General features: G+C 40.6%; 4 protein-coding genes across 4 annotated transcripts; 1 reads left to right on the top strand and 3 right to left on the bottom strand.

Moving 5' to 3' along the window:
* Positions 1-9,744: 9,744 nt before the first annotated feature.
* On the bottom strand, positions 9,745-21,397 carry LOC309703297 (palmitoyltransferase ZDHHC3; the record flags this gene model as incomplete). The annotated part of the gene is given in 10 exon segments (XM_082528073.1): positions 9,745-15,161; positions 15,245-15,419; positions 15,842-15,914; positions 15,994-16,114; positions 16,359-16,420; positions 16,542-16,654; positions 19,454-19,527; positions 20,023-20,111; positions 21,178-21,325; positions 21,328-21,397. Coding segments are annotated over 10 exon segments (1,017 nt in total). The 3' UTR covers positions 9,745-15,069.
* Positions 21,398-24,463: 3,066 nt separating this feature from the next.
* stk26 (serine/threonine protein kinase 26) lies at positions 24,464-76,508 on the top strand. The gene is made up of 12 exons (XM_082528717.1): positions 24,464-24,785; positions 63,356-63,424; positions 63,598-63,759; positions 63,964-64,020; positions 64,454-64,562; positions 65,495-65,652; positions 70,512-70,697; positions 73,029-73,171; positions 73,274-73,379; positions 73,652-73,708; positions 73,928-74,055; positions 74,292-76,508. The coding sequence occupies exons 1-12, from the start codon at positions 24,765-24,767 to the stop codon at positions 74,305-74,307; spliced, it is 1,212 nt and encodes a 403-aa protein (XP_082384843.1). The 5' UTR covers positions 24,464-24,764; the 3' UTR covers positions 74,308-76,508.
* LOC309704052 (uncharacterized protein) lies at positions 37,533-39,099 on the bottom strand. Its single transcript, XM_082529004.1, has 2 exons — positions 38,895-39,099; positions 37,533-38,703 (listed from the first exon to the last, which is right to left on the bottom strand). The coding sequence occupies exon 2, from the start codon at positions 38,686-38,688 to the stop codon at positions 37,963-37,965; it is 726 nt and encodes a 241-aa protein (XP_082385130.1). The 5' UTR covers positions 38,689-38,703; positions 38,895-39,099; the 3' UTR covers positions 37,533-37,962.
* A 979-nt stretch (positions 76,509-77,487) lies between the features above and the next one.
* LOC309701659 (FERM domain-containing protein 7) lies at positions 77,488-98,238 on the bottom strand. The gene is made up of 12 exons (XM_082525810.1): positions 97,927-98,238; positions 85,408-85,512; positions 85,287-85,329; positions 85,081-85,159; positions 84,908-85,005; positions 83,329-83,443; positions 82,816-82,963; positions 82,336-82,431; positions 81,405-81,568; positions 80,824-80,892; positions 80,521-80,596; positions 77,488-80,214 (listed from the first exon to the last, which is right to left on the bottom strand). Exons 1-12 carry the CDS (start codon positions 98,053-98,055, stop codon positions 78,979-78,981), a joined length of 2,358 nt encoding a protein of 785 aa, XP_082381936.1. The 5' UTR covers positions 98,056-98,238; the 3' UTR covers positions 77,488-78,978.
* Between the last annotated feature and the right edge of the window lie 45,941 nt (positions 98,239-144,179).

A 144,179-nucleotide genomic window follows, 5' to 3' on the forward strand; every position in this document is an offset into this window, starting at 1 on the left:
TCCAGGTATTCATGTGTATCGAAGCAGCTGACCGATACTTAAAGGTTCTGGAAGGGACTAAGGAGAAAGAAGCAGGAGCTTTTAAGTTCGTATTTGGGATTTGTAGGGTTATATTCAATTCAATTCAATTCAATTTTATTTATATAGCGCCAAATCACAACAAAAGTCGCCTCAAGGCGCTTCATAGATACAGAGAAAAACCCAACAATCATATGACCCCCTATGAGCAAGCACTTTGGCGACAGTGGGAAGGAAAAACTCCCTTTTAACAGGAAGAAACCTCCGGCAGAACCAGGCTCAGGGAGGGGCGGCCATCTGCTGCGACCGGTTGGGGTGAGAGAAGGAAGACAGGATAAAGACATGCTGTGGAAGAGAGACAGAGGTTAATAACAGATATGATTCAATGCAGAGAGGTCTATTAATACATAGTGAGTGAGAAAGGTGACTGGAAAGGAAAAACTCAATGCATCATGGGAATCCCCCGGCAGCCTACATCTATTGCAGCATAACTAAGGGAGGATTCAGGGTCACCTGGTCCAGCCCTAACTATATGCTTTAGAAAAAAGGAAAGTTTTAAGCCTAATCTTAAAAGTAGAGATAGTGTCTGTCTCCCGAATCCAAACTGGAAGCTGGTTCCACAGAAGAGGGGCCTGAAAACTGAAGGCTCTCCCTCCCATTCTACTTTTAAATACTCTAGGAACAACAAGTAGGCCTGCAGAGAGAGAGCGGAGCGCTCTAATAGGGTGATATGGTACTACAAGGTCATTAAGATAAGATGGGGCCTGATTATTTAAGACCTTGTATGTGAGGAGCAGGATTTTGAATTCAATTCTGGATTTAACAGGAAGCCAATGAAGGGAAGCCAAAACAGGAGAAATATGCTCTCTCTTTCTAGTCCCTGTCAGGACTCTTGCTGCAGCATTTTGGATTAGCTGAAGGCTTTTCAGTGAGTTTTTTGGACATCCTGATAATAATGAATTACAGTAGTCCAGCCTGGAAGTAATAAATGCATGAACTAGTTTTTCAGCGTCACTCTGAGACAGGATATTTCTAATTTTAGAGATGTTGCGCAAATGGAAGAAAGCAGTCTTACATATTTGTTTAATATGTGCGTTGAAGGACATGTCCTGGTCAAAAATGACTCCAAGGTTCCTCACCGCGTTACTGGAGGCCAAGGTAACGCCATCCAGAGTAAGAATCTGATTAGATACCATATTTCTAAGATTTTCAGGGCCGAGTACAATAACCTCAGTTTTATCTGAATTAAGAAGCAGAAAGTTAGCGGCCATCCAGGTCTTTATGTCTTTAAGACATTCCTGCAGTTTAACTAATTGGTGTGTGTTATCTGGCTTCATGGACAGATAGAGCTGGGTGTCATCTGCATAGCAGTGAAAATGTATGCTATGTCTTCTAATGATACTGCCTAAGGGAAGCATGTATAATGTAAACAGAATTGGTCCTAGCACTGAACCCTGTGGAACTCCATAATTAACCTCAGTGTGTGAAGAGGACTCTCCATTTACATGCACGAATTGGAGTCTATTAGATAGATATGATACAAACCACTGCAGCGCAGTACTTGTAATACCTACAGCATGTTCTAATCGCTCTAATAGGATATTATGATCAACAGTATCGAACGCTGCACTGAGGTCTAGCAGGACAAGCACAGAGATGAGTCCACTGTCAGAGGCCATAAGAAGATCATTTGTAACCTTCACTAAAGCTGTTTCTGTGTTGTGATGAGCTCTGAAACCTGACTGAAACTCTTCAAATAAACCATTCCTCTGCAGATGATCTGTTAGCTGTTTGACAACTACTCTTTCAAGGATTTTTGATATGAAAGGAAGGTTGGAGATTGGCCTATAATTAGCTAAGACTGCTGGGTCTAGAGATGGCTTTTTGAGTAAAGGTTTAACTACAGCCAGCTTGAAGGCCTGTGGTACATAGCCAATTATTAGAGATAGGTTGATCATATTTAAGATCGAAGAATTAATTAATGGCAGGACTTCTTTGAGCAGTTTTGTAGGAATGGGGTCTAAAAGACACGTTGATGGTTTGGAGGAAGTAATTACTGAAGTTAACTCAGAAAGATCAATTGGAGAAAAAGAGTCTAACTTAATATCAATGGTACTAAGAGTAGCTGTAGATAATATTACATCTGTGGGATGATTATTGGTAATTTTTTCTCTAATGATAAAAATTTTATTTGTGAAGAAGTTCATGAAGTCATTACTAGTTAACGTTAAAGGGATTGTTGGCTCAAAAGAGCTCTGACTGTTTGTCAGCCTGGCTACAGTGCTGAAGAGAAACCTGGGGTTGTTCTTATTTTCTTCAATCAGTGATGAATAGTAAGATGTTCTGGCTTTGCGGAGGGCTTTCTTATAAAGCAGCGAACTATTTCTCCAGGCTAAATGATGATCCTCTAGATTTGTGACACGCCATTTCCTCTCCAGATTACGAGTCATCTGCTTTAGGGTACGTGTTTCAGAATTATACCATGGAGTCAGGTACTTCTGATTTGAGGCCTTAGTTTTCACAGGAGCTACAGTATCCAGAGTCGTACGTAGTGAGGAGGTGAAATTATTAACAAGATAATATCATTTTAAATTAGATATAGGGTTTATGTATACTTTGGAAGATAGTTTCAATCATAAAATATGATATAAAATGGTTTTGTGGCTCAATTGCCACTTTAGAAAATGTGGAAACAGCCATGGCAGGTTATGAGCAAAGTGTGGCTCATCAGCAGCAGGATATTAAGGTTTTGGCAATTACCCAATTACTTCTGGTTTTATTTCGCTGCTGTTAGGTCACTAGTGCCCACAGAGCCGCTATATTAAGATTTGTAAATTAACATTTTGACTAATAAAAATAATTATATTTGGCATTTGTTAAATCTTAAATCTGTGAATCTCTTTAAAATAAGCCTTACATGTCATGGCTGTGCAAGGGCAGGCAGAAATGCTGGACCCAAGAGCAGGACACACGGAGGCAACGTGAACTTGTAGATACTCAGCTTTATTACTGGTTGCAGGCAAAACAGAAAACTGGCTAAACTGGACATGAGACTAACAGGCAGATAGAACACACAGTGAAAGACAATGGACGAAGCGACACGGAACTAAGGGAGACTCTGACGTAAATACACAGAAGGCTAACGAAGGACATAACGATTACACATAACAAGACAGGGAGGACATGAAGCTGAAAATACTGACTCAAGACGCGAACCTTAAACGTAACACACAGAGTCAGCCGAGAGGAGCACATGACGGGATGAGGTAAACATGGAACACAAGAAGTCGGAGCAAAGCACAATAACTCACATCACTAAACACACAGCGGGAGACACAAAGGTTCCTAATACTCATTTGTAGACTCTAGCAAGACACCACTACAGCTGGGAAACCACGAACCACAGATTGGTGCAACTGCAACACCCTCTAGTGACACAACATAAACATCAAATCAATGACTCATGTTTGATATCTGCAAGGCTTGATTCTGATGTGATTTCTCAGCAAGAGCAAGCTTTGGATTTGAAAAATAATTTAAGTCAGCTATTTAAAGTTAATTCATCCCATTATTTAGTCAGTGCTGAGCAAATTTGGCAGTGTGTTTTTGAGTGGGTCTGTGAAATGTGATGGATTTTTGGGAGAAAGGATGAGTGACTGGGCTCATAATTTTGAAATCCATGACCTGACTGTTGAACACCACAGCCCTGTGTTTCAGTACCATCTGGGAAGAATGTGATTGCTAACTGCTTCATTTTTCAGCATAGCAATAATCACAAATACACTGTCAATGCAGTAAAATGCAGCAAATGCACTTGGATAGAAAACACACACAATAGAACGCTATCACTCTGGGATTGGCCTCCCTAAATCTTAGACCTCAACATTATTCAAGTAGTGTGAGATCACCTTGATAGAGAGCACAACAAAATGCAGCCAACTTGCAAAGAAGAGCTTTGAATGTCCTCATATTTGGACATACTAAGTACTGACGTTCAAGTTTTTTAGAATTAGATTTGACTATGATTTTACCATCACAAATCCATTGAAAAGCTGTGAAGAAACACAAAAAAATACTATAAACAAACATAAAAAGATTTATTGAAGTTTCAACTGCTTTAACTGAATAAAGGTACTTTTAATCCCATGTAATCTGTGCTATCTCCAGCTACTCATGTGTGCTTGTCCTGCTAGAATTGTTAGAACGTGCAGTGGTCAATATTGTTAATCACACTATTTTCTATCCTATACAGCTAATATACTCAAATTAGTTGATGTAAATGGGAGCCTCCTTCACACAAAAAGGTTAATTATGGTTCCACATGGGATAAAGTGGCAGGAGTGAGCAGCAGTACAACTGAGCAGTAGCAGATTTAAAGTGGCAGTTGGTACAGTATTGCACGGAGTAAGGGTTTTTATTTTTATTTAAATACTAATAAAAATAAAGTGACCAGTGCAGAGTGTAGTATGTACTTGAGAAACTGTAGGACATATTCTGAGTGCATCCTGTGGAGTGTGTGTGTTTAAGTGTTGTCGTTGAGGTGTCGAATGGCTTGATGGTAAAAGCTGTTTTTGAGTCTTGTAGTCCGTATAAGACAGATGTCCTGAGTGGAAGGAAGCCTCATGCCTGCAATGTGCTCTGCTGCCTTCGCCACCCTCTGTAGTGATTTGCGGCTGCTGGCAGAGGAGCTTCCATACCAAACTGTAATGCAGCTCATCAGCAAGCTCTCAACATACAGACCTGGATGACCTCTGATGTCCTACTTTTAAATTCAGATAAAATTGAGGTCATTGTACTTGGGACTAAAAATCTTAGAAATATGGCATCTAACTAGATGCTTACTCTGGATGGCATTAGCTTGGCCTCCAGTAACACTGTGAGCAGGGCTGGACTGGCACAAAAAAATCGGCCCGGGCATTTTGACTAGAGACCGGCCCACCAAAAATGTGACGTCATTCAGGGGTACAACCGCAAAGGATTCTGGGAACTTGTGGCAAGAGGTACTAGCGCATGCAGGCTTTCAATTGAACTCAGTTACACAGCGATAAAAAGAAACACAAAAAATGGCAAGAAGCTGTTGTATTATTAACTGCAATAGCCGGTGTTGTGCCAAAAAGTGATTGTCTGCCAAAAACTGATTTCCGGTATTTGCCAAAAACTGATTGCTCATATTTAAATTGCTATAAGTAACTTGTTGGGCTATAATATGTGAAACATATGTCAAATGCATCCCTTATGGATGACATAAAGTCATCTCTCCATCTCTCTCTGCTGCTCTTCTGTCTCCTCCACTTTTGATGATAAATCAGCCTGGTGCAACATGTAAGGATTGGCACAATTTGTTAAGATTGTGAGGAGTTTGAGAAACTAACCTTTTTTTTTTTGTGTGTGTAACGTTTGGATCTATAGCCATCAGAATTGTTGTCTTGAGGCCAAGAGAGATGCCAAGCGGATTTATTTTACCAAGTGGATCATCATGGCCTTGCCATATTGGTCCATTTGGTTGACCTTTATTATAATTATGAATTTATTTTATTTTCAGTTGCAAACGGGACAGACATAACTGTGGGATAGGACAGGGGGAAAGAATTGAAGAAAGAGGGGGAGAGAAAGAAAGAAAACCAAAGGGGAGAAGAGACGGTGAGAAGGGGGGGAAGAGAGAGAAAAAAACAAACAACAAAAAAAACTCCTGGGTCACCTGTATGGAGAAAAAAAAAAAACAGAGGAGACAGCAAACAACAAAGAGCAACATAATAATAGAAAAAAAAGCACCATCACAATAAACTAGCTAGTCATAGATATTAATAGTTACTAAATAATAGACGATATTGTTCAGCACGCAAGATAGACAGCGCACAGTGTGCTTTGAGGCAGCAGCCAAGAAAGCTGTAGTCCGCGTCTGTGAATACCCGTGTGTACACCTGTGTGCATACCTGTGTGGATCAGCATGCTTGCATTCCAAAGGTTTCTCCATGTAATGATCTGCTAGGGAGTGTGGGGAGCCACAGCCCTGTCCTTTATGGTATCAAGCAGGTATGGAGGAGATCAAAACTCCAGACATCCAGAGGCCCCCAGAACACAAGAGACCAAGGAAGACCCACAGAGGGGAAGCTGCGCCACTGTCCCAGTAAGAGCTAAGGAGAGTCCCAGATGAGGGCTCATTCAGCAGCCGCGGAGCAGAAGCCAGGGGGAGTTGCAGTGATGCGCCCGTGGGCTCCGCCGGCAGCCAGCTGTGCCTGAGTGACCGAGCCCCAGGCCGAGAGGCCGGGGGCACCCCACCTCCGAAATGGCCCGAGCGAGCCCCAATAAGCGGCCGCCAAGGAGTGAGCCGGTGTGTACCCAGACGCCCACCCCCAGATACAAAGAACCACCAACGCACCGACACCTGAGGGAGTCCGCCACCGGCAGGGGAAGTGGTGGTGGGTGGAGATAGGCCTCCAAACCTTGGAAGGCCCGAGATGTCCCCAGAGAGGTGGCGTCTGATACCCAACCTGACATATAGACACAAACATCCATTCCCACCCTCATGCTCTCATGTGCACTTCACACTCAACCGACGTGGAGACAAATATAAAGAGACGCTGTATACGCGATCACACTCCCCAAGCGTACTCTACAAACCGGGTCTAGGTACCCCTGCCCCTGGAGGGGGGAACTGCACCCAGACCCAGGTGGTGTTACCCTTTTCCCTGCGGTGGGGAGAGGCAGACCGCCCCGACTCCGCAGCAGCATGTGTGGGTGGTTGTGGTGGAGCGGGAGGAGGGAGGCAGCTGGAGATGGGGAGGGAAGGAAGGGAGGGGCAGGTGACCCCTCCCTGGGGCCAGCTCCCCCGCTGACCCCAGTAGGCACTCCCACACTCTGCGACCCGCCAGGGAAAAGGGGGCCCAGGCCCATCCAGACCGGGGCCCAGCGCAGCAGCGCCCCCCGGCCCCACAGAGCCCGGGACAGTCCACCCAACCCCACCACAGAGAAAACTGCACCCACCCCACCATCCACTCGTCTTCCAGACTACATGAGACAATAGACGCCCAGGCTGAGATCTTCCTCCACCTCTCCTGTATCTCCCCCTCCTGCAGAGAGTTCCTGAGGGGAGGAAAGCTCCTGCAAGGTGTAACAATCTCCCCCACCGGTTGAAGAGCCCCACAGGCGACTCGACACACCGGCGGCACCCTGCGCCAGGGATGGGCTCCCATGAGAAACTAACCTTAAGCATAAAATAAAATTTACTATCAGTAACTTCATAGCACCCGCCCAGTGTTGGGAAGGTTACTTTTAAAATGTATTCCATTACAGAATACAGAATACATGCCCCAAAATGTATTCTGTAACGTATTCCGTTCCGACTATGATGAGTCGATCATGACCAATTGGCCAATCCAACACCTTTCATTATTTATACCCTTCCAAAAAAAAAAAAAAAAATCAATCGGCCCATAAAAACAAAAAATCGCCAGCGGCCCACCGGGCAAATGGCCGGTATGCCCGATGGCCAGTCCAGCTATGACTGTGAGGAAACTTGGGGGGTCATTTTCGATTAGCACAGGTGTCGGCAACCTGCGGCTCCGGAGCTGCATGCGGCTCTTTAGTCTTTATACTGCGGCTCCGCAGTTATTTACTGGATTGATATCGTTCATTAACAAGCTTTATTTTGACTTTTACTTTGTGTACAGAATTATCAACACCTACACCAGCCAACACACCAGTTTGTGAGTAATTCATGAGACTTAGTCCAGCTTGACAGATTTGGGGCAACATGACTTGTTTGTTTCAGTTAACTCATAGCTGTTAAACAAAGCCTAGAAGTTAATGTAAAGTAAGTTAGGGAGTAACAAATGTTATACAGGGGCGGTGAAATTTTAGGGGCTTTTATGTCATCTAGCTAGGAAGCTAACCTACAGTGTGAATAATGATCAGACAAGTTCCTGGATTAAATCTTTTATGGTGTTAAATTTACCTTGTATATCTACCATTGTGTTTTATCTAAATGTAAGATCCACTGATTTTTGTCAAATGCAGCTGCTTGCAGCAATGTTAGCTGTGTAAAGCAGAGACTCATGGACAGATTACAACACACTGTATGACTGGTTTGCCTGTCACCAAATTATAAATGGATTTAGGCAAATTGTTTTTCATGTTTTGAGTGATTAAACTGATTAAACAGACAGAAGACAATTCTGACCTATAACGTGGAATCTTTGTGTTTCTAGATGTTGCAGGTCTCAGAATGAAGCTTTCCTCTTTAGTGGGCTTGTCTCAGATTGATAAGGACACCCTCCTAAATCAGGTTAGTCTGTTCTTATCTCATCAGAAATCTTAGTACTTGGGGAAAACTGAAAAAATTCGTAATCCCAGACTGATATTTTATAGATTAAAAAATGCAAAATTTGCTTAAAGTCTTGCCTCAATAAATGTTTTTCTTAGATCTATTAAACGTTTCTCTGAGTGTTTTCTTGTGCTCTGCTCTAAACACTAAAGATCCTAGTCTAACTCATTGGCATTCCCAGTGTGCCTGACATTTTCTCCACATAATGAGGCATAAAAGGACCCAGTGGACCTGAGTGTAGCATACACTAAGCAGAGAAAGTAGTGACTCTAACTCGGTCTTCCTTTTTTTAATCCATAGATTAAATCAGCACTGGTGAAAAATGGACTCCCACAGGACGTCATTCTACAGCTGAGAAGCAGTGACCCGCAGATTGGTGCAGCTGCAGCGCCCTCTAGTGGTGCAGCATAAACAGTGACTAGTGTGTGATGTCTGCTGGGGCTTAATAATATACTTCTGATATGATTTCTCAGCATTAGCAAGTTTTGAAAAAAATCATTGATGATGCCAGATGTTGGTTGTTGTACTGACAGAGGTGTTTCATTTAGAGTTAGCATTATTGCATTAGCTAATGGTGTTCTGGGCACATTTCCAATTTAGGTAGGACTTTAGGAAAATATTTCCATATTAAGATAAAGAGACAGTATTGTCCATGAATGTAATTTACTATGATGTGGCTACAAAAAGTGTGAATAATATATTTGTGGAGTAGCAGTCACTCTCCTTTATCTCTCCGGGGTATTCATGTGTATCTAGGAAGTTTAATGCTTCTTAAAGGTTCTGGGAGGGACCAAGGAGAAAGTTTGGTGCTTGGATTTTTTTTTTTTTTTTAGCTGTTATTAACATTAAATGGTTTTAATTCAGATATAGGATTCGTGTATACCTTGGCTGATTGTTTTAATCATGAAATATGATATAAAATGGTTTCATGGCTTAATTGCTGTTTCGGAAAGTGTGAAAACACCCCTGGTAGGTTACGAGCAAAGTGTGGCTCATAAGTTGAAAGTTATCACACACACAAATGGAGACCACGTGTAAAAGCGGTGAACCTACTCAGGAGTGACTGAGTAGGTTCAATTATGGAAGAAATATTCATGTTTCAAAGCTTAGCGTCAGACTTGTTTTCTGTGATCACAGCTCCGAAAAAAAATGCCAATTGCCACAAGATTGTGCTGCCACAAGATGTCACTATGCTGAGCGGCAGCATGTCTCAGACTGGTGCAGCTGCAGCGCCCACTTGTGAGACAGCAAAAACTTAAAAAGACTCGTGTTTCATGTCTGATAATGTTCAGAATATTTAGAAATTCGTGCCTTTGTTGTTGTTACCGCTGTTGGATGTACATGTAATGCTAAAATAAAGTAAAACCCCACAAACCACCGTGAAAAACCAAAAGGAGCCAAAGTAGTTTAAAAGACATCAGTTTAATTCCAGGTGAACGATCCAGAGCAGCATATCAAAAGAAATGATACACAGGTCACGGTTTCAAGGTTGTAACATGACATAAATAAAACATCAGTGAGCTGTAAACTTGTTCATCATGAAGCCGCATGATATTAAACTCTGTTTTTTGGGCTCTGAAACTTTTTTTTTTTAGCCAACCAACAACCCAATCTGAAAACACATCTTCCCAGATCTCAAAATACTGTTTTTCAAAGTTTTTTGGATTTGGTTCAAATAAACAAAAAATTACAAAAAAATATCTTCTGATTTAGCACTTGTGTTTGACTGGCGGCCAGCTATTAATTTCAGGCCCTCTTTGTGTGTGCGCACATTCCTTCTCGCTGTCTAGTAAAACAGCACCGAGATGTGCCTGTTTTGTTTTAGCTAGCAACATCTATGCTGGATTTTAACAGAATCAGTTATGAAGAGGCGACTGCCCCGACATGGATCAACAAAAACAAGCGCTGATGATACAAACACACACCTGGACAAAAACATTTACAGTTTAAAATGTTTTTTTTTTTTTTGTGGGGGGGTTTTAGGTGTTGGACAAATTTGAGGTACAGCTGGTTTTGTTTGTGAGTGATTATATTAGACTCTTTGTTCAGCCCTGAATAAACCCTCAATTAGACCAAAAATAATTTTAAGGAGAGAATAATTAAAACATCAAACCTTGTGTACCTCTGGACTTCTCTGACGTTCACAAGATCAAAAACATTTCAAACCTCGTTTTGCTTCAAACTGATCAAAAACAAAAAAAGACTGCAGGAACTGTCCCTTCATGAGAATTGCACATCATTGATAGAAAATATGAACTTTCCTATTTACAGCTAGCAGAGACCCGACCTGGGCGGACTGAGTGTTTCTGTCTGTCATGAGAGAAGTTACGAGAAACTTTCAGGAAACCTTTCCAACATCCTCTGCAGTCACTATAAAAGTTCAAAATCCCACAGAAATAAGGCAGCGTACAGCTCGAAGAACGTGCTTTCACACTGTGAACAACATGCAGCTAAACTTAAGATCCAATGTGCAACATAATTCTAAATAAATTAGAATGAGACGAACAGTAAAAGCCTCATATACACGTATGATTTTTCTCTTTAAAAGGTCCAAAAGCCTTGGAGAACTGTCCCAAGCATTTGTAGCCTTTACACGGTCCACATGTTGCATTTACCTGGCAGTAAGGCCCGCCTCACAGCTGAGCAACATGAGATTCTACTTTCTTTGACAGTTTGGAGGAAAATGATGAACTTAAAGGCAAAATTTAAACTAACATCTGAAAGTTAGAAAATACTGAATCTTTAATAGTATCAATGTTCCAGAAGCCTTGTATTTTTCCTCGTGTGGGGGGATCTTTGTGAGAATCACCCAACTGTGCAAGTGTTTAAGAATAATTTCCTGGTGTGCACTTAAGCTAGCAGTTTATTAGCTTATCTTTCCGTAAAGCTTTGAAACACCTGACCCCATAAGTCTACGGAGTTCTTAATAAAGCCTATGCTGGTTGTTAAGCCTTAATTATACTTTCTGCAGCCAGTCCGCGGGTATTTAAGTGACATAAATTTTCTTCGTCAGACAGTGAGTGCCAGGGTCTATCCAGACATCTGCCGACCTGCATGTTTCTTCTGACTTAACAGACTCATCTGCTGAGACATTACATTAAAATATAGCAACTCTGCCATCATGTCTCCATCTGTCCATGTCCGAGTATAATCAGGACTTAAACCAGCTAGCCACCCAGTTACACTGAAAGTGGCCAGAGACTGGTTCAGACTGAGCCAGTGCAATGCCACAGTGGCCTCCAGTCTACCTCAAATCAATTCCCATTTAAAGATGAGCTTCTCTCTGGAAATATTGTTATAGCAGACTTAACTTGTAACAAAAATGCTGGTGTTTCTTTTGGAAAATCTTACTATGTTAGTTAGCCCTGGCCCTGAAAGGATGCTTGAATTCAACATTTTGACAAGTTTATTGCAATCAATTTCTGTCATGTTGTTGCAGTGTAGGTACAATTAGCCTAATTTCTCAACTTGCACAGTCAAACAATGTTTTCTTTAGCATAGCCAAGTAATTTTTCTAGCTAAGTCTAAAAAAAAAAAAGAAAAAGAAAAAACCCCTTGTGATCGTCCAATATTGTGTGACTCCAAAGAAGATACCTGCAGGCTAGACAAAAGTGGCAGTAGTAGCACTTGACGTAGAGCTCCACCTTTGGCCTTCAAGCCACTTTCATTGGTTGACACCACACATCACTATGCTGATTTTGGATAAGCTAATTTCTAGGTCCAATGCTAAGCTAAGCTAAGCTAAGCTAAGCGGCCACTAGTCCCAGATCTACATATGTTTTCAGATATGTGGGATGTCCACATTAACAACAACAACAAAAAAACATAGCAGTACATGTGTGCTTCAACATTTTTTTGACTCATTCTTACTGTAAAAATATTTAGTATAATTTCAAGTGTAACGTTTAAAGGTCAAAATAAACTATGCATTTCTGCACCAGCAGCCCCACGTTGTTCACAATGTGAATGCAGAACTAGAAGTCTTTCTACAGCTGTTTCATAACATCTCTCTAATCTTTAATATTTTGCCTTTAAATTGTTAATAAATATCCAAAAGCATGTTAAAATATAAAAAAGGCAGATTAAGTCATGTAACTTCATCTCTCAGCTGGAAAGTTTTGATCGAAACCTCTGAGGGCTGCAGCGAGTACTCTGAGAAAATGGACAATTCGCAGAATATTGTTCAGCCCAGGTTGGACAAGGAAATGAAAAAATATATACAAACATACATAAAACACACAGAGGGTGGAGCTGCCTTCATGTCTGACCTCTGACTCTTTCCAATACAAAGCCACCAGTTTACTTTATAAAATGTATCACATGATCACCATCATCGATTTGAGACTGTTTCCTGTGTTAAAAATACAATGTGCTGATAAATCGCCCGACTCTGGTCATATATACTTTCAAATATATCCAAGTAACAGGTCAGCAGTGAAAGGCAGCCCCACCCCTCACATAAAAACACACACTTGTTAGAGTTAATTCCACAGAATAGTTAGAAACCATAACTAAGTTAAGAGTCGTCCCTTCACTGAGATAACGCAGAATACTCACTGGTGAACTCTGAGTTTGTGTTTCACTGTCAAACAGATTTCAGTGTAGTAAATCCTTCCCCCCCAAAAGCAGCTTCTTTTTTATACCTTCAATTGCACCAAACTATATATGTGTGTGCATGTGTGCGTAATAATAGTGTAAGAAATCTGCAAATGTAACAAAGTTTAGTAGCACGTCAAACAGAAGAATGAGTAAAAAAACAAAAACCCTAAAACAAGAATTCAACATTCCCACACACGCTTGTCATCCTGGTCATGACTGCACAGGAAGCTAATGCATTTATGTTTCAGAATAAAACAAATGAATGTTATAAATATAGAAACCATTTAAGATTGGTTGAGCACGAGAATAAAAATAGATAATTAATTGCCCTCCACGTAAACATGTTAATAAACTATGTGACTAAAAGTATTTGGATGCTTCAGTTAGAGGGCTTATTCATTCCCAATAGAGCCCCACCATCAAAACGTACAAATATCCCTGTGGATAAACTTTCTGGTTGAACACCAGCGTAGATTGAAGAAGCCTAAGTACTTATGGCCACAAAGCATACCATGGTAAACAGTAGTTGCATAAACAAAATTTAAAGCTTGACATGTTTTGCACCACAAGGCTTCACCAGTGTGGACGGAAAACAAACAGAAAACACACAAAACACACAGAACCTAACGAATTCAGTATCAGTGCATCCCGAATAATTAAAGCTCGACTGTACATAAAAACTCAAATAGTCTCTCTATCGTGCTGCAGTGTATGATTAAGAAACACTGAGATGAACCAGGAAGCTGAACTGACCTATTTTAGAAACTTCCTGTGGAGGCTGATGAAAGCTTGAGTGGTAAAACAATCACCAGCATAAATACTGGTTGAATAAAGCAGTAAAGCACTGGGATTTGACCGATATCTGACTGTTAGTGGACATCAGCTGGTCACAGTAGCTGAAACGTCACAGGCATTTTAATTAAAGAGTAACTCAAAGGACGGTTTTCCTCTTCTTACACTCACGGGATTAAAGAACGGCTCCATACCCATATTTGGAGGAAGTTTCGGACAGGTGAGGTTACACGCTCTCTGTACAAATGATACGTTTCGCACATACACAAATGCACAGAGTGACCAGGGGCAGCCAATGAGAAGAAAGCTGTCTTAAAGTGGGAGGAGCTTTATTTAATATAAATAAGGCTTATTTTTAATTTTAAATCATGCAAAGCTGGTCGTGTAGTTTCACCTGCTCACTGGGGTCATGTGATTGTTGGGATTTTGTCTGTATTACTGGAGGGTCTTTACGTTACAAGCCCCTTGAGCTGACTGTTGCTGTGATTTGGCGCTACGCAAATAAAACTGAATTGAACTGAATAGAAAAGTAATTTCCATGAATAAAAATCTGGAGGTTTAACTAAATTTTAAGCATCGTGCCATAAAGAGAGATGTCTCACAAGTATGACGCCAAGCTCAGTTTCATAACTCAGCTATATGAAATCTATTGTTAAAGGCAGAGCTGATGGTGATCAGCGTTTGAACTGAACATGAAAGACAGGCATCGACTCACCCTCACAACACGAGGAATCACAAGGTCAAGTTCTTCGCCTGTCAGGATTTAAACCCTGGTCAGGTGACTTGTACCCGTTTTTGAGTTACTCTTTAAAGAACATTGAAGCGACTGCGCATCTCGTTTTCCCCCCTCCCACAGCTTTGGACGCACTTGATGTGCATGTTGCATTTACGTCTCTTTAGCAGCGCCTGTCGTTGGGTTTAGTGGACATTATATTTAGACCTTTTTAATTCAACCCTGTTTAGTGTGAAACTGTCTAAAAGCCACACCAGTCAAATCCCAGAGTCCACACAGGAGTAGCTCTTTCCTATAACTGCACATCAGGACACATCGGGGGGCGGTCAGTGCTCTTTCCTCGTGCCAGGAAAGATGAGAAATAGGTTTTCATGAACATTGTGTTTAGGTCCTGGAGGAGAGTCATACTTGGTGCATTATTCATTCTTCATTCATTCATTCACACCTCGGCCTTCATCCCTTTTACTCTCACCCCCTCAGTTCCAGAGATAAGACATCATAAATATGCAAAAAATTCATTCACGCGCTCACACAAGCACACAAAAACCTCCCTCGCCTTCCCTTTTTCTTCTCTCTCCTCTCCGTCCCCTCTTGTGCCCACGAGTCAGACGTCGTAGTCAGGCAGGGCGGAGTAGGTGATGCCTCCGACTGACGGAGGGCTGGAGTGGAGCGGGAGAAGCCAGCAAAAGACCGACCCTGCAAAGACGGAAAGAGAGATGAAACAGTGCTTTATGTATTTGGAGCGCCGGCGAGACGTAGGTGTCAAAAGATCAGCGCACCTCTCCCAAAGACCTCCCGCAACAGGGCCAGCTTCGGCTTGCGGGTGTGTGAAGGGTGGTGAGGCAGCTGTGAGGAGGGGGTGGAGGATGAAGAGGACGAAGAAGCCCTGTCTTTAATCATCAGCCTGTTTCTCATCTGCTCGATGGGAGTCTCGTCTGTGATTATGGAGACCAGCTGAGAGAAGACAAACCACAAACGAGGGCACATGATTTTTTTCCTTTTGTTTCTTTAAGGAGCTTCAACGTTACTGGCAGAAAACAGACAGTCGTCTTCTTAATTACACATGTTTGACCTGCGCTACCCACCGGTCAAACATGCGATATAGTAACGTTTCTTTAACACCGTTTAGGGTTTTTAAATGACAGCAGTGTTTTACTCTACTAATCCAAAGATCTACATAATAGGAATGCAATCTGTATGTGTAGGGCTTTTATTGTGAAAGACAAAGACAGGAAGAAGCTGTGTACTGCATGAGGGACGACTTAAAACATGCCTGCATCACCTCTGACTGACGGCATGTTTTCATTAGACTGATCTCTAATACTTAAAAGTGTGTGTGTGTGTGTGTGTGTGTGTGTGTGTGTGTGTGTGTGTACCTGATCGTAGAAGATGACCATGACAAACACACCAAACAGCACCGACTCCACGAGGAGGATGATGTAATGCGCCCTGAGACAAAGAGAAGGAAACTGTCACAAGCCTGACGCTTCACCCTGAAAACCAGCCGTCACAGGTCGCTCTGTCTCACACTATCAGGTGTTTGCTGGGCGTCTCCTCGCTTTCCTTCTCTGCGTCACCGCCTCGCTCGTTCCTTATTCTCCACACCCACGCCGACACCACCAGCACCATGGAGTACAGGCTGGCCATACCTGCGCACAGACATCACGTCACAAATCACAGCCTGAGAATCTCTACCTTCACTTTTCAGACTGAGGTGAAAGCAGCAGCAGCAGCTCACCACATTCCCAGAGCGGACCTTTGTCTGTGTTTTTGTGAACACCTCCAGCGTGTGAAAACTTTACACGCTGGAGGTGTTCACAAACTTTACACAAAACTTTTGTGTGTTTTCTAAAAAGTCATCATTTCGACAGGCAGTGTGAATTGTGTGCTCACCAGTGTAGAAGAGAAACTGGATGAAATACTTCTGGTTTAGCTCCCCGACACAATTATTGATCCTAAAAATGACACACGCACATCAGAAAAGCACAGATGAGAAGATGCTGGAGGTGTAAAAACAGAGGTGGGGGTAAAGGTGGGGGGTGGCAGGCCGATGGACAGACGAGGGCGTGTTCTCACCAGGGACAGTGGTGGTCCATGCGGCGTATGCACCTCTGGCAGACGCGGCAGTGATGCGCTCTGGGGGGTCTGTAGGTTTCGCAGCGACTGCACACCGTCCAGCCCTCGCAGCCCTGAACACAGCAGCGCAGCAGTTCATGTGTTAAAACCTCAAACACTCCCAAGTGCAGGCTGAGGGTGAGGATGAGCAGCTGCACGTGCACCAATCATTTCTGCTTTAAAGTTTAAAAAAATAAAAAATAAAAATCATACAATATGATCCAAACTTATAGGCACGCATTCAGGGTTTCCTTTTTTGGCAGGAACACACTTTACAGACAGCTGTAAGCTCGTAAGCGCATAATAACACGCTGTGAAGCAGACACGAGTGCAGCTGCTGGGACGTGAATGAAGGCGCGCTGAGATAAACACGGTGCAAACCTGGTAAAATTACAGCTCAGAGTACAGCTGCCATCCACCGACACTCCCTCTCTGTCATTAGCGTTCGGCTTGTTTTTGCTTATTTTCAAGCCACAAACATCACTGCTGAGTTCAGGGTGGGAACAAAAGTAGGAATTTGGAGCTCTTCCAGTGTTTGTTCTTTTAGCGTCAGTCTTGCTCTCATACAAGTTTTTATAATCTGTGGGATTAAAAACAACAGCTATCATTCTGGTTCTGCTCTTAGCTGTAAAGAATATATTTTTAAAGCTGCCCAGTCTTACTCCCCACATATAAAAATCAGCACTTTCCCCCCCTCAAACCTGCAGAAATCCATCCACACGTTTCAGTTCTCCCTCCCTCTCTCACCTCCAGGTCATTAAAAATGCAGACGGCGCGGCGTCACATCACCCCGACTCGAAAGGTTTCACTGATACTGAGAGGTGAACTGCTGTCAGCCTGCAGCAAACTACGCTACAGATTAGTGACGGATCTTTTCAGTCAGTTTGGTGTAGGTGAACTCGATGGATGGAAACGCAGTCATTGGTCCAAATAGGCCAGCAGCCGGCCAATTAGGTTACCCAAGACTAGGGCTGTGCGATATGACCAAAATCTCATATCCCGATATAAGAATTCTATCGTCTGATAACGATATAAATCACAAAAATGTAACATTTTCTGTAAATTCTGTGAATCTCGGGCAGCTCGACTTGCAGGAAGTGTTTCCAGCTGCGCGTCATGTAGCTGGAGTCGAGTGTTTTAACCGATGTATGAAACTACACATTTTTAGACATAAGTTGTAACGGCCGCCGTTTTCTTTGTGAGTATTATTACACAGCGTGCTGGGGGGGAAAAGCCTGTTCTAACGTTTGAGTCTAAGGTTTATTTTTTAGCACCTGCCGGCTCTTTTTTGCTTCTCATCCGTAAATAATCTGCTCTTTCACGTGATTCAGTTTATTTTGAAAAGTCTCAACAGGATCTTGAGCTTTATTGTGAAAGGTTTATGTGGTACATAAACAAGCGGATACGCGATGGTTTTACCGTAGTTGTTGCTAAGGACAACGCATAAAAACAGGCGCTTGTCCGTTCGTAGTGTGGTTATATTAAATATAAGAGAAAGAGAGAACTTTAAGAAATGAATATAACCACTACAGTGACCATCAAAACCATGAAACAATATTGCCGTAAACAGTTTATTTTGCGACACCACGAAACAAACGATAGATGTTTTTATATCGTCAGCCGATATATATCGTTATATCGAACAGCCCTACCCAAGACCCTACCGTTTTTACCATCATCCTCAGCTGGCATGAACTGACACTCAGCTGTGCCGCATGTGTCTGAATTTTTATTTGACATCATCACTACAGCGACACCGGCCACACGTTTATGTTTCGTAGCGTGCGCGACGAGACGAGGCCGAGCACGACCGACAGTGAGAGCGGTGTGGGAGCCAGCAATTTAGATTTAGTACCAAAATAAAAGAGCCGCTTCAACCAAACACAAACTGGTGTGGAAAGAATTTAATAAACACCTGTCGAGTACAACCAGGCTACCAAAGAGGTGATGCTAGCAACTGGAGACGTGTGACCTGAAAGACCTGACCATGTGACCTGGAGCGCTTGTTAGCTGTGCTCCATACAACAGGAAGCTCAAGCTGCTGCTTCTTTTAGGAGTGATCACAATGGATCATCTCCATCTCACTATCACACCAACCCCTACATGTCCTCCTGGCTGGCAGCTCCATCCTCACCATCCTTTGTCTAATATATCCACTCTCCCTCCTCTGCACACGTCCGCACCATCTCAGCTCGACCTGAGCCGTCCCTCTGACGGACTCGTTTCTAATCCTGTTCATTCTGCTCACTCCCACTGAAAATCTCAGAATGACAAGAAGAGCTGACGGTGCTTTGAAATGACGGGTGTAGTTACGCAGGGGTAAAGCAGGGCTCTGAGCAGCTGGTTAAGCAAGCCCAAGCCAACAAACTTACCAGGTCGTGCTGTCATCAGTGACAGCAGCTCATCAAAGGAAGGATGAACATGCCTTTTATTTAACTGCACTTAGAAATACTGTTGTCTAGCAGGCTTCAATAAAACACTGTCCGGTATTTCCTCTACATCGTCAGAAATATCAGATTTCCCCGCTTGCAGTATCGTGATATCATTTTCAGGCTGAACTTGTTTTTCAACCTGCCGGCTCTGTGATCTCAGCCTCCGCTCATGTGAGAATCACATTCTTCTCCCGAGCGAGTGGGCGTCATCTGTGCCGCCTCCTTCCTGCTCTGTCCTGGCGGCTTTCTCCCCTAAACCACACGGAGGATTTTTCCAGCAGTCCGAACGCGTCTGATGCTGTCGTTACGCTCTCAGTGCTACCCGTGACCGAGGAAAACTGTGGAAAACGTCCCCAAACCGATTCTCCTGAAACTTAATTTGTGTAAGTGTGCGCGTCTCATCAGGAGGATCACAAAGATTTCTGTGTTCTTGCGACTCACCCGCTCGTTCATCCGAGACGACTGAGAGCGGAGGTCCGAGAAGTCGATGGCCGTGTCAGGAAGAGGCACCATGCCTAAACACACAGACACAAAAGACATTTGTTTGGATGTTTCCACCCAGAACCCACAGCGTGTGCGTTTTCTTTTTCTTTAGAAAGATGGACTAGCAGTGAGAAACTCGTGCTACGTGTTTGTGAGCTGAATAGTGAAAGAAATTATGATGAAGAGCTGAAAAACTTTCAGAGAGGAAAGTTAGCGGTTTATAAAAAGTTATCTGCCTTACCCTGAAACAAAGGGAGACTGCTACCAGCCCTGAATGAACTATCAGTACGTTAAAAAGCAACACAGTTTCAGTTATTGTGCCAATGTACTACTTATAGGGTTGGGGAACCCTGCAGTGAGATGAGACTGAAGAAGTCATTCGGATGAGTGACCAAATGTTTGTCCCACTGAAAACGCTACGTCCAGATGAACAGAATCAACTTTTGGGGGTATAAAAGACAGACTTTAACTTTATGAGAGATAAATATGACACACAGGGCGTGTGTGTGTGTGTGTGTCTTACTGACCAGGATCTGAGAAAACAGCTTTAGAGTGGCAGGCTAGCAGCAGCAGCAGAATCAGGTTGAACACTGACCCGTGGAGAGTACACCACACACTGTCAGAGACAGAAGAGACATGCGATTATTACACTTCATCATTTAATCTTCTTAATAGAATTCAATTTTATTTAGATAACGCCAAATACCAACAGCAGTCACCTCTGGGTGCTTATGTTTAAGGTAAAGACCCTACAGCAGTACAATGACAGAAGTAAAGCAAGTTATTAGAGCTTTAGGGAGTCCACGGTACATTTCAATTCAATTCAATAAAACTTTATTGAATTGAAGGTTGACCCCGAGGAAAATTGGGTAAATATCCTGTAAATGTTCATGATCACAAAAGACAAAGAAAAGCAGATTTATTTATTTATTTTTGCATTAAACTACAACTTAACTGAGCATAAGTTTCTCTGAAGGGGCTGGATGACTGCTCTGTAACTTTGACAACTTTACAATTTTAATAAAATACGTTTTACTCCTTTGCTTTCTAAATAGTCCTGGTTACATCCAATATCATACAAAACTGCACAGAATAAGCAAAAAGCACTACATTTGACTGAAAATAAGAGTACATACAAACATTTTGTGACGCTAACATTTAAAATATTTGGGTGGAAATTGAGGAAGTGCGCGCTTCTCAGCTCAGGAAAGTCTGAATTTGGCATGAAGACTTGGTTAACGCAGTTTTGAATTTAGGACGAATTAAAGAGCAACTCTCGTTGATTTAGATGAAGCTGCGATTCTGGTTTTAAAGAGGATTTTTGTTCTCAGACACGCAGAGCAACTTTAAATCACCCAAAATTTTGAACGACAGCTGGACTCGTCGGCTCCGGAGTAGGCTAATGAAACGCCTCAGCTACGAAAACAAACCGAAAGCCACCTGTGATGGAGCGCGAGCCCGGTTACAAAACCAAAGACGTGAATGGGAACGCGATTAAAGCCACATTACAGTGAGAACAAACGAGATTTGATTCAGTTTCACTGCGCCGAGGGTGAAATCGTGAAGATACCGTTACTGTTGATCTGTTTGCTGTCAAATGAATGAAGGCACAGCAAAGAGGCGGACGACATATTGAGGGATTTTAAGGGGTTTAAAAAGGCGTGGAAATGCAAAACACCCACCTGTCCGAGTACGCGGGGATGAGCACGTACTGTATGACCACATAGTCCGCATAAAACACGCTGAAATAAGTTAAAATCAGGCAGATAACGCCGCAGGGATCTCGCCTACAGCGAAGAACCGCCATCTTCTCCCGGGCTCCACCCCCGTCCCCCGCTTCCGGGTGACGTCAGATGGAAACTTGAAGCTGCCTTCCAGGACCGTCGAGAAAAGGCGATTCATGTTTAAAGGGCCAGTTCATCTTTTTTTTCTTCAAAAGAGATTAAAGAATATTTGACTCAACAAATAAATCTTCACCTCTGATCTGCCGTGTTTCTTTTTTATTGATACCCTTAAGCAGATTTGTTTTTCAGATCACAGAGCTGCCAGTCAATCTAGTAGACGGGGAGTAAGCTGTGGTCACCATGGAATGGACGTGGTGAACAGTAATACTATGGTAGGCTGTGGTACTCAGCTGGTATAGTGGGGTTCAAAGACTGGATACATGTTTTCATCTTGTTTATGTCAAACTGTGACCATACCATTGGAATGTTTCAGCAGACACTGACATGCAAAAACACCAGACAATATTTGTCCAACCTTCTATGGTCCAGTTTTGATGAGCTCATGTAAATTGTAGCCTCAAGTTCCTTTTCTTTGCTGAAAGGAGCAGCATAAAAGACCGGTGAGGTCTTCTGCTACTGCCAGGTTTGAAGTCAGCCAGAGACGCTCTTCTGATTTGACTTGAACTTCAGTGGGTTGTCGCGTTGAGCACAGTTGCCCAATTCTGTCGGGTTGCTCCCATGTGATTGGCTGAATAGATTTTGTCTTTAGCAATCAGTTACAATCTTAGAAACATTGTCTCTAACTAGACACTTAATCTGGATGGCATTACCTTGGCCTCCAGTAACACAGTAAGGAATTTTTAAGCATGCTAAACCAATATATTTCTTCTATTTCAATATAATGCTTTCTTGCATTTGGACAGTTTCTCTAAAATTAGAAACATCCTGTCTTTAGCCGTGTCCAAGTTCATAGGCTGCATCCTCCTGAGGACCTGGCCTTCACAGTCTATGTGGACCAGGTCCTTCGAAGGCTGGAAGTGAGTGGCTGTGAAATTGGACCGTCTAGTCTTCAGATTTGCATCACCGGCTGTTTCAGTGGAGTTTAATAAACTCAGCCGTCTGCTCCTTGCTATCTAAAATATAACAGGATATTGGTGTAACTTCTCAATCATGTCACACTGCTGTTTAATCAGTTTTCCGTTTGACATTTATTTAGCTATAATCTCAGCCAAACCAATTTACTCACAAACAAATAAAACACGTGGCAGCACGGTGGCATGGTGGTTAGCACTGTTGCCGCACAGCAAGAAGGTCCTGAGTTCAATTCCACCATCAGGCCGGGGTCTTTCTGTGTGGAGTTTGCATGTTCTCCCCGTGTCTGCGTGGGTTCCCTCCGGGTACTCCGGCTTCCTCCCACCGTCCAAAGACATGCAGTTTGTGGGGATAGGTTAATTGGATAATCCAAATTGCCACTAGGTGTGAATGTGAGTATGAATGGTTGTCTGTCCTTGTGTGTTAGCCCTGCGACAGACTGGCGATCTGTCCAGGGTGTACCCCGCCTCTCGCCCTATGACAGCTAGCTCCAGCACCGGGGGATCAAGGCTCTAGTGAGCCTTGATCCCCCGGCTAGCTATCAAGCTGGTGGGTAACAGACGTCTCCGAAAAAAGTTAGAGCACTTTTGCAAATATTGATGTCTTAATAAATCGAGCAGATATTTGAAGTTTACACACCTACATTCTCGCCTGAAAATATGTTAAAAGTTTATTTTGTGACCCAGAAAGAGGAATAAGAGTAATATTAAAACTAAGTAGTTTCTGCCATTGTTGGAAAGTGGAATTGGCTGGGCTGCGCTATGAATTCTGGGATATGGTGGGCCATGAAGGATACACCCGACCCATCCTTCAAATCTGGGGAAAAGGAGGATGCGTTTGTCTGCTGCATTTGGAGGAGTCTACGAATTGGGACAGCCGTCGACGCGTTGCTGTGACGTAATCGACCTACAAATGCAGCCTCAGGAGGATGCAGGCTATGAATTTAGACGCCCACTTAGAATGATGCTGAAAATCTAGTTCATGCATTTATCACTTCTAGGCTGTACTACTACAATTCAGTATTATCAGGTTGTCCTAAAAACTAAAATGCTGCAGCAAGAGTACTGACAGGGACTAGAAAAGAGAGAGCATATTTCTCCCATACTGGCTTCCCATTGTTGGCTTCCTGTTAAATCCAGAATTGAATTCAAAATCCTGCTCCTCACATACAAGGTCTGAATAATCAGGCCCCATCTTATCCTAATCCATATCACCCCATTAGAACACTGAACTCTCAGCCTGCAACCTTACTTGTTGTTCCTAGAGTATTTAAAAATAGAATGGAAGAGAGAGCCTTCAGTTTTCAGGCCCCTTTACTGTGGAACCAGCTTCCAGTTTGGATTCAGGAGACAGACACTATCTCTACTTTTAAGATTAGGCTTCAAACTTTCCAAGCCTGGCCAGCTCAGTTGGAAGAGCATGAGCCTCTTAATCTCAGAGTTGTCGATTGGAGCCCCATGTTGGGCACTCCTGTTGCATATTTGTCCTTAGGGATTATTACATTATTTTAATAAATACTACATAGTTTTATATAGTATAAAAGGATTTTAATAACCCATATAGTTAGGGTTGGATCAGGTGATCCTGAATCCTCCCTTAGTTACTCTGCATTAGATCTAGGTTACTGTGAGATTCCCACGATGCACAGTTTCTTCTTCAGTCGCCTTTTTTCACACACTGTGTATTTAAATATTAGTTGTTATTAATCTCTAGCTCTCTTCCACACTATGCCTTTGTCCTGTCTTCCTTCCCTTAACCCTTAACCAGCTGTGTCAGATGGCCACCCCTCCCTGAGTCTGGCTCTGGTGGAGGTTTCTTCCTGTTCAAAGTTTTTCATTCCCACTGTTTCCAAGCATCTGCACATAGTGGGTCATCTGATAGTTGGAACTTCTTCTTAAACCCTTCAGTATAAAGCCCTCGAGGTGCCTCCTGTTATAAATTGGTGCTATATAAATAAAATTGAATTGACCTGAACCGATGTATCTAATGAAGTGGCCGGTAAGTGTAGGCAGCTGTTGATTCGAAGCAGTTTTGGACTTGCACCTGAAGGCAGCATGAACCACAGATAGGAACAGTTATGAACAGCAGGTGGCAGTAGAAGTGTGTGCGAAGCTGACATTCACACACCGTCGCTCCTCCCTTGAAGGAGGCAGAAAGCTGCGCGTCATCCTCTCCGTGCACTTCTTCTTCTGTGCTCACTTTGTCACTGTGTGTTTGTAGTTTGTTCACTTCAGCCGCCTGCAAGTTAAACCGCCGTTCCTCTCGGATACAGTTCCTCCACTTCGAAGTCAAACCTCTTTACTTATTTTTCTTTCGAGAAGTTTATTTCCTTGTGAAGAAGCTCGACGAGGATTAAAAAAATATATATAGTAGAAGGCAGTAGTCAAAGAAGGAGGAGAATAAAAAGTGACAAACCTGGAGGAGGAACAGGGCGTTCATACTTCGAAGTAACCATGGAAGTTCCTGGTATGCAGGTAAGGAGAAAGGTGGACGTGCTGCTGCTGCTCTTCTCTGGGTTTTCAATCGTCCTCATGAGAAAACTGAAGCGGGTCTTTATGAGAAGTGGAGGGGAGATTGTGCAACTGCTGCTGCATGTTTCTTTCTTTTGTAAGAGTGATTACCTGTTGTGTATATGAGCCATAGGAACATACTAACATACAGCGCTGTGTATTCAAATAAACAGACGTAGGTCTCCACATCCAGTTAAACAAACATCAGGGAAAAGTGACTCGTCAGATCTTCTCTAGCTGTGGAAAATGAGTTTATGGTCAAAATCTCACATGGTGTCTAATTGTGTATTTATACCTGTTTATTCGACCTTTGATGTGCATGTGCTGACTCATAAAGTGATGTAGCTTCCCCAGATTGTGGCTCTGCGCTGTGAAATGAAGCTACACTTGTGTAAAATGTAGCTTTGGTTCCTTAAATTGAGCTGGCTTTTATTTTATGGTGTCTAAATCCCTTAAGTTTTGGCATTATATTTACATAGTTGCTCAATACCTTGCTCTATCAACCTTTGTGTGTTTACATCTGTAATAAGTGTAATTCCAATACCTCTATACCAGCTTATATCATAACTTTGGTGCTCAAAGTTTAGTTTACAGGGCCTTTTCTCTTGATGTGACCTATAGTGTGGATTTAATGACCCATAAAGTTATTTAGCTTATTGAAATTGTGAGGTTGTGGTATTTTATATCGTTTAAAGTGTACTCATAATGGAACTCTGGGGCCATAAATTGAGTTTCCTTTTTATTTTGTGCTTTTTAAATCACTTTAAAGTTGGGTGTTTTACTCAAATAATTGCTTAATAATGTGACTTAACTTCTCCAAGTCGACTTGATAATAACCTTGCGTTATTATCATCTATAATAAGTATAACTATAATCTATACTAGCTTATATTGTGACTTTGGTGCTCAAAGTTTAGTCTAAATTTTGAATTGAAGTTTTTGTTGCATCAAGTGCGCCTAGTTCTAATGTTTAAATCTTTTAAATGAAACTGTAATCTTCATAGAAAGGTTTATAAGGTGGCTCGGCTTCTACAAAATAAGCTTACAGTAACTTTTTAGGGTGTTTTTGTGTCTTCAGTGGTAACTGTGATACTTGCATACACATAGTTCACAGTGCCCTTACCTCTTAATGCGACCTATAATGTGTGTATGATGATTTATAAGGTGACTTTTAGCTTTCTGAACTAGTGAATTTGTAGTGTTTATACAATTTAAGGTGTACCCATGATGTCTCTCCGGTTCCCTAAAACGAGTTTTATTTCATGGTGTTCACATTTTTTAAAGTGAACTAATATTTATCGATATTACCTCATTATTGAGTTTACTGTATGTTTAAGGTGGTTACAGCTGTAAAAGTGTGAAAATAGTGTTTCTGTAGTGGCTTATGTGTTGGCTTTGTTGCTTCATATGTACTTTACAGTGTCGTGTAATGTGTCACGATGGCTTGTGTTGTGACTTTGTTTTACCAACCCAAGGTGAAGTGTGACTGTGGTTTACGTACCGTCGGATATATACATGCGATGAATTACAGTGTGACTCTGCTGCTGTATAAACGAGTTTATTTAACTCTCTTGTGTATTTAGGATTTAAGACTTCTAAATAATCCAGATTTACCGTGACTTAATGTGCTGCTTGTAATCCAGGCACACTTTATGATGACACAATGTTTCTGCCTCTTATCACATCCATATATTTAGTTATTATCAGCTGATATCGCAGACTCACATTATATTGACCTTAATTCTCCTGAACCTGATGTATTTTCTGATTGTATCACTTTTGTGTTCATGTAATGTTTCCATAGTGACACATTTTATAGTCCTCTGTCTTTATCTCCTTAATGATGTGAGCTATGCGTAACTCAAAAGGTGTGTCTAGCCTTCATGATTTCCCGTAACACTCCATGTGTTAATGGCCCATTCTGTATCTGTTGCTCAGGAGCATTGATTGATATCTTTTATAGGACATCCACTGCCTTTAGTCTAGTTGATTAAAATCTACTCTGGGATCATCCTTCCCTTGGAAGTCATATTAGAGGAAAATCTTCAGGTATGCCAGACTTGTGCCAGTAAGAAACAAAAGGTGTCTAACGTGCACTAAAAGTGTGTAAACGCCTCCAACCTGTTGCTCAGCCGGCTTTCAGGTGTGTCTACCTGTGGGACTGGCTCGCCGTGTCTGCTCTGTGCGTCCCAAGTGGGCGGGGCCACAAATGGTGTCACAGGCTGCTTACATCAACACACCCAACGCCTGGCACCAGCTGCCACAGCATCGAGACAGACAGCAAGGTTTGCTGCCAGTAAGAGCAATGATGCATAGTGGAAAGTGCTGTGCAAGACTGGAGCTACCTGATCAGTCGATTAGGTGATAGGATATTTATCACTTGTTGGGTAGTTATTCTTTTAAGCATAAATATCAGTTATGGTGGCTTTCAGATCGCTTTAAAAAAAACAAAAAACCCAATATGTATATATTTGCTTATGTGGCTGGGAATTATGTATTGTTGGCCTAAATGTATAAGTAACTTTGCCACTTTGATCTCTGGTAGCTTAAAGGTGATATAAATAATTTTTTATGTTAAGGAAGAATTGAATCGCTAAGTGCGTTAAAAGGGTGCTTATATTATAACCACTTGGAAATAATACCAGAATTTGTAGTGAAGATGAAGGTACCTAGCATCACTATAATGCTAACCAACTGACCATTGGCATCCAGCGTACAACTAGACATGGAGTGCAAGCTGCTGTGGCGAGCCCTTGTGACAAGATTGGTTAGCAAGCTAAATTTATAGTGTATGAAAGTATCAGGTGATAAGCGTTTTTGCTAATTTCATGCTAACTAAAAGAAATGATAAAAACTTTACTAAAAATGATGATAATAACAAAATGAATGGGCTAGTGGTCTAATAAACTGCAAATCCAGTAATTGTATTTAGCAGAAAATGGATTAAAGGTGTTAAAGTGTTAAAGTCATGAATAGAGTCAAAAGGTCCAGTACAGTGACTTGAATTAGCCAAATGGGCAAAGTTACCTAAGCTAAAGGGCTTGATATTTTTTCCCCCGCTAAAGCAAAACAAACTTGGAAGAGGAAACAACATATCTGTTTCGCATAATGTCTAAAACTTGTTTTGACTGCCCCTAGTTAAGTAGCCAAAAATTTCTTTTAAATCAAGTTTAAGACGCATGGTTGCCATTATTGCAACATTTGTTGTTATTAGACAGCTCAAAAAATAACCCAAAATTTGTGCTGGAGTGTCTCATTTTGTAAGAATTATCCTGTAACAGGTGGGGGGGGGTATTTAGCTTAAATGAATGAGTTTACAAAAGCGGTACAGTAGCATAATGGATGATTTGTGGCTCAGGATATCAGTTTCACACATACTTTGAACCTCTAGTTCCTCTAGTCCTTCCTTTCTGCTATCAGTGGAAGCTGCTGAGAGATCCCAGCTCCATGGAAAATGTTGTGTAAAGCCTGAACGATATCACTCGGCTGACTCTTACGTTGGTTTCTGGCTTGTGACCATGATTCAGAGCCTCTTTTGAAAGAAATCTTACATAATCCAGAAAAATAAGCTTGATATCATTTGAAACAGTGCTATCGTTATAATTACACAAGTGCCCCCAGCTGACTCCTTTGTTTATGTCTTTTACAGTCTGTTACGAATAATAAGTTCACTGTCTGACTGTGATATTTGCTGCCTTGGGCATCACATCGTTGTGTCAGCTCTTTCATGGGTTTCCACACTATGTTAAAATGGAAATGACTCTCTTAACAAATGCCCTCAAAAATACATGTTTGTTATATTGAAACGCTTTCTTCTTCTTTTTTAACCGTGCAGACATGGCAAAACGTAAGATTTCCATTTTACCAACATGGGGGGGAAAAAAGGAAAGCACAAGGTATTCACATCTGAGATCACTGAACTTATAAAGTGATCGACAAACTTCTTCTCTAATATCAATAGTCCTACATTACGCAAGGTTAGGCGAGGCCTAATCTTCATTGATCATAAAATCTCATTAGCGGGATTGAACGCTTAATTAGTGGAAAATTTTGCAATGTTGGGATATAAAAATTGTGTTTATTTTTCCACAGAATCCTAACACCGTGGGCGAAATTCCATCTTTGGTGAAATGTACAAATTTCCACTGATGCCTAAAATCAAATCTAGTGGCGCCACAAAACACAGCTACTAATGTATGATGTCACACTTGCAAATCAGAAGCATCTTGACAGTATGGTTTGAGTTGTTGATTGTCACAGAAGAAAAATCCAATGACTCAGCTGGCACTGTGATTGATTGCGTGCTGGCAGGTATGCAGGAACATGTTTTTATGATGTTTGTTCTTTCAGTAATGGGCTTTCAGTTTTAGTGCCCCATGGCGGTTTAAGGAGGTCATTCCCTGTCAAACAGTACAAACTTGAGGCAAATTCCACAACTTAAAGGTATTTCCCCAAGAGTTTGATTCTGGACATTTGCCTACCTTCCTCCTCGGGCTCCTGCCTCATGCTACACTAATAAATTTTGTTGATCTAATATGAATTTATGTTTAATTCGCAGAATATTATTAGAACTGTCACTCTGTTGGGCTTTGAACTAAATATGACAGTTTAGTTGAATCACATATTTTGTCAATCCAGGGAATCACCCTCAAAGTCAAATATACTTAGGATTTCCAGCCAGCCTTCATTTGGCCAAGAAATGGCAACCAGAGATGTACCAGTCCTACTTTCTACAGTTCTGATCTGATAATGATCAATGACTTTGGGTATCAGCTGAAATCCAGTAGTAATCTGATAGCAGTGTCACATTAATGAGCTGTGATTATGTTTTTTTTAAAAAAAGAACTGGGAATCGTTCTTTTGTGTAAGACAATGAATTGAACACTGGTTTCGTAACTTCGTAACTACAAAACAATTATCTCTACAAATATAAACTGTACTGGTAATAGGTTTTTCTTTTGTTTTTTCTAAATTTAAGGTACAGATGAACATAATAAAACAAAATTAATTTATATTATCCCTTTAATTTATTCACTCTAGTTTATTTTCAGCTGTCTGTTAGTCTTTGCTGCTATTAATAACGGCCACGTTAGATTCTCCTTCCCTGGTTCTCCCCTGTAGAGGGGAAGCTGAAAAATATAAAGCCAGGTGACGGCAGAACATTATATTACCATAAGTGTCATAAAGTATTTCAGCAAGTCTTACACCGCTTGTAACGAAAGTTACAATTTTTTTTGGTTGTGTCGGCTAACCTGACAACAGTTGCTGGTTTGAATTAGTGTCATGGCACTAATTTGTGCGACGGGTCAGAGCATTTTTGATGATACCCGATCCAGCTTTTAGATTGGACTGATATCCAATCCAAATATCAGATTAGTGCATCCCTGCAAACGATTAATGGAAACTTTACCCCAATCAAACAATAGCATTTTATCAGCCTCGCTGAGTAACAGTTGTGTAATTTTAGTACCTGAAGTATGGCTGGTGTAGATTTGAAGTTTTATTAGACTGGAAGTGCAGCAACTTAAAAACCAACTTAAAGTTAACTCAGCTGGCAGACTAGCATAAAAAATGGAGCTACGTATGGAGAGAGAGAGGAAAAAACTAAACATGGGTTTTAGGTGTTAAACGTCTGGCATTTTCCTGTTCCTGCCATTTTTTTTTTTTTTTTTTTTTTACTTTGATTCCTGCTCACTGATCCACTACAGGACTTTACTGGCCTTAAAATACAAAAACAAAAAACCCACATATGTGGATGCATCGCTTAATTATTCACAGATACCAACTGTCATAAGGTGAACTACTAAATTAGCAAATAAAACTGTCATTAGAATAAAAACCAATCAGCGATTGACCCAGCTGGTTGCCTGAAGCAGATATATTTCAGTCACACAACCCTAATGCACTGTAATGTAAAAGAGCCTCTTGAGGCCTCTTGAGTGCGTTCTGAAAAAAACAAAACAAAATTTTTTCTTCATTCAAACTTCATTTAGGACATTTAGCAGCAGTGAGAAATCCTAAAGATTTCAGGATGTCAGCGCAGCATCTAGCTCGGCGGTAGCTCGTTAACGGAGATTTGCCGTGTTGTGGCGTTAAGGTCATTTCAACGAGATTAACCTGAAAGCACTAGTGGGAACACAACGAATATGACTGCACATTTACGCCGACATCATCCTAGTGCAAAGACAAAAACAACAAGCATGCTACTAACTTTAGCCGAGTCATTTAGACAGCTGTTAGCACATGATTCTCCTTATGCTGCTAAGAATATAGCCCAGAAGAAGCGGATAGTATAGCTTCTTCAGCCGGCTTTCAGGTGTGTCTGCCGGAGGTTTCTTCCTGTTAAAAGGGAGTTTTTCCTTCCCACTGTCGCCAAAGTGCTTGCTCATAGGGGGTCATATGATTGTTGGGTTTTTCTCTGTATCTATGAAGCGCCTTGAGGCGACTTTTGTTGTGATTTGGCGCTATATAAATAAAATTGAATTGAATTGAATTGAGCTTTTATTTTGGAAAGAGACATTTCTCTGTAATAAACTCTCTTTTCCAAAGATGAGTGATTCCTCAATCAGATACAGGGCTTGCAATATCGCTAGCCCGACGTCCTGGGGCTAGCGATTTTTTTCAGTCGGGCTACCAAAATCTATCTCTTCCCTGCCCGTCGGGCTATTGTAGGAAGGAAAAATATATGTCAATGCTTTTGCATTCTTTCAGAAATGTAGCTGGGTAATTATGTCATTGGCATCGGTGAGCCACTGTCAATATGTGACATATTGAAATCGCGTTTGAATTTGCGCTTGTTTTTTTGCTTTCACTTTGCAATCGTGCGAACTGTGTATAGAGAGCGACAGCACTGATCTGTGAGTGATGATAATTTGCGCACCAATTCCTCTGACATCGTCTTATTAATCGTTAGCTTACTATGCAAACATGACAAGTGAAATCTCCCGCAGCAAGCTTAAACATGTGAGAGGTTGATCGCGCAGAGAATCGCTGAGCTTATGTGAGTGCGTCTGTAAAAGCAGCAGGATATATATTTGACTACGATGACCTGGATGACTGAGAACCTTCACAGACAGATATATATTTTAGTTCTGCTGAGCCAAATAAGACAGGTCAGGGTGAAGAAGTGACAGCCAAAGAAAAGCTTACCACAAAACGGAGAAGTTATGACAAATCAGACTATAAGGCAAAAAGAAAGTGCAGCTTTATGGTTTCATGGACAAAATAATTTCTGTGGCTGCAATATGACGAGCTAAATAACCAGGGCTGCACATAAGTGGTCCGCAGGTGCGCATTCGCTGTCAAAATAAAAAACACGCACAAGGGTTAGGGTTAAATTTAAAAACTGTACTTTTGAGTTAAAATATATATTTATAATTTTAATAAATGACAAATTAAGAAGGCATGAACATTTTTTTTTGTATCGAAAAAATATCGAACCGTGACACCAAAGTATCGAACCGAACCGAACCGTGAATTTTGTGTATCGTTGCACCCCTACTACAAACGTCACTGCTGTTTAGTTTTCTGTCTTCATTTATGCTGGAAGTGATAACAGAGCTGTACGTTTTATTTTGTTTCCAAAACCCCGCAGTCAGGACATGCTATATTGTATTTAGATAGACGCTAGCGAGCTAACTTCCTGCTAACTTCTAACTCCGTTAAATGTCATAAATTCCGTTTTCATGGATGCCTGGATGTTAAACTCAGTTGTTACACCTGGTAGAGCAGAACGCTGATCATTTTATTAAAGATGAAAGACTTTAGACAGTTTTTCAACTCTCAGTAATGCCATAGTGATCGTTTGATATATGGACCTGCAGCGGAGTTTAGACCCAGACACGGCTAGTGACGTCAGACTGAACAATCGGATTGTCAAAGTGGCATACACCTGATCAAACACCTGGGAGTGGCCGCTTCTCCTTCTGCTCTTTGTCATTTTTACGGCTGCACCTTTTCAGCGCTCCAGTTCTCACAGCCTGTACGTATCTGTGGCTATATATAATCACAGGCTCCACCACCCTGAAGGTGGTGTGTTTGTGTTTTCCTGAGTGAGGAATTATCAGCAGCTACCAGCCAGCTGCCTGCAAGTTTTGATTATAGAGCGTGAGTCAGTCTTTCTGCAGCCTGAATCATAGTAGAGCATTCTCACACCCCTCTGTTCATGCGTTTGTCTTGTTTATCTTCACATTTTCCTGGATGAGGACGTATAAACAGAAACCGCCTGACGGCACAAGCGGCTCCTGTGTTGGACGGAGTTTGAGTCATTCAAGTCTTCAGTTTCACTCAGTGCTGGCTTCAACATCATTTTGAGGAAACAAAATGATACAAATTATACAGAAATGACTGGCAAGTTATAAAACTGGCCACTTTGTTGTAATTGAGATGTTTTTTTATTTCTTGTGTGACTGAAATTGGTCATTTTTGTGGTTTGAGTTGTTTTATGTAAACCTACCAAACAATTAGTTGATTCTTTTGAAGAATTGATAGATAAATCAGCCATTAACCCATCAAAACAAAAAGAGTTGGTGGTCTTTCAAAGCCACACAGTAACTCAAACAAGGCAGCGGCAGATCGGTAAGTCCTGTGAGGTAAAATGACAAAATTACTGTTGTTGTCTGAGGAGTCTGGGGGATTTTGAGAGAGCAGTATAATTACTTCAGTTCCTCATCGGAAACGGCTGTCTGATGAAATGGTGAAAATACTCTAAATATAGCTAACACTTATAATTTGTGGTTATCGTTTTTTTTCAGTTGACAGTAAAATATTGTGGTGCTGATTGTTCTCAGCATTGCATTGCTTATCATCTTGTGCAGCTGCCTGCGTTTAGATTAGGGCATAATTTTTAAATGTTGGATTAGTTATAGGCGACACAGTAGTCTGGTGGTTAGCACTGTCTCGTCTTAGCAAGAAGTTTTGTATTCGCCAGCTGAGTGGGACCTTTCTGTGTGGACTTCTGCATGTTGCCTCCAGGTACTCCAGCTCCTTTCCACAGCTCCAATAGCTTATGGGACCAATTATTGATTTTAAATATGTTTTTTTTTTTTGTTTCCTGCTTTAAAATAAAAACAGCCAACCACTAAAGAGGATTTTACCTTCCACCAATGGAAAAGCACCAAATCTGTGATAAAACATTATTTGACCAGTCTTTTTTAGCATAAAATGTTTTTTCAGGTGGCAAAAAATAACTGGACTGCACCGGGCTTCCTTTAGATTCAAAGTTAACCTAAGAACCATAGACTCAACAATTTACAGACCAGTCAACCTTATAAACATAGTTATTCTAAAGCTTCAGTTTGAATGGGTGAACAATATAAAAGCTAGTAAGTTATAAGTTCTCTGACAGCAGGTTATCCAGCAAAACTACTTCCACGCACACGGGTATTTTTTCTAAACAGAGATTTTCTGTTTTCGTTTACAAAAAACAAAATCCCGTTCACACGTGCAGTTATGGAAATAATATCTCTGTCGGCATGTAAATGCAAAAAACGAAGTCAAAGCTCTTAAGAGCACAACAGGTGGCCAATCGGGAGTCTATGTGAGTTCTGTCTAAATCAGTGGTGCACAGTGTGACGTCAAAAAAGGCCGCACTCCTTTTACATTGCTTGACTAAATCTCTGTTTTCCTCATCCACGCGTAAACGGCCAGACAAAGTTTTTGAAAATTTTCACATTGGCAGGACTTCTTAAAACTCTCCATTTACATGTGGATGAAAGGCCCAAACATGTAGAAAAAGATGCGTTTTGAAAGATACCAGTGTACGTGTGGAGGGGTGGGCGGTATAAACGGTATACGGTAGAAACAATATAAATTTGGCCAACGATAGAGATTTTGACTATACCGCTCTACCACGATAGGGCATGTTGATGGAGTCATCGAGCTGCGCCTGTTTTGGTCAAAAGCATTGCAGCGGCTGCAAACAACATCATCTGTAAATTATGCCGGGCGACAGTAATAGCAAAGAGACGAAGCACTTTTGGAATATGGGGAAAGCCAAAAATAGCGCTTCCTCCACTTCCCTACCATTGATTCATTAGTGCTGAATTCTCTCGCAGCTGCTCTATTCCCATGTTGTTGCAGTAACCTGACTAACCTCGTATTGCGGATGGATTATCTCAGTTGTTCTCTTGACTGAAGTTTGGTCCGTTTATAGCATTTTGCCATGCAATTGCATTTGTCCCTAACCACCCGAAACCCTCACATTAACTTTTACTGAGTGGTAAAAAGTTTGCGTTCATCCTTCAGCTTCACTGTGCTAATGTTATGCTAACGTAACTGTTTTGCTAGCGATCACGTAGCACGTCATTATATACCAGCTAGTCCGACTTCAGTAACCTTACAAAAGTCACTGCTGTTTAGTTTTCTGTCTTTATTTATGTTGGAAGTGATAGCAGAGCTATACATTTTAATTTCTTTTAGAAATCTCTCAGTCAGAACATGCTATATCATGTTTAGGTGGAAGCTAGCGAGCTAACTTCCTGCTAACTTCCAACTCTGTTGAATTTAATAAATTCAGTTTTCATGGATGCCTGGATTAATTGTTACACCTGGTAAAGCAGCAACGCCGATCATTTTATTAAAGATGAAAGAATTTAGACAGTTTTTAACTCTGTGATGCTGCAGTGTTCGTTTGACTTTGGGACCAGAAGTTAACGGAGTTTAGGACCCAGATTACTCCGTGAGGCTCCTGACTACGGCAGCCGTAATGCTCCAACAATCCATCAAGCGGTGCGGCTTCATAGCTTACCAAAGTCGTACTAAAATATTTTTGACAGATTTCTGCGCGCTGTGTACCACATAAAATCAGTTCGAGGTCAGTAAGCACAACCAGAATTCCTACATAAGGTACACTGTCGATTTTTGAGAAAATTAAAGGATTTTAAGTGTGCCTTATTGTGTGTAAAATACGTTATACAGAAGAAAAGAATATATCGCGATATATATCGTTACCGCACATGCTTCAAATTATACCGTGATATGGATTTTAGGCCATATCCCCCAGCCAAATGTGGTTCCATTTTTTTATACATTGACAAGATGTTCAGTTAGCTCAAAGTCTTTCAGTGATTTTGGCTTTCAGACTACAAAACATAGTACACTTTTCAGCTTTCAGCTTTCTACTGCTGCCATTGCCCTGTGTGCTTGGTGCTTGTTTTTCTTCATTATATTGCATGAGTGACGTCACATGGTCTTGCAATCTTCTAATCTGAATGTGTTCTCCTTTGGAAATTTGGCACAGGTTGATTTAGTGTGAATCGGTGCTCTGTAGTAACAACGTAGTTTACTGCCCACTTACTGTACGTAATACGCAGCTAGTGCTGGCAGGTGGCAGAAATATGTGCCATTTCCCAGCCTCAAAATTTGGATAAAAATTCATTAAAATACCAGATACTGCCAGACAAAGCTTGCAGGAGCTTGGAGTAAAATCTTTGGATAATGGTCAAATAATTTTATTTGTAGATAATATGTACTTATTTTTGATATATATTTGACTAAATGCAAGCCATTGGTTTACTTATTTACCTAATTTTATCTGGTTCGAGAGCGGGAGGAAACACAAATTCTTTGGAGACCGCGTCATGAAGGGCATCTTGCAAAAACATCTGCCAAATAAAAAGTGCAGGGCCAGCCACAGTGGTGACCCATTGTGAAAAAGAGACCAGCCAGAAGTAGATATTATTTTGGCTGCACATCCCTAGACTTTACTTGTTTTTAACTTGTTTTAATAGTCAACTTGTTGCCAATCACCTATTATTGGCCCTACTTGTCCCTGATTTTTTTTCAGTACTGGCTGTAGGGCAAAAACAAGAATCCTAAATATCGTTCACCTGCTCCCCACATAGTTGCTCATCCTGCAGCTGGACATATGCCAACATATGGAGCTGTAGCTGTCAGCTATAAACGGTCTTCTGCTCGGAGGATCTGCTGTTAGCTGGAGAGCCAGTCAAACCAGAATCTGCAGTATGCTGAGAGCTGTTTACATGCAGCCGCTCACCGACGTTCCTCGAGGACAAAGAACTGCCATCTGCACCTGCAGTCTAAGATGTGGAGTTGTAGTCCCACCATAGGAGAACAGACAGATAAGTGTTGCAGAAGGTATTTGCCACAAAGTAAAGAAAATATTTTCAGAGGAGTAGTTAATCATTGTGTAGGTGGTAGAGGTGGGCAGCTCAATATAAATATTGATAGTATCGATACTTGCACTGGTATCAGTATGTGATTGATACTAGCACAATTGGATCGATATTTTCTTCCTCTCCTCAAAGTCTAGTATGTGGAGAGTGGGCTGGGCCTATCCCTGCTGTCTTAGGCCAAAAGGCTGGTTACACTGTGGACAGCTCGCTAGTCTATCGCAGGGCTACCACAAAGAGATCATTCACACTCACATTCACACCTGTGGGGAATTTAGAATCACCAGTTAAGCTAACACTACTGCATCCCACTGAACTATTTGGCAAATGTACGATGATTCAGCACATGAATCATGACTCACTGCTTTTTTTTTTTTTTTTAATTTTCAAATAAAATATACATACATACATACATTGTATGCAACATACATACATACATACATACATACATACATACATACATACATACATTGTATGCAACATACATACATACATACATTGTATGCAACATACATACATACATACATTGTATGCAACATACATACATACATACATTGTATGCAACATACTGTTACACCCCGGCCTAGGCAACCGGGGTGCAACGTAGAAAAACAAAGATAAGGAAAATAAAACCACGAAGGCTCTCCACCAAATTCCCAAAACGGAAGTGTCTCAAAACGAAAGTATTGACAAAACCCATTTACAACTATTTACAACAGACTATTTATTTACAACAAAACACCAAACTATTTACAACACGGGGGAGATCGCGACCATGACACACTGAAACACAGGGTTTAAATACATAGAGGGAGCAATCAGGAAAATGGACAACAGGAGGGAAACACAGCTGGGGCAAATTAGAACTGACGAGACAGGGAAACGTAAACTGAAAACACTAAGATAACACAGACTTTCAAAGTAAAACAGGAAACACATAACAGTCACGCCAAAAACAACACACCGACAACACCGAAACGTAACAGTTCCCCCCACCCAAAAATCAAACATTTAACACCAAGTGAAAAGTTTGATCCAGACAGACGAAGCCGATGAAGGCTGGAGCGGTCCCACTGACCCTCCAGCAGACGACGAAGGCTGGAGCGGTCCCACGGACCCTCCAGCGAAGGCGGATGAAGGCTGGAGCGGTCCCACGGACCCTCCAGCGACGACAAAGGCTGGGGCGGTCCCACGGACCCTCCCCTCAGCGAAGGCAGACGAAGCTGATGAAGGCTGGAGCGGTCCCACTGACCCTCCAGCAGACGACGAAGGCTGGAGCGGTCCCTCGGACCCTCCAGCGAAGGCGGATGAAGGCTGGAGCGGTCCCACGGACCCTCCAGCAGACGACAAAGGCTGAGGCGGTCCCACGGACCCTCCAGCGACGGCGGATGAAAACAGACAAAGCTGATGGAGGCTGGAGCGGTCCCACGGACCCTCCAGCAGACGACGAAGACTGGTGCGGTCCCCCGGACCCTCCAGCAAAGGCGGATGAAGGCTGGAGCGGTCCCTCGGACCCTCCAGCGAAGGCGGATGGCTGAAGCGAAGGCAGACGAAGCTGATGAAGGCTGGAGCGGCCCCACCGACCCTCCAGCAGACGACGAAGGCTGGAGCGGTCCCACAGACCCTCCAGCGAAGGCGGATGAAGGATGGAGCGGTCCCTCGGACCCTCCAGCAGACGACAAAGGCTAGGGCGGTCCCCGGACCCCCCAGCGAAGGCAATCCCGGACGAGTCCCCATATGTTACACCCCGGCCTAGGCAACCGGGGTGCAACGTAGAAAAACAAAGATAAGGAAAATAAAACCACGAAGGCTCTCCACCAAATTCCCAAAACGGAAGTGTCTCAAAACGAAAGTATTGACAAAACCCATTTACAACTATTTACAACAGACTATTTATTTACAACAAAACACCAAACTATTTACAACACGGGGGAGATCGCGACCATGACACACTGAAACACAGGGTTTAAATACATAGAGGGAGCAATCAGGAAAATGGACAACAGGAGGGAAACACAGCTGGGGCAAATTAGAACTGACGAGACAGGGAAACGTAAACTGAAAACACTAAGATAACACAGACTTTCAAAGTAAAACAGGAAACACATAACAGTCACGCCAAAAACAACACACCGACAACACCGAAACGTAACAATACATACATACATACATTGTATGCAACATACATACATACATACATTGTATGCAACATACATACATACATACATTGTATGCAACATACATACATACATACATACATTGTATGCAACATACATACATACATACATACATACATTGTATGCAACATACATACATACATACATACATACATTGTATGCAACATACATACATACATTGTATGCAACATACATACATACATACATACATACATTGTATGCAACATACATACATACATACATACATACATTGTATGCAACATACATACATACATACATTGTATGCAACATACATACATACATACATTGTATGCAACATACATACATACATACATACATACATTGTATGCAACATACATACATACATACATACATACATTGTATGCAACATACATACATACATACATACATACATTGTATGCAACATACATACATACATACATACATACATTGTATGCAACATACATACATACATACATACATACATTGTATGCAACATACATACATACATACATACATACATTGTATGCAACATACATACATACATACATACATACATTGTATGCAACATACATACATACATACATACATACATTGTATGCAACATACATACATACATACATACATACATTGTATGCAACATACATACATACATACATACATACATTGTATGCAACATACATACATACATACATACATACATACATTGTATGCAACATACATACATACATACATACATACATTGTATGCAACATACATTGTATGCAACATACATACATACATACATTGTATGTATGTATGTACAGTGGGGCAAAAAAGTATTTAGTCAGCCACCGATTGTGCAAGTTCCCCCACCTAAAATGATGACAGAGGTCAGTAATTTGCACCAGAGGTACACTTCAACTGTGAGAGACAGAATGTGAAAAAAAAAAATCCATGAATCCACATGGTAGGATTTGTAAAGAATTTATTCGTAAATCAGGGTGGAAAATAAGTATTTGGTCAATAACAAAAATATAACTCAATACTTTGTAACATAACCTTTGTTGGCAATAACAGAGGTCAAACGTTTACTATAGGTCTTTACCAGGTTTGCACACACAGTAGCTGGTATTTTGGCCCATTCCTCCATGCAGATCTTCTCGAGAGCAGTGATGTTTTGGGGCTGTTGCCGAGCAACACGGACTTTCAACTCCCGCCACAGATTTTCTATGGGGTCGAGGTCTAGAGACTGGCGAGGCCACTCCAGGACTTTCAAATGCTTCTTACGGAGCCACTCCTTTGTTGCCCGGGCGGTGTGTTTTGGATCATTGTCATGTTGGAAGACCCAGCCTCGTTTCATCTTCAAAGTTCTCACTGATGGAAGGAGGTTTTGGCTCAAAATCTCACGATACATGGCCCCATTCATTCTGTCCTTAACACGGATCAGTCGTCCTGTCCCCTTGGCAGAAAAACAGCCCCATAGCATGATGTTTCCACCCCCATGCTTCACAGTAGGTATGGTGTTCTTGGGATGCAACTCAGTATTCTTCTTCCTCCAAACACGACGAGTTGAGTTTATACCAAAAAGTTCTACTTTGGTTTCATCTGACCACATGACATTCTCCCAATCCTCTGCTGTATCATCCATGTGCTCTCTGGCAAACTTCAGACGGGCCTGGACATGCACTGGCTCCAGCAGCGGAACACGTCTGGCACTGCGGGATTTGATTCCCTGCCGTTGTAGTGTGTTACTGATGGTGACCTTTGTTACTTTGGTCCCAGCTCTCTGCAGGTCATTCACCAGGTCCCCCTGTGTGGTTCTGGGATCTTTGCTCACCGTTCTCATGATCATTTTGACCCCACGGGATGAGATCTTGCGTGGAGCCCCAGATCGAGGGAGATTATCAGTGGTCTTGTATGTCTTCCATTTTCTGATGATTGCTCCCACAGTTGATGTTTTCACACCAAGCTGCTTGCCTATTATAGATTCACTCTTCCCTGTCTGGTGCAGGTCTACAATACTTTTCCTGGTGTCCTTCGAAAGCTCTTTGGTCTTGGCCATGGCGGAGTTTGGAGTCTGACTGTTTGAGGCTGTGGACAGGTGTCTTTTATACAGATGATGAGTTCAAACAGGTGCCATTCATACAGGTAACGAGTGGGGGACAGAAAAGCTTCTTACAGAAGACGTTACAGGTCTGTGAGAGCCAGAGATTTTCCTTGTTTGAGGTGACCAAATACTTATTTTCCACCCTAATTTACGAATAAATTCTTTACAAATCCTACCATGTGAATTCATGGATTTTTTTTTTCACATTCTGTCTCTCACAGTTGAAGTGTACCTCTGGTGCAAATTACTGACCTCTGTCATCATTTTAGGTGGGGGAACTTGCACAATCGGTGGCTGACTAAATACTTTTTTGCCCCACTGTATGTATGTTGCATACAATGTATGTACTGCACTGCTGTCATATGACATGAACCACTCTCACCCTCCAGCAGCTACTCTAGAGTTTTGACTTAGAGGAAGCAGTAGTGAAGGGCTTAACTTATTGTATATAATAAAATATGTTGGTATGTAAGGTGAAAGCATGGTGCCATTATCATTTTACAAAAGTTGTTTTGGAAATTTCGCATCTTGGGTGATTCAACGCATCATGTCATGTTTAAGAGGAAAGAGGAAATGTTAAAGAGTGCTGAGAGTTTCACATGATGCTGTCTGCAAAGGTCATTTTGGAGAATGCTGTGTTTGTACTTCCTCCTCTAGCAGCTGTGACCTTTGACCTCCAACAGGGACATACTTGTACACAGACTTCTCTTGTTTTTGGACAGCACTTGTTAGTAAAAACATGGTCCTTTCTTGCTCAGTTGCACAGTTTCCACAGCTTTGTCCAAGTTTTCCAGGGAAGTGTCATGTTTGTGTTAGCAGCTCACTGACCTCTAACTTTAAACTTTAAACGCTTCTCTTTAGTGCTTCTACCTGACCCGACTCCACCTCTTATCACCTGCTCTGAGGTAGGGCTGGGCGATATATCGAGTTTTTTAAAAAATATCGATATATTTTCATACGAGATATAAGATGTGACAATATCGTTTATATCGATATAGTCTATGTTACATTATAATTATACTTGTGGAGCCGCAGGTTTGCCTCTCTTTCGTCCACTTTTGTCTCTATGCAAGGTTACTCGGCCTCGCCTCTCCTTCACTGAACACAACTCCCCCTCCCCCATAGCTTCACCTGCAGGCAATGACAAGATGAAAGCGGAAAATCTCTGTTAGCGAGTTACCGCGGATCGCCCCGTGCGTGGGGCTGGACAGCGTCAACGTGTTAGCGAGCTAACCGCGCTAACCACATGCAGCCCCTCCGGGCTGCATGGCCTAAAATCCTAACCGCGCTAACCACATGCAGCCCCTCCGGGCTGCATGGCCTAAAATCCTTTAATTTTCTCAAAACTCGACAGCGCGCCTTATGTATGAATTCTGGTTGTGCTTCATGACCGCGAACTGATTTTATGTGGTACACAGCGCTCAGCAATCTGTCAAAAAATGTTTTAATATGACTTTGCTAAGCTACGGAGCTGCACCGCTTGATGGATTGTCGGAGGATTACGGCTACCGGGGAGGAGCCTCGCGGAGTGATACGTACTGTGCTTCAACGCAATATTACCGTACTGTGTGTGTATAAGGACCACAAATGGCACCTGTTCAGAGACGTGGTGCAGCTGTGAAATCTGTCTCTTTGTTATTATGCTCAGCGTCTATTAGTTTACATTTTGACTGCACAATTGTGAGCTTTTTGTTATGCACAAAAACAACATTGTTTTCTTTTATTTATGGACCATGATTATTTAATAAATGCTGATAATTTATTTTTAAGTAATTTCTTCATGTACATCTACGCTGTATGTAAATAAAAGTGCCCGTGTGACATCTGGGACACAGTGTGACTAAGAACTCTCTTTTTGTTCTTACTTTATGGCTTTAAAAAAATATCGAGATATATATCTTATATCACCATCCAGCTAAAAAATATCGAGATATGAATTTTGGGTCATATCGCCCAGCCCTACTCTGAGGCATGTGTGTCGTCACTATATATACATCATCAGTCTCTGTGTGAGATCAGTCTAAATATAAAACACGGCGTATCTTATCTCAGAAGCATATAAGAGGCTATAAAAAGAATGGAAAAATAGGCTCTGCTGATTCAACAGGAATTCCTTCAGGAAGTTTGGAAATGTGAACCAGTTCCAACTTATATTAAAGAAACCCATTTTATTATCTATATCTGGAAGTTGTAAATAATTTAATATATATAATTACACTTGCAATTGGGTGTTTCCACTTCATAGAATGAGTGGCGCTACGTTAATTAGCTGAGCGATCGATATACTGATACACAAAGTCGGTGTTTTACCAATGATTCGATCAGAAGAGTCAGTGACTGTTCGCTGTTTGAACAACTGTGAGAAGCAGGTGTGGTTTAGTCGTGTTCAGTCATGCATGACCAGATGAAGTTCCTCTTTTACTACATTTATTCTATTTTAATTTGTAGTTGTGGTGTTATTTTTAGGGCATGCTTCAAGCTCGGTCATTTGCATATAAACTCTTAAATTCACTTCAAAAACCTTTCACATGCCTATTTTCTGTTTGTCACATAGTTTTAAGGAGACACCAGTACATATTTATGGAAGTCTGTAAATTTAAAGTCATTTACAGTAAGCAATGACCCTCAGAGAATATTTACTTTTCAAATTTGTTTTTGCTGTCATGCACCAGATAATGTATTAAACCAGTGATCCTGCTGACTGGTTAGCTTCCCAGCAGTTTCTTGAGGTTAATGGTGCTTGTGACCTAATGGTGCTGGTTATTTAATAGTCTTCCAGTGTACCCACTTGATATCAACAATGTTAAAGCCAGTTAAAATGTTTATCGAAGTGACAAACAGAATGCAAATACACCTGAGCTATTTTGCATTTGCTTAAACGTTAGCATGAAACGCCTTTTTTCTGAGTATGGGAACTTGGTTTGTTTACCTTTTGTCTAATTCCTGAATGCCTCTAACTGATAAGCCAACATTAAAAATTCCCCTGCTGCATGTCTAATCAGACCCAACGTGAAACAATAACTAGAGCCATTTTTCTTTTTTTGAAGTCTTATAAAAATGGATAATTTAACAGTAACTTAACAGCCTGTAAAATGGTCAGTAATGGTTGAGCAGCTGTTGAATCTTTAACTTCCTCCTGTTACCCAACTGTTTTTCTTTGAGCACCCGGGGACAGAAAGGGCAAAGTGTGACCTCTCAGGGTCACGTAATCCTGCTTTTATTATGATCTATTTATATTTTTATAGTGTGAACCCCAAACCAGTTTTTCCCTGTCAGTGTTTTCACATGACAGGTGAATGTTAGCACTGTCATTGTTGGATTTTTTTATTTTTTATTTTGATGCTTCATGATTCAGTTACATCTATGAAACGGCGATTCTACACCTTTTTACTATGTCGATTGTAGTTTATGATCAGCATATGCAATATGTCTGTATTTACCACGTCTCCTCCTTAAGGGATGAACCTTTGTTTATTATAAAAAAACAAAACAAAACAAAAGTAACTCCCCAGTTGTTGGGATTGAAATGTACATGTTCATTTCATCATCCCCATGTCAAAATGAGTTTTCCAACTTCACAGTCACCACAGTTTGGATGCATGATGGAATGTTGAGCATTTTTACTGTTTACGGCAATATTTTTTAATGGTCACCGTAGTGGCTATATTAATTTCTTCAAGTTCTCTCTTACTCTTATATTTAAAATAACCACCCTATGGATGGACAAGCCACTGTTTTTATGCGTACTTATGTTAACAACAACAATAACGACAATAAAACTATTGAGTGGCTCCGCACACAGAATTTACAGAAAATGCACTATTTTGTTATATATATATCGTTATTGGGATAATAAATGTTTATGTCAGGATATGAGATTTTGGTCCTATCGCACAGCCCTATTTCGAATATGAAATAAAGAATTGAAAAAGTGTAAATGTGCAAGGACTTGATGGAAATGTATCAAACTGTATATGAGTTTTATACTCAAAATAATCCTTTCTGTCTACGCTGTTACGTTAAAGGGTAGCAGTTACAGGCCTTTAAGCTACATGAGGGTGTGGTTTGTTTTTTTTTGTTTTTGTTTTTTTACAGCAATCCTAAAAAAAACACATTTCGCAGTGGATTTGCTAAGCAGGGCAAAATAGTGTTTACATGCTCTCAGTAGATAGCTTTACAGGTGAATTACAAATTTTTTAGCACCTGCCGGCTCTTTTTTTGCTTCTCATCCGTAAATAATCTGCTCTTTCACGGGATTCAGTTTATTTTGAAAAGTCTCAACGGGATCTTCAGCTTTATTGTGGAAGGTTTATGTGGAAAATAAACAAGCGGATACGCGATGGTTTTACCGTCGTTGTTGCTAACGAAAACGCATAAAAACAGACGCTTGTCCGTCAGTAGTGTGGTTATATTAAATATAAGAGAAAGAGAGAACTTTAAGCAATTAATATAGCCACTACAGTGACCAACAAAACGATGAAAGAATATTGCCGTCAATAGTTTATTTTGTGACACTGCGAAACAAACGATAGCGTAAAATGAAACGATAGACGTTTTTATATCGTCATCCGATATATATCGTTGTATTGAACAGCCCTAAAGACAAGTTTCTTTCTTGTTTAAAAATAAAATTTATTAAATTTAGACATTTATGAAGGAAAAAAAATTTCCACTGAGCGAACATGTCAGTAAATCTGGGCCTTGAGCTGTGTTTAAAACTGCAGCGTCCACTCAAAGTGTCACTTTGTGAAGAGAAAATCATGTTTTTGTTCAGGTTCAGTGTTTCAGTAGCAAAACTGATCCAGTTTAATGTTTGTGATGTAAAGGAACAATAGTAAAAATTGGTTTGCTGGATGTTTTACACGTTTTCTGATAATTCACATCAAAATTTGAAAGGGTCATATCACCATGTAGCACAGGTCAAAACGGGCTATAATATATGAAAGGACTTTTTTGAATTTATAGGTCATTGGACTTGAAATGAATAACAAAAGCTTTTTTTTTTTTTAAACTTTTACACAAGTTACACACTAAACTTTAGTAGTCTTTTTTTTTTTTTTTTTTAACTTTTTTACTTTGTTCAAATTAAGTTTTAAAATGCTCATTAAGAATAAGATGGTAGTAAAATTCTCAGTTTAGTCATGGCTACTGTACAGGTGTAGATAGGAATGCTTGCAAAACAGACGGTGTCTAAAATATTTAATATTCTCTATTTTCTCCCCTCTGAAGACTAATGTCTTGGTTTTTGCTTTAGCTGTTTCTATTTTAAGCTGTGACTGTTTGCTTTCCAAACCTTTTGATGGAAACACAGAACACCCGACCAGAACAGAGCCGTCTCTGTGCCGGTGGAAACGCCCCCAACTGACGTGCTTCCTCCCTGAAGGCAGACGTGAGCGTGCTGCTGCTGCTGAGAGGTTCAGGAGCTCCAGCTTTCATACACTCTCTCAAAACCACCCATAGAGACCACCAGGGGCCTGTGGGTGCTATTCTTGGTTTTACCGCCCATTAGTGTTTTTGCATGTTATTTACTTGCAGTTAAAATTACATTTATGCTCCGGTGATGACAAAAATGCACAGTTTGAAAGACGGTGGATTTTAGCGTATTTCCTGCGACTATACTAAATGTGAAGCCTCTGCGCTTTTACTGCACAGAAAGAAAAGTTAAAACATCTGCAATTTAATGTTTAAAGACCTCTATTGTTTAGTTTCACATATAAGAGTCTCCTAAACTCTGTGGCCTGAGGAGGAGAACACCCAACACTGAAAGTATTTGAAATATGAACATTTAAAGGGCCAAAGAGGAATAACAGCACTTAAAAATCCCCAGTCTGCTCATACTTCTAGATTCGTGGGGTTAAACATAACATCTGATTCAAATATTTTTGTGCTAAAGTTTTGTTAAAGTCATTTGGGTGAAGCCATGAGGGCCAAGAACTCTATTTTTCTTTGTTGTCATCAGCAGGTTTATGATGGCTCGGGGGTAAAAACAACGCTGAGCTCATGCTGCTAAAATAATGTGACTGAAAATGATAAATAATGCTGATTGGATAATAGACGAGGGAAGGGAGAGACACTTTCTCTCCGTCTGTCTCTGTTTGTCTTTGAGGAAGCCACGTGGCTCTTTTATCATATTCTTAGATCATAATTGATAAATAAACAGTCACTTTCAGGACTTCCTTATTGGCTTGAAGTGAATTATGAGGCAGGCGATTATGGATTTCCCAGATGGCAAACAAGATTGTACCAAAGGCTTTAATTGCTTTTGGTAACTTTTGCCTTACTGTAATGTAGATGTAGATGTTAATGTAGATTTTTATAGAATTCATTTTATTTAGATGCTTTTACAATTTAGGTTTTACCCCTTTTTGTGCTACATGAATGATTCTTTCTGTTCTCTTTTTTTTTTGTTTTTTTTTTTGTTTATTTCCTTGATTTAAGTTTTGGTCCATAAAGTGTCAGAAAAAAAAAAATATATATATATCAGATACCCTAAACCTGGGTATATTACATTTGTTTAATATGTAAAAAATATTAAATGCTGGAACCTGAAAATATTGATCCTTTAAAGAGAAGGAGTGGCTAATTTACAACCACAAACAGCTATGTAAACCGAAAATATGTCAAAGGGCTGTCACACTCACACAGGTATTTTAATTGGCTGTGACAGGTGGGTGTAGCTGGGCTGGGAATTACAGGAAACGCATTTAAGGGAATGATAAAGACATCACTCAGATCACTCAGATCCAAGAGTAGAAATAACTATTTCAGCCTGAGTTGGAAAAGAGTAATCTTTTATTTTTTCTTTAGCCTCTTCTTGTTTTTGTTCAGTCTTTTTAAAGTTGTTCATTCACGGTTCAGTTCATATCTCAGTTTTTGGCCTGCAGTCTGGAGCTCTTTCTGTAAAGACGTCAACTACATCAAAATTAGAGCAAAAATATTTTGTGATGTTCTTAATTACAGCTGCATAAACAACATGATCATGTGACTAGTATACAGATACATGTTTATAATACTAAAGCATTTTCAGTGTTGGGAAGGTTACTTTTAAATGTAATTCACTACAGATTGTAGAATACAGGGCCCAAAATGTAATTACTCAATGTGAGTAACGTATTCTGAATACTTTGGGTTACTTAGCATATTATGACATCCTGCAAATTCTTGTTTGTTTTTCTCTACCAATTGGCTTGTAAGCCCAAATCTCACTGAGTAGACAATTTATTTACTTTAGGGGAGAAAAGACGTATGTCAAGATAAGATGCTAGCTTGGTGGCGAGTAGCCTTCAGTAATAGTAATAAATCGCACAGCAATAGAACATTGAAAATACTGAAGTGCCATATAACTCAGGTAGCTACCACAACTAAAGCAAGGTAGTTGCAGCAGGCTAACTTTAGTTTTTAAAAATAACTTCTTCCAGATGTTTCTTTAGGTTGGAGTCTTTTGACGCTGAGAGCAGCTTGTTTGTTGGCAGAGTTTGCATTGCACGGTCAGATTTCGCTCATCCCTTTCTTCTTTAAATATGAAGTGGTGGAATTTCCAAATAAGAAATGCATTCCTGCCCGTGCACTGCTGGCGCTGTTGTGCTGGCTCCAGGTCCATTGTGTAACTGACGCCATCAACATACACAGAATGCTTACATTAGTCTCTTATTGCGTGTTTTGTTTGGGTTTCCGGCAATGCATTTAATTACCAAAATTAGAAACGGAAATGACCCCCATGAAATCCATTTATTCCAACAAAGTAACTGCATTGTAATTATCACCTATTTAAACCGTATCTGTAACAAAATACATTCATATTTTGTATTTTAAATACATAATGCCGGTACATGTATTCCATTACTCTCCAACAATGTGTATTTTCTTTACCTCAAACTGTTTTACCACGAAGCTCAACTCAGTTAAATGCTGTCATGTAATCCTCCTGATCTGTGTTTCTTAGTTACGTTCTTGATGACCACCCTAAAGTCAAATTTTAAAAAAACTAAACAATCAGGCCAGTTGACAAACCTAGAAGCAGTTCAACATTTAGACAAGAGTAAAAATGTTTTTATTGACACCTCTATAACGACTCTTTGTGACTGGTTTCTTGTCATGAAAAGATCTAGATTAAAAAAAATTACTTACTGTACTTATACTTAGAGATGGCACGATACCACTTTTTTATGTCCGATACCGATATCATAAATTTGGATATCTGCCGATACCGATATGAATCCGATATAGTGTTTTTTAATCAACAAAACTGTTTTTTAAATATATTGCTGCATTTTGTATAAGTTCATACTGAAGTTTAAAACAATAACTACACTAAAGCTATTCTGTTATACCTGTATGCAAAAAAAAATATTTCATAGTTCAGCAATACTGATCAATCTAATAAACTTAAACCTACACCATCCTCCCTATTCTGGTATTTTAAAGAGTACTTAGCGTAAATATTAAGCAACCTAATTAATAGGGTTCCAACTCCCAGCAACAACAAAAATAAATAAATAAAAAATAGGGAACCACCCCTCACGCTCCACCTCATGATGCTTAATCGACGTAATCAACTTTAATTTGATGCAGTGTGAAAAAAAAAAAGCACAGAAATCAATTATTTTTCAAGAAATATTAAATAGATTCAACATCTTTCTTCAACAAAATTGCAGACTGCACAGATGGTACCTTCCCAAAGGAAAATGTACTATAGCTTACTAGGGTATATTCGACTTAACAGTTACTATATACAGTAATGGACTTCTATACATTTTACATCAGATTAAAACTTTGGGTGTAAGATTCAGATAATTATTTATTAAAAGCTCGACATTTTAAATGAGAATAAGAAAGAAAAGTATGTCTTTGTGCCCCCTTTTCCCTGTTAATGCCCTATCGGCCCCCCTGGCTAAACTTTGCTAGATCCGCCCCTGCACAGTTACCAGCGTCAGCTACGTAGAAAAGGATCCTGGTGTAGAAAGTAATATTAAATAAATTCTAACAACAGCTGATCAAGCTTAAACGTGCTGCTGTTGTTCAGCCGCTGGTTTCCTCTTTCTGGTGCAAAGTGGGCCAAAAACAAAGAAGAGAGACGGAGTCGCGACAGAAAAGCCGATCAGCTGATCATTGATCAGTTTCATGATTGAAGTAGCAGCAAGAAGAGGCAGTCGCTCCATATATCGCTTGTTAAGCTTAACGCAGGAATGCTTTACAAACATTCAGAGATGGACTTACACACTTGCTTTACTTCTCTCGGGATAACTTTGTCGGAGATGAAATGCCGGGTTGCTAGCGAAGCTCCAAATGCTATCCAGACCACCACAGGTCCTGCATGCCACAGCCGCTCTATCACGTGATGCATACTGCTCCGAGTGCTAACGTTCTGAGGCGAGTTACGGCGTGTTGCAAGTTTTGTGAGGTGCTTTCGTGATATTTAATGGATCAGATTACATTTTTTATTTTTCTCCGATATCCGATCCAGTAATTTAGGTCAGTATCGGACCGATACCGATACGTAATATCGGATCGGTCCATCTCTACTTATACTGGCAGCAATTTCTCACCTTTAATCACGTTTTTCAATAACCAAATACATTTTATTCCCTCCACTATAGCAGGGGCGTCACCAGGTTTGTTTGTTTTTTGTTTTTTTTTTATACGGTGTCATGAGGCTCCAACAACTAAGTTGGTGGGGAGGTTGTCGGAAAAGCCATACCACTGCATCCCTTTAGATTCAGACAGGCACCATGGCCTGTATAAAAATATGATTTAGTTATCTCCTGTTTCTATTGCATCCTGTCATGTTATTCCCTTGACTTAATTATCTATTGCTTTTTATTGTTTTAATGTACATTTTAAATGGATTTACCTTTTTTGAGCACACAAACTGTTTTCATAATCCTAGTCACATTCATACAGTGCTTTTCTCTAAAATTCACAGACCGATGGATCCACTTTAAGTATCTTGACAAACTGAGTTGGTCAATCTGCCAGCCTTCAGATTGCTAGATGACCTGCTTTACTACCACAACTGCCCTGTCCTAGTGTGCCTAGATGTTAAATGTGAAGATATAACTGCAGTTTTTGTCATTTCAGCTGTTAGTTGTGCTTTCATGCAAAATGTTTTTTTTACTTAGTCACACAGGCATATTTTCCTTCAGTTGCTCCTGCGTCATGGTGCTTTTACTGCTTTGTGTTTGTTGGTTAGGTTATTAATTTAAATTATTGTACAGAAAGTTATTGTCATGCTCTGCATTGCTGTGTTCTCCTTTCTGCATTCATCCTTTTTTTTTTTTTCTTCGCCTCTCTGCACCAAGCTAAAAGTATCATTAAACAGTAACCGCTGTATTTGCTGACAGGGTGTGGCAGCATTGTGGGTACTGAGTGCGCTTCTGTGTTTGCGTTCTTTTTTTAGTCCAGAGAGGAAACTCAAACAGAATCATAGGAATATCATACACTTCTGTGACCAGCACGTTTTTTACATGTTACTCCAAGTCTGAGGACAAAATGTGAGTGTGTTTCATAACAAGTGCATGAGGCCACTTAAAACACAAAAAAGGCCCAGAGTAGGGCTGTTCGATATAACGATATATATCGGATGACAATATAAAAACGTCTATAGTTTCATTTTACGCTATCGTTTGTTTCGTGGTGTGGCAAAATAAACTGTTTACGGCAATATTCTTTCATCGTTTTGATGGTCACTGTAGTGGCTATATTAATTGCTTAAAGTTCTCTCTTTCTCTTATATTTAATATAACCACACTACTGACGGACAAGCGTCTGTTTTTATGCGTTTTCGTTAGCAACAACGACGGTAAAACCATCGCGTATCCGCTTGTTTATTTTCCACATAAACCTTCCACAATAAAGCTGAAGATCCCGTTGAGACTTTTCAGGGGTGGCTATAGCTCAGGTGGCAGAGCAGGTCAGCCACTAATCAGAAGGTCGGTGGTTCGATCCCAGGCTGCATCCTGGCTGCATGCCAAACATCCTTGGGCAAGATACTAACCCCATGTTTGCCTACTGGTGGTGGTCAGAGGGCCCGGTGGCGCCTGTGTCCGGCAGCCTCTCCTCTGTCAGCGCGCCCCAGGGCAGCTGTGGCTACAATGTAGCTTGCTATCGCCAGTGTGTGAATGTGTGTGTGAATGGGTGAATGACTGAATGTAGTGTAAAGTGCTTTGGGGTCCTATGGACTAGAAAAGCGCTATACAAATGCAGGCCATTTACCATTTACCAAGAGCCGACAGGTGCTAAAAAATAAACCTTAGACTCGAACGTTGGAACAGGCTTTTCCCCGCAGCACGCCGTGTAATAAATACTAACAAAGAAAACGGCGGCCGTTACAACTTGTCTAAAAATGTATCGTTTCATGCATCGGTTAAAACACTCGACTCCAGGTACACGACACCCACCTGGAAACACTTCCCGCAAGTCGAGCTGCCCAAGATTCACAGAATTTTCAGAAAATGTAAAATTTTCGGGATTTATATCGTTATCGGGACGATAGATGTCTTATATCGGGATATGAGATTTTGGTCATAGCGCACAGCCCTAGCCCAGAGTATATCACACCGAGATAGGAATCATATTAAGGGCCAGATATGGATACACTTAATGGACGCTTAATTGAACTGAATATGCACATCGCACAAAGCCTTCGCATATATATATATATATATATATATATATATGATAGATAGATAGAAATATAAAATGGTGGAAGCTCCTGTCAGGCATCATAGCGGCTAAGATGAACAGGCACATGGGTCAACACATGAGCGGGGCACAGGAAGGGATGGGCAAGAATAACAGAGGCGCAAAACACCAGCTACTGGCAGACCAAGCAGTCAGCCGAGACTGCAGGACCAAACTGACCAACCACTGCCTGGATTGATTACAAGAAGGCCTATGACTCAATGCCCCACACCTGGATCCTGGAATGCCTAGAACTACATAAGATCAACAGGACCCTGTGAGCCTTCATCAGGAACTCAATGGGGATGTGGCGGACAACACTGGAGGCCAACCTCAAGCCCATAGCACAAGTCACCATCAAGTGCGGGATCTTCCAAGGAGATGCTCTGTCCCCACTCCTGTTCTGCATAGGCCTTAACCCCCTCAGTGAGATAATTGACAAGACTGGCTACAGATACCGACTACATAATGGAGCAGTTGTCAGCCACCTCCTGTACATGGATGACATCAAGCTGTATGCCAAAAGTGAACGAGACATCGATTCACTGATCCACATTACCAGGCTATACAGCAATGACATCGGAATGTCGTTCGGGCTGGAGAAGTGTAGTCGGATGGCAACAAAGAGAGGGAAGGTAGTGGATCAAACGGAGGGGATCAAACTACCAGAAGGCAACATTGCAGACATAGAGGACAGTTACAAGTACCTGGGGATCCCGCAGGCGAATGGGAAACATGAAGAAGCTGCTAGGAAAGCTGCAACCACCAAGTACCTGCAGAGGGTCAGGCAAGTCCTGAGGATTCAGCTGAACGGTAAGAACAAGATCCGGGCTATCAACACCTACGCCCTGCCCGTGATCATGTACCCTGCTGGGGTAATAGGCTGGCCAAAGGAGGAGATAGAAGCCACTGACATCAAGACAAGAAAGCTCCTTACCATGCATGGAGGGTTTCACCCCAAGTCCAGCACCCTGAGGCTGTACGCTAAGCGGAAGGAAGGGGGCCGGGGACCTGGTAAGTGTCAGCACCACAGTCCAGGATGAGACAACGAACATCCACGAATACATCACGAAGATGGCCCCAACTGACAGCATGCTCAGTGAATACCTCAGGCAGCAGAAACCCAAGAAAGAGGAGGAAGGCGAGGAACCATCATGGAAGGACAGGCCCCTGCACGGTATGTACCACCGGCAGACAGAGAAGGTGGCTGATATCCAGAAATCCTACCAGTGGCTGGACAAAGCTGGACTGAAAGACAGTATGGAAGCACTAATTATGGCAGCACAAGAACAAGCACTAAGCACAAGATCCATAGAGGCTGGGCTCTATCACACCAGGCAAGACCCCAGGTGCAGGCTTTGTAAAGATGCCCCAGAGACAATCCAGCACATAACAGCAGGGTGTAAGATGCTAGCAGGCAAAGCATACATGGAATGCCATAACCAAGTGGCCGGCATAGTATACAGAAACATCTGTGCCGAGTATAACCTGGAAGTCCCGGGGTCAAAATGGGAGATGCCCCCAAGGGTGATGGAGAATGACCAAGCTAAGATCCTGTGGGACTTCAAGATACAGACGGACAAAATGGTGGTGGCTAACCAACCGGACATAGTGGTGGTAGACAAACAGAAGAAGACGGCCGTAGTGATCGATGTAGCGGTTCCGAATGACAGCAATATCAGGAAGAAGGAACACGAGAAGCTCGAGAAATACCAAGGGCTCAGAGAAGAGCTCGAGAAGATGTGGAGGGTGAAGGTGACAGTGGTTCGAGTAGTAATCGGAGCACTAGGTGCAGTGACTCCCAAGCTAGGCGAGTGGCTCCAGCAGATCCCGGGAACAACAGCGGAGATCTCTGTCCAGAAGAGCGCAGTCCTGGGAATAGCTAAGATACTGCGCAGGACCCTCAAGCTCCCAGGCCTCTGGTAGAGGACCCGAGCTTGAAGGATTGACCGCCCACAGTCGCCCGGCATAATTTGCAGATGATGTTGTTTGCCGCCTCTGCAATGCTTTCAACCAAAAAATGCGCAGCTTGATGACACCATCAACACGGCTATCACAGTAGAGCGGTATAGTCAAAATCTCTACCGTTGGCAAAATTCATATAATTTCTACTGTTTCTACCGCCCACCCCTACTGTACGCAATGATTAGTAAACAGTTAGTTAGTGTTGTTTTAAGAGATCTGAAATGTAAATGTGTCCATTTCTAAAGCGTTAACAAGAGGCCTGTCTCTCCCTTATCTTAATTTTATCTCACATTCTGTGCTGGATAGCTTGATCTCCATTTAGTCTGCTGAAGGGCAATTTACAAAGATTCTGGACTTTAATGTGTGATCTATATCAGCGGTCCCGAACCCCCGGGCCTCGGACTGGTATCGGTCCGTGAGTCGTTTGGTACCGGGCCGCGAGAGTTGAGGCTCAGGTGTGAAATGTATAGTTGTCAGGGCTTTTATCGGTTTTCAGCCTTATTTTGTTATCGTTTTTATCATTTACTCGGTTTTCCTTGGTCTTTTCACGTGTGTTATGAATAAATGTTCTTTTTTTCGGTACCGGTACTAGTTTTATTTTGTTGTATTTATCCGCGACACCTTAAAGGCCGGTCCATGAAAATATTGTCGGGCATAAACCGGTCCGTGGCGCAAAAAAGGTTTGGGACCGCTGATCTATATTATACATGATGTAATCTAACTAAATTGAAACATTTTATTGTGAAAGGTTTTTAAAAAACCACATGGACAAGTTACAGACTTGCTTCTCATCTGTAACTCATGCAGTAGACCACATGCTTACCCACAGATTATAATAGAAGTGGGTTGATAAAACCCGTTGCAAAAAAATGGCCGCGAAATAAAGATGAGTCAAGTGAGGTCAGAGGAAAGGTAAAGCATTGCTTGTTTGCAGGAAGTCGGTTATGCTGTCATGCTGTTGACTGACATGGATAAAACCAGAAAGACCAGCAGCAGCAGCAGATTTGGTCCCATAACTGTGGTAAAAATCAAGAAAAACAGGCAGGAAACTGCAGCAATGATTGCCTCAGAGATCTAGATCTATCAGATATGTCTGTTTATGGAGTGCTCAGAGTAAGAACGAGTTACATGACGTAACCCAACCGCGAACTGTGGCAGTGAGGCTTTGATAGCAGGTTTGAGAGAGCGTAGGTGGGAACAGTCCGAGAGTTTAGAGCTGTTCTTTATAGAAACGTAGGAGAATTTGATTGTGAACCAGAAAGAAAGCTGGTAAATAGGACCGGTTTTTTTTTGGTTGCCTAGCTGAGCCTCTAATGGATTGATATTATGTCATATGTCAGCCACCAGTATTCTTCACTCTTCATGGTAGGTAGTTGTTCAGTCGCTCGTCTAGAAGTTTATCTTTGTCCACATCCTTTCAATTCTTTCGCCCATCGTAGCAACAACATTCTGCGGACTTTGGCCATCACTTCGCTGCAAACGGCCTCCTGCATGAACATAGCTTTAGACACAGAGTGCTAGGAAGCTGATAAGCCCGAACATCAGTCATGTTTTCTCACAGTGATGTTGGGGAATTGTTGATGCAGTCATTAAACCTAGTTACAAAATTAACCAGAAAATAAAATATCAGATGGAAATCTCACAATTTGCCAGGCATTAGCCAGTGACGACATCCTGGATTATCCTCTTTTGTGACTTTTAGAAGTTTCTCAATAAAAGAAAAATCTGCAGATTTACTTTGTATTTTATTCTGAGACTGAGCTTATAAAGAAAAGGTGTTTATTGCGGTCATAGCAGAGGGACATTTTTCCATTGGCTTCTTTTTTCAACCAGATGAGTTGCCTCCTGCTGGTCATTAACAAAAATGCAGCTTCCATGTTTGCAAAACTCGAGCCATTTTATGTCCGTGATACTCCGAGAAGACTTAGGCTACGTTCACACTGCAGGCGAAAGCGCATCAAATCCGATTTTTTTTTACCCTATGCGACCCATATCCGATCATGGTATGACAGTGTGAACGGCACAAATCCGATATTTTCAAATCCGATCTGGGTCACTTTCGTATGTGGTACTGAATCCAATACATATCCGATGTTTCAGAAAGCGACTGCTGTGTGAATGGTCATGTCGCATTAAATCCGTCTTTTACGTCACTGACACAAGACAGACGCCAATTATCAGCGCCAGAGAAGTGCCCGAGAAGACATCGCGAACGCTTCCTGGCCATCCGGTGAAACTGCTGGGAAGACAACGTTGGAGAAACGTTAACATTTTATTTGTACTGCATAACCTGCAGATTCTGACAGAAATCTGCAACTATCCTTTGAAGCACCGCTCCCCTAAAACAGCAATAAGGATCATTATTAGGTTATCTACATTATTATGTAAATAACAAAATAACTTAAAGCAAAAATTGGGAAACATGAAGTCCGAAGTCTTTATATGCGTGAATGGGTGGATGACTGGATATGTAAAGCGCTTTGGGGTCCTTAGGGACTAGTAAAGCGCTATATAAATACAGGCCATTTACCATTTATATTAAGGGCCATCAGTCAAACAATATAGTTTGCTCTGGGTCTAAACAGAGCGCGTTGTGTGTGACGTCTTCTTTTGCGCATGCGGGCCGCTTTGAGCGTTCACACTAGAGCGCGTTTGCTGTCGCATTTTATTTGTAGTGTGAACGAGCAGACAAAAAAATCGGATTTGATCAAAAAATCGGAATTGAGCATTAAGACCTGCAGTGTGAACGTAGCCATAGTTGTAGAAACTGCTCAGAGAATAGTGAATTACACACAGTGTAGAGGTAGGCGATATAAACGATATACAATAGAAACAATATAAATTTGGCCAACAATAGAGATTTTGACTATACCGCTCTACCGCAATAGCGCATGTTGACGATGTCATCAAGCTGCACCTGTTTTGGTCGAAAGCATCGCAGCGGCTACAACCATTATCATCTGCAAATTATGCCGGGCGACAGTCATAGCAAAGAGATGAAGCACTTTTGAAATATGGGGAAAGCCAAAAACTGCGCTTCCTCCACTTCCGTAACATTGATTCATTAATGTTGAATTCTCTTGCAGCTGCTCTATTCCCATGTTGTTGCAGTATATTAATAACTAACCTTGTATTGTGGATGAATAATCTCAGTTGTTCTCCTGACTGAAGTTTGCCCCGTGTATAGCATCCTGTTATGCAATTGCATTTGTCCCTAACCACCAGAATCCGTCACATTAACTTTTATCGAGTGGAAAAAAAGTTCATCCTCCAGCTTCACTGTGCTAATGTTATGCTAACATAGCTGTGTCGCTAGCAATCACGTAGCACAACATTATATACCAGGTAGTCCAACTTCAGTAACCCTGCAAACACCACTGCTGTTTAGTTTTCTGTCTTCATTTATGTTGGAAGTGGTAGCAGAGCTGTACGTTTTAATTAGTTTAAAAAAATCTCTCAGTCAGAACATGGTATGAAATGTTTAGGTGGAAACTAGCGAGCTAACTTCCTGTAAACTTCTAACTTCGTTAAATTTAATAAATTCAGTTTTCATGGATGCCTGGATGTTAAACTTAATTGTTACACCTGGTAAAGCAGCAACGCTGATCATTTTATATGAAATAATTTAGTCAGTTTTTAACACTCAGTGTTCATTTGACTTTGGGACCTGAAGCGGACGGAGTTTTGGACCCAGATTACTAAGCTCCTCACTACGGCAGCCGTAATGCTCTGACAATCCATCAAGCAGTGCGGCTTACCAAAGTTGTACTAAAACATTTTTTAACAGATTTCTGCACGCCAAAATCTGTTCAAGGTCAGTAAGCACAACCAGAATTCATACATAAGGCACACTCTCAATTTTTGAGAAAATTAAAGGATTTTAAGTGTGCCTTATAGTGTGTAAAATACGTTACACAGAAGAAAAGAATATATCGCGATATATATCGTTACTGCACGTGCTTCAAATTATACCGCGATATGGATTTTAGGCCATATCGCCCAGCCCTAACGCAGTGTGTGACACAGAATTAAATGTGTGTGACACAGAATTAAATGTGTGTGACACAGAATTAAATGTGTGTGACACAGAATTAAATGTGTGTTTCTGATTACTTTGCACAGCAAAATGAAGATGGTGTGCTTTACATTTTATTGGTTTAGGTGATTAAAAGTGTCAAACTTTTAAGTGTGGCTTGAGTGTAAATGTATTTCCCAAGAACGTTGCAGTCTTAAAATATAACTGGAAGTTGCATCAGTCTGAACTGCTGAGCTCATTCTACATGTGAAGCATCACAATGATAAACACGGATGTTTTCTTCCTGTCGATCAAAACTTTCTTTGTTTTTCAAGATTTCTGTGAAATTGTCTGTGCCTACTTGTCAGTTTTCAGCTTTGAGCACTGACTCCTTTTTGGGCTTCTTTTTTTTTTCTGTCACGGCCACGACGGCTTTGCTTGGAAACTCGTGCAGGGTTTTGAGTCTGTGCGAATGCAGAAACGGGAGAAATGAACTGAAATGACGTGTATTTCAGTGTAAGTGCTGCGCTTTGAGCCGCAGCAGCTTTTAGGAAATGAGTGTAACTCAGATAAGTACTGTGCGCGCGCGTGTGTGTGTGTGCTTGTGTGGTCACGCAGCTGTGTGTGTTCAGTTCCTGTTATCTTCAACTGTCATGCTTGTTTCCTTCTGCACCTCATTGCTGTTTGTGTGTGTCTGTGTGTGTCTGTGTGAGTCTGTGGTAACAACATTGCATTCATGTTGCAAAGTTTTGCGTGTGAGGAAATAAGGCAGGTCGCTGGGAATGTGATCAAGTTTTTTTGCGGGTTTTTTTTTTTTTGTTGCTCTAATAATTCATCTTTTATTTGGTTTCACTAATGGATCCATATTGATACAGTCTTATATCTTATAGCTGTTTTTGTTTTGTTCTGTTTTGCTGTTTTCACTGCCTTTTAAAGGTTTTTAAACCAACATTTTAATTTTTACGTGTTCATTTTTGTTGTTAAGTATATTTAATTTACATGACAAGTCAATGTGCTATATAAATAAAGTTGTCACTGTCATTATATCAAATGATAAATACTGTTTTAAAAAATTCTCTCTGTGTCCTCAAAACGTTTTAGTTTGCTTTGAGGGATGTAAAAATCCAAATGTTTCCATCCGTCCATCCTCTTCCGCTTACCCTTGTCAGGGTCATACGGGGGGGGCAGAGAACACCCTGGAAAAGTTGCCAGTCTATCGCAGGGTTAACACATAGAGACAGACAACTATCCACACTCACATTCACAGCTTTGGCCAATTTAGAATTACTAATTAACCTAACTGCACTAACTGCATGTCTTGGACTGTGGGAGGAAGCTGGTGTACCTGGAGAGAACCCATGCATGTTTTAAAATATAACGTACAAAACATTTGGGCGGTGGAAGACAGTATAGTGTTTGATATTTTTTACATTGTTATATTGTATCGATACAAGGATACTAATGTTGGGGGTCCAGACTGCATTAACTCAACTGAAAAACCACCCAACACTAAACACACTGGGTTTGCTCTGAATTAGAAAGTAGCTTTATCAAGCTAACGGCTCAGTCACACGAGTAAAAATACTACAACCAGCTCCGTACGTCTTTAAACTCCTGTGGCACTACGTATGGCAGGTTTTAGTGACAGTGTTGCATTCTTCTGTCTCATTATGCAGCAAATAAAACTGAAGTGAGATCATTCTTATTGAATAAATCAGATGTTAAAAGATTTTAACTTTGAGGATGTAATTTGCATTTTAAAAATGATTATAAATTGCAATATATGCTGTTTCAATACTCAAATTAATGCAAAATGTTAAAAGTCACTACACCAAAAGGTTGATTCTGTTCATCTGGATGTAGCGTTTTCAGTGGGAGAAATGCCCATTGTTCATTCAGTGGTGCTAGTTCCAGTCATTGTGCAATGACTTTATAAGATTGGGGAAACCTGCAGTCAGCTGAGACTGAAGAAGTCACTTGGATGAGTGACGAAACGCTACGTCCAGATGAACACAGTCAATCTTTGGGATTTACTTACCTGGAAGATTGAGCATGCATCAAGATGTTAAAAGTCACTATAATATCTTATTATTCTGTCTTTCTGCCTAATTTCAGTGATTTTATATTTAAAACAAATCCTGCAAAAACAAGGGCAGCAATTACTCATTAGTAACTCCTCTGCGAATCTTTATAGCTGAAATATTTTGTGCATGATAAGCAGCTGTTTGTTCAGTGAATTCAGCTGAGGGTAGTTCAGCCTCGCTGACCTCATCGTACCTGGTGCCAGTAAGGGTGACTCTCCAGCTTGCAGCGAATCTGCAGAGCAGGCACCTGTATTTACACAGCAAGGTCAGCACACCCACAATATCTTTCTGGGCTTCTCTTAGACTAACATCTGCAATCAGGCTTAGCGACTAAAGGCGGCTATCAGCTGGATAAGTCGGTCACTACATCAGAAACGTAGACTGGTCTATTAGCAGCTGATTTTTAACTATAATTAATTCTGTGATTTAATGGAAGTAGAGCAGCTGTGAAAGAATTCAACATTAATGAATCAATGGGACGCAAGTGGAGGAAGCAAGAAGAAAGTTGAGTAAAGTTTGACTTATCTGACTGTTTTGTTTCCCTTAATGTGCCTTATAACCTGGTGTGCCTTATGGATGAAAACAGACCCATTCATCGACAGTGCGTCTTATAATTCCATGCTCCTTATGGTCCAAAAAAATACGTATTTGACTTATTTATTTGGCACACTGCAGTTTCATGTTGCAAAGCACCTCTTTTTATATTGTGTGGATATCATACATGGTTATGCTCGGGATATATCGGCCCATTTCCAATGGAAATGCCTTTTGGTTAAACTGTCAGCAAGGAATTTGCACTGTAAAGTTTTTATATCGCTTTAATGCAATTATAAAGAAACAGCTGCTTGTTTAAGTGGAAATAAATTGATGCTGGTTTTTTTGCACTAATAAAGTTGTGGAGTTGTAAAGTATTTTGTCTTGTGTCAATTATATTGTCAGTTATATCGTTATCGCAAATTTTCAAATATATATGGTGATAAATATTTTGCAATATTGCCCTGCCCTACTCCCAGTTTGTCTTCGTACCCAGTAGGCACCAGCTGTGATGCTCTGATGGTTGCTTTTTGATGTGCTGAAGGTTCTGGTGTGTGTTATGCACCTTTGACAAGGAATAATTAACACACACCTGAACTTTTAAACATCCCTGCATCTAAAGCATCATCAGGTACGCAATGAAGGAGGCCGGTGGATGTTTTTATTGAAAGGCCTGTAATGTTTTATGCTACAGCTAGGGTGTGGATGCTACCTTGACCAGGTCTTTCTTAGAAGTTAGATTTATAGAGCAAACAAGGGAGGATCTAACAGGTGATAATCCATTACATTAACTGGCTGTTTATTGACATGCTTAACAGAGTTTTAGGCCTGTTCTTTCCAGCTGTGATGGCAAATGAAGAACAATAGTCTGTAAGGTCACCTGGTACAAATAGGTTCCCTGTTTTACAATCATATTACCATATTTAGGTTCTTGGTTTTTGTTTTTTTGTTTTAACTAGCTTGCAGCCAACAGGAAAAAAAAGGATCCTCGTATGAAGCTATACTTCTTAATGATGCTCATCAGAGACAGACAAAAACTTTAGACACTCTTGAAACCCTCCTGGCAACTGAGCGCTGAGATCCACAGGCCTTTCTTGGAATAGACGCATACCTGTTGAGCTCACACGTGACCTGCTCTGGAGGAGGTTTCATCTGCAGCTCAAGTTACCGTGGTGATGCACCTTGGGAAGAAGCACAGTGTAAAGCACAGGTTGAATGTGAAGTTAAGAGGATAAGTCCCTAAACTAAGGAAGGAGCGATAGAACTGCCTGAACTTTCAAAATAAGAGTTAATTATTTACTAGTAATTCCTGATCAGTTTACACATGATTGTTACACCTGGTGGCACGCCTGAATAGGCTCAGTGTGTCGATGCATTAACACTCATGAGCCAACAGTTTTACTGGAAGTTATATAATATTCAAATGTGTAATAAACACGCAGGATGTGCAGATGTTTTTGGATCAATTTGACGTCAAATGTCACAGCGCTGCTGAGCTTCAGTAACAGAAATCTGGTTTTCTGTTGCTGTTGTTGGAATTGTAAAAATACATTCAATTTCAAGCTACAGCTTATTTAATAATAAGAGAGACGTTTGTCTTAACCAGACTGGCCATTCCACGTCATGATGTCTGTCCGATATTCCAAGCATGCAAATGACTTGGATATCTGCTTCTGGATATTATAAATGATAGAAATGTGTTTTTAATCTATTTGCAAATGAGCAGCATGAGTCTGTTTGTGTTTCAGCCCGTGTGGTGCATTTATCTTAATTTGTTTGAGACCTGTAGTTTTGCTAATAGTTTATTATTTTTATTATTATTATTATGGAGCTGTTAACTCTTTGTTCGTCGTCTCCTCAGAGTACTCAGCTCGATCCAGAGGAGCTGTTCACTAAATTGGATCGCATTGGAAAAGGATCTTTTGGAGAGGTGGGTGTAATTTATTATTTTTTGTCATCTTCTCTCCTACATTCACTTCCTTTATCCCCCTCATTTTTATTCTTTCTCACCTCTCTCTTTCTCTTCTTCCTCTCCTGGTGATCCTCTTTTGTTTTCTTACATCCATGTTTTTTCACTTCTCTGCCTCCCGTTCCCTCCTGCAGGTCTTCAAAGGAATCGATAATCGCACTCAGAGCGTCGTCGCCATCAAAACGATCGATCTGGAGGAGGCAGAGGATGAAATCGAGGACATCCAGCAGGAGATCACGGTGCTCAGTCAGTGCGACAGTCCGTACATCACCAAGTACTACGGCTCCTACCTGAAGGTAAGGCGGATATTTTCATTCAGCCCGGAAGCCGATCTAAGTCAGGTTTAAAAGGAATTCGACAGGAGTGGGGAGTGTTATTTTCCCACGGAAAATTTTTCACCTACTGCGAACTAAGGATTTTTTTTTTATTCCCAGTATATTGTAGTTGAGTCATTTTTATAGGCACATTGTTGGAAGTTTATTTGTAATTCTGTCTTTCAGGGAAGTAAATTGTGGATCATCATGGAGTATCTTGGAGGGGGCTCAGCACTCGACTTGGTGAGTCTTTATGTCCATTTGTAGAGGATTTATTGTCCATGAAACCTAGTAAGTGAAATAATATCAAGTAATGACTAGAGCCAATGTTTGTGAGGTCTCGCTAATAGATGTAGAAAGCGTTTAATCTCCTATCCTTTAGTTTCATCCTCCCTGTTTTGGAGAATTCTCACTTATGAGTATAAACATCTCTTTGCACATAAATACAGAGAAATTAAACTTTAATTCTTTTAAATCAAAATAAAAAACAAAGTTTTTAAAACTCTGTTTAAAATGAGAAAATCTGATTCATTAACATTTGATTGTCTAATTTTCTGTGTTGGGACTTGTCTTGATTGAAACTGGAATAGGGTGTGTTTGTGAGCCTCCGGCATATCAAAGTGTATTTTATACCCGTGTCATCACTCTGCGTGTGTGTGTGTGTGTGTGTGTGCAGCTGCGGGCAGGTCCGTTTGATGAGTTTCAGATTGCCACCATGCTGAAGGAGATCCTGAAAGGGCTCGACTACCTGCACTCTGAGAAGAAGATCCACAGAGACATCAAAGGTGCGGCAGGTGCTGGTTAGACTGTAGCGCCCGGACCTCTAACACCGATTCAAATATTATATCATTTAAATGAAAGTAAGATTCAGAATCTGAGAATCGGTGCAGGTGTTGGTGCCTTAGGGGAAACGAAACTTCCCACAATTGACGACCTCTTTCATTGGAAGCCCGTCCATTTAATTTATGTCGCAGGATCCATGCAGAAAGCTTTCTTGATCGCTGATCACTACTTGGTTTTCTCACATTTGACAAAAGATTTTCATATTCTGCGAGGCTGTGACACTCGAGCGTTACTGAGCTGGGTATTGAAGTAAACACTGTCATAGAAACAATGAAGAACTTCAACATGTTCTCATTACCAACTGTGAAACAGCTCTCAGGATGTTGATCCACCCACACAGGCCTGAGAGCAGGTTTAACATGAGGTCTGAGTAGTTTGATTCACCCTGATGTGTTTAAATCATATTTCAGCCTACTTATGGAACAAAATGACTGGGCGTGCATCAGAAGTTAGTGAGGGTGATCTCTGCCTGTGCAGATATTCTTGGAAAAGCGCAGAAAACGATTCTAATGTTTGTCAAACTACGTCTTTATTGATATATCCTGATGTGTCAAAAGTCATCTTTAAGAGTACAGGGGAAGTCGTCAGAAGGAGGAAATGGAAAAAAAAATTTTCAAACCCGTGAAATTGATACTTACTTGATACTTATTCTTTAATATGTGCTAACTTTGTACTCAACATCTTAGCTGTAGGGGTTCAGAGATGAAGGACAGCCGCTTTAGTGGAAATCTGGAATTCTTTTGCGATTTTTATACTTAATTTGACAGCATTAGAATCAGAATTACATTTATTGCACAAAATAACTACCATTAGTTGATGATGTTACTCAGTCCGATGATGTTGCAGAAAGGTTAAATTATTTGCTTCTCTGCAGCTGCCAACGTCCTGCTGTCGGAGCAGGGTCAGGTGAAGCTGGCGGACTTCGGAGTGGCAGGTCAGCTGACAGACACGCAGATCAAGAGGGAAACCTTTGTGGGAACGCCGTTCTGGATGGCTCCTGAGGTCATCCAGCAGTCCGCCTACGACTCCAAGGTAAGACACCTGTTTATACCGTTGCAGATTTCATAAAGGCCATTCATAATCTTTAGCTTATAACTAGAAGGTAGTTGTGGGAATTTCAGAATGCAGAACCACCTCATATTCATTCAAAATGAGCAAACTCTGGCTGTACAAATAAGAGACATTTAGAGGAAGTGTCTTATACAACAGTTCTGCTTGTTTACATCACCCGGACAGCGTGAACTTTTGAAAATGTCCATCAAAACCTGAAGCTTGTACTTCCACTTCCATCTAACAATGAAACTCTAACTTAAAGTCAACAACAGCCATGTAACAATGAGCTTGACGACTCTGCTGAGCATGTGCTTGAAAACAAAAGAAAACTGCCAAATTTGATCAGAATTAAATGTCATTAACATAGTTGCAGTTGTACAAACTGCGTCTGCACTGGACCTGGAGGCATAACACGAAAGAGTTAAATGTAAAACAAACAAAATACTTTCTATTGTGCTGCCCTTCTTCACATCCACTCAGCTCCTCTTGGAAACTGTAATTATCCAATTATGTCTGAGGTGCCATAAGTATGCAAGGCACGACAGACATACCTTTCTATATATGTCTTATTTGCACAAAAGGACAGTAGGCAAAGCATATTTTCACATTTATTTTTAGACTTTATTTTGTTGTTGTTGCTTTTTGCATATAGTTTTTGGGTGTGTTTTTCCAAAAAATATACGCTAAAATTAAGAAAACTAATCAAATTAAGAGCTTGCACATACTGGTGTATTAGCTATACTGTTAAGTTAGGCATTATCCTAATATTGGGTGGTTGTCTAATAAATTTGTTAAACTTGAGAGAAAATTATTTTCTCATAAGTTTAATGACTTTGGGCAAGGTTCACAACAAAATAAAGTATAAAACTATTCTTATGTTAAGCTAATAGCTTCTCATAGTCAAAAATACAAATGCTAAGGAATGGAGAAACCTGTGCTTGTTAGCATGTTAGCATGCATTTCTAGCTAAAGGCCTGATTGTGATGCTGCATTGGTAGTCGGTAGTCACATAACAGCCTTTAACAGAAAACTTCTAATCAGTGTTTGAGACTTATTTTGAAAGAACCATCTTTTAGATTAGTGCAAATTTTCCTAGTTAATTCAAACAGCACCTATCCTTATACCAAGACAGGCATTTTCTCACCCTTTAAAAGTCCACCAGGTCTTAAAAAATAAAAACAATAGACTATCCCGCTTTGTGATTTTCCTCCTACTCTGTTTGCGTGTTGCTGTAGCAACCCAACACATGTGGATTTGTTGTTGTGGCCCACTTTGCATTATTTCCACAGTCCTCTAGGGTTTATTTGCATCCAATAGAGACGCTGCTGCCATCGTGGTGATTTTAGCTTTTATTTGATGAGGATGATGATGATGATCGTCCACTTGGTCCCCAGTTTAGAAGGGATTCCCTCACCGTGTCCTTTGTTTGTGTATCAAAACAATGACTTCAGCAGTGAATGGAGTTAGAAATGCACCTTGCACCTGCTGGCATCAAACACGCAGGTTTTGATGCAAGTCACAGAGCAAACAAAACTGATGAAATTTGTATAAAGAGGCGGAGCTGCTTTCTGTCTGCTTGTTTTATAAGTGTGTTCTTTGGAAATAAGGCAGATCCATTAGGGTGTTTTCACTTGACCTCTTGATGTGGTTTGGTTCATGTGTCTTTGTGCATATATGTAACACTGCCTTCATGTGCCTTTGTGATTTATATTGTGTATTTTGGCCTTAGAGGGATCAGGTAACAAAAAAGGTCTATAAATGATCTAGAAATGTGACCAAAAACTCATTTAAGCTGGACTCGTTCATTATCTCTCTGGCACAGTTTAATTGCTCAAATATCTGCAGGAGACCATCATTTAAAGCAGGGGTCCCCAATCTCAGTCCACGAGGGCCGGTGTCCCTGCAGGTTTTAGATCACCCTGGATCAACACACCTGAATCACATGATTAGTTCATTACCAGGCCTCTGGAGAACTTCAAGACTTGTTGGGAAGGTAATTTATCCATTTACATCAGCTGTGATGGATCAAGGACACATCTGAAACCTGCAGGACACCGGCCCTTGTGGACTGAGATTAGGGACCCCTGATTTAAAGGTTTTTTTTTTTAAGTTTTAAAGGAATAATCATGTAGTTTGTGAAAAACAAAAACAGGTTCAAGTATGAATGAATGTTTGAGTCTGTACTGTTTTGTTTTTTTGTTTTTAAAATCCTCTTTAAAGGGAAGGAAGACAAAGTGCAACTTGTTGAAATACCGAAGGCGGTTTGGAGACTTTGCCAACGGTTACGTAAATGTAACCTGAGAAGTTAGAACAAGCCTGCAAACAGAAGACAGCCATTGTACTTTGCTGTGTGTGTGTGTGTGTGTGTGTGTGTTGCCTAATCTCATATCAGTCTCGGTCACAGACTGTCAGTTGTCCTATTAATACATCAACCATGTGACTTTGACCAGAGGTATTTGAATCTCCGCACCATTTACAGAAGCACTTCCTCTGTCAACCAGCAGTATTTTCAACTTTCTCAAAATAATCTTGTTAGTTGATGTTACAGCCACTCATAACCCATAATTCAGTTATATTTCTAAGAAGTCTTGCCCTGTTTTTCAGTGACTGGCCTGAACAGCCATTAGCGTGAGAGCAGTGTAAAGCCTGCCAGAGGCTGATTCAGGACAGTGACATGACTGAGAAATGTAAATGTTTTTACAAGTTGAATATGTTTCTTTAACTCTGCCCTACTGTTTGCCACTAACACCACAGTTTCCTGTGGGGTTTAGTCCATACAAGTAAAAAAAAAAAAAAAAAAAAAAGCAGACAGGAAGTGGGGGGAACCTCAGCTAGATCGAACTGTAGATAAGTGTAAGGGTTCATCTGATGCACAGATCAGCTGCTCTGCATCACTGGTTGTATTAGAGGTGGAAGAGGCTTGGATCGCCTTTTTTTTTTTTTTTTTTTTTTCTTTTTATCTATTTTTTAAATAATAGTGGTCTGCCTCCAGCTAGGGTAATAGTTCAAAAAGGTGGTGCCTCCTACACTTTATGTTGTGTTGAGCTACAGTTGAGAGTTGTGCATACACTCACCTGGATAGTTTTTGTTTATTCTTCTACGTAAAAAAAAAAAACCTTTCCAGGCACAGAACAAATTTTTGTTAAATCCTTCTACATATCACAGAATTTATGAAATCACATTAGAGAAAAGAAAACACTGCAAAAGCTAAAAAATAAATAAATACATAAATGATGAAACAAAGCAGACGTGTTATTGGGGAAACAATAATGCAATGTTCGACCTGATGAAGTGACAAGCTAGCAGTAAATGGCTAACATGAATATACAGTGTTATATGAATCACTGATTAAAACACACATTACCTCGTCTTGTTTTCCTCTCACAACAATGATGAAATCTGTGCTTCTTTTAAGCGTGCCTCAGTGCAGTCCTTTACATGTTTTGGTTTTTGTTTCTTCTGCCAGTGGTCCGTCACGATATTGTGTCCCCAGGAACCTTTCTGTTTTTGCCCTGTCTTTCTTCCCTCACGCCAAATCTGTCACGGCACATTGCTGTTCCTGGTTTGCGCCAATATGAATAAAATTTTATTCTACTTTCTCTGTATTTTTAGTGCTTTTGCAGCATTTTTCTATTTGCTGGAGTTTTATTCGTTTTTTTTTTGAGTGCAACTTACGGGACCCAGACTCAGGCACAAATTTGGTCTTTTTCCTCTTTACATGGAAGAAATCTAATAAAACCTTATCATGAATAATCTCTAGATGAGTAGTTTTCTCATTTTTGTAGGTATTTATTGAGAATTAACTTGTTTTATACCATTTGGTGTCCATCGGGGTGGGTGGGTGGGTGTGTGTGTGTGTGTGTATTCCTACCACATGCTGCCATATGGTCAGTGTGACTGTAATGGAGCTGGCAGAGTTAACAGTCAAATAGTGACTGAGCATCCTGTAGTAATGTGACCCTGAACAGCACTGCTACAGCTGAAGTCTGTGTGACTGTGTGTGCATATATAAGACAATGTCTGCTTCTTGTCTGGTCTGCCACATGATTGTTAGAGCAAGTTGAGAAGATGGGATATTCAATCGTTCATGCATGAGTAACGGCTGTGTGTGTGTGTGTGTGTGTGTGTGTGTGTGTGTGTGTGTGTGTGTGTGTGTGTGGACAGGTATTAACATCTTCATGGGGACCAAAAATTGGTAGTTTACTATACTTGTGGGGACAAACAGCCCTTGTGGGGACCAAAATCAGGGTCCCCACAAGTTTGAAGGCATTTTTGAGACTCAAAATGTGGTTTTAGTGTCAGGTTGAAAATTAAGTTGTGGTTAGGTTTAGGGTAAGGGTCAGGGTTAAGCATTCATTTTTGATGGTTAGGGTAAGCAGCTAGGGAAAGCATTATGTCAATGAGATGTCCCCACAAGGATATAAATACAGGTTTGTGTGTGTGTGAGTGTGTTCCTCCTTACCAGCTTGACATATGTTTAGTGGGTGTCACAGCCACCGTGCAAACAGAAAGTCAGCCTGACTCAGCATGTTGGCGTGTTTCTGCCTTTATGTATTAATAGCTGCACAGCCTGTATTCCTGTATCAAAGTTGTGCTAAAATAATCTTTACCCAATCACATGAATGTTTAAAGTCATTTATAAGGTTAAAAAAAAAATCAGATTCCTTCATGTGTCTCTGTCAGTTTGTTGTTAAGAATACAAAATCCCCTGTGTTGTCTGGGTATGAGTATGTCTGCTTTACATAGCCATAATCCACCTATAAACATGCAAAAAGTCTGTTTAAAGCTTTGATCACTGTCAATAACATGTAAATGTGTTTATTGTTTGCCCCTCCCAGGCGGATATTTGGTCGCTGGGCATCACGGCCATCGAGCTCGCCAAGGGGGAACCGCCGAACTCCGACATGCATCCAATGCGAGTGCTCTTCCACATCCCCAAATCCCCTCCTCCAACACTGACTGGTGATTTCTCCAAAAGCTTCAAAGAGTTCACAGAAGCTTGCCTCAACAAGGACCCTTCTTTTGTAAGACTCACAGCTGACACACACATTTAATGCAATAAACCTTTGGGGGTTTTGTAATTTAAAAGTATTTAGCTGCCATATCCTTTGAGTTCTATTCACATTAAAAATCTATGTTATTTTAACACTGGTGGAAAGTGCTTAAAATTTTCTCTCTGCATTTCTGTGACATTTCTGGTTTTACTTTAGCACTTTATCCCTTTAATTCCTACTTGGAGTAATCCATATTTCTCTTTTCTGAACTAAGTAATTTCTGTCACATTTCGCTCCTGCTTGTCGAACAAAATAACTTTGTGTGCATCACAAGTTAGTGAGGGTGGTCTCTGGACTTTGGAAAAACCCAGAAACGATCCCAATGGTTGTCAAACCGTGTCTTTATTGATATATACTGAGGCATCAAATGCCATTGAGTGTACAGGAGAGGTCATCAGATCTTGTTTTTATGGGGAAAGAGCTAGAGCAGTTGCATTTATGTGACCAACAGTCTTGGTAACTTTCTGAGGTCGTTTTTTTTTGGGGGGGGGGGGGGTTTCAATTACCCAAAATAAGCTGCCTTGTATGTTTTGTTGTAAACCCAGAGTTCATGTAGCCTTCTGTACATTTACCTCTAAATGTACTGAGTTTAACTCACTGCTTAGCGTTTTGATATTTGCAGCATTTCTTTCACCACATCACGAGAAACTAGCTTTGATTTCCCTTAATTTAGCCCACTCGGTCTGTATGTAGCTGGCTGATGGAGCTCCTTACTAGCTGACAGTGTAAAAGATGCGATGTTATTATAGCTAGCTAAAACTAAAACTCATTGTGGAACATACAGTTTAGTTGACTCAAATAAAATAAAAAAAATTAACTTTTGAAAAAAATGAAAACTAAGTGAAACAATTTTTTGAACTTCCTAGAGAACTAAGCTAAAATAAAAATGCAAAGGAAAACATCCTTAGTTTTACTATCTGTTAGTTTGTGAGTCACCGAAAGACTCTGGATGTCTATGAGACAATGACACATTATGAGTCACCTGCTTTCAAAAAGTCCACTGTTTGTTTTTTTTATTGCAATACCTCGACTAATTTTTCCCCTAATCTTGCCTCTGGCACGTGCGTTTGTCACTGTTCAGCTAGAAAGAAGTCTGAGAAACTGAATAACATTATGAGCAGCATCCAGAAACACTGTAACAGAAGCAGATTGGTTATTTGAAAAATTAACTTAATAACCAGTAGGTTGAACTACAAAACTAATTTGCTACTTGGTATTTGTTACACTGGTGACCACATACAGCTAAGAAAATTGTTAGATTGTAACAAGTTCCAGATGGCAGTCGCTTCCAGGTGTCAAACCTGGGCTACGTTTGGCGTTTACAGCTCATTTATGGACCTAGAAGTTGTGTTAGCTCAACGTGGTCCAGGTATCGCCACACACCTGACATCTGGCCGATATAAGGTGAACCTGGGGCTGAGTTAATGTAGCCTGAGTCAACACCATCTGCTTCCCAGCTGGGCCCACCGGGGTGTGGGAAGCACTTGGATAAGTGGCGCTGGTGTCAATACTTAGGCACTATTTACAGTGTTTTGTATACTTACTAGCAAAGCTTACGAGTTCAATTTCCTGGCAGTGACGAGGCTGTCGGCATACACGTCTTAGACTGTGTTTACATTAGCTAGTAATATGAATAACTAAGGAAGTTAGTTTACATTTGTACTAATGTTATATCAGTCATAAATGTTAGCATTTCCTGCTGTACGGAGAGACGCGCTACCACATATGTGGCTTTATTGACCCCAGATTATTCATAAGCTGTGTCAGTGTTGGGAAATGGTAGCATGGACTGGGACTTCTATTGTGCGTTTTTACTCTGATTGAGCACACAGAGTGCTTTCTGCTAAAAGTCCCATTCATGCAGCCCGTAATATCTAACAATCACCCACACACAAACTCTATTGGTCATCAAGGGCAACTTAGGCTTCTGATTGGTGGCTTTACCTGCTGGGCCGCCATCCTTGTAAACTCCCCCTTTAGTATTTTGTGAGCTTGGCGCAGATGGCTTCATTTCCTACAGTTAGGGTGGTTTGAATATTTCAGGACAGCTTCCCTGTTCTCTGTGTGTGTGATTTACGTTGGATCCTGCTGCCCCCTGCTGGTCACTTCTGTTTTCAGCCTATCTTTCTGATATTCTTTTTCTCCATCTCCTCCAGGAAAGCTGAAGCTTTTTTAACTTTTCATCTTAAATCTATAGACTAATAACATCATGACCTGTTTTTTTTTTGTTTTTTGTTTTTTATCTCTTTTCAAAAAAATAAAAAATAAAAAAAAATTACAATCAGTTTTCTTGTCCTGCAGCGTCCCACAGCCAAGGAGCTGCTCAAACACAAGTTCATCGTCAAACACTGCAAGAAGACGTCCTATCTCAGCGAGCTGATTGACAGGTACAGGAGGTGGAAGGAGGAGGACCACAGTGACAACAGTTCAGACGACTCTGACAGGTATTGTCTCTTGATTTAGCTGGAACTTCGTCTTCAGGTGTGTGTGAGCAGAGAGGTCCGACATCTATCTGTGCATTTAAATGTGTTCATTTTTTCTTTAAGTGAATCTAGTAATAAGGAAAACAACGAGTCTCCAGAGTGGTCCTTCACCACTGTCCGTAAGAAGAAGCAGGACAAGTCAGATAGCAGGACCATCCTCAATGGAAATGTTAGTACCACCTGTGTGTGTTACTTTGTTTTTTAACTTGTAGTTGTTTTTACTTGTATTTTAAAGTCAAATCAGAAGTATGGTCCATAATGGTCTCGCTAGTAATGCCTCAGTCTCAATCATCTAGCCGGACCAGCCACTTTATTAGTTACACCTTGCTAGTACTGGGTTGGATTTTTTTTTTTTTAATGCAATATGAGGAAGTCGGAGGTCAGTATAACTTGGATTCTCACAGTCTTTTGTTTTCTTGTCCTCTTCATCCTTGGGTTCAGGATCAGATGAGTAAATCTGCCAGTCTCACCACAGTCATCTCCCCCGTCTTCACAGAGGTTGGTATACACAAGTCTCCTAAACATCAATACACTCATCCTTTTGTTTCAGACACTGTTTTTGGGATCAGGGAATATGTAGTTATCCTGCCATTGATTTTGGGCTTTTGTGCTGATTTTTGTTGGAGGGTTTTGTGGTAACCTGAGAGAAGTGAGCTAAAATAAAATAAAATAAAAAGATTTTCAAAAATGATTCTTATTGTTCAACTTCTTCTGTAGTTGAAGCAACAGCACAAGGAGCACTCTGAGCAGCGGTTGGCCATCGAGGAGCTGGAACGTAACATTCGAATAGCTGAAGATATCTGTCCAGGCATCACGGACAAGATGGTCACGCATATCATTGCCAGGTACCAGAAGTGTAACCTTTTCTAAATACAGCGTTGCGTTCCTGTTTCTTTCAATTATTTATGACAACCTTCTCTCATTACTCAATTTCTTTTATTGGAAGTTAATTCTCTTATTTATGCCAGAATATGATGCTTTTATTTGCCCTTCATCCTGTTTCTTTCTCCCTCTTTTACATTATTCAGAACAGAACATTTGTATCCTCCTTCATTTGTTAACCAAATATCTTCCTCCTCAGATACACAACAAATTGAAAGATGGATGGATCGACCCAGGAAAAAGAAAAAACATGAAGAGAGAGAGACTGTTTCCTTTACGGTGACGCTGCTGGATGATGAAAATAAGGCAGATTTGCTGTGCAGTATCTGCTTGCTGTACACACACACATCTCAACACACACTCACACACATGCACGCACACACACTACCAATGTAATATATACACTATATTAAACATATACATATAAATTCCCTGCTGCTGGTTTAAAACCTTTTATCTCCCTATGGTTAATTAAAAAAAAAATCCACAACAATAACGAAAATAAAATCTGATGTATAGCTTTTATTTCTGATCTGCCTTTACCATAATGTGCCTTAGTTCTTTTTGTTATCAGTCATTTTCTACATTTTCTGCTGTCACTTGTTTTCTTAAGAGGTTTTTGTAGAAATGGCTCACGAAGGAAATGTAATACCAAAGAAGGTTCTCGTCCATCAGCAGTGGTATGTTTTTGTGTCATGTTTTTGTGTCATGAGTTGCCTGGAGTCTGTAGATGTCTTTATTCTTGTTTAGTAGCACTTGAGACAGATGATATGCCAATATTACATTTGTTTTTTATTTTTGTTTTTCAGTAATGTCTTTCAGTTACAGTTCCCTGATCCCAGAATTCATTCAAGGTGGTTTCTGTTAAAGCAGTGTAGATCCTTCAATTTTACTGTTTTGTACAGCGACTTTCTTGAATATTCAAGGTGAAAAGCCTCCTACTCTAAAATGGTACAAATGTGGTGAATTTATGGAACTTTTTAATGTCCAAATGTTCCTAAACTTTTAAATTTCCCCATCAAGTTTAATAGCTTATCTCCAGTCTCTGGCTAGCTTGGCTAGGTAGCCAGTTGCCTGTTAACTGGTAGGCTAGCTGTTATTGTAGCTACCCAAAGTTGCTGGCAAGATATGAGTAGTTAAAATGCTGAAAATGGCTGCCATGTGAATAAGGCTGGTTTAGTTAGTTTTAGTAACAAAGCCACTGGCAGCACACAACTGTTAGTCCAGATTTATTTTGTTATGTTAGTCTTGCTAGCCAAATAGTTAGTAGCTTGCTAAACAGTAAGCTAGATAGCTGTTGTTGTTACTGCCCTTCTCTAGCAGCAGTTAAGGCTTTAATCACAGAGGCTTAGAGACCAATCGGTGACCTAGTAGAGGGGGGAAAGAAATGTGTAGTCCCCGATTGATTGGCAAGTGGTTGCTGGAGTGTTCTTGCACTTGCTAGCTTCAATGCAAACCTCCTACCAATTGCTTTGGTTGCTAGCAGATTGCCACAGTTGTTTGTAGTTTGTACGGAAGATGCAAAAATTGTCTACACTGATCAACTACACCAAGTGGTAATGAAACCTTGAAAAATGTGGTGCCAACTGGAAACAAAGAACGTTCCTTTGTAAGTTTTGCCTTACCACTGAAACCAATACATTTCATTAGGCACATGTCCTCTGTTTCCATTACAAATTTTTTCCAGTTTCACTACCACTCGGTGTTTGGTTAGTGTTTGCAGATAAGTCGCCATCTTCCATGCAGACTGCTGGCAAACATGGCAAGCTGCAAGTGACTGAAGCAGTCACGAGTCTTTCAGTGCAACACACTCAATGCAAACACGTTTATCACTTGCCAACTGATTAGGAGGATACGCCTTCATTCTTAGCAACTGGAGGTTACCATGCAGTCACTGACCAGTCTTTTTGACTGAGGTACAGGATGTTAAAATGATGAAAATGGCTGCCATTTGGTGAGTGTAACTACGTTTGATAACCCACACCCAGTAAGATTGAAGTAATCTTTTTTTTTTTTTTTTTTTTTTATTAAAGAATACATGTTGACATGTAGTTATGACACAAAGGTCTTCCAGTGGCTGCTTCATTATATGTAGCATTTTGGAAAACTTGGTAAGTTTCAGATTGTGTCAGAAAGTTTTACGATATCTTCCTTAATAGACAACATTGGAAAGTAGCGCAGGTTTTTTCAAGGGCATGAAGGGACCTGCAGTTGAAGGTGTTACTGATAGTTTGTACCAAAGACACTATATAAAATTCAGTCGCTGTATATTTGTTTCGTTTTTTTTTATATATATCATAAGGGATACAATGCTTGTTGAGGGGTAGATGTAAAGTGAAAGATGTAAGATTTTACAGCAATGTACTCATTTTTTGTAGCGGGACTTAGAGTTTTATGAATAAATATTTAAGTTTGATTCAACTGCTTTCACTGGGTTTTATTCAGTGATTATGAGTTCCTTTATTATATATTTTTTACAATCTTGCACTTTATTAATTTTAACACAATTGTCTTCTTGTTTTTAATCCTTTAATGACAAAATGCGACTGTAATATATATAAACCCAAAGTTCACTTTTTACTACAGAAGTAACAATACATTATATAACTACATCACCCAGAAAATGATTCCACCAACATTATGAAGGCATCATACCCACACACAAAGACTTTATATTTAAGTCCTAGAAGGTCCTTTTCCAACAGACTTCAAGATTAATTTAGTCATTTTCACACAGATTAAAAATTATTTATTTTTATTGGTGTTTGATTATTTATTATTATTGTTTTGCTCTGTTTTTAAACCATTGCCATTAGTCTGAAATAATGTCTCCAAATACAGCAGTATGTCAACATTAAATAACACAACCTGAAATTCAGATGATCTGATCGGGATCAAATTGACCACCATTTTAGTCTGTGGGAAAGGTTAAAGCCAGCACAACTACCACATTGCTAATAGTTCGCTGGTCCAGTGGGATCAAAACAGACTCCACATGATTTCAGTCCAATCCACACAATCTGTGAATGTTAGATTCCAGTGCTTGATAGGCTGGATTAACTGGTAAGGGTATGGCTAGTGTTTGCATATAACTATAAATGCATATAAACGGCAACAGGGATTTCATTCTCTCTTAGCGTTTTTTTTTTTTGTTTGTTTGTTTTTTGGATGTAGCAACAAGGGTCTTTGTTGATACACATGTCGCTTATGTTTTACTTTGGACAGTCAGTGAGGATGATCACATAGAAATATAGACAATTATGGACGATTAAAGGTAATGCCAAGAATGCAGATTCTTGGCGTATTCTTTGTACTTTAAAACTCAGTTACACACAGATCGGTTGTTGTTCCCTTGGCAACAACTATTTAGTATGCAAAAAATATGTTTTCCCTTACCAGCTGGCAGTGGAGGTTGCTGCCTGTGGTTAGCAACGTGAAAGATGATAAAATCAACACTTTCCAATAGATGCACTTTTCAGAGTTTCACCACCACTAGGTGATTGTTTGTAGTCAAGTCTCCGTCTTCCACGCAAACTGGATCACCGTAGTGATCTGCCAGTGAGCAAATCAATCAAAAAGAGGTTTTCAGTGCAGTACCATATTCATTTAGCGGCTCTCACTTGGCATCCACTGCCCAGTCAATTGGGGAATACAGATTTTCTTTATCTACCAAGATTTCAGGGGGGTTGTGACCAAACACTCTCCTTTTTTTACCAGCAACTGATAACTTGTCCAGATATGGTAAATTCTGGCTCCAAAAACTAGTGTAACAGTGGCCGAAAAGCTAACGTCACAGTTGCTTCATCCATTTTTTTTTTCAACCTAGGTATGCTTTTCACACATGTACTGCACATAGCTATAGAGTGCTTCAATGAAAGGGGTTACAAAGCAAAAAAGCAACATAGGCACTGGTCTGCAGAAATGTGGAAAAGTGATACGTTTGGGTGAGCCATCCTTAACCATACTGTCAATAAGTGAGAGACTGCATAAAAGACACACATAAAGACATCAAGAGAAAAGCACAGCCTAGAATGCTCGGCCCTTAGAGCATCTGTTGGCTCTATTAAGACATTTGGGGTATTTTGCGGTTTCCTTTTTCCGAGGGGCCACGTTAGAAACTGGGACTTTTTTGGATGGCCACACCAATAAGCTTAATTGATGCAGCCCTGCAGTCCCAGTTTCTCATGTAGTCCCTTGGAAAAATTATTGGCCCACCCCTGCCTTAGAGGGAACGAAAAATGAAAACCAATAGAAAGTTGTTCTGGTTGACCAGTTGTATGGGATGTGAGTGGTCTATTTCAGGATGACAGTGCCTCCACCTATATATGGGCCTACCTTATAGTTAACACGGCTTAAGGAGTAGCCTATGAACTTCACAGTCACCAGATTGCAACTAAAATTAACATCTTCAGGAGACCAATGTGTCTCCATTTGATGATCATCATCAAGACATGAAATGAGGGAAAATATTTAAGAAACATGGTGCCCATACCCCTCTGGTAAAGGAATGTTTGAAGAGTTAATGTTGTAGTGGCTCAAACACCTTAACAAAAAAATTAAATTGTTGTCTGCTTTAATTTGTCAAACATCTTTAATTTCTAAAATACTAATTATTATTATTATTATTATTATTGTTATTTATTTACTTGTTTTTGTAAGCTTGCACCTATAAAATAGCCACTAAAACAGTAGCCCTTTTCAAAATCTGAGGTTTTCACTTGAAGAAGGCAAAAAAATACATTTCATCTGCCAGTGCACCTCAAAACGACACACTTCTTATCTAATACATTTATCGTGTTATCTACAGTCTGCAGAGGATGTGCTATTTTAAATTATCCTTCCAGTTTTGACTGTGATCATCAATCGCTTTAATGTTTTAATCTTTTCTACAGCGTCACTTCAGTAACCTTTGCCGCTCCTTTCGTATCCGCTCCTCCTTCACTCTTTTCTTTCTTCTCCTCTTCACCCTCTGGCTCCTTCTTTGCAGTTTCTTTTGCTGTTGCATGCTCCTTCTCTTCCTCCTCCCCCTCTTCCTCCTCATCAAGTTGGAGACTCCCCGATGAAAACCTCATCCTGGCTAGTCCAGCGGACCGTACCATCTTGCCTACCTGAGGGGCAGGGCAGTAGTATGGATAGAAAACCTCCGGGTCTGAGTCGCTGTAGCTTCCCGCAGTGCTGCCAATCATACATAGTGAACTGGGGCGTTCAGGCAGAGGGGAAGAGTTTAGTGGGAGGTAGGTGGGTCTGGAGGGGCGCGTCAGGTGGGGGTAGTAACCAAGAGGGCGAAACTCAGAAGCAGGGTTAAAGGCAGTGTTTGAGCTCCTCGAGAGGTTTAATTTGACATCAGGTTGGCTGGCTACACGGCGAGGCAGTCCAGGAAGGAAGTTGGAGTCATCGCTGTAATGACCCGCCTCTGTATGTCCAACGCCCCTGATTCTTGCACCATTGCTTCCTGGTTGGTACATTCTGGCCAATCCCAGCCCACCTGAACCACTGGAGCGGAGGTTTCTCCTGATTGGTGAACTAGATGGCGAATCGTGACACATTGGGTAAAAAGATGGCCGTGTTATGCCATCCATTGTCACATAATCCCGCCGTCTTGTATGTGGAATTCGTTCCAGTGAGGAAACGGTAACAAATTCCGACAAGTAGGGATGTCGGTTGAGTGGCGAGGAGCCACCTAATGGGAACGATGGGAGGACAGGATGATACTGGTAGGCAGGGCTGTTAGGGTAGAGAAGGACCAGCTGCTGTCCTGCATCTGGATGTGGCTGGGGGTTGGGTCGACGTCTAGATCGGTTTCCATAGACACCAGCTAACCGCTGGGCTTGGCGCTGTGTCCCGATTCGTACCCCCCTTGCGTCCTCTACTACAGATATCGAAGCAGATCTCGTCTTCAGTGAGGGTGAAGGCGGCGTTGTCTGGTTGACAGATGGAGAAAGAGGAGTGACTTGGGAGAGGAGGCGAGGCCTCTGGCTGACCTCAACACATGAATGGCTGCGTTTAGCCACTCTTTCGTTGATTTCAATATCATTGTCTCGATGATGCGGGTCCAGCTGATCCTGGCTGTGTATTGCCAGAGCACGACTTGACCGTGGGAATGGGTGGGAATGTTCGTACACCTGAGAAGAAAAGGCACGAACACTCGAGTTGTTTTTATTACTAATATTTTGATTATGCTACCATTAATTAATTCGCTCATATGATATCAGAGTATGTATGTATTAGATAATATCAGAGAACTGTAAAAAAGAAGAAAAAACCAAGAACATGTAATGAAATTTTGAAAAACCCATAGCTCTTCAAGTTAATTAAACAAAATCATTAAAAACAGATAATAGAACAGTAGCTGTTTTAATTTTGTCAGACATGAATATGCTTTGTGTGTCAAGTAATAGTTTTAAAGACTGAACAGTCATATTTATTACCTGTTTGGAGACATCTGTGAGGAGATCAGGAGAAGATCGACATTGTCTGGGGTCACAGTCAGTCTGACTGTACATCCTGGACAGACAGAGAAAGGAATAAAATAACGGATGTTATACACAGACTATAAAAATTGATCACAAAATAGTCCTCTGTTCCAGATCCTTTGACCTTTACATAAGATGGCTTAATAAAATATGTTGCCGTTTCAAGTACTTAAAGCTCCTTGCTTTTGAAGTACATGCATAAGCAAGTTTCTTGCTTATGAAAAGGAAATTGAAGCATCAATAAAATCTCTCTCTCACTTTTCAAAGTGTGAAGGCTTCTTCTCCCCTGATCCCAGACACTCCAGCAGCTGCTTCTGGGTCCGACCACTGCCAAACAACATTACTAACATCAGATGGACACACTACCACACCTGACTGAAAACAAAGAGTCTGAATATTCATCAGAAGAAAAGGGTAATAAAAAAACGCTCACAGTCCATCATATTTCTCAGGTTTTTGCTTATAAATCAGCAAATGACTTTGAGCACAGTTTGGTTCAATTCTAACCAATACTATCAGTAGGGATTCTTGTGAGTTGTGGACAGACTGATCACCACGACATGATCTGTCCTTTGGATAAGCTGGAAAGCTCAGGATGGTTTATTCAAACACTACAAGAGTAGGTAAGTAAAAAGTTTTGTGAGTCAAAATATTTGTGTACAAGCTTAAATCCAGATGATGTACCACTAAATGGTTGGAGAACAATTCATGCATAGTAGACACTGGAAGTAAATGACTTTGATTTTGGGCAAAAGATGATTAATATATATATATGTATTATACAAAAGCCTGAATGCACCTTCAGATTATAGCATTATGTGCACTTGTCTGCATTTTACCTGTATCTGAAGCTGGAGCCTTTACATGACAGCAGAGTTTTGTGTATGGCCTTTGGTTCCTCAGCCAGCCTGAAGAAAGCATGGTACTCCACACACATCTTCCAGAATGATTTACACACATCACGGCTGGCCATGGCCAACTCTAGTGTATCCTTACACGAGGGCTGGATGGACATGAAATAAGACTATGATGAGTCAAATATTTACAACCGCCTCTGTATAGCATGCTGTCTGCACTTCAAGTCCCAAAAAGTCTTCTACCGGAGAACTTAAAAGCCCCCATAGGGTGCTCTGTGGGAACTGGCACCAGTGCTCTAGCTGTAGAACCTTTACATTAGTAACTTGGTAGCTGCTATGGATCGGATTTGATCTTTACATTGCCTATTTGCATGCTGTTCACAAGTACTTAGAACTACTGGCCAGGAGATCTCCACAAAAGCCTTACTCTTTTGGCCAGAATGTTTTGTTCCTTCCAAAGATCTCTTAAATATTTGGACCTGCCCATTTTTCATGCATCCATCACAAGAGTCCCCTGTTCACTCACAGGGGAGTGAGACATAAACTCACTCATTATTCCATACTAAATCCTAATGGTAGGTGTGCCAGTTTAGCTAACTGGTAGAGCAGGTGACCACATGCCATATGGCTGAAATGCAGATGTCCAGGATCGAGTCTGGCCCATGGCTCATTTCTACATGTCTACCCCACACCACCACCACCCTTTCTTTTCTACTCTTAACAGCTCAACTATTGAATAACGGCCAAAAAAAACCCCCATCCATCTGCTTCCCCTTTTCCTTTTTCAGGGTTGCGGGGGAGCTGGAGCCAATCCCAGCTGTCTTAGGGTGGGAGGCAGGGTACACCCCTCAAAGATAAATCTTCATAGGACAAAAAGCAAAACCGTGTGGCCCAAACTGGACCAGTTTCTCACCCCAACTTTATCATGTAGTTTGATGAGGAAATGCTTGCGTTTGAAGCTTAGCTTGCGGATCTTTGCCCAGCTGAATGTGTTGATTTTTGTGTTTCCCTGGAAAAACACAAGAAAAAAATAATGAGAGATTATATGTAATGTGTAGTGTAGCATCTGCACACATATTTAGCCTCAAACAGTGTTCCTCTCCTAAACCTGTTAGTTGATTTTTGAGAAATGCACATGGAAATTGTAAACTTTTATTGGTACTGTAAAAACTAAAAAGGATCACCGACGTCCTCAGGTTTTATCTCTACACATCTCGCATATCTTGTTTTATCTCGCATACAATGAATGATTGTTAGTTTATTAGATCCATTAAATTTATTGTGTTGTAACTTCACAAACCAACTTTTTTATGCTAAAACAGCAACTCCTAGCTTAGAAGAAGAGGAAATTTTTCTGATGGAAAAAAATAAAAAGATTTGGAAGTGGACACACCTGAAAGACTAGCACTCCAGAGTGTGTGACAGCCAGATTGATCCTCATTCCCTCCCCATCATAGGCAGGGTAAGGCCTGATTCCGTACATGTCCAGCTTCCTCGCCACCTCCAGCAGCTGGATGTCGGAGTTTGCTGGAGAGAGTCCTCTATGGACAGAAACAAAGAATCACAATTACTATCCAGCCTCTGATTTATGGAGAGTTGGATGCATTGCTGTTGTTTTGCTGCCAATTTGACCCAGCAGTCACTTCTGCTTTTCCAACAAAATTTCTCCTAGTTAGACTCAAACAACACGTCAAACACATGTTTCAAAAGTGGCATTTTGGTTGGAAACGATCATATTTTCAAATCTATCGTCTTTTTAAAAGAATCTATGGGTGGGATGGGGGAAAGAGGCGCAGTCCTACATCCAGTTAATACTTTGCCCTTTCTCTCTGGTCAAAATTAACACTAGTTTGACAAAACTGTCCGCATACTACAGAGCACCAGTGTCTTCTGCTTCACTTCATACCTGTGTTTCTTGTGAAACTTGATGATTTTGTGGTCCAGATATTCCTGGTTGGGAACATAGTGCTTCATCTCCAAATGCTGGCAGTCCAGCTCCTCATCATAGTCCCCTATCTCTGCTGTAGCACAAATGCAAATGCATGCAAACACATATTTAGTTTCTCTGCGTTTTAAATATTTAATTGCAGTATAGTCACCATTTTTGGGCCATTTGGGAAGGAGAGAATCGGAATGGGTCGTTGCTCTAGAGGGAAATCTTTGACTAAGTAAATGCAGTATATGAAACACATTTTCAAAAACATAATGTATATAATGACTATGTACTCCCCGGACCCTTTATTAGGTACACATGCAGAAAAATGCATGTAGCCATGTAAACATATAGATTTCCTACCAAAGTTCAAATTTTAGTGTGGCACAGTTGTTGGTACCACATGGGCTCATCTGAGCATTTCAGAGACTGTTAATCTACTGGGAATTTCCCTCACAACCATCACTAGGCTTTACAGAAAATGTCCCAATAAAGATAAAATATCCCACGAGCAGCAGCTCTGTAGGTGAAAATACTTTGTTGATTCCAGAGATTACAGGAGAAGGGCCAGACTGCTTTGAGCTGATAGGAAGGCAGCAGTAAATCAAATAACGTGATATGAAGGTATGCAGAAGAGCATCTCTGAATGCACAACATGCTGAACCTTGAAGCAGATGGGCTATAGCCGCAGAAGACCAAACCAGGTGCCACTGTTGTCAGTGAAGGCCAAGAAACTGCCGGTGTAATTGTAAGAGGATACTTTCTTAAAATACACATTTAAACAGTTGAACATTGTTTAAATGCCATTGCCTATGCCTATCCTCTGATGGCTGCTTCCAGCAGGATAACACACCATGTCACAAAGCTCAGATCATCTCAAACTGTTTTTTTGAACACGACAATGAGTTCACTGTACTCAAACGCGCTGCACAATCACCACATCTGAATCTGAGCACCTCTGGGATGAGCACCTGCGTCTGTGTAATGCTATCATGTCAATATGGACCAAAATGTCTGAGGAACGTTTCCAGTACTTTTCTACGGAGCCCCACAAGGGACATGGGAGAAAAAAAAATTAAGACTGACTTTTGCGAGATCTCGCAAAACAAACTCAGGATCTCACAAAAGTTTTAGCCGCATTCTTTGGTGGCCGCCAGCTCGAAGCCGACCGGGAGGTCGAGGCACAATGTGCCGGGAGAGCGGTGTTCCTCCCGGCTGTAGTAGGTCTCGACCTCCCATTAGCTTCGAGATGGTGGGTGTCAGATCTCCAAAAACGTCGGAGCACTTTTGCAAATATGTGATGTCTTGTAAACCCAGCAGATATTTGACGTTTACATAGCTACATTCACACCTCGAAATATCTTAAAAGTTTTGCGACATCTCGCAAAAGTTTTACGAGATCCCGAGTTTGTTTTGCGAGATCTCGCAAAACTTCATCGTAATTTTTTTTTCTGCCATGTCCCTTGCGGGGCTCCATACTTTTCTGAATCTTCCGCAAAAACAAAAAAACAAAAAAAAAATTACAGCAGGTGTGATGCACTTTGATGCTTACACTGCAGTATGTGAGAGACCAGCAGGGCGGCACTGTTGTCATTACAGGTCAGACTGCCATTAGACAAGTCCTGCTTGATCTGTAAGGCAAAAAGATACCTGTGCACACACAAAACAGTATGAGTACACCTACTGTGGCATTTCACATATATCACATCTATGCTCAGACTTTACCTGGTGAGGCCTCTCTTGAGTTGTCCAGGATCTGGTGGAAAAAATTTGACTATAAACCTGAAGAATAAATCATTGGTGTCTGACAGAGGGGAAAAGAAAAGAGATTATAGACGTAGGACAATGGTGCCAACGGAGACGTTGAGATCTGGAAATATTTGGAGGAAATATGAAGTCAGAGCACTAATCTTAGGACAGATATGACTTACATTTGATCTGTTTGACCAAAGGTTTCAGCAGCTCCAACCAAACCTGCAACAGAAACTTGTTAAGACATTAAAAACCTCCCGCACTGATCTGTGCGTATCTGTGTGATCCAGCATTTCTTACATAATTGCCACTGTGGTGTCTGAACTCCAGGCCAAAGTACTCCTTCTCCAGCAGTTTCAGATGACCGCACACTTTGTTGTAGAAGTCGCCACCTAAAACCTTTTGCTGGAAGAAAGAGTGGGAGAGAATTAAAGTGAGAAGGATAATAGGACTTTTTAATTGAGACGTTCTTAAAACTAAAGTCCGGGAGTGCTCCTGGGAGCCCAGAAAAATGTGCTACAGCTCAGTTACTTTATCCACTAATACTTTGCTTAATGAGAGTTTGCATAATCATGGCCATTTTTTTTCTTTCATATTTAATTAATCTGTGGAAGATATGCATAGGGGACATTAAATGATTAAAAGACAACAGACAGAAAAAGTTGAGGCATGACAGAGGACAACGGCAGAAAATTTTGAACTGTATCCATGGAAACTGAGACCTTCATTGCTCGTCTTACTTAACCTCCTAATGGTGAACACGTCAGGCGAAAGGTTAAGATTAGGTTTGTTTGTTTTTTTCACTAGTTTGTTAATTAGGCACATTTTCAAATATTAGAAGGTGTTGCCTTTCACATGAAGTCTCACACATTTCTTTTGCCGTCATGGTTACAAATCTGTAAAAATGGTGTATTTCAACTAATGTCCCTGACTCTGGATTCCAGTGACTTTTGGGTCATTGGAAACTCAGTTTGCTGGCAGATATGTATAGATATATAAACCTAAGGGGTCTTCTCTGCCAATGCCAAAAGCACAACTATACAGGCTGATTTGTGACAAATGCTGGTTGATGAATGGGATGCCATCCCACAGCAGTGTGTGAACGAGCTGGTGACCAGCATGAGGAGGAGATACCAGGCTGTGTATGGTTCTTCCACATGGTACTGAGGTCCATTTGTTCAATGAATAGACTGTAAACTGTTGCTATGTCTTGTTTCTTCAGACTTCAATTATCCAATCCATTAAATTAAACCAAACAAGACTCAAGAATAAATTGTTTGGCCTTGGCAGAGAAGGTCTGGCTTGTTTTTCATGGACAAAACCCGCATACTCAACTCTGCTGCTCAACTCACAAATGTATTTCCCTTACAAACGTGGCTCCATTTGAAGGGAAATAATGAACAGATTATAACAGATATATACACTGCATTCCAAATTATTATGCAAATTATATTTTTCTCTGTTTTTCCGAAATAGTCGATTCAAATGACAGTCGGCATCATTTTCGAGTCATCGACCAACAGAATATAATTCAAATGTTGCTGAACAAAACTCCCAATGAAAACAGTATGTTCTTCAAAAATAAAAAACTTAAAATGCACTATTCCAAATTATTACGCACACAGAGCTTCAAAAGATTTTATAGGTTGTAGAGAATTCAAAATAGTCATTTGTTGAATTTGCAGCATTAGTAGATCAATTTCACTGAAATCAAAAGCTATTTCAATCAAAAACATCTTAACAGATCAAGTTACATATTAACATAGGACCCCTTATTTGATAGCAGTTTTACAATTCTTGCATCCATGGAACTTGTAAGTTTTTGGAAAGTTTCTACTTGAATGTCTTTGCAGGATGTCAGAATAGCCTCCCTGAGCTGCTGTTTGGATGTGAACTGCCTCCCACCCTTATAGTTTTTTGCTTGAGGATGCTCCAAAGGTTCTCAGTAGGATTGAAGTCAGGATGGGGACCACAACATGAGTTCCTCTCCTTTTACGCCGATAGCAGCCAATGACCCGACTCACTGGACCCTCTACAGTTTGCATACCGCCACAACAGGTCCACTGATGATGCCATAGCCCTGACACTACACACTGCCCTGTCACACCTGGAGAAGAGAGACACGTATGTGAGGATGCTGTTTGTAGATTACAGCTCAGCATTCAATACCATCGTTCCCTCGAAGCTGGACAGGAAACTGCAGGATCTAGGACTGAGCAGCTCCCTCTGCAGCTGGATCCTTAGCTTCCTGTCTGACAGACGCCAGGTGGTCAGACTGGGCAGCATCACCTCATCCCCCATCACACTGAACACTGGTGCTCCACAGGGGTGTGTACTGAGCCCTCTCCTGTACTCACTCTACACCTACGACTGCACAGCCACTAACAGCTCCAACATCATTGTGAAGTTTGCGGACGACACTACAGTGGTGGGTCTTATCACCAACAGTGATGAGACAGCTTACAGGGAGGAGGTCAGCGCCCTGACCCACTGGTGTCAAGACAACCATCTCACCCTCAACGTCGCAAAGACAAAGGAGTTGATAGTGGACTTCCGGAGGTGCAGAGAAGTACACACCCCCATCACCATCAACGGCGCTGCTGTGGAGAGAGTGAGCAGCTTCCGGTTCCTTGGAGTACATCTGGCTGAGGATCTTACGTGGTCAGTACACACAAACAAAACAGTGAAGAAGGCGCAGCAGCGCCTCTTCTTTCTCAGGAGACTGAAAAGATTCGGCATGAGCCCCCGCATCCTCAGGACCTTCTATCACTGTGCCATTGAGAGCATCCTCACTGGATGCATCACCACCTGGTATGGCAACAGCACCGCCTACAACTGCAAAGCTCTCCAGCGAGTAGTGCGGTGCTCTGAACGGATAATTGGAGGTGAGCTTCCCTCCCTCCAAGACATCTACAGGAAGCGGTGCCTGAGGAAAGCGGGGAGGATCATCAAGGACTCCAGTCACCCCAGCCATAAACTGTTCAGACTACTTCCATCAGGAAGGAGGCTCTGCAGCATCCGGTCCTGAACCAGCAGACTGAGAGACAGCTTCTTCCATCAGGCCATCAGACTGCTGAACACTTCATAGACACCTCAGCTTCACTACTGGAACTTCAACATTATGCACTCCACACTGTATATAAATGCCACTTATTTTGCACATATTCAACTCTGTATATTTTATATATTTTATTATTATTATTATTATTATTGTTTTATTTTATTTTTTTACTATTTAATTTGTAAAAATGTGTATACACACACACACACACACACACACACACACACACACACACACACACGTAGGAAAATATTTAGTATACACATCCAGAAATGCATACACTATTATATATTGTACATATATTTATTAGTTTCAGGTTGGCCATTCTTGTATTTTGCTCGTTTGTGTTGTTGTGTTTGCACATCTCTGTTGCTTGTGGGGCTCGCACACAAGAATTTCACTCGCATGTGCTGTGCCAGTGTGCCTGCACATGTGATGTGACAATAAAAGTGATTTGATTTGATTTGATTTGATTTGATGCAGAGGTGTTCCTTGTAGCATGAGATGGTGCATTGACTAGCATGAAGATGGTTATGTTGCAGAAGGCACAGTTCTTCTCTTTCTACCATGGAAGAAGGTGGTCAGTCAGAAACTCCACATACTTTGCAGAGGTCATTTTCACACCTTCAGGGACCCTAAAGAGGCCGATCAGCTCTCTCCCCGTGATTCTGTCTCAAAACATGACTCCACCACCTCCTTGCTGACAACGCAGCCCTGTTGGGACATGGTGGCCGTCCACCAGCCATCCACCACTGCATCCACCACTGCATCCATCTAGACCATCCGGGGTTGCACTGCACTCGTCAGTGGCCAAGACTGTTTGAAAATTAGTCTTCATGTAGTTCTGGGCCCACTGCAGCCATTTCTGCTTGTGAGCATTGGTTAGGGGTGGCCGAATAGAAGGTTCATGCACAACTGCAAGTCTCTGGAGGATCCTACACCTTGATGTTCACAGGGCTCCAGAGGCACCAGCAGCTTCAAATATGTGTTTGCTGCTTTGTAATGGCCTTTTAGCAGCTGCTCTCTTAATCTGATGTATTTGTCTGGCAGAAACCTTCCTCATTGTGCCTTTATTTGCATGAACCCATCTGTGCTCTGACTCAGCCACAAATCTCTTAACATTATGGTGATCACGCTTAAATTTTCGTGAAATATCTAAGGTTTTCATTACATGTCCAAGCCATTCAACTATTTCACTCTTTTCAGCAGCAGAGTGATCATTTTCCCTTCCTATATTGCTTGAAAATGGTGGTCTGCTTCATAATGTGGAACATCCTTCTTTAGTAGTTTTTCCTTTAATTGGGCTCACCTGGCAAACAAATGATCATAGGTGTCCGAGATTGATTTCAGTGATACAAAGAGCCCTGAGACACAATTCCATCCATGAGTTTAATTGAAAAACAACTTATTTACTCTTTATGACACTTAAACACAATTTGCATAATAATTTGGAACGCAGTGTATATAAGCTGTGCATCTTTCCTTTAATGTTTGTTGTTAAATTACAATGTTTAAGAGTTTCTGCTACTACTTTTGTTTGCACACCAACCTAATTGGTGTGACCCCCTACATCCATATGAAGTTTGTGACTCCAGCCAGAAATTAAATCACTTTGAAACTGGGTGATTATTTTTGATATGTCCTGTTTTTACCTCCATTTCTGTCCTTTAAACTAACAGTTATATTTCCTCTATTTCCCCCCCCCCCCCCCCCCTTTTGTTATTTTCTAAAAACTGATATTTATTCAATCTTGTCACAATCTTATATAACCAGATATTTTACTATTTTAATCACTTGTTATTTAAGTATTTTGTATTTAAGGGGCAGCCAATCAGAAGAAAGTCCAGTTAAAGCGAGGTTGGGGCGTCAAGCCACACTGGAAAATGTAAAGTCAGGTGCATCTCCCACATCGTCATGATTATTTTGAACTCTGGATCATGCAAAGCTTTTCTAGTAGAGTCCAAGAATAGAAATGTGGAGTCAGATCAGAAGAATGGGTCACTTTAACCACATTAGACAGAAATACAAAGGACACTACAAACATGTAAAAGTACTGCCTTATTGTTTATCTATTTTGAAGACCCTGTGTCTTAAATTTAATTCAGGATTAAATCAAAGTAGTAGTGTGTGCCCACATGGAGCCCTGAACCTGTCTCTGGTGTTTGTGCGGTGTTCACTTACTGCAGTGACACGTTTTTGCTTTTTTTTTAGCCTTCACTGTCTTATAGCTGGTGTTTAGTGCCCTGTTGGGGGGGTCACTGGACGTCCCTCATTAACTTGTCATGAGGGAAGGAGAAAGGTTATTAGGGGAGAGGGAGGATGACGAAGGACATGGCAGCTGTAACTGATTATAGAGAGAAGAATAGGCCTAACTGATAATTACTGGAAGCAAACAGCCGCCCACAGATCAGCAGAGCAGTTAGTTTCCAGCAGAGCAGAACAGAGGAAAAAGTGAGCGATGTGCAACTTTGGATGTGAATTCAAAGCAGAAAACAGCAAAACAGTTTCATTAATGATATCTGCACAAGCTTACACGTGTTTGTTTGACTAGTGAAGGGCCTTCATTGCATACAGCAGTGGAGTGTTAGCTCGTTCAAGCTGGTTCCAGAGGAACAAACGCAGTTTTGTCAAATCTCAAAGACAGGCACAGAGTTACCTTTGTCATAGGTGTCATGACACATTGCGAGGTAGCAGTAACACTGAACATGTCCAGCTCATCACGTACGGACAAGTTTAAATTTCAACATATTGGTTAAGTATTATTTTTCAACATGTGCGGTTGTACAGGCCATCAGGCTACTGAATCACTGCCTGATTATTGAACTGTGATGTACACATTATAATACAGTTTTATATAATAACACCTGTACAATCTGTATGTCCTACCTTAGTATGACTATGTACATCTAATTGTACTTTATATTTGGACTTAATTCTACCCTGATATATAGTTCTTGCATTATTGCTGTTTATTTCTATTTCTTATTATTCTTTCACATCATTTTATTTATTTTACTTTTGTGAATTGGACACATGCAGTTCACAGAAAATCCACCAGGGATCAGTATTTCATGCACCAGAGGGCACAAAGTTGCCAGATGTAGCAAAAATAATACAAATTAAAACTCAGTCATTGACCCAAACCAGTTAACCTTAAAAGCTTTGGACTGAAACCAGAGACTCCAGAGGAAACTCAAGCGTGTAAGCTTTATTCACAAGTTGTTCATAAACCAAACATAGAAATTGCTGTCATGGTCCAGTGACGCGTCACAGTTCTCTGTTTTAATCAGCGGACTCACCTCAGTCTTGGTGTCACAGCTTTGATAAACTAATCTGAAGGTTAAGAAAACATGACCTGAGTGACTGAACCATGCACATCGGGGAAAAATTCAGCATGACAGAACATGTCTAACATTTTACGGATTAGCTACCACAAGCTTTGCTAAACATCCACAAGGTGCTGCCATAATTGTTAAGCAGACTGTAGCAAACAAACACTATTGTGTATTTCTGTACCATTAAGCTATGATGAGTAACATATTCAGTTCTTCCTGTTGAAACAGAATAAATTCCAGCAACCTATAACATCTCCAAGTTTCTGGCTTTGATCCTCAACCCGCTGGTAGGCAGCTCTGAACACCACATCCAGAACACCCTGGATTTTGTTGAGAAGGTGAGAGATGTCATTATGGAGGCAGATGAAACCATGGTCTCGTACAACATTACATCTCTCTTCACTTGCATCCCAGTCACGGAAGCATTGGAGGTAGTTCGTAAGCGATTACCGGATGACCCAACCTCAGCAACAGGACCACTCTCAGCATCAACCAAGTGTGTTTGCTTTTGGAACTGTGTCTTCATTCAACCTACTTCACAAGGGTCAGTTCTACAGGCAGAAACATGGGTGTGCCATGGGCTCCCCAGTTTCACCCATCGTGGCCAATTTGTACATGGAAGAAGTGGAAAAGAGGGCTTTGTTATCCTACCATGGAACACCACCAAGCCATTGGTTCAGATATGTGGATGACACCTGGGTGAAAATCAAATCTGAGGATGGACCACAATTCACGGATCACATTAATTCGGTGGACCAACACATCAACTTCACCAGGGAGGATATGAAAAGTGGCAGGTTAGCCTTCTTAGACTGTGAGATTTCCATCAGTAATAGGGGATATCTAAAAGCTGACGTGTACCGTAAACCTACACATACGGATCAGTATCTAAGGTTTGACTCTCATCATCCACTGGAGCATAAACTGGGTGTCATCAGGACGCTACAACACAGAGCGAACACCATCCCCACTGACACAACGGCCACAGAAGCAGAAGAGCATCACATCAAGAAGGCCCTGAGTAAATGTGGTTATCCCAGCTAGACTTTTGTCAAAGCTGGAAAGGCACCTAAAGAAAGCTCCAGCTGATCCAGGAGAGAAAGACAACCGCTGCCCAAGCGAAAACCTGCAGTGATCCCATATGTGTCAGGAGTATCGGCGCAGTCGAGACACATTTTTTTCTAAACACCGGGTCTCTGTGGCTTTCAAACCCCAAAACACGCTGCGCCAAAAACTGGTCCGGCCCAAGGATCGGGTCCCCCAACACAAACAGAGTAACATAGTGTACGCTGTTAAGTGCCAGGAGGATTGCCAGGATTTATACATCGGGGAAACCAAACAACCTCTGGCGAAGCGGATGGCACAACACAGAAGAGCTACCTCGTCAGGCCAGGACTCTGCAGTCTATTTACACCTATAGGCCAGTGGACACTCTTTCAAGGATGAGGATGTACACATCCTGGACAGGGAGGAACGCTGGTATGAGCGCGGAGTCAATGAGGCCATTTACTTGAAAAGGGAAAGACCATCTCTGAATCGAGGAGGGGGCCTAAGGGTACATCTTTCACCATCTTACAATGCTGTGATTGCAGCCATTCCCAAACTCTCTGTGAATGGTACTCATCGCAATTCATCAGTGATCTTTGATCAATGAGCCTTGATCAGTGGTGTTGATCAATGCTCAAGAGAATTTGCATATTAATGATCAAGGAACTGACCTCCCAGCCCATTGTTCCTTCAGTGGGCTGGTTTCAGTCATTATGCAAATGTACTGTTTATAAGATTGGGGAAACCTGCAGTCAGCTGAGACTGAAGAAGTCACTTGGATGAGTGACGAAACGTTTCTCCCACTGAAAATGCTACATACAGATGAATAGAATCAATCTTTTAGGACTGCACAGAAATGGTTCAGGAATGGTTTGAGGACCACAACAATGAGTCTGAGGTGTTGACTTGGCCTTGAAGTTGCCCATATCTTAAGCAAGCATCTGTGGGATGTGCTAGACAAACAAGTCCGTTCCATGGAGGCCCTACCTCACAGCTTACAGGACTTAAAGGATCTGTTGCTAACATCTTGATGCCAGATAGCACAGCATGCCTTCAAGGGTCTAGTGAAGTCCATGCCTCAGTGAGTCAGGGATGTTTTGGCAGCAAAATTAAGCTAAATTAAATTTTATTCATATCACACTAATTCCCAACTACAGTCACCTCTAGGTTCTTTATATCATAAGGTAAAGACCCCACAGCAGTACAGAGGGGGACCGACACAATATTAGGCAGGTGGTTGTGATGTTATGCCTGATCAGGGTGTTTACTAAATTTATCACATTTTATTTTTTCCCTATTCTGTCCATCCATGCCTTTTCCTTCAGCTCTCTTTCCTCTTGTACAGACTCTGCTAATGTCCCGGAGGCCGCTGGGAAACTGACAGGGAAGAAAGCATGGGCATGGAAAAATGGAGCTCCTTTGCTAGCACAATACTGCAAGCCATGCACACACACTCACACACACTCACACACAGATTCTTTTTAGATTGCAATACTGCCTTGCAGGCGACGTTACCATGTTGAAAAAGAGGCCCGTTGGTCTGCTTTTTCTGACCTGGATAGTAGAGCAGCACATGGCTGTTCATAGACAGCAGAGTGTTTACACCTCACACAGCTGGTAAACATCTGCAGCTGTTTGGCCCATTAAAAAAATAAAATAAATCTTTCTTTTGACAGACTTAATTAAGTCACCAAGAAGTGACTGTTGTTGTGATTTTAACCTCCTAAGACCCGAACTCTTCCACGACACGCATTTTTAATTTCTCTTTGATATTTGGGCTGATTGGGGCCTGATGAATGTAAAAACAAAGAATTACCAGATTTTATTTTATTTTTTACCTTATTTTTTTTTAAGAAAAATAAGAGCCACATATGAGGATATTCATTTCATATTTTGATAGAACAATAGCAGTATAATGTCCTCGTAAGTGGATATCAGGCCCTTGTAGAGCAAAATTGAGTATTTTAGTCTAAATAACCCAAAATGTGATGTCCACATATGTGGACGACAGGTCCTAGGAGGTTAAATAAAATTAAATTGAATTTTCCATCTAAGTTTAATTCTCTGTCATTACTTTGTGGTGGATGTGCTTACAGCCACATGACTTATGAAGCTGGTAACAACATTCAGGTTTTAGGAGGTGTTCAGAGACACACTGTACATACAACCACAAAACTTTTTCCAATAACTTTTAGCAATGCAGATGTTAACAACTGTGATATTTCTGCTTGGTATCACTTGATAATGTCAGATAGATCAGGCAGCATTTCATGAAAGATCCACTTCCTGATGCAACCCCAAATGGCTATATGTGTCTCTAACTGGAATTGTTGACATGCTAACATTGGAAACATGCTAGCACAGTGATGATACTGCATGGCATATATGTATATGCATCTGCATATGTAAGAGCCTGATGCTGTGGCCTGCTTTTATCCCTCAGGATGGCGTTTCTCTGCTGTACGGCTATTTCACTGCGAAAACACATGCTGGCAGTGAAGTTTCTCTCTTCTAATAAAAGAGAAAAATGAGTTCAAGAATAACCAGAAATGCATAGGAGTAAACAGGAGCACTTAAAAGACCTATCAAAGTGCGCCGATTTGACATATAGTAACATTTCTAGGTAGGTACCTATCAACTTCCAGCACACCCACAGCATAGATTTGATATTGAAATCTATATCATGGTAACTTTAAAGTAGCTCGCCAACATCGCTAATCCAATAGCTAGTTCTCTGACAATGTTGACATGTGCCATTTTTCTGGTTTCCGTAGCTCTAATAACACGCTTATTGGCCAGGGGTGATTCTGAAGTCTTCTGTTTGCTGTGACAGTAAAATCAGCTGTCATTCAACATTTATCAGCTCCAAGTCCAACATGAACAGCTCAGGCAGTCCTGATGGCAGATCAGGAACATCAATGCACAAGTATGAATGCAAACAGTACAGGCTATCTTTCTTCTTCTTCTTTTGTCCCTAGCTGGTGGTTGTCCACGAAGCCAATACATCGCTGTGGGTGCCGTAGGGTTTCCATTTTGGTCAATGATGCATTCCCAGGCCTTGTGGTCTCTTGCCTTCACATTTGCTTGCTCAAGGGTTAGGCGTCATTGTTTAAAATCGTCTTCAATTTGCTTGATCCAAGTCTTCTTAGGCAAGCCACGCTTGATTCTCCAGTGGGCGGGGTGCTGCTGCATCAAAAGGTGATGCGGCAGATGTGGCCAAATCATTGCAGTCACTTCCTAATCCACTCTTCCATTGAGGGCTGCTGGTGACATTGACTACGTATCACGCTGTTGCTGAGACGATCACGGAGGGACACTGGGAGAATCTGACGCTAAACAGCGGATTTGGAAGCACTCCTGTAGGATGCTGTTCAGCAATCCTGAAGCACCTACAACTGTAATGAAACTTTTTTTTAAAAATCAGGTTACAGGGTATTTTTTAACTGACTTCTGCCTGTCATTATGTTACTGAAGACTGCATCAGTATATTTAATGCTGAGTGAAAATTAAACTGTATTAGTAATGGCAGTATTAGTCACTGTGATGACTAATACTAATATTTAAAGACAATTTCTCTCATTTGTGCCTACCATGTGAAACAGCCCACGTAAGAGTTTCTGAAAAGACATTTTGGAGCTTTTCCATTTTTAAAGAATGAAAGTTTAGACAGGAGGTGGTTCAAACACACCATTTCTAATGAAGAAACTGGGGTTTGAGCCTCGTTAATGCATTAATTTCAGTTTTTAGGGGGGAGAGCAGTCCTAGCAATGCATAAATCTACACAAACCTGCCTTCACAAACACTTTTCTGTCGCTAAACAGCACCTGCAAGACAAACAATCAACTGTTACAGCTGTACCAGTGTTGTCAGAAAGCTTGAGAGTTTGTTTCCCTATTTCATCTTTTTCCCTATTTTACTGGACAAACTAACACAGAGAGAGAGTCAAGAGTGGCAGTAACTCAGGTGGGAGAGGTTTTGATTGTTCTCCTCACTTGTGCTAAACTGCACTTGGATATGACACTAAAACTCAAGTTGCTAATGTTAGTAGGCAAGCAACTCACATTGTAGTTCTCTTTGTGAGCCACTAAGGTAAAACGGTGTTATGTAAGTGCAAGCAGGAAAGGACATAACACACATTTATCTCCTGTGTGTTCTCCATATCATATAATCCATCATTTCTTTTATGTCACAAAAGCTGTGAAAGCTGCCGGGGGCAAATGTAATTGCATGTAAACGGACCAAACTTCAGTCAGGAGAACAACTGAGATAATCCATCCACAATACGAGGTTAGACATTCATATACTGCTGCATGGGCTGGGCTGTAGTTACATCGTAAGGTTTTAAAAACCGAGCTCTAAAATGAATAGTGGCAATAATCACAGAGAGAGTCTCACAGTTATCACTGACTTTTTAAAGGTGCTTGTTCAGATTAAATAGAACAAGATGCAAAGCATTAAAACATGTTAAAAACACAACAGCCTTAATAAACTCAGAGTAGTTTGGACCCGGAAGCAGGGTTCATACATCATCACCGAAAGACCAGATTGACAGACCTGAAACTCTTTCCATCTTTTTATACAGTCTGTGGTTATCTGTAATAGATAAATTAATTGATTATTGAGTGCAGCAATCTTGTGCTTTTGTATCTTTGATTGCAGTTTTGCCACTGATTGAAACCCACCTGAAAAAATAAGTACATGGGAATATGGTAGTATAGCTACAGTATACTGACCACAGATCTGCTATTTATTTAAATATAACTTGCAGCGCTCTTCTTCTGTTTTTGATTGTTCAACAGAGATAATCAGAGACACGGGGTTTGTGTCGGATGTTGGTGCCTAAGAATAAGGAACACTCGTAAGCATAAATGTGAAGCACATTTATGCTTAAATGGTCAGTTTCTGTTTTGCAGTCTAACTAAATAAATACTTTAGTACAAGTACACACTCTCTGCTGCATAAAGCACGCTATAAAAACCTAAAATAGTGTCTATAAAGCAGGTTTAACTTATATTAAACAGCAGATTAAACCCTGTCAGACCAGAGAAGTGCATGACCAGGTACTCCCAGATAATAATCCTCAATATTATATTAAAGCGTAAATGTTGGAGAAGAATCCAGTCTGAACAGAGCCCGTGGTGGATTCCCCCTCTTTGATTTCTTTCTTTTTTCAGGAAGGAGGGGAAGAAAGTTGCAAACAAAGTGACAGAAAGCTTTATCAAAACGGGGAAAAAATAATATCCAGACAGATTTAAAACGCATATTCGACACATTTGATCATTTATAATATTGTTTTGAAGAGAGACACGTGCTGTATGTGGATCCACTCAGAAAAGTAAATATGAATGTTTTCACTGCCCCCTGTGAAGGGCTTACCTCCACTTCGAACGTGCGCTCGCTGTCATCCAGGAAGACCACGCGCAACCGGAGCTTGGTCTCCTTGGAGACCCGGGACTTGGTAGTGAGGTTCTCGAGTCTCCCGGTCCGCCGCTGTCGGTCCCCCATCTCTCCCGCTCCTTTCTGTTTGTCTGCGTCTCTCAGGAGAAGTAACAACTAAAACAACTACGATCGTCCATTAAATCCATGTCCACGAGAGTTAATCCCACGAGAAACGGCTTCACGCGCTCCCCGCCATTACCATCAACACCAAAACCTCCACGATCGTGTTCATCCTCCCCTTCGCTCCTACCGCTGGAGCGCGCGCTCTCCGGATGCGCAATGGCACGCTGACGTTGTCTCCAGACAGCCAGACCTCATCCAGCTTCTCGTTCACTGAGAAATCACTGGATTAAACTCACTGCACATAAATATTACTGCGCTTAAACACACTTTCATGTACTTGTACTTTAGAGGAGTAATACAGCTCCCACCTTCTCATCTATTGTGTCTTTTTATTGGCTATTGTGACAATTTCTTATTTATTTTACACTCACAGGGCTTTGTCTTTAAAAATCGCCTAATAAACAAACTTTACTCGCATTTCACTGCATTCACCTTTAAAAAGTGCTTAGAGTGACTTCTAACACTGTGATCTTAAAAGTTGATTATTTAGACTAAAAATATCATCATTTGCACGAAATGTGGTGATTTGATACTTTTTAACAAGTTACTGGGACTCAACGGGACACTGTCACTGTGTTACTGATGAGGAGTTCTCACTGTTTTTTTTTTTTACGTTTTAATACAAAATAGTTTATAAATTAGCTCCACATCAGCCACATCAAAAGAGTACAGCTCTACTTGCAGTAAGCATCAATGCATGCGTAATAATGATCTAATACTTTATAACAGTACAACAGATCATTATATGAGCACACAGGGGGCAATTTGAATACTTAACGGATACTTACTCTTTACTCATAGCAGAGGTTTTCTGTGGTCTCCAAGGATTAATTCTTAGACCTGTTAGAAATCCTGTATTGATGTGACTAAAAAGGCACCAGAAATTGTTTCGTTCATCTTTCTTTTATATTAAGGAATGTATCCATGTTCATCATTACTACCTATGCACTACACTACAACTGTCATTTTTATGCTGTAGTTAGCTGAATCAAAGATAATAATTCACTATACATATACACATACGTGAATATGTACTGGATTAACAAAAAGGCCAAAATGTGTGAATATAATAAGAAAAATGTTTCAATATAAAATTAATTTTAAGATGTCTTTATGAGTCTGTTAAAGTAGGTGCTGCCGTGTTTTTATGGCTTATTGTACATCTACCAACAGCTATCAGTAGTACATTTACCAAAGTAAATTTTTATGGACATATTTAAATTTTATGCTTGTAAAACACATTTTTAGTAAAATATGTAGGCATGTTCAGTATATAAAGAGACAATATATGGTGTGTGTGTGTGCATGCGTGTGTGTGTGTGTGCGTGCTGTGTGTGTGTGTATGTATGTGTGTGTGCTTCACGGGAATAATATGAATTTCACGGTGGCTGGACGCTTTTAGAGGACTGACCTGTCCAAAAGTAGGCTAGTAGTGCAATGCCTTCAGTCGCCTCCAGCATGGACTGAGCACTTTGCGTGCGTGTGTGTGTGTGTGTGTGTGTGTGTGTGTGTGTGTGTGTGTGTGTGTGTGTGAGAGAGACAGAGAGAGAGAGATGGCACACATATGAAATGTTGGTCAAGACACATCCTCACTTGGCTTCCTTTCTTTCATCTCCTACCGTCATAGATGCACACGCTCACACACTTACACTAAAATGATGAAAATTACAAATTTACCTGAGTACATTTGAAGCTTTTTCACATTTCCGCTTCATTATTTTTTCATTTTCGGGTACTATTGTTGCATTTTAATTTTAGCATATTTGTGAGGTAAGTTAAATATTTGATCAGATTTTATTCCAATATGTTGATTTGAAAACTTCAGCTACAAGTTACTTAATAGTTTAACATTATGCACACTAAATATTTTTGAGCTTTCAATTACTTAAAGAAATAAACATGAAAAATGACCAAAAACAAGTGCAGGTGTCACATGTGTTGACTGACTGAGCTGACATTTTTTCACTATTTTTTTACACCTCACAAAGTAAATCAGTGGTTCAGTCAAGAGAATAATGAGCAGATTATAATGTTAAAAAGCTATTTAGAGGTTAGCAACTTTAACAAATTAATTATAAGAAAACAATGTAGCAAATCTGAAAATATAGAATATGATAATTATGATTGTTTCATTTATCTTGCACAGATATAAACAGAGCCACATAGTGATTACTCAGGACAACAGCAGATTAAAAAACTAAATGTGTTATATTTAATTACATGTGATGTAAAGGTAAAAAAAGAAGAAGAAGAGAGAATTAAAGCAACATAAAGGTCTTTATCTGTTGTACTGTTTGCTGTGATCATTTTCTTCCGCTGTGATCACCAGATGTTTTAGGCCGTCACATCCTTTTCTGTCCAGCAGGGGTCGATGTTGAGGCAGCTTTTGTAACTCTTTTTTTTTTGAGCGTCTTAAAGATGTGGCAGAGCTGTTTTAGCCTCCTCATCTTTCAGCCCATCTTCCAGGGGCGTAATTTCCGGGGAGGTTATGAACCCCCCAATAATCAGACCCAACCAATAAAACCCCCATAAAATTATGAATAATCTTGCATAAATAGGCTGTTGATTTTCTTTACTCATATCCGTTATTACCAGCAAAATAGTTTCACGTTTAATCATCTGAGTTTACCCAGATTTATTTATTTATTTAGACAGAGATCTTGACGCCCCCCCCCAATTTTCAGCACAAAGTTACACCGATGTCTTCTCTACTGTTGCAGACCTTTTAGGCTGTGCAGGTGTTGCAGATCCTTCTAAGACAGCTGGAAGGTGTCAGTGTTTTTCATGTCCTTCTGCACTACCCTCCAACATCCTGAGCCACATGGTAGCACCGAGTTAACATCACTATTATAGAGCCTGGTCTTGGTTTTAAAGTTGTGTTGCTTCAACTTCCTGAAGTGACTGAGCTGGCTATAAAAGCACCTCAAGCTTTGTTAACTCTGCCTCTGATGTCTTTATGGTCACTGCCTATCAGGCTACCAAAGTACTTCAGCATTCTTCAGGGTCGACCAACTAACATGTTATCATCATTTCTGTCTACTTCTGGTTGATATATAGACCGGTTTCCTTGGCATAGTTACACAACACAACATAAGATGAGGCCACACAGCTGAATTTCCACTTAAGGTGAGAAATTTAAGAATAAATGTATAAGTGCTCAAATCATATAGGGACTTTTAAGCAAAACTGGAGCCTTTGAGACCCATCGCGTTCTTGGTAAGAAATCTACTTTGTGATGTAAGATTATGTTTGTAGAATAAAAGTTTATCTAAGCAAATCTGCAAAGATCCAAAAAGGCTGAATGAATAAAAATACAACAGTGATTCAAAGGACAGAGAGCACAGTGATTTTATAGTGCTGCAGCCTGGTGGATCACATTTATTTGTCAGTACTACAATCAGACCACTAGATGGAGATAAAGGCCTGAGGATAATCCAGAGTAGCTGATAAAAAGGTCCAGTGCAGTAACACACACACACACACACACACACACACACACACACACACACACACACACACACACACATATTTGTGCTTGCATCTTTGTGAATACACTTGCTGACTTCATCTTTACCTTAACCTGAACTTTTTGGATTTGTGCATTTTGACAACCCAACATTTGTACCATCAGTAGCAAAAATTTGGGTAATTTCCATGGGAAGAATGTCATACTACCCACAATCTGTAGGCCGCCTTTGCCAATTATTGTTTATTTCTTTTGAGGAAACCACTCTTGTATCCATGGATCGTGGGCCCATCAGTTCTGTGGTTGCCAGCATTTTCTTTTAGAATAACTTGTCCTAGATTGTTCACAAGGATTATGTGTGTTGATGGAAAATAGCTAATAGTCAGCTAAAAGGTCCTACTACGGTCAAAAACTCAAACCAGCAGATTCCTGAAATATGACTTATACAGATTTATTCTTCGTCCCATCTCCCCACAATATGAATAGTACAAGTACTAGTATAGAACAGCTCTTTGAAGTTATATCCAAAGACCCATGGACTAAAACTGAAGCCAGTTCTCACAAATACAGCAGCAGAGGCACACTTTATACCATCACTTAAACTAAAATGTGTCACTGAAAGTTAGTGATTTACATAGTAAATTATTATTTTTAGTTCACAAAGACAAGGTGTCCACAATTTGACAGTCTGCTTAACATGGACTAGCGTATTTTTGTGCTTTTGTTTGTGGTAAGTACCTCAAACCCAGTCTGAACACCCAAACATGCCTTTAAAAGTCTGTCCCACAGTGGGGACCAGCCAAAGTTGTCCTTGCCTTCCTTAAATATCAGAAGAATTAGAAATTTAAATTTAGGGCTGTCTGGCAAACACACACATAACCTTTACTTGGATAGGCCTATTTTGTAGTCTGCTTGGAGAACACTTTTATAGTTGGTGCCCCTATGCCAAAATGTGTGGGCCTGAGCTGTACCACCCCCAGTTTGTCATAAAGAAATGGGAGGTACACAGACATTCACACAAAGCCTTGCCCCTCTGATTCAAAAATTTCCATTTGCTGGACCCAAGTGGAGTGTTGCAGGTGTGGAAGGTATAACAGTTATGTAAATTTAAACTTCAACCTTGCTTTGCTAGTCCCCACAATATGTCTATGCAAACAAAGTCCCTAATACAGGATCACACACAATAACTGCTGGCATAAGACTTACTTTACAAGTTTTCACACTAAAACACATTCACAGCAAACACATTTTCATCCCCACAACAGGAGTAATACAAAGACAAACATGGCGAGTGTACAAACTTTATTAGAATACACGAGTGTTACTTTTTACTCCAACTTTATCTTTCACAAATTAATCGCTAAAAGTGAGCCGGAGGCCTCGATCGGCCTGTTGAAGCTGTAAAGAGAGGCCAAAATGACAGTTTGTCCACAGGGATGCAGAAAATGTACAGTAAACATGAGGAGTTATTCTGATACTGCAATATGAACCTGCCTCTCTCCATCTCCACTCACCATCTGCCACACACACACACACACACACACACACACACACACACACACACACACCTAACCTGTCTGACACAGTAGCATCTGGCGTCTTTATGCTGCTGCCTCTCTCCTGAGACAGACACACACACACATACTCTTTACTACTGCAGCAGCAACATGTCACAGGATCATAATTTACCTGCAGTTTAAGAACTGACACAGGAAGTCATTTAGTTAAGGAAATCCCAGAAAGTTGAATCTCCCGCTGAAAACGCTATGCCCAGATAGGGACATTGAACTTTCTGCGACAAAGTTAAAGTGTAGTTAAGGCACATTCAGAGCTAAATGCAATTAAGTTTTATTGCCGCTACAAAAAAATTCAAATATGAGTTTTACATTTTTATCATATCATTGGACTTTATAGACTTTTTGCTGCTGTACATATTTTAATCTATTTAAAACAGTTTTATATTTAAGTAAAAAATTTTCTCCCGTGTTGAGCCAGTGCTGGCTGTATATTGAATGACAATAAAAAGTCTGTCAGTCATAACTGAGTCGTTGAGGATGTACATTGTGTTTTGTTTGTTTAGGTGTATAATCTTTTGTGTCTTGAGGTCAAAGAAGAAAGCAGTCACTGCTGGGAAGTTATAGTATGAAATCTTTGTAGGTGGAAATCCAAACCTGTTTTATGAAACACAATAAAGTTATACCAAATTTTTACCACTGTACAGTTTAAAGGATGAAAAAATATATGACATGGCAACAAGACTAATAGAAAAGAATAAACTCCAAACTCCATAGCTGAATATTGCAGTTCCCCCAGTGGCCACTTGAGGCTGATCTACATCAGTCCCCACAGTTGATGTAAAAAGGTCCAACTTTACAGCATTATGAAGCAAATTTACAACATACACAAACCTTTGTGGCCAGTTTCCCTTTACATAACTCTGAGGTGGATTAATATATTTGCATACTGGAGTTAGGAGTGTGACCACATTGATTATTAAGTGTCCTGACCAGAGATAGGCAGTAACGTGTTACTTGTAAAGCGTTACTGTAATCGAATTACTTTTTTCAAGTAACAAGTAAAGTAAGGGTTTACTATTGCAAAAACGGTAATTAGATTACCGTTACTTTCCCGTAGGAACGCTGCGTTACTGCGTTACTAAAACCGTGATTTTTTTTGCGAGAATGTCTCATGACAGTGATATAAGCGAGTGCGCTGTTAGTGACAACAGCTGTGTGCAGATCAACAACGGACAATATATCGAGTGCTGGGAGAGAGTATGAGCGTGCAGCGTTTAAAGCGTGGAAGTACTGACCTTACTTTGAGTTTGATTCCATAAAAAGTGACAAAAACATTAGTGTCCGTTGTGCGTGGGAAGAAAACTTCTTTTTACAGCGAAAAAACCCCCTAAACTTCCAAGCAAGCACCGAGTGCGCAACGACGTAATGGGAAATTCACAGAGAAACTCGCGGATTCTTCCACTGACCGCTGCGGCACACCTGCACCAGGGTAAACCTCCGCCTACCCTACTCCTGCTTTACAGGTGAAAATAGAGCAACAGGACCGCTAGTCTTTGATTTTATTTATTTTCTGCTGTGTTTTACTTGCATCTATTTGAAAGAGTGAGTGTAAACACAAAAAAATATTTTATTTTATGTGCTGGAATGTGTAGAAAATAGCTTTAAATGATAATTTCTTCCAGTAAGAGAATGGTGCATATAATAAAATTTTTGCTTGATGCATAAAGTTAAAAGATTAAAACTAATAAAACAAGTTTTAAAAAGAGACTTTTCCATTTGATTACATTTTGTATGATGGATTATGTAGGAAAAGTAGAATTGGGCTGAAAGATCTATCGCTTTATCACCTATTCAGGTTGTAAATCGTGTTTTTAAAAAGTAACTAAGTAACTAAGTAATTAATTACTTTTGAAAAAAGTAATCAGTAAAGTAACGTGATTACTTTTTTGGGGAAGTAATCAGTAATTAGTTACTGATTACTTTTTTCAAGTAACTTGACCAACACTGGTCCTGACACAGGAAGCTCTAGCCAAAGTGTGTCTGCAAGGGGTCAATCCTGCCAACTGGAGTCACTGAACTCCACTATGTTTGTGCTGGTGGAGCATTTTTAGGGCATGTTAATGGACTGCCTGATGTTATGGCATGCTCTGTGGTGCAGGGCATCCAATAGGTGTATATACGAGTTTTGGTGAGTAAAAGTCTAATACTTTATTAGTCTAGTATTAATTAACAGGTACTTACATCTGTACAGGTTATGGATCCAGTCGGTTAAATATATTAGTTGGTAACTTCAGCCTCTTCTCTAAATATGGCAGTTTTGTCTCCAAAAAAACAACAACAACATCAACAAATGGTTATATCCATGTTTTTACATTACTAAATTTTTCCATTATTCGTCCATGTCTGCCTCATACCCAGCCCTCTGCTCATCCCTGAGGAAGTAGTCCCACATGGACTGTGTTTCTGTTCTGGATTGCACCACCTGTCAGCGAAGTTCTCTATTCAAGGCAGCCTCAGGTTCTGTAAATCAATCCACTGGGACTCACACGCTAACCCACACTGAGGAATTCATGTATCTCTGGGTGTTGCTGACGAGTGTGGAGTGGTGCTTTACCCTGTACCGGATTGCTGTTGTGTATGGCAGCTCTTGATTTACGTGTTAGAACTCTAGAGTCCTCAAAGGTCTCTGCCCTTACAGACTAGATTTTGATTCAAGAAAATGGATGGATGGATGGATCTTGACCCACTTGCCAAGTTTGTGTGGACTACAAGTATGGCACATGTCTAATGTGACTGCTAAGCCCAAGAGCAGTACTCTAATGCTTCTCTAACTACAGATGTCTGCTAATTTAAGCTCAACTAGAAATCACCATGTTATGTTGATCCACCCTTTTCCCCCCCTCTCATCCAAGGGTGTGTGTAAGGGTGGCTGTCACCGGGCTGGGATTTGCAGGATACAGCCACGAGAGCTCGCCAGCCTGTCTAACAAAAGTTAGAGGATAGAGGGTCACCGCTTCGAGAAACTGAAGTGTACTTGGGTCCACATTGTTAAACACAGGCTAATGAGGAAGTGAGGAGGAGGAACAAACATGCTTGACTGTTAAATCTGCATCGTAGCTATGTCTTAACTGCAAACTTTTTGGTAACCCTACACCGTAACCTGATGTGTATCTTCCTAGAATTATAACCACATCTTGCTGTTGATGCAACCCACACAGATATAAATCCCGTAATGGTTTCGACCACTTGTTTATACCACATCTTAGGCTCTAAATAGATCCTCCACCAAAGCATAACTTTAGCATCAAGCACCTGGGCCTCTTAGAGATAGTTTAGGAGCAAAAGCTTGAAGTTGAATCAGTCTGAACTCTGATCAGGATGCCTGTAACGAGGGTTTCAGAGCTGGTCCACCTGGTAGGAGACTCCAAGGGTAGACCAAAATCACACTGGAGAGATTGTGTATTTGGACCTGGGTCACCTTCAGATTGTCCAGCCTAGACTACATTCAGCAACAACAAGCCAGGGAAACAAACATTTATTGTTTATTTATGCAAGTGGAAAAATTGTACCCCATTTTTTTTGTTTGTTTGTTATCTTTTCTATTAATTTTGTGTCTTTTTGTTATTATCAGATTGACTTTTCACCAATAAATGCTAATAAATAATGTTAAACTGGGGCTCTTCACCATGAGCCTTTGGGTGTGCCAGAGTCAGTGACATGCAGACTGGTTCAGTAATGCAAGTCCACAAGGAGATGGGAGGCACTACCCATAATAACTCTGCCCATTACCTATTATGAGACAACCATCAAGAAATTGATAGATCCTTGGTAAACACTATTTTAATACTTCTTTAAATAACATACATGGCAATTTATAAATGCCGGATGCATATTTTTAGATGCAGAGAGTTGGTTAGGCAGCAAACGTTTAAATATGCCAAACTATGAAAGTCAGAAGAAGAAAGAGAAGAAATGTTCAAATACAGAAGTTAACATCTGCTTATGGGGGAAAAAAACCGACATTGAATAGTCGGTCATTATGAAACAGGAGATGCACCGTGACCAAAAAAAGGGGACAGGATGTGGAAAAACCAGGCAATCTGACCGTACATGTGCTGATTTTTGAAAAGTCTGATGAAGTGTCTGCTGGAAAAAAGCTGCTGAGAACAGAGCAGGGCAGGTGCAAGCCATTAAAGCCTGTGCGGAAAGTCAGAAAACTGGATGAGATGGAGAAAGGGAGCGAGACAATGGCCACCTAAAGTCACCGACAGTCAGACTTTCTGGCTCCGCGATCAGTAAACTCCACCTGCCTGTTTTGCCCAGGTGCTCAAAACAAACTCCACTTTCACTTTCTGCTCATCTCCTGCTTCCTCTCCATGTTTCCCATCACTGCAGACATTTTTTGATCATATCAGGACACTTTAAAAAAATTATATATCTCCAAACTTGTGTATTTGACCCCGTTTATGTGTCACTGATTTATTTTTTAATGTAAAACTGAGGAAGGAAGCCAAACTTTGGGAATAATTGGACAGAGGGACATTATTTTAGAAGCAACACCATTTCATACAACTATTTTTAAAAACTTTCCACATATAAAGAACTGAAATGTCACTTACATTAATGGGTTTTCAGCATTTTAAACTGCTTTTTGGCTTCTCGGTTGGGCAAATCAAACAGCTTTAAAAACGTGGGAAACTAAACGGGCACTTCTGACAATTTTGTGACATTTTAGACCAAAAGATTAAATAATAAGCAGAAAAAAATCCCACCGATTATCTGACAATGAAAATAACCCTTAGTTGAGGAAACTTTATGTTAAATCTCTCCAAAAACTCCCTATATTGTGATTGGATCTCTTCTGTGGCAGTGATGGATGAGCTGTTTCCTGCTAAATGAGTGAAAGAGTCGTTAGGCCGAGCTGACTCTCAGATGTATCAGTGATTGTGTCACATGAATTTATCAGCGGTCAGACTCAACATTTAAGGCCTGGAAAAGGTAAAAAAAAAAAAAAAAGGAACAGAAAAAAAATGAAGTGAGTTTCCTGGCGGGTTAATGGGAGATAATGGAGGTCTGATTGTAATGTGCAGCAGGACGGATCTGATGTGGGAAAACGGAGAGAAAGCTGAAGGCAGAGATTCTATCTGCTGGGAAAAACAAACCTGCATCGCTGCTTTTCGTTCTTTCTTTCTTTCTTCTTCCTTTTTTTTGCTACTTCTCTCAGATATGATGCAGTGCAGTTTTCTTTCACATTTCTTCTTCTTCTACTTTCATTTTTCTTTGCTTTTTCAAGCATTCCTGATTCATTCATGTTGTTTTACTCCCATCCTTCCAGCCTCTTTCCCATCTTACCTCATCCTTCTCGATTCTTTCTTTTCTCTCTTTTCTTTTGTTTTCTCTCTCTCATTGCTTTGTGCTTTCTTGTTTTCTCGTCCGTCTTCCTCCAAATAATTAATTATTTTTCCTGAACTCTTCTACATTCCCCTGTGATTCTTTCTTTTTCCCTTTCCTTCCCGGTTCACTTGTTTGATGCGTCTCATTTTTCTCCTTTTCTCCTCTTCCTTGATTCCATCCTTGTCTCGTGCTTTTCTCTTGTCCTTTTTCATAAACCTTTCTCTTAATAATTCAGTTTTCTCTAAATGTTTCTTTCCTTCAAATCTGTTTTTGTTCTCTCAGCAGTTTAACGTTTCTGTCTTTCCTCTTAACCCCTTTTTCTTTCTGTCTTCATTCTTACCGTTTGTCACAGCCTTTGTTTTTACTTTTTTAATGTCTTCTTCAAAATATTTTCTATTTCTTCATTCTTGGTGCTTTCTCCTCTTGTGATCTTTCCACATTATCCTCCTCTTTTTCCTCCTTTTCTTTACTTTCTTCTTCCTTGTCTTCTTCTCTTTTTAACCTTAAATAATTGTGGTTATTATTAAATTACTCATATTACATTAAAATCCATTTTTGGTGTTATGCAACAATGTTTTCCTTTTTTGGGAGATCTTTTGATTAAATGTGGTTATTTCCTGTTTTTTAAATTAACTATGCAAACTATTGCATATAAAGGTCTAATTTTTTATTATTTGAATAAATCATTTGTTAAAACTTGACCTCTGCTTTCTTTCTGTTTCTTTAGTTATTTCTTTTATTTTTGCCGCTAAAGTTTGTCCTCCGTTTCTCTCTGCCTGTGTCTCTTGTTTTTTACATGCATCTTTTATTTTGATGTAATGGGCACTTTTTCTTTTTCAGTCTCCCTTTTCCCTCCGTCTCTTCATCCCATGTTTTTCTTGTTCTCTTCTCTGTCTTTGCCTCCTCCTCTTGTTTTCTTTCACTTTTTTGTTTCTACTCATTGTTTTTGTTTATTCTTCCTGTTTTTATTTTCTTATTTTCATGTTTCTTTCTCTGCTATTTGATTTTCTTTCTTTTATTTATTTTTTTTATCCTCATCCACCTCTTTCCACCTTCTCTGTTTTTAAAATGCTGCTCTCCTTCCTTCTTTCCTGCCTTTATTTCTTCCTGCTCTTTTCTCTGTTCTTTCCAGTTTTCCCAAAAATTACCTTTTACCCTCCCTTTCTTCCCCTTTGTCTCGTTCCCTCATATTCCATCCCCCCCTCCTTCTTCTCCACATCATCCCTCCATCTCTGCAGTGCTGAGGGCTGCAGAGGGGCCTCGACGGTTAATTATCCTGCTTCAATTACATCCACTTACAGCGCGACTCCATTTCACACCCCGTCGTCAGCCTCGAGAGGCACGCACACACTCACACACACACTGAATGAAAGAGATATGGAGAGCACAAAAGGTCGTGTAAATTCTGTCTCACTCTGGTATTAAAATGCTTTTTTCCCCTCTTTCACATGTTCTCCCAGCCCATATGTGCAGCAGTGCAACGAACAGGACGACATCTGCCGAGTTTCCTGGCTTAAGTACAAAGCCTAATTTTCCAATCACATGATGACGAGTGTGAAGATTTACAGATGTGTCTGGCGGATGTCAAAGTGTGCTCCAATTATGTGAGCAGTAAAACACATTTTCTTTAAATGTCAGTAGACTGCAACTGTGCAGCTACACATTTCCCATTAAGGCCTTAATGGGAAATATGTACTCTATTGGCAACAATGTAAGACGACCCTGATTATGAGATGACGCCCATTTTCCAACAGCTGGTTTTGTTTAAAAAATAAATAAATGAAACTTTTGCTTTCCTTTATTAAAAAAATGGGAAGCAAAAGTTTATTTATACCCTTACGTGTATAAATAGCCTTCCTCTCAGTCAGTGTCACCATCTGTGAATGCATTCTTTTGGAAAGTTCCTTTGAGACTGTGTAAATGTTTGGGTTTTATCTCAAAAGCCAAACTAGGGGACAGATCTGTATACACTGTATACAGATCTGAATAGTTGTAGATGAAGGTGTAATTGTCCCAGGATTTTATGCTTTTATTAAAATTATTAAACCTTATGATATTTGCAAAAGGGGCAGAAAGATGTGAAGTGTAACTGTAGGAGTTTTTCTATTTGTTTTTATTTCTTTTTTTTTCAAAAGAAATATTTGAAATTGTGTTTTTATAGCATGTTTCAAGAACAAAAGTCAAAATGTGCTTTACAATATAAAATAAGACACAGAATCTATTTATGCCAAAATGGCATAAATAGATTTAAAAAAAAAGAAATGCAAACCTACACAGATGAGTTTCAAGCTTATTTTTAAAGATGTTGTCCACAAATGGGTCTTAGCTCCACAACCTCAAAATCTTCTTTTGACCTTAATGTGGTCGAAGGCACCACCAACAACCGCTGACCAGCTCAGAGACCTAGTAGTTACATGCAGATATATTGGTTCAGGAATACAGCAATCTAAAAACAATTCCCAAAATCTTTAATTGAACTCTACATTTTCTAGGGAGTAAGTGTCAAACGGACATCAGTAACTAGATTACGCCTTCAATATAGAAGAAAGCTGGAGACACCGTGTCCAAGCAGATCCCTGTTACACTTCTCTGAAGTTTACTGCCTGGAGAGCACGTGTTGTCTGTGCTTTGTAATGTAACTTCGATGAGTTTGCTCAGTCAGGCACAGGCATCCACACAGACTCTTGAACTCGTCACCTGATGGCGAAATTTCCATAACGCAGACCCAGGCGGACCCTAGCAAACTTTGAGTAATTTTCTAAAATTCATTCAAATTGTTCATTTTTTTAGTTGTGACTGGGCTTGTCTAACAAAAGCTGTTTTAGCCCCGGGCTAGCTTTTGTCTGATTGGCTGCCCCTCATAGATGGAGGATTTTTACCACATGGTGGGTGGGATCAAGTGCCCTGAGCTTTTGGCTCATCAGATTACGTAACTCATTGTAATGCTTTAACTTTGTTTAATATGAACATTAAGTCAGATGACTCCACCTCCTTGGTTTTTTCATTCTCGCTTTCACCCAGTCCTTGCTCATACTGGGTCGTCTGAGTGTTGGGATCTTCTCTGTCTTTGTCGGGTGTTTATCTTACAGCCTGTTGTGACTGTTTGGTGCTATAATTAAAACGGAATTGAAAATCTAACATTGCAACAGTTCATATATGACAGAATAGGTCTCCAGATAAAGTAGAAAAAAGTAGAAAAGTGCTATGTAAGAACTACCGTAGTCTTACCATTAACCATTGAAAGGCACTTCATCTTGAATTATTTCATGGAGACAAGGTTGCCTGTAATCGCACACTTGTCCTGGTTTGGCTGCACAGTAAAAATTACTCAACACTTGACTGGAAAAAAGAAGAAAAAAGAAGTAGTATTCGTGTTCTGTTCACCTGTTTTCAGTGACTTCTTTCCTGTTTTAAGCCTGAGCAAAATTTGGATTTGAAAAAGTAAAAAGAAAGAAGGAGGAAAAGAAGATTGAAGGAGGTTTTATCTTGTGCAACAGGCAGCGTTAAGAAATGAGACGGGTGTTTTTTTTAACTGAGAGGGCAAAGCAGAAAAAGGGATTTGTCTCCAAATGCAGCTGTAGCAACAGGCAGTGTGAGTGTGTGCAAGCACAAGTGTGTGTGCAGCTAAATGAGTTATTGAAGCAGAGACATCCTCGCGTCTGTTCTTGACTGATGAGAGCTGAAAATAGGATTTATGTTTGAAACAGAAGGGGACGGCTGTAAGCCAGTTAAGACGGCTGGAGAGCCCATTTCACACTGAGGAAATGGAAGTCGGTGTGAGACGTTTGTTTGAGGGTTTTGCTCTGACAACAAAGATTAAAAGGTACAGATTTTTAACATTGTCGATAGCAGAGCATTTCGACAAAACCCTGCAGAGTGGATTTAATGTGAAAACATTGGTTTTGTGTTTCGGTTCGAACATGGGGAATAGAGCTTTTTGATTGTTGTACGATTGTCAGGCCTTCAAAGATGTAACTGAGTTTCCTGGAGAAGAGGCCAGCTTTCTCTTGTATTGGTGTCAGTGAAGCTCAAACAATACAGGCGCCTGTTGCCAGATTAGGCTGTTTTCTGTCCAACTGCCCTAGTTTTTCTTGAACTGAGTGGGTATAAAAAAAATTTGGAACAATTTCTTAGCATTTGGGTGGGTTACATTGCCTTAAAACCCTTAGAGCCCAATTACCACAATTTGTGTCATGAATGTTGTCTGATTCACATATTTAGATCCAGTGCGAGTTACACTTTCTGGGCATATAGATATCTCAAATGGCTTTTATGATTAAACACCCTCAGACTGGCTTAAAAAATTATACAAAGAGATTTGCTTTGTTAAACTTGCTTGAGAATACCTTGTTTTCAATAGATTGACAGATCCCAGTTAATTAAATTGAGCACTATTAACATTGGTTGCTAAATGCAAATTCTGTATAATTTCTTTTTTCCAAATTCGAATTCAAAGCGATGATGAGCTGGTCCTGATGGGAAAAAAACAAAACAAAATTCAGGGTTCATCCAGTTCTCTTCAGAAGGGAATAGCATGGATAATGTCATGATTTCATCCAGGAGTTGAAGCTATATCACGGCTGCTTTTGTACATATTTCAGGATATCAGTGCGCCACTTTGAGCTCTTGTTGACAGAGTTAGGTCCACATCTGAGGAGGAAGAAAAATAGTTTCAGAGAGCTGACTGACCTGGAAGATCGTCCAGCTGTGTCCCTGAGGTAAAACAGTATTATTTTAGTATTATTATTTCCATATCGTTCTATACTAAGTACCGGTGTGCGTTTTGAGGTATGCCGACACTTGTTGCCAAATACAGTGATCTGATTGGTCAGATCTGTTTATTCTATTTGTTTTTTTAATCTGAAAAATGTGGTTCGAGCTGCAAAAGTAAGTGCTGCAAATTCTTCCTGTGAAATTCCATGTTTGCTGTGAATGGCTTCATTAAGAATAGGCGACTCCAAAAAGTATTTTTAACCCACAAAATATTTGCACAAATTTTACACGTTTGTTGTGTAAAGGCCTTCACACTAAACGGTTGTGTCATGGTTCTGAAATTTGCCCCAGAGCTTTTCTGACTTAAGTCTTCTTATTTGATACTCTGTTTGGTTCGTAGTGGGTTGTTATTATTAGTTTCATTTCCATTTTTATCTTAGCTAGGATTTTTGTTTTTTAGTATAGTTACACATGTTATTTTTCTTAGCTTTTCCCTTGTGTTCCTCTTGGTCAAGGTTTCTCTGCATTTAGTTCCTGTATTGCTTTGGTAGTCCTTTCAAATAATTTCAATCCAGTTTTATTTACATAAATCACAACAACAGTCACTTCAAGGTAGGGCTGCGCAATATGACCAAAATCTCATATCCTGATATAAGAATTCTATCATCCTGATAACGATATAAATCACAAAAATGTAACATTTTCTGTAAACTCTGTGAATCTCGGGCAGCTCATCTTGCGGGAAGTGTTTCCAGCTGTGCGTCATGTAGCTGGAGTCGAGTGTTTTAACAGATGTATGAAACGATACATTTTTAGACATAAGTTGTAACGGCCGCCGTTTTCTTTTGTGAGTATTATTACACGGCGTGCTGCGGGGAAAAGCCTGTTCTAACGTTTGAGTCTAAGGTTTATTTTTTAGCACCTAGCGGCTCTTTTTTGCTTCTCATCCGTAAATAATCTGCTCTTTCACGTGATTCAGTCTATTTTGAAAAGTCTCAACAGGATCTTGAGCTTTACTGTGACAGTTTATGTGGAAAATAAACAAGCGGACACGCGATGGTGTTACCGTAGTTGTTGCTAAGGATAACGCATAAAAACAGGCGCTTGTCCGTCTGTAGTGTGGTTATATTAAATATAAGAGAAAGAGAGAACTTTAAGAAATTAATATAGCCACTACAGTGAACATTAGAACGATGAAAAAATATTGCCATAAACAGTTTATTTTGCGACATCACTAAACAAACGATAGCGTAAAATGAAACGATAGATGTTTTATATCGTCACCTGATATATATCGTTATATCGAACAGCCCTACCTCAAGGTGCTCTAAATTGTAAAATTAAGACCCTTCCATATTACAATGAAACATCTCTCTTGTTTCTTGTACTTTATCCTTGTACTTTCAGTTTTACTTCATTTGTCTCGTTACCCTGATTAGTCTCTCAGCTGTTATTTGTTCCACACCTGTTCCCTATTTCCCTGATTACCCCTTACTGTGCATCAGCTTGTATATATAACTTACGTTTTCCATTTGTTTGTTCTGGTGGCATCTGCATACGTTTATTTCAAAGCATATTTCAAAGTATGTCTGTCACTGTATTTTGCTGCCTTCCACATGGACTTTGGTTTCTTTGGACCTTTGCAATAAAAGTTTTTCTTTTTTGTTTATTTCTGCCTTATTTTCACATCTGCAGTGGGTCCTCGTTGTGCTAGATTATGACAGTTTGGCTTTTTTAACATCAAATGTGTTTGTTTAATTTTTAAGGTAGTGAAATCATAAATGAATGTACCAGATTGTTTGGAAAAGAGAAATAGCTTCGCAGTTTCATCTATTTTTCTACTTTTCAGCCGCAGGTCACTCCAGGAGGGCTGGATACTATCCCAGCTGTCGCATATCAGGGACCACCACCATCATCCCACCCAGCCTCCAGGTCTTCTGAAACTGTCCAGTAAAGAGGGAGGTTTTAAAACAAAACAAAACTGGTCAACCATGTCTCTAACATGTCTACTTGGCATCTTTATATTGTCAGAACCAAAACATGCCAGAATCTTCAATCTTCAATCAAGCTTATGTGTTACTGTAATCACATTACATTTTTAGCAGTTCAGTAGTATAAATGCTGAACAAATTCAGTCATTTCATTACTGTTATATTTCCAGTTACTGGTGTTACATTTTTTGTGTGTGAGGGATATCAGAATTGAAAACACCCACTGGCAGTAGATCAAAAAAATAACTGGCATCTATTTATCGTCACATAAAACATGTCCATAGCTACAACTGTATCAGATAGTAGTGGCCTACAGTTTGAAATATGGAGAAATTGACTCTTTGTGATCATAATGTTGTGTATGTTGTGAGAATTATTATTATATGCAGATTATTTACAGTACTGGTGTGCTTACAATACACAATGTCATAGGTTACTTGTATGAAATACATTTCTGCTTTCTTGGATGACTTAGATGAAAGACTTGTCTCTATATTTTGTCATAGTCTTTGAGCTCAGCTGCAATTCAAAACCTCAACCTCTTACAGAGCTTTGTCAAAGACATGGGACCTTCAGTGCAGTACTTTATGAATCAGAATCCGAATACTTTATTAATCGTTAAGGAAATTATGTATGCATTAACGTAATTCAATTCAATTCAACTCAATTTAATTTTATTTATATAGCGCCAAATCACAACAGTCGCCTCAAGGCGCTTTATATAGTACAGCAACGTACAACAACGTAAGCATTGAGAATATAAACTGATGCTTTAAAGGTACATTTTGAGTCGGGATGCCTCTCTAAGGTGAAGAATTTTCTATGTAAAATTTAGGCCACAGTCATTTTTATATTGCACAAATATTTTCACCATACCAATAACCAAATAATAAATAAACTCTGTAGATAAGTAGATAAATTCATGAATGTCAATGTGGTATCCCTTCAAGAGACAGAGACCCTGCAAACGGCAGTGTGGGGATAACAGAAATAATTTAGAAGCAGCAGCAGACAGGACAGAAAATGACATTAATTTAAGAGGTTGAATCTTTTACATTCATTTTCGGGGCAGAACACAGGATTTGCCTCTGACACAGCAGAGAGCATTCATAAGCCAGTTAGGAGTTTAGTGCAGCCTATTTCACACTAAGAAAATAGAGCCACATTCAATACAGAATTTGAAGATAAAAAATAACCTAATTACAGCAGCATAACACTTGATTTAATTCACATTTTGCCAAAGAGATTATTCTCTTTTTCTACCACATAAATGGTTCTCAACAAAGCTGACAAAAAAAAGACACCAAAGGCTAATCTGTGGACGAGTCATAAGCCAGTTAGAAGAATCGAACGACAATTTCACACTAAGTGAGACTTCTTTGACATACTTAGCTTGTGCAGAACAATACCCTACTTATCAGTTGCCTCCAATCCTTTGTTTTCATGTCATTTCTCAGCTGTTTATTAAATAGCAAAAGTTGCGTGAATATTTGGAAACATCTTAGTCATCTGGTCTAGGGTGGCACCGGCCATTTGTTAGTGAGGTGCTTTCTTGCAATATCTTTGTAATGAAAAGTTATTGTTTCCAGCTATTCCTCGGGAAACATGCCTTTTTTTTAAAAGTTACCTTTTATTACTATCCCAAGCTTCCAGGTAGGTAGGTAGGTAAAAAATGACCCCCATTCATTTCCTATGGAATTTCATGTAAACCTATGATTGCTTACCAATTGTGACTCTCAAGAATATATATTCTGTGCTTAAAATGATTTCACACAGCACGAACTAACAGATAGCAGGTAGCAATTCATCCCCAATAATCGTGTCGCTGTAGATGAACAGCTTGTACCATTCAGGTGGAGTTCCAAGTTTCTACAGGACATGCCAAACTAGCCCGCCAAGTATGTCGAAAGATCTTTTATAAAGCACGCACCATAGATGGAATGGATTACACAAACATTGCCCAGAAGTCGTGCAATAGATTCAGAAACACAGGGTGCAACTTCACCACAGATAACTTTTTCTCCAGCATCACTTAGAGAAGGATTTCATTGTTTTGGGGACACTACAACAGAACAAGGCAGACATCCTTCCTCTGATTCCTTCCACGCCCAGCGAGTTTTACAGCACAGATTTTAGATTCAGCGGCAGCCTTACCATGTTCAGCTGTGTTAGAAAAAGAGGAATGGCTCCTGTGCACAATGCATCACAGCAAAGTGGAGGATGGAAAAGAAGTGAAAAAGACCAGAAGTGATCACATCTTACACCGAGACCAAAGGAGGTTTACACACCATGACCAGATGGTTGGCACCTACACCTGCAAGCATCAAACACTGAGGTGGCCCACGGTGCTGTGGTACAACTTACTTGACATCCCCACTGTGTATGCCTACACTTTTTCACAGCTCAGCACCCTGAATTCAAGAATAGCATCAGCGATGGATGACAGGTCACACACGAGAAGCTCATTTTAAAGATGTTAAAAGTAAAAATAAAAAAATATGTCAAACATTAAATCTCTCAAGTGGGACCAAATATAATACAAATGATTACTCTTAACAAAAATAACAAATGTGGCATAAAAAGACATTACTCCGGGTAATTTTCCTAATCAGTCGTGCATCTAAGGGTTGATGTTGTGTTGGTATGTTGCCATCTTACTGTTTTGAAACTGACTTTTGGAGGTTTTTTTTTTTCAGGCAAGGGGTTACGAAAGGTTTTTGACCTTGGTAAGTATGCTCCTGTAAAGACATCCAAAACCCAGAGCAACATTGTGGGGATAAGACAACGAAGTCTGGGTGAGCGTCATCATCAAAAGACACCTTATGAAGCAACTCATTAGTTATTAAATCTTCCGCATCTATATAATGATTTTCTTGACAGTTACTGTTTGTTTACTTGACACCAAAGCAAACACTCATGCACAGGGAGGGGATATGCTAGTTTGTTCAATGCCACAGGTGCTGATGATGCTGATTATGTTAGCCCTCTGTAACAAGACATTAATGAACTTGAGGATAGACAGGCTTTTAAAACCTTTTTTGGGGTCAATTTACCAAATACCTGGTTGGAGAAGATGGCTGCTGAGTGTCCAGAAAGACTTAGCTTCAATTAGCTATTAGCATGAGCTTGGCGATGTGCTTCTTACTACCTCATTCTATCATTGCTCATCACAATGATCAACTTCTTCCTCTGGATGTTTTCATAAATGTGATTTCATCAACTGGCGGCTCCAAGCAGAGCTACTGAAGCGAAGCAGAGTAACGGATCCACAATGCAGTTCAACGCTGCATGACGTCAACCCATTCAAAGCAAATGAGAGGCAAAAGCGGTGAAACCCGAAACACACACCTGTGAGTGGCCTTCTGTGGCCTTCTGCACTGAGCAGCGAGTCTCTGGTTTGAATTTTCTGCATATTACTCTCTTCAGTATTTTCCATCTGTCTCTCGATGTCTATTAAAAAAACAAAGAATAAAATAAGAATAGGTTTCAAACATATGTGCAAAATCAGTCATTTCTATTTATTTTTTAAAAGTAAATTTCCAGGATCACCTTCTTCTTTACTCCCACTTTTGGCCTCTTCTGTTTCCTCTCTGCTAAACTTTGGTGGCCTCTTTTTTTTCTCAAGTTATCAGATCTTTCGCCAGAGCAGCTCAGTCAGAAAACAAAGGTACAAAAGTACTAAGTGCAAATTAAAGAAGCATGAAAGAGAACGTTACCTAAGACACATGAACCCTAATTAGAATAACAAATTACATAAGGTGTGTAACAAAAGACTATGTGTAATGTCATTAATAGGGTGTATAATGTGACCAGAAACACTGGTGGTGGAAAGCAGCTGGTGCAGCATGTCTACGGTTACACGTGCACTCACTCGTGTTGCATTCATTTTGCACTTTGGGATGGTTTGTATTTTCAGTGTCTGACCTGGCTATTCTTAATTATAAATAAGATGACATAATCCAAACATGAGCTTCAACATAATCCAGTAATTTAAAGAACTTTCCAAATTGTAGTATTTTTGCCTCCGTTGTGTTTGTATCTAGACAGCATGAGTTTAAATACTGCTACATACACTCACTTAAAGAAATCCATAAAGTGATTAAAACACAAGTCAAATTACATGTCTGACCTTAAATTTATATGGTTAAAATAAAATCCCAGGCTCGAGAGTGTGTGTGAAGTATGGTGTTAAAAGGATTGGAGCAGATCTCATTATTACAGTGGACGCGTTTAATCATAGTTTTCTAGATGGTGTTTTCCACTTGGTTAGCTCTCTGTCTCTTTTTCATCTTACAATTAGACGTTTGCTAAAATATGCCACGGCTGCTCTTAAAGCACTCCTTTTTCCTGTGATTGGTGTATTTTTAGATTTTTGTTTCTATTGCTCCTTTTGTTATTGTTTTCTTACATTCCACCAATGCTTTCCTTGTATTTTCACTGTTTTCTTCTTTCAATGTTGTTAAAAAAGAGAATATTAAATAGTTTCCAATGGTATTGATGAAATGATGAAAGTTATGGAGAAATCTACTTTGTCTTTAATATAATGGAACTCAGCAGTACTCATGTTGGCGTGCACAAAGTGCCAAAAAAACTAAAAAGTAATGTGGTAATATAATTAATTTTCTTTCTGATCAGATCTCCCAACAGAAGTACCATGCAGCGTACTTTACAGTCCAGCTCAGTGGCAATGTTTATCTGCTCTCACACTGTCACGAACATGTGTTTTCATCATGGGTAGTTGGTGTAGACATAGCTGCATTTTAAAAATCATGATGAATACCTTGATACCTCTGGTTTGTGAAACCACTTTTCTGAAGCCTTCTGTACACAAGACTTTGTACACAAGACTTTGTACACAAGACGGACCAGTTGCAGGAACCCAAAACACGGTAGGTGTGTTTTATCATGATTCATTTAATACTGATGACAGATTTTTAGGCTAATAGTTAGGCTAACACACTTACCTCTCATCTTCTCTTTCCTCACAAAACCGATAGATCCTAAACTTCTTTTAAGTGTCTCCCAGCGCAATTCTTGGCATAATTTTGTTCCTGCAACTGGTCCATCGGGTTATTGTCTCCCCAGACACACTGCCCTTGTGCTTTTGGAAATCTGTTTTTTCCTATTTCCTTTTTTTTTTTTTTTTTTTGGCCTGTCCCGTTTGGCTCTTTTGCCGTCAGAATTGTTGTCTAAAGGCAAAGAAAGATGCCCAACGGATTTACTTTACCAAACTGACCATCCCAGCCTTGCCGTAATGGTCCATTTGATTCACCTTTTATTGTTTATTTTATTTTCACTTACTGAATACGGGACAGACTTGACTGGGGGAAAGAAGGGGAGAAAGAAAGAGGGAAAGAGAAACAGCTGAGAAGAGGGACGGGGGAGAAGGGCAAAAGACAAAAACCAACAGAACGGGCAGAGAAAAAAAAAATGCATATATCAATCACCTGGATCACCTGCTGAGAAAGAAAAAAGAAAACAAGCAGAAGAGAACAAGAGTAATAGAATAAACAACATCACAATGATATATGGGAATATGACAGTAAATACTAAATATTAAACATTATTGTGCAGCACATAAGATCAACAGAACACAGTGTGCTTTGAGGTAGGAGCCAAAAAGGGTGTAGTTTGTGGGTGTGATCACCCGTGTGTACACCTGTGAGCATGGACGCGCTTGTTTTTTGTTTTTTAAAAGGTTCCTTCATGTAATGATCTGCTAGAGGGTGTGGGGGGGGCCACAGCCCCGTCCTCCAGGGCGTGAAGCAGGTGTGGAGGAGATCAAAACTCCAGACATCCAGAGGCCCCCAGAACACAAGAGACCAAGGAAGACCAACAGAGGGGCAGCCGCGCCACTGTCCCGGAAAGAGCTGAGGAGAGTCCCAGATGAGGGCTCACTCAGCAGCCGCGGAGCAGAAGCCAGGGGGAGTTGCAGTGACGCGCCCGTGAGCTCCGCCGGCAGCCAGCTGCGCCTGAGTGACCGAGCCCCAGGCCGAGAGGCCGGGGGCACCCCACCTCCGAAGTGGCCCGAGCGAGCCCCAGGCTCCAGGCCCCGATAAGCGGCCGCCAAGGAGTGAGCCGGTGTGTACCTGGACGCCCATCCCCGGACACAAAGAACCACCAACGCACCGATGTCTGAGGGGGTCCGCCACTGGCAGGGGAAGTGGTGGTAGGGGGAGATAGGCCTCCAAACCTTGGAGGGCCTGAGATGTCCCCAGAGAGGTGGCGCCTGATACCCAACCTGACATATAGACACAGACATACAGGCACACACAGATACAAACATCCATTCCCACCCTCATGCTCTCATATGCACTCACTCCACACTCAACCAACGTGGAGACAGACATAAAGAGACGCTGTACACACAATCACACTCCCCAAGCGTACTCTACAAACCGGGTCTAGGTACCCTTGCCCCTGGAGGGGGGAACTGCACCCAGACCCAGGTGGTGTTTCCCTTTTCCCTGCGGTGGGGGGAGGCAGACCGCCCCGACTCCGCAGCAGCAGGAAGGCTCCACACTCCAGACCGCAGTCGGACGGCCAACTCCTCCTCCTAGCCCCCCCGCTCCAGCAGGTCGCAGAGAATGGAGGTGAGAGAAGACTCCAAACCTCCCTCCACCCGCTCATTGTAGTGTTGATGCATGTGTGTTCTAAGGTGCATTTAAAACCCAGGAGGGCATGGAGCTACCTGCCAGAGAGCAGCAGGTAAGCGCATGGTCCCTCCTGCTGGCCCTCAATGTCTACGTGTATTTAAAATTGAGAGGTGGGCAACAATGCCAGGGGTGGGGTGTACACCCTGATGGTACTTTGGACTCCGTGTATCGTGCCCACCCCCAAGATCCTATATGTATGTGTAATGAGAGTGTGAGTAATGTGAATGTCTAAGTTGTGGGATAAAATTGAGGCAGAGGCAGCCAGAAGGGGACAGGGGGGGGGGGGGGGGGGTAGCCTCCTCTGCACCCTGGTGACATACCCCTACTCCAAGCCCCTGCATGTGTGGGTGGTTGTGGTGGAGCGGGAAGAGGGAGGCAGCTGGAGATGGGGAGGGAAGGAAGGGAGGGGCAAGTGACCCCTCCCTGGGGCCAGCTCCCCCGCTGACCCCAGTAGGCACCCCCATACTCCGCAACCCGCCAGGGAAAGGAGGCCCAGGCCCATCCAGACCGGGCCCAGTGCAGCAGCGCCGCCCGGCCCCACAGAGCCCGGGACAGTCCACCCAACCCCACCACAGAGAAAACTGCACCCACCCCACCATCCACTCATCTTCCAGACTACATAAGACAATAAACACCCAGGCTGAGATCTTCCTCCACCTCTCCTGTATCTCCCCCTCCTGCAGAGGGAGCTCCTGAGGAGAGGAAAGCTCCTGCAAGATGTGACAATCTCCCCCACCAGTTGAAGAGCCCCCCAGGTGGCTCGACGCACCGGCGGCACCCTGCTCCAGGGCTGGGCCCCCATGCACCCACCCGCCCACAACCCCGGCAACACACCAACCAGGACCCAATTTTTTCCTATTTCCGTTGTTGCTTTTCCTATTTCTGTTGTGTTTTGTGTGCTTTTGCAGCGTTTTTCTTATTGCTTGTGTTTTCTTAAGTTGCCATCCATTTGGCTTCTCAGGGCCACCGTAGTTGCCACATTAGTTTGGGTACCAACAAAGTCCTCCACTGAATTTCATTGGTGAAACCGAATCACACTAAAGCACTGAACATTTTTCTGTACATCCTCCATTTGAGTCCTGCATCAAAATTGGAAGTCTGGTGTTATTTTGGTAGAAAAAAAAAACTTAATTTATTATTTGTGAGCAACTACAGATAAAGTGTTCCTTGACCAGAAAGTTACCCAACCCAGTTGTTGGGTGATGTATGGCAAGCCCCCACCAAAAAACCCAAATAGTTCTTACAGATGTTTGTGGATATTTTGAATAACCTGTTATGATTTCTTTAAAGAGAATTACTGCTGATTTATATGAGATTCACCCTTTCCAAAACTCACAACCAGAATAATCTTGATGGATAAACAGCACCACGTGGCTGTTTTGTTTCAGGAAGTAGAGAAGGTTGATGGTTTCGATCCATCACACCAGCGTGTTGAAGTATCCTTGGACAAGATACTGGGCTGTAGTATAAGTTAAAGGTTCTTAGGCAGAGAAAAAAAAAGCACTTAAATGAAAAAATAAACAATCCTTGTAGTAGAAAAGCATCATGCTAGCCCACTTACATGCTTTAAATACATAAATTCAGTGTAAGGACATCATGGGAGGTTCCCTTCTTAATGAATTAATTCTACATATAAAGCCATTGAAGCCATGAGTCAACATTTTGGGTTCTTATCTTAAAACCTAAAGTTGGGTTTCAACTTACTCAATAATTTGAGTCTTAAAGTCAAAATTTCAAGATATCTAAATCAAAATTTGGATTTAGTTCTACCCTACACATTTTTTTCTTTTCAGTGGCAGAAACAAGCTTGCTTATAAATAACCCCTGTCTTTTTTTTTTTTACATGAATTATTTCAAGGTGATCAAAGTTCAAATCATGTCAGTTTTTCTGTCCTCAATCTCAGTCTGTCACTAATCTGGACAGCAACATATCAAACCATTAAAACTCTTTCAGGATCATTTTATAAAACATTATAGACTTTATAAGAGTATGAGTTCCCTACCCTTGTTTTGCTTGTGTTTATCCTTGCCTTTCCTTTGTTGCCCCATCTGTCTTTTTTCAGTCTTTGGATGTTCAGCTTTTATCTTCTGTATTTTAAGACCCATAAAATCTTGGATTTTTTTTATCTTAAGCTCAAACCTCAGCCTCTTGCTTTCTTTTTCCCTTCTAGATTTCCCTCTCATTCTTTCCATCGATGCATATTTTTATTTGTGTCCGCACCTCGCACTTGCTGTGCAGGAATTCCCCTAAACTTTCCTTCCTCCCTCTATCCATGTCTAATCATTTTCACACACTTTACAGGACTTTGATGGTTAGGTTGGATGAGCAGAGGAAAAACAAAGAAGAGCAGGGTTGTGGAATATCTGCGCCGTGTTAACTGGCACCTCTTTAGACAAAATAAAAACATTCCATCTTCTTTTACGGAAAAATTGCTAATAAATAATCCATCTATCTGTTATACATTCACAGATCTGTCACACCTGAGTTCATCCTTCATCCCCAGTGTCCTGCTTCGTGTTTTAAGTTGCACCATGTGGCATTTTATTAACAGTAAATCCCTAAGACATTTGTTTGCTGACACGGCATCAAATTTTGTTGATAACAAGCCGGATTGACTACAAGGAAGCACAGGAAGAGGGCGCTGTTCAGACAAAGTGTGAGTTTTCTTTTAGCTTTCTCAAAACAGAAAATCCTTTGGGGATTGGGACCAAATGAAGCTTGACAACCAAATGTTTTAACGTAATACGACCAGTTTAAAAAGCTGGTAATGTACATTAAAACTTACAATTCAGTTCAATTAAGCTTCATACAGTTCTGTCAAAATTTAAAGATCACTTGAAAAAAGGCAAAAAATCATATTTTGTATGATTGGATCTTAACAAGGTTCCAAATAGAGCTTTAACATGCAACAAGAAGGAATGAGAGTGAGACAAAAACAGTTTTTAAGCATGTCATTTATTAAAACAACACTTAACATGAAAAAAAGGCTGTTTTACAGCTGATCAAAAGTTTAGGACCACATGCCTTTAAACGGTCAAATCTGGGCAAAGATGTGGGTTCATTGTCATTTTCTGTCAGGTAGTCACACTGTCATGACGTTCTGATGAACGTGGTCAGGTCGTTAAACTAAATAAGCAGGGTCTCTCGCAGCACCACATCGATGCAGAGGTGGGATGCAGTAAGACAGTCATTTAGAATTTCTTAAATGATCCTGAGGGTTATGGAACAATAACGTCAAGTGGAAGCCCCCTAACCATCAGATGGCATCTGAGGCTGAAGGGCTTAAAATAAAAAAAAAGTCTTCAAAGGCCTCGGATCCTTGAACGCCACAGAACTGACTGTTCGGACTTCGCAAGAGAGGACCAAACATGGGACATTGAAATGTGGAATAAAGTGTTATTCTCTGATGAGAAAAAAAATGTAACCTTGATGATCCTGATGGTTTCCAAAGGTACCAGCATGACAAGCAGATCCTACCTGAGATGTTTTCTACGTGTCGCAGTAGAGGGGGCGCCATAATGGTCTGGGGTGCTTTTTCCTTCAGTGGAACAATGGAGCTTCAGGAGGTGCAGGGGCATCAAACGGCTGCTGGCTGTTACAAAAATGGACAACAGTTCTAGACAGTAGATGCCCTTCGTGCAGCCGTCTTTACCACTTGGACAAATGTCCCACTCACCTCATGGAAACCCTTGCATCAAGCATGCCACAACAAATTTCTGAAGTGATCAACAGCAATGATTGAGCTACTCATTGCTGAGTTCATGTTTGGAACTGTGATATCTGTTTTGGGGGGAGTTTACAGGTTTTTGTGGAGGTGTGGTCCTAAACTTTTGATCAGCTGTAAAACAGCCTCTTTCAGTTTAAGCATTGTTTTCAATAAGTTGCATGCTCAAAAAATGTTTTGCCTCACTCCCAATTCTTCTTGTTACATGTTGAACCTCTACTTGGAGCCTTGTTAAGATCCAACCATGCAAAAATTTTTGCCATTTTTTGCCAGGACTCTATAAATATTTATTTATATATGTATATGTATATATAACACCAAATCACAACAATAGATGCCTATGATCATGTGCTTTGGCGACAGTGGGAAGGAAAAACTCCCTTTTAACAGGAAAAAACCTCCAGCAGATCCAGGCTCAGGGAAGGGGAGCCATCTGCTGCCACCGGTTGGGTTGATAGAAGGAAAACAAGACAAAGAAACACTGTGGAAAAGACCCAGAGATTAATATTAACTAATGATTAAATGCAGAGGGGTGTATAAACAAAGATGAGTGAAGAAAAACACTCATCAGTTCCAACAACATGCCCACATATGCTGTCCAATCAAGAATCTGAAACTTTTTAAAGAAGAAAACACACAGAAAATGTGGGTTAACTTGATGAAAACAGCACATGCAGTCACTCATAAGCATAACCAAATTTTGGCATATTTTTAAAACATCTCTGGTAATGTGTTTAGAAAACAACAGGAACTTGAGAGTAATATGACAGCTGATCAGTAAGACGGCTAGAAACCTGATTAAAATCAACATCCGGAATACATCTTTGGGGAAAAAAGGATTAGGATGAAGTTTTAGGTATTTAGCTTCGTTCAGCATCGTGTCACTTTTAGCTGCGTGTGGGATTATTAAAGATGCAAAGTGCGTGCTTGGGTGTGTACGTGTGTGTGTCTTTGCCTTTTACTCGGCATCTTAATGACACCGCTGCTGAACCAGCGAAACGGAGTGAAGAGGATGAAAGATGGAGAGTCGGGATGGAGGGAGGAAGGGAGGGTTAGAGAGGAGAGATGGACGGTAAATGCAAAAGATGCAAGACAGGATGAATAAAGAAAGAGATGTCACAAAACCATGGAAAGAGGGACAAAGAGGAGAAAGATGGGTGCATCAAAAATAATAAAAATGAGATAATAAAATGTGATGACAGATGACAAAAATTATATTTATTCATATTTTGCTTGTTTTTAGTAAGTTTTGATGTGCGTTTGGATTCAACATTACCCGTCATCCCCATATGTGTGTGTGTGTGTGTACTTTAAATTCACAGCTGCACACACTTATTCCCTGTATGTGTGTGTATGAGTGTATGTGCCAGGCTAATGCCAGCCTGGGTGCGAGTATATGCGAGTGCATGTGTGTGTGTAAACAATAGAGTTGATTAGGCGTTGCGTGGCAGTGACAGCGCTGAGGGGAGATGATTAATGATTCTCTGTTTAATGTGATTAGTCCATTAATACCTCCTGTGATAGCTCAGACTGGCTAACACTGGGGAAAGGTCAGTACACACACATACACAAACACACACACGCTGCTGTAATGGATCATTAAGGAGGTCAAAGAAAGGAGTGCTGCTGTAGTTTCCTGTTTAAGAGTCAATAGTATTTTCACTTTAATGTGATTTTTCCATTAATGCCATTATACACACCTTAAAGTGAGAGCAGTGATTTCACTGAGATACATACGCATGTGAATTATGGAGACTTTCAATGCTGTGAAGCACTCTCTGAGTTATTTAACGGATTATGAACATTATTTCAGGTAAGGCTGTGGTATTAGAACATATCCGCAGCTGCAACACTGACCTGAAATCAACCTGAGCATGCAGTACAATAAATGACCACTAGATGCCAGTGCCAAAATATTTCTTCCATAGTCCATCTAATTGCAGATTTATGTTTTTGCTACCCATGTTAAACTGTAAACTGAAGTAAACATATTTACAGCCTTGTGCAAAACACGGTTTTTGTGTCTATATAAATGTAGCACAAAACGTTAGGAAATTTCTGTTTGGTTGACTGCTTCTTATCTCTCGTACCAATGGAAAGCCTGTTTATTTTCTCCTAAATGGTGACTGTAATGAAAATTTGTTTGTGTGTTGAGAAAAGCTTCTCTGCCACTGCCAAACAGCTCAGTCTGGTATTCAGTCTCCTGAATACCAGCAGGGATAGCCTACTCTGAGGAACCCCTGAGTAAGGTACTGTCCCAACACACTGTTCCCTAGATTGGTGGCTGCCCACTGCTTCACTGAGTGAATGGGTTAAATGCATAGAGGAATTTCCCCACGGGGATCAATAAAGTACACATTATTGTTATTTCCGTAATTTATTGGATTGGATAATTAAAGTCTAAAGAAACAAGACATTCCTGCAATGTAACAGTTTATTCGTTTAGCAAACAGAGGCCTCGGGAGTATGTGGAAGAACCATGCACAGCCACGACAGACTGGCACCTCCTCCTCATGCTGGTCACCAGCTTGGTCACACACTGCTGTGGGATGGCATCTTATTCTTCAACCAGCATCTGTTCCAAGTTTGTGTTGTTCTGTTGGTCACAAAATAGGCTGTTTGGCATTGGAAGAGATTTGGCGAGCAACCCACATCCTCAACTATGCTGCTCATTGTTTAGTTGTTTCCTGTTTTATTGTGACAGTGGTTGTTCGCTGTGTCACATGTTAAAGTTAACTTTCCCCAACTGCATATTAGGTTAATTGCCTGCGTTGTTTTCACTCAGGTGTTTTCAGTTGTTTCCTCCCCGTGCTTGTCTGGCATGCATTTATTGTCCCATGAGTGTATGTTTCCTTACCCTGAGTTCTCTGAGTTTTCTACCATTGGATTCCCTGCTTGCGGTATGAGTCGATCTTTCTCTTACCACCATTCTGGTCTACTGAGTCCTGCGTTTGGGTCCACACCCAATCTCCCACAGAGCCAATCATGACAGTTGGCTCCTTTTGGAGCATTTTAATATAATAATATGGATGCATAGTTAATTTTAAGTTTAATTTTCAAAAAATGTAAGTGCCCACCTTTTTAAAATGTAACCTGGAACTATAGATATAGTATTTAATGACTGCCTAACAGATTTGTTTTTATTTTACAACAAGAAAAACATGAAACAGGAGCAGGATTATCAGTTAAAACATATCAACCCCACATTTGAAGTAGATATTTATCCTTTATGTTAAACTGATTGTGACTGGAGGTGTTACTGTACAAACCTAAGAGTATGTCATTTATTTGCACATTTTAGTCAGGAAATATGGAGGAGTTGCTTCTTATTTCAGCAATTCCGACTATTCATGTGAGTGCAGAATAATCAAACTTCTGGTTTGACCCCCCCTCTGTGCCGCCTTTGTTCAAGCCAGACCAGTTGGAGCGTTAAGAGAGTTCACATTCTTCCATTAATGCCCAGGTGAAATTCCAGCTCTCAGTCAGCTCCTCTGCGCGTGTGCGAAGGAGAAAACCCCTCGGAAATCAAACATCTCTGCTGCTGTCTGGCAGCTTTGAGGAGGAAACTCTGCCACGTTGCCAGTTCCTCTCCACAGAGCTCGATCTGTTTACCACCGAAACCAACACAATACAGAGAAAATCACCAGCAGTACAAACAGGCTTGATTTCTAGGCTGTGTTTGAGTCGGTGCTTTTTTATTTATATCTGTGTGTGTCTGTGTGTGTGTGTGTGTGTGTGTGTGTGTGTGTGTGTCAGTCTGCATGTGGCCTGATCCGTGTGATTTCACAGCGCTACTTTTTGCGTTTGTGAAGTAAAATTGTATCTGTCACTTAATTTTTGACTAATCATCTATGAAACTAATCAATAGTCAGCACTGAATTGGTTTGTGTATTTTAATGCACTTCAGTTGTGTGCGTGTGAGTGAGTGAGTGTGTGTTTAAGTGTTAATCTAACCAGTATAGTTAATATGTTGTTCTCATACTCTATTAGCCACTGTTGACAGCTGATGATTGATCTTCTCATCATTTCTCCCTCCAACACCCTGCGGTGACTGTGTGTGTGTGTGTGTGTGTGTGTGTGTGTGTGTGTGTGTAGAAGTGAGAGGTGTGCAAGTGTTTGTGTGTATTAAACCTGACTTTGTGTCTGGTGTGCCTTGAATGTGCTCCTGCAGTCTGCTGGTTAAACTCATAAAAGTAGCTTATTTTTTCAGTGTTGTGTTGAAACCATGAGGTGACAACTGCTAACAGCTAAGCTAAAACACTGGACTTTAACAGTGTTAAACTTTTAAATATCTGCTGAGGTCCTTTGGTCTTTACCTGCGATATTCTTTATTAATACAGGACGCAAACAAAAAAAGATGGAGAACAGTAAGAATGTGATGCTAAGTTTTCCAAAAAGAGATATATGTAGCAAATTATAAAACAAGAACTACTGAGAGAGAGAGATGAAAATGATCAAAATGAGGTGTAAAATAACCAAATCATGTGACCCAAAAATGTTAACACACCCTCAGTGACCGTTAAAAAAAGGCACAAAATAATGCACTTTAAAACAAACACTACTGCTATCACTTAATTAATTAATTAATTAATGCAAAAAAAAAAAAAAAGATGAAATAACATCGAACCAGGTCGCTTTATTGCTGTCTTTATTACTGCCCCTCTTCTTACCACACACTCAAGCCCTAAACTGTACAAAAAAGTACCCTTTACTTGTCCTTGTTGGGAGGCGCAGGGAAGAATTTAAATCCTACCAACTATCTGGAAAGGTCATAATGATTTGTTAAATTATGGCATTACAAGAAGCTTTTACTACAATGCTGATGGATTTTGGCTGTGCATCTACAGGATGACTCTATTTAAGAAATAGAGTCATCCTGATGATCTTCTGGGATTTTTCCACAGGACTAGGGTTTACACAGAATGGCCCAATAAAGAGAAAGTATCCAATGAGCAGCACTTCTCTGGGTGAAAATGCCTCATTGATGTCAGAGGAAAATGAGCTGACAGGAAGGCAACAATGACTCAAATACTTGTTGACACAAGGTATTCAGAAGAGTGTCTCTGAACGCACAACACCTCAAACCTTCAAGCAGATGACCTGCAGCAGAAGACCACACTGACCACACAGCTAAGAATTGAAGCTACAGTTTGCACAGGCTCACCAAAACTGGACACAAGAAGATAGAAAATGTTGCCTGGTCTCACGAGTCTCGATTTCTGCAACAACATTCGGATGGTAGGGTCATCCTGCCTTATGTCAACACTTCAGACTGCTGATGGTGGCATAATAGAGTGGGGGATATTTTCCTTGCACACATAGGGCCACTGAACATCATTTAAACTCCACAGGCGACCTGAGTATTGTTGCTGACCATGTCCATCCCTTTATGACCACAGTGTAGCCATCTTCTGATGGATGCTTCCAGCAGGATAACAAATCATGTGACAAACCTGAAATCATCTCAAACTGGTTTTGTGAACATCCCAGTAAGTTCACTGTACTCAGATGGGCTCCACAGTCACCAGATGTCAGTCATGTAGAGCACAACTGGGATGGAGCGAAACAGGAGACTGATAGCATGAATGAGGGTGATGCTGTTATGTCAACATGGACCAAAATCTGTGAGGATTATTTCCAGCACCTTTGTGAAGAATGTATATATGATGATTATATGAGATGATGTAGGATACAGGCAGGCTAGTGGAGACAGCTAGAAATATCAGAAATGTGCACAAAGATGAGAAGCAGAAACACACATGAAACAAGGCATGACATACTTTCAAAATAAAACAGGAAACAGAGAATAAAGGTGTTGCTCTAAGTATTACAGCTCAGAGGAAAAATGTCCGGTATGATTTGGAGGTAAACTGTCCCTCTCAGTCTTGATCTGGGTTCAGTTTTGTTTTATGTAGTTTATATTTCCAGGTGTTTCACCTTTGAAATCCCCTGCAGCACTCCCTGAAAGAGGTAAGTGTGTGTGTGTATATTCCTCGTGTAATACGAATAAACAGGTGTTAGTGTGAGATCAGAGACTCTTTGTGATTCTCCTGCCGCACACTTGCTTTATGATTCCAGCCGATAAGACGGGCCACATTTTTTTACCTTAAAATCTTACCTGCCGCAGGTTTAACCTTCCAGCCCGCTTTGTTTTATGGAGCTCACCTTCACTGAGGCCTTGCATGGTCTTGGGAAAGCCTTGGCAGCCTAACACAGCCAATAACTCACCGCAGCTCTTCAACAACGCCGTTAGAACTCAATTATTTTCCACCTTTGTTGAGTCCCGAGCAGCACTCGAACAACCCTCTGCAGCTCAAGAGACACGTGAAACCGCCCAAGTTTTGCAACCACGTAAAAAACGCCTTTTACATTCGACAGCTTAAAAACCCCTTCAAAGCGGATCAATCGCCAAATCCAGACTGGGGGAAAATTAAAGCAGAAACGCCTTGCGCGACGGCTTTCAAGTTGGCAACTGGAAAAAGTTTTCGGGAGGCTAACGAAGCTGTTATCTATATGAGAAAAGTTAAGCTATACATTGAAATGCATATCTGAGGCGATCGCAATTTCAAAGAGTCACTGGCGCTTATCCAATCACACAGCAGTCAGCCTCCCCCCTCCCACCCCCTTCTGTCTTTTTCCATTTTATCTATACCTCTCACACGTTCCCTCGATCCCACTCCCCTCGTCTTCTACTACTTCTTCGTCTCTGTTTCGGCTCCTTTTCTCTGAATTAGATCCATGTTTTCCTATCTCCCCCCCACCTCTCTCTCTCTCTTTATCTCTCTTAAAGAGTGTTGATCCCTTCCTCGCTCTAGAAACCTTGGCGACAAGCTCGAGAAAACACACACATAAGCACACGTGCACACACACACACGCATTTTAATTAATACATAGATTTAAATTGCGATGCCTGTGTGGTGAAGTGATATACACCCCCGCTAGTTAAAAGTCTTTTTTATTGCTTAATCAATGTTGAAATTAATATGATTTAACTCCCGACCTCTCGTTACACACACACACACACACACACACGTACGCACACACATACACATGTCTGCTGGGTTATTAATTATAACACTAATTAACCTACAACTAATGATTTGGCCTCTATGTGTGTGAGTGTGTGTGTGTGAGATGAAGATATTGCGCTTGCATTAAAAGTGTGTGAGTGTGTGTGTCCATGTAAATATATGTTAATTTGATTCCCTGATATGATGGATTACAGCGGCTTACGATAACGACAGTGAAACTTCTCTTCAAAGCTCCGGGTTCGTTTCCGTAATTCCGTTTGGCACCCAGATCAATAAAGTTTTCCGAGTCAAATTTAAAACCAGAGCCCTCGTCCAAATGCTTTTCATTCTTCCTGTGCCATTTCCCAGTCTCCCCTGTTGAATCTTTATTTATTTATTTAATTAATTATTATTATAATTTTTTTTAGGAAATGAAATCTGCAGCACCTCCTGGGGGGGACCCGGAGAGTAACCCCCCTGCCTCGGAAACAAACCAGCTTTGGTTTTGATTTTATTCGACTGAAGGTGGTTTCCTTTCAGATTTTACTCTTTAATGTTCACTTCTTAACTGGTGAACGACCGGCTCTCCTACCGCTACACTCGGGCTAAGTGCTGTCCTCGAGGGCATTGCAGAAGGAGTTTAGAATTTTCCCATCAAATACTTTTTTTTTTTTACATTTCAAAGCTGATTAAATGTTTCCCAGCTGGGATTTGAACCAGCAACAATCCAGCTGTGAGCTCTGACAGAGTTACTTTCTACCTAAAATCACAGTCAGTCATTACCGGGAACTTTTTGCAGTGTTTACATGATGACCTTTAAAAACCAGAGAAATCACAGTGTTGGTGTTGTCTTTGCATTGGGTCATCTTTTAGTATTTCTGTCAAAACAGAGTAAAAATTGTGGCACCCGCTCACACAGGAAGTGAGTAGCAGTGGAAACCGCTGACAGTGAATGACATTCAGCGATGTTACGTCCCAGATTACATGATTTAAAAAAACAGGTATGGAGGAGGGAACCCAGTACACAAAATTATGATTTGGGTCAAAAGAACATCTTTAACCAGTCATGGACGAAATAACTGCTAACCCTCTGGATCCGGAGAATCAGTTCAATGTAACTCTGAAGCTGGGTGAGAATTAGTTCATGTGCTGATTCGTTGGTAGCTCAGTGAGGCTGCGAAGCAAACTGAGGACTACCGACCCAAACTAAGGCTTTAATTCAGCTGTTTAAGAAAACATAGGTGCTCCTCACGTCACATCACGCTCACCCTACAGATACTAGAGCTTCTAGATTTTAGATTTTTAGCTCCCTTGTTGGACTGCGGGACCACTTGACGTGAACGTTTACAAGTTTAATGGCGTTTATGGAAAATTCAGTTTTACGCACTTTCTATCCATCTGCCTTTTCCTTCCTGCTTTTCCTTCCTTTGCTCACTTGCTTCATCTCCTTGCATTGCATCCTCTGTCCTTCGCCTTAGGACGAGGACTATTGATTTTACACACCTTGTTTAAATTGCGTCAAATACACACTCACAGTCTCTCACTTTCTTTATTTATCCCTCTCCTGCTGACACACACACATACACGCACTCACAGAGCGGTGCAGTGTGACAGCCAGGCTGACAATAGGTGGCTGTCACAGTGATTGATGGCACTGATTATAAGTTAATAATGAAATAAACATTAAAAAACACATTCAATAAAGCTCCCCATTAATGAACCTATCTATCTATCTATCTATCTATCTATCTATCTATCTATCTATCTATCTATCTATCTATCTATCTATCTATCTATCTATCTATCTATCTATCTATCTATCTATCTATCTAAAGGAAAAGGTGTTCAGTGACACAGATGATATTTCAGTCGTGATGGTATTTTTTAGTGTTAATAATAATAAAAATATATGTTCTGATTGGCATCTGAGACTTTTTTCAAAGAGAAAAGACAGCATCATCTGTCATTTCACCAAATCTGTCAAAAACACATGTTTGCACTTAACTGATGAAGACCTGTAGCCTGTTGTAATTCTGACTGAGACAGACATAGAAAGTGTGGGGAGGCTGGGGTGGATGGATGGGTTAGGAAATAATTCTACTGTTACATGGAAGGTTTCTGTTTCTACCGACTGTGAGTGACTGATTTCAAAATAAAATTCAAAGAGGCGTTCAAATAAATGTTGCTGATGTCATAATTTAAAAAAAATTGAACTGATAAGATTAAAAGATAAAAGTTTGAGACTAAACATACTACTAACTCAGCTTAGATATTAAAATCTCTGCACCACTATGATGACATTAGCATGCAGATTATGCCAGCTAATGTCTCTTTACTAAAAGCTTTTTGCTAGCAGTTTTCTGTGGAAGGCACCTGGTGTGGTCTTCTGCTGCTGTAACTCATCTGCTTCAAGGTTTGCTGTGCATTCAGAAATGCTCTTCTGCATACTTTGGTTGTAACAAGTGATTATTCAAGTTAGTTTCCTTCCTATGAATTCAAAGCAGTCCGGTCAACATTCACAGTCACGTAAATCACCTTTTTCCCCCAGTCTGATGCTCAGTTTGAACTAGTTGCTGTCGTGTGGTTGGCTGATTAATACATCTACACTATTGGTGTGTAAAGCTATCACATATAGTTCAATTCTAAGAAGAATTTTATTTGGGTAAAGACTAAAAAAACAAAAAAAGGAAAACAAACTCTGCATTGCTTTGACGCACAATCATGTAAAAACATGACCCAGTAGGAGGGAGCTGACTTTCACATCAGCAGTTTCTAAATAAATAAATAAATAAAGTTGAAAAGTTTTGAGAGGAGAAAGGGGGGTAGAGAGGGAGAAGTGCGCATTTTGGTAAAAACAGAAAGCAGGACACAACGGTAACCGACGGCAAGCATCATCAATCAGAGTTTGAAGACATCGCTGTTGGCAAAGACGACAAGAACAGAGAGAGAGAGGGTAGCATCAGGATGAAGGGATGTAAATGCAAAAAGAAAATGAGTTAAATATAAAAACAGAGAAAGAGGTGATGATGGAGGATGCTTTTAACCTTTATCCATGAAAATGGTGGGGATAGAGAGAGAGTAGAGAGATTGTGTGAGTATGAAAGAGACATGGGGAGAGACAGAGGCAGCTGTGTTTTTGGCCTCTTTAACTGTTTTAAAAGAAGAATTAGGACAATGAGCAGTCACCTTGAGACCTGCCCTCTCTCTCCTAATCTCCCTTTTTATGTCTCTCTTTCCGCCTCTCGTACTTGCTGCTGTTTTTTCCCTTTCTTTTATCTCCCACTGCCCAGTCGGATCAAAAAGTGGCACAGTGAAATTCCTTTGCAGATATTCCTGAGATAGGTGGTGCTGGGAGCTTACGTAGCTTGTAGTCCTGTTTTTGATCCTTTTCCGCCACTGCTGGCTGTGTGGTGCACGCATAGGCCATCAAGAGGAGGGGGTTAGACATTGTTCCCCTACGTGACACAAAAGTTCTTCAACTCTGTCAAGTTGCATGCTAAGTCAACCTAAAAAAAGCATTTCCTCTTGTTTATTCTGAGCTGCCACTGGTATTAACTACCTGACCTTGAGCCAAGACAGCGCAGAGATCCCTGTCCCAGTTAACACCACTGCAACAGGCATCTGGATTGGCGCCATTTTCATTCATTTTCATCATTAATTCTTTAACAAAAGAAACATTAAGTTAAATTGATTGGGGCAGATGAGACAAAGACACACTGTGGAAGTGAGTGGGTGAAATAGAAACACTCAGTGTATCATGGGAAGCCCCTAGCAGCCTACACCTATTACACCGTAACTAAGGGAAGATTCAGGGTCACCTGATCCAGCCCTAAATATATGCTGTATCAGAAAGGAAAGTTTTAAGCCTAATCTTAAAAGCAGAGATAGTGTCTGTTTCCTGAATCCAAACTGCGAGCTGGTTCAACAGAAGAGGGGCCTGAAAATTGAAGGCTCTGCCTCCCAATCTACTTTTAAATACTCTAGGAACAACAAGTAAGAGTGCAGTCTGAAAGCAAAGGTCTCTGTTAGGTACTTTGAGGTCTTTGAGATATGACAAGGTTTCAGTTGACCCAACAACAATAATAATAAGTTGTACTTAATTGGGAGAAAAGTTAAGCAAACTTTGTCTGGAATAAGCAAACAAGTTAAAAGTTTGAGTCCGGTCACATCAACATTTTCAACTGTGTGTGTGCACTAAATCCTCATATAAAGTTAATCTTTGCCCAGCATTTGTTAAGAGGTTGTGTAACTTTATTAAATATATCTGGCATAGTAAAACTAGCAGTACTGTAGTCCTGTGGCATTGGTGAAGACTCCCCTTTAGACACACGCCTAACCCTGTTTGTGTTTTGGTTTAAAGCCTTGTTTTAATTTATCTTATGTTAAAATCACTACATCAAACTGCAAACATAACATTTCCTGTAACCGTTTCAAATTAAAAGCCCCATGCATTTCAGTGGAAAGAAGTGCACTAATGAGCTTTAGAGATAAGCTTTCATTCATGTTTATGCTAAGCTAGGCTAATCACTTCCTGGGAAAACAAAAAAACAAAAAATTGAATCAGTGTACATCCTGACATGCTTTTTTTTTTTTTTTTTTTAACATACTTGATATCTTTATACAATCCACCAATTTTAGACTGTGCTGCAGCTCTCTTGTGGAGTAGTTTATACCCCAGGGAAGGAAGTTATATAAAATTAAATGGTGCGACACAGCTAAAATGATAGCTTCCTCAGTTTAGGACTCTCTGACTGTCAGTTCCTTCAGAGGTCAGTGTGGTTAAAAAGGTTTAAAATCACTCAGCAGTGCAAACTGTCTCACAATCAAGTTCACAAAAGCTGGATTTTAAACAGAACTGCAGGTTTTGAGGGCGACTCTATTGTCCCAGAACTTTGAAATTAATTAATCAGCACTGGACATTTTACTTTTTGCGGGACTGGGTCCTTAATTTTCCTTTCTCCTAAGTCTCCTCTCCCTCTGTCTTTTCATCCCTCTGTCCTCCCTCTTTCTCTATCCTTGTCTCCATCCCTCATTCATTTCTCCCTGTCTCTCTCTCCTCCATCCTCCTCTAAACTCTGTTCTTTCTGGATGAGCAGGTTTTATGAGTGGAGTGATAAAGAGAAAGGGGGGGATGAAGGGCAGAGAGGGAAGGAGAGGTGGAGGACAGAGAGGGACGGAGGTAAAAAAAAGAGAGGGGGGAGAGAGCGAGAGAGAGAGAGAGAGAGAGAGAGAGGGAGAGGGAGATGGGGATAGAAAGAAGTAGAAACAGGAATGAGCTCAGTCTTTATTACACCAGACTGGATATTGCCCAACATTTTTTATGGCATAAAATGTCTGTCCCTTCCTGTCTCAAGGTTCATTCTGATTTGAAACGTTTAAACTCATTTGTAAAAAAAAAAAAAAAAAATCACAGTGGTACCTGAAACGATCTCAGCATGCAGTAATACTCAGATTTCAGTAATACATTAACTCCTTCTATTTTGATTTTATTTCTTTTTGATGAAAGCTATATTTTCAGGTACAACACAAAGATTTGTAGTTAATTCTATGAACTGACTTCATAGCATATATTGCAGATTACTGCATTCGCTCTGTGATATTTGTTGATGTTTTCTGGTTACGATCAGGCTTGGTTTGAGTTCAACATGATCCAACTTGATTTGGGACAGGACAAAAGTGTGGGTTGTAAAAAGCGTCCAACAGGAAGCCAAATATCAAAGATACTGAGTTTAGTAATGTCACTTTTAGGGCTGCTGATTGGACTTCAATTCATAGATTAGCCTTATTGTCCCAAGGAGTATGTGCTTTCACAGCCTTCATTCATTCCACAAAGAAACATCTGACAACAAGTAACAACACCTTCCCAGCAACCTTACATTATGACATTATGGCCCACACATTGAGTGAAGTCATTTCAACACCTGTCTCACAAGTGACTGGAGTAAGTGAATGTTTTCACTCGGAACAAATGAGGCAGCAGACACCTGTGGACCAGCAGCAGTGCAACCTGAACTGTGCAGTTCCGGCAGATGCGATCTTTTGTTTTGTTTTGTTTTGTTTTGAAACATTTTTTGGGGGCTTTTTAGTCTTATGTTAAGGACAGTGGAGAGAAGAGAGGAAAGCTGGGAGAAAGCTGAGGGGTAAGACACACAAAAAATGGCCCTGGGGCACATTCAAACCCTTATATCATTTAGGTCGATTGCTCAACCCAGTGAGCTAAACCGGCACCCCTAGCTGGGGCAGCCTAATGACTGTCTCAACTTCTAGGTTGTTTAGATCCAGCTCCTTTCTGAGCTCGAACTCCTGGTTCCAGATCCCAGATGAGCCCCCATTTGTCACAGTCCCCAGAAAATCCAAGAGATGCCTGGGAGTAATCATAAAAGTACCCAGGCTGATAAAGGAGAGAAGAAGATAAAGTTGTGAACATAATTAGAGAAGTGAGGTGGAGAAGATTTGGACATGTACAGAAGATTGTGATTGTGAATATTGTGAATATATTGACAAAGCATATTGAAGATGAAGCTGCCAGACAGGAGGAAAAGCGGAAGACCTCAAAAGAGGATCATGGAGAACATTCAGAGGGTTGGTGTAACAGAGGAGGATGGTAGAGATTGTGTGAGATGGAGGCAGAGGATTTACTATGGTGACCCCTAAAAAGAGCAGCAAAAAGAATAATAATAATTAATAATTAAACTTAAAAAACAAAACAAAAAACAAGCTGCTATTGTCAATTTAAAAAAGGAAATACAACAAAACCAGGAAGTTGGTCAAAACAAAAGGTCACATCACTCGTCACCCAAACACAAAGCAGCGTATACCAAGCACTTTAACCCTTGTGTGGTGTTCGTATTTTTGTTACTCAGCCAGTGTTCATGGGTCTGGTGGACCCGCTAGAGTTTTGGCTTCCAAATTAACACTATCAAACAATTTTATGTTAAATTACTCAACAGATGTTTACTTCATCCCAATTACAAGACATATGAACAGCAAACATGGTTAATTTTTTCCCTTTACCTTTGTTAGATCACATTTATGAATTAATGTGCTTCTCGTTTTTCTTTTATATAAAATGTTATAAATAAATCAGTTATAATCAAGTGGAGTGAGTGGAAAGACACAACACATTTACATGTGAAAAAATAATTAATTGTTTAATTTTTCTTTTGAAAAAAACTGAACACGGGTCTCACAGACCCGAACACCATACAAGGGTTAAGCTCATTTTACATCGTACAGTCCATTTTGATCTTAAGTGGGCCAGACCAGTTAAACTCTCCTGTCATTGTAAGGAAGTTTAACTAAATATTTAATCTCAGAGATTCCTAAAAAAAAAAGAGCAATTTCACCAAAATGTCTAATTTTTTCAACATGATAAAGAGATGCTGCTGTAGCAAAGAAAGAAATCTGCCAGCACGACTCCTTGAGCTTAAACTGTAATAAATAAAGTGTAAGAGTAGGAAAAGTACAAGTTCTGGTAGCTCATTAAACAGACTGTCCTGTAATTATATAACAGGAAGTTCTAATTCACAGAAAATTTGTTTTTTTTTCCCACTATGGAAAGTGACATTTCTATAGTAGATGATAAAAAAACGAACCTTAAGTAAGTGTAATATAAATGGCAATGGTAGCGCTGCTGATAGTTGCTGTTAGCCCCTGATAGCTGCTGTTAGTTGATTCCAACACTGTTACACTTTCTCAGTCGGAAAAGATAACCTATGAAAATACAATTAAATGTCCAAAATGTATTCCCTCCTTCACCTGTTCCAAAGTCATCCTGTGGACCGAATTAGAATCTTTGCTGGGCTGCCTTAGATTTGACACCCCTGGCCTAGAACCTAATTACTCCTTTGCCTAACCACTGAGTTAAGTCAGCTGTAGGTTCATCGCAGTAGGCCTGTAGCACTGTAACATCAAATATAACATCACTTTACTTTGTCCTTTACCCCTGCTGTTACTACAGACAGCAGAGGGCGCTTGCTAGTGTGCACACAACCTTGAGAGGTCATGTTACAATAAAATATACGTCTAAATTTTCTGGGTTGTTTTAAGGGTAAGACTGATAACTTTGTACAATTTGCCTCTTTTATTCTAAATATACAGCTCCAGAATTGAGTGTTATTTCTCCTTTAATAATGCAGTTTCCTGAATCTACACAACTTATTATCTTAAATGATGCATTGCGTTATTTTGGGAGGTTAAAGAGCTTTATTCCAAGGAGCAACAAAGCCATGTAAGTGCCAAAAAGTGACAGGTGAATACTTACTTTTTGATAAATACACCCTTTCCTATGATGTTTGTCAGGGGGGAAGAAAAAAAAACAATTTAATGCATCAAGCTTATATTGAATGGTTTCACTATCGACGGATCTATTTTCCACCTCATGTGAGCGTAAAACAAGACAGGGATTTTTATTGAGTATTTGGGCCGTCCATTGAGTTTTAATTTAGCTGATGAATGTTGCTTGTGGAAACAAAGCATCGCCGTCGCTGCGCCCCGGCCCCGAGATGCTCACACTGCAGTTTGACACTTGGTAATTGTGTTGTTGAATTAGATTATTAAAGAACACAACTTGAGCCGCCGTCGTCAACATCATTGCTGGAGGTACAGCCGAGGATGATGGGAAAAACAAATACAGACACACTCACACACATACACACTCACGTGCCATCCCGTACTTACTGTAGATCATCACAAACTTGCCTGTATGCAAGCAATGTCATCTACTGCGCACACACACACACAAACACACACACACTGTAATGGCAGCTGGGGGCTGTTGTGTGTGAGATGGATGGTTTGACTTTAAGCTTGTATAAATAAAAGCTAAATAAATCCTGATGGCCTCAAGTGATGGCTCAGATATAGCAGCAGTGTGTGTGTGTGTGTGTGTGTGTGTGTGTGTGTGTGTGTGTGTGTGTGTGTGTGAGTGATGCTCAAACACTTTGGTCAAAACCTGAAGTGCTTGTGTGTGTGTGTGTGTGTGTGTGTGTGTGTGTGTGTGTGTGTGTGTGTGTGTGTGTGTGTGTCACAGAGACAAGAGTTTGCAAAGACACACACACACTCACACAGCCCGAGGCTCTTTCTCATTCATGTTTTTGTCCCAAAGTGAAATAAAAAAAGAAAATTATAAAAAGCCGGCAGACCAATGTCACCCAGCACTGGAGTCTAAAATATTCTCCCTTCATCTTTCTCTCATGTCCTCTTTTCTTTTCTTCATCCTTTTTCTTTTCATCTCCCTCACACACACAATCTTTGTTGACTTGTCCATCCACATGGCCACTTTGAATTTTGCTTCATTATTTGCATGGCGAGCAAACCTATGGAGCAGTTTGAATACAGATTGTCACTACACAAAGACGTGTGCTTTAAAATGCTCTTGAAACAAAGTTTAGATGCAACCTAGGTGTTTGTTATCTGTAAAGAAGACCCCAACAACTCTTCACTCTTTCAAAGGGAAAACCTTCCAACTTTTCCCACCTAGCGAGTTATCATTTTATTAAATGCTGAGGTAATAACAATGAAGTTCAGTTCAAGTCAGCTGATACAGACAACTCAACCAAAGCAGCCCGTTCTCACTCCCGAGGCATAATATAATGACGATTTGTCGAGTCCGGCTGCTTTCCTGAGGAACGTGAAAGGTGACCGTCCGCGTTCTTATGCTACACGCCGGGTTATGAATGAAATCCAGTAGAATGATGCTCCTGCAGTAATACACGTTCCAGCCATGTATTCCAGCCCTAACCCTAACCTTATCCCTAACCCTAACCAGCCCTTTAATGACGTTAGATAGTGTTTTCCAAAGCATTTTAAGTAAAGCGAACGTACGTGTGTAGATTCATTCCAAACGGTTCTCATGTTTCCTAATTTTTCCGATCTCGTAATCTAGGCACATGTTGGGTGCCCGGAAGCGTAATATATCGACGATTTGTCACCTAGCGTAAAATGTTATGCTTTGGGAGTGACAACGTATTGGTCAAGACAGGTCTCATGGTCCTGTGCTGAGGCCAGTACTGTGAAGCAGGATTTTATCTTATTTATGTCAAGGTATGAAATCACCACCAAACTACCAAAGAACTTTTGGGAAATATTATATGCACTTCTGAAGCATCACCTGGACCTCTGTGTCTATAAGAATCAAAATGTGATCATCAAACAGGACACCTACACTGTAGTCACTGACATCATGCCAAATTTGCATGTAGACCAAGAGTATGTTTCAATTCTGTTTTTAGGGCCTGAACACTATAAGTACAAAGCTCCTTGTGTATCTGCTCTGTTTATTATTATTCAGGCAAATGCAGGGATAGCGCACTTTCCCCAGAGATGGACAGCCCCAAGAGCCGGCAGCTAGTCACATTTTTGAGGGTGAAATCAGGCTCAGAAATTTTGCACACACATCAGGTCTCGTGAAAATGTACGTATTTCATTGGACTTGTACATAAGTGCTGCTTACTGGAGCCTTCAATTTTCAGGCCCCTCTTCTGTTGAACCAGCTTCCAGTTTTGATTCGAGAGACAGACAGTATCTCGACTTTTAAGATTAGGCTTAAAACTTTCCTTTTCACAAACCATATAGTTAGAGCTGGATCAGGTGACTTTGAATCCTCTCTTAGTGACGGTGCAATAGGCGTAGGCTGCTGGGGGATTCCCATGATGTTGTTGAAGTGTTTTCTTCTTCAGTCACTGTTACGGCTGCTGTCACAGGCTGAGGTTCTGAAATGTAAATTTGAGTGTGCAGGTGCACCTCCAGGAGTGGTGGATCCCGAAGATGGTGGGCCCGGATTGGATGATGACCTGGAGGCGGAGTATATGACGGCGCGGTTGAGGATGGCAATCCATCCAACCTCAGTTTAACCCAACCTGCTGGGGCTGCAACATGCTCTGTGTTGTTTTGTGAATCCAGGGGGAAGTAGGGGTGGATCGCCTTTTCTGAGTCTGTTTCTGCTGAATGGTTCTTCCTGTTAAAAGTGAGCTTTTACATCCCACTGTCGCCAAAGTGCTCATAGTGGGTCATATGATTGTTGAGGTTTTCTCTGTTTTCTGTAAAGAGCATTCAAGAAACTGTGATTTCTTTCTGCCAACTATGATTTGGCATTATATCAATAAAATTTAATTGAATGGAATTAAATTATAGTGGTACCAATAAAGTTGGAAAAGGTAAGCGCCACTGCTGTATTTCACATACAGATATGAAATTTGGTACACATATTAAACATCCCAAGATGCACAAAACATCCTCTTGGAGTTATCCCCTAAAGCCAAGAGGAAGTCTGCCATTTTGAAATTATGATGTAATTTTGGCATCGTTGTTGAGATTTCCGGTTGTTGTACTTTTTCAAACTGCTCCTAGGGTTCTAAAGGGATCATTTTAATTTTGGGTCAGTAAGAACTACAGATGTGGGCCATGCTAAATTACCAAGCTTTTGAGTTTTTGTTGAAGGGTGTGTCTATGACACCATTGCGAATTTTGCTCATTCGCCTTAAAAGTTTAATTTGCTGTCATTCACACATACTTTATCCAGTCTGGACTAAACTTCTTGTGTGTGATAAGGGCCCACCCCTGAACACATCTGTGTGGAAATATTTAATGATAGTC

This window comes from Aulonocara stuartgranti (genome assembly GCF_965226115.1).
Source record: "Aulonocara stuartgranti genome assembly, chromosome: 3".
NCBI lineage: Eukaryota > Metazoa > Chordata > Actinopteri > Cichliformes > Cichlidae > Aulonocara > Aulonocara stuartgranti.

Bases quoted from the DNA above. Each gene is read 5' to 3' on its own strand.
- stk26 (XM_082528717.1), top strand. From the start codon at position 24,765: ATGGAAGTTCCTGGTATGCAG. The intron at 63,425-63,597 runs GTGGGTGTAATT...TCCCTCCTGCAG, and splicing joins GAAAAGGATCTTTTGGAGAG to GTCTTCAAAGGAATCGATAA. The intron at 64,563-65,494 runs GTGCGGCAGGTG...GCTTCTCTGCAG, and splicing joins GATCCACAGAGACATCAAAG to CTGCCAACGTCCTGCTGTCG.
- LOC309704052 (XM_082529004.1), bottom strand. From the start codon at position 38,688: ATGGGGACTCGTCCGGGATTGCCTTCGCTGGGGGGTCCGGGGACCGCC.
- LOC309701659 (XM_082525810.1), bottom strand. From the start codon at position 98,055: ATGGGGGACCGACAGCGGCGGACCGGGAGACTCGAGAACCTCACTACC. The intron at 85,160-85,286 runs GTAAGTCATATC...CCCCTCTGTCAG, and splicing joins TTTGGTCAAACAGATCAAAT to ACACCAATGATTTATTCTTC. The intron at 83,444-84,907 runs GTAAGCATCAAA...TTTGTGCTACAG, and splicing joins GGTCTCTCACATACTGCAGT to CAGAGATAGGGGACTATGAT.